Here is a 144,179-nt window from a genome sequence, read left to right on the forward strand (position 1 = left end):
TTGCGACCTACAAATGCCACTTCCAGCTTAGCTGTGCAGAAGAAGAACAACAAGAAGAAGAAATATCTCGAAATATGTCCGTCAGGCCCCTTCCCTTGAGATATATCTGCAAATATCTCGGAAACGAAGCGAGCTATGGCAAAATGTTAAGAGACCTTTTTTGTAGAGAATTATGTTTCCTACAATTTATGCTCTATGATATTTTTTGATCAGAAGCGTAGTTTTCGAGATATATCGAGATATTTAAAAGTTCCGAAGCCGCACCAACATAATAGAGATACAGAAACACCGTGGCCCCTTTCTTTGAGATAACTCTGCACTAGTGCGAGCCGCAAATGCCACTTCCAGCTTAGCTGTGCAGAAGAAGAACAACAAGAAGAAGAAATATCTCGAAATATGTCCGTCATGCCCCTTCCCTTGAGATAAATCTGCAAATATCTCGGAAACGAAGCGAGCTATGGCAAAATGTTAAGAGACCTTTTTTGTAGAGAATTAAGTTTCCTACTTTTTATGTTCTATGATATTTTTTGATCAGATGCGTAGTTCTCGAGATATATCAAGATATTTAAAAGTTCCGAAGCCGCACCAACATAATAGAGATACAGAAACACCGTGGCCCCTTTCTTTGAGATAACGCTGCACTAGTGCGAGCCGCAAATGCCACTTCCAGCTTAGCTGTGCAGAAGAAGAACAACAAGAAGAAGAAATATCTCGAAATATGTCCGTCAGGCCCCGTCCCTTGAGATAAATCTGCAAATATCTCGGAAACGAAGCGAGCTATGGCAAAACGTTAAGAGACCTTTTTTGTAGAGAATAATGTTTCCTACAATTTACGTTCTATGATATTTTTTGATCAGAAGCGTAGTTTTCGAGATATATCGAGATATTTAAAAGTTCCGAAGGCGCACCAACATAATAGAGATACAGAAACACCGTGGCCCCTTTCTTTGAGATAACTCTGCACTATTGCGACCTACAAATGCCACTTCCAGCTTAGCTGTGCAGAAGAAGAACAACAAGAAGAAGAAATATCTCGAAATATGTCCGTCAGGCCCCTTCCCTTGGGATATATCTGCAAATATCTCGGAAACGAAGCGAGCTATGGCAAAATGTTAAGAGACGTTTTTTGTAGAGAATTATGTTTCCTACAATTTATGTTCTATGATATTTTTTGATCAGAAGCGTAGTTTTCGAGATATATCGAGATATTTAAAAGTTCCGAAGCCGCACCAACATAATAGAGACACAGAAACACCGTGGCCCCCATCTTTGAGATAACTGTGTACAAGTGCGAGCCGCAAATGCCACTTCCAGGTTAGCTGTGCAGAAGAAGAACAACAAGAAGAAGAAATATCTCGAAATATGTCCGTCATGCCCCTTCCCTTGAGATAAATCTGCAAATATCTCGGAAACGAAGCGAGCTATGGCAAAATGTTAAGAGACCTTTTTTGTAGAGAATTAAGTTTCCTACTTTTTATGTTCTATGATATTTTTCGATCAGAGGCGTAGTTCTCGAGATATATCAAGATATTTAAAAGTTCCGAAGCCGCACCAACATAATATAGATACAGAAACACCGTGGCCCCTTTCTTTGAGATAACTCTGCACTATTGGGAGCTGCAAATGCCACTTCCAGCTTAGCTGTGCAGAAGAAGAACAACAAGAAGAAGAAATATCTCGAAATATGTCCGTCAGGCCCCTTCCCTTGAGATAAATCTGCAAATATCTCGGAAACGAAGAGAGCTATGGCAAAATGTTAAGAGACCTTTTTTGTAGAGAATTAAGTTTCCTACAATTTATGTTCTATGATATTTTTTGATCAGAAGCGTAGTTTTCGAGATATATCGAGATATTTAAAAGTTCCGAAGCCGCACCAACATAATAGAGATACAGAAACACCGTGGCCCCTTTCTTTGAGATAACTTTGCACTATTGCGAGCTGTAAATGCCACTTTCAGCTTAGCTGTGCAGAAGAAGAACAACAAGAAGAAGAAATATCTCGAAATATGTCCGTCAGGCCCCTTCCCTTGAGATATATCTGCAAATATCTCGGAAACGAAGCGAGCTATGGCAAAATGTTAAGAGACCTTTTTTGTAGAGAATTATGTTTCCTACAATTTATGTTCTATGATATTTTTTGATCAGAAGCGTAGTTTTCGAGATATATCGAGATATTTAAAAGTTCCGAAGCCGCACCAACATAATAGAGATACAGAAACACCGTGGCCCCTTTCTTTGAGATAACTCTGCACTAGTGCGAGCCGCAAATGCCACTTCCAGCTTAGCTGTGCAGAAGAAGAACAACAAGAAGAAGAAATATCTCGAAATATGTCCGTCATGCCCCTTCCCTTGAGATAAATCTGCAAATATCTCGGAAACGAAGCGAGCTATGGCAAAATGTTAAGAGACCTTTTTTGTAGAGAATTAAGTTTCCTACTTTTTATGTTCTATGATATTTTTTGATCAGAAGCGTAGTTCTCGAGATATATCAAGATATTTAAAAGTTCCGAAGCCGCACCAACATAATAGAGATACAGAAACACCGTGGCCCCTTTCTTTGAGATAACTGTGTACTAGTGCGAGCCGCAAATGCCACTTCCAGCTTAGCTGTGCAGAAGAAGAACAACAAGAAGAAGAAATATCTCGAAATATGTCCGTCAGGCCCCTTCCCTTGAGATAAATCTGCAAATATCTCGGAAACGAAGCGAGCTATGGCAAAATGTTAAGAGACCTTTCTTGTAGAGAATTAAGTTTCCTACTTTTTATGTAGTATGATATTTTTTGATCAGATGCGTAGTTCTCGAGATATATCAAGATATTTAAAAGTTCCGAAGCCGCACCAACATAACAGAGATACAGAAACACCGTGGCCCCTTTCTTTGAGATAACTCTGCACTATTGGGAGCTGCAAATGCCACTTCCAGCTTAGCTGTGCAGAAGAAGAACAACAAGAAGAAGAAATATCTCGAAATATGTCCGTCAGGCCCCTTCCCTTGAGATAAATCTGCAAATATCTCGGAAACGAAGCGAGCTATGGCAAAATGATAAGAGACCTTTTTTGTAGAGAATAATGTTTCCTACAATTTACGTTCTATGATATTTTTTGATCAGAAGCGTAGTTTTCGAGATATATCGAGATATTTAAAAGTTCCGAAGGCGCACCAACATAATAGAGATACAGAAACACCGTAGCCCCTTTCTTTGAGATAACTCTGCACTATTGCGACCTACAAATGCCACTTCCAGCTTAGCTGTGCAGAAGAAGAACAACAAGAAGAAGAAATATCTCGAAATATGTCCGTCAGGCCCCTTCCCTTGGGATATATCTGCAAATATCTCGGAAACGAAGCGAGCTATGGCAAAATGTTACGAGACGTTTTTTGTAGAGAATTATGTTTCCTACAATTTATGTTCTATGATATTTTTTGATCAGAAGCGTAGTTTTCGAGATATATCGAGATATTTAAAAGTTCCGAAGCCGCACCAACATAATAGAGATACAGAAACACCGTGGCCCCTTTCTTTGAGATAACTGTGTACTAGTGCGAGCCGCAAATGCCACTTCCAGCTTAGCTGTGCAGAAGAAGAACAACAAGAAGAAGAAATATCTCGAAATATGTCCGTTAGGCCCCTTCCCTTGAGATAAACCTGCAAATATCTCGGAAACGAAGCGAGCTATGGCAAAATGTTAAGAGACCTTTTTTGTAGAGAATTAAGTTTCCTACTTTTTATGTTCTATGATATTTTTTGATCAGATGCGTAGTTCTCGAGATATATCAAGATATTTAAAAGTTCCGAAGCCGCACCAACATAATAGAGATACAGAAACACCGTGGCCCCTTTCTTTGAGATAACTCTGCACTATTGGGAGCTGCAAATGCCACTTCCAGCTTAGCTGTGCAGAAGAAGAACAACAAGAAGAAGAAATATCTCGAAATATGTCCGTCAGGCCCCTTCCCTTGAGATATATCTGCAAATATCTCGGAAACGAAGCGAGCTATGGCAAAATCTTAAGAGACCTTTTTTGTAGAGAATTATGTTTCCTAGAATTTATGTTCTATGATATTTTTTGATCAGAAGCGTAGTTTTCGAGATATATCGAGATATTTAAAAGTTCCGAAGCCGCACCAACATAATAGAGATACAGAAACACCGTGGCCCCTTTCTTTGAGATAACTCTGCACTAGTACGAGCCGCAAATGCCACTTCCAGCTTAGCTGTGCAGAAGAAGAACAACAAGAAGAAGAAATATCTCGAAATATGTCCGTCATGCCCCTTCCCTTGAGATAAATCTGCAAATATCTCGGAAACGAAGCGAGCTATGGCAAAATGTGAAGACACCTTTTTTGTAGAGAATTAAGTTTCCTACTTTTTATGTTCTATGATATTTTTTGATCAGATGCGTAGTTCTCGAGATATATCAAGATATTTAAATGTTCCGAAGCCGCACCAACATAATAGAGATACAGAAACACCGTGGCCCCTTTCTTTGAGATAACGCTGCACTAGTGCGAGCCGCAAATGCCACTTCCAGCTTAGCTGTGCAGAAGAAGAACAACAAGAAGAAGAAATATCTCGAAATATGTCCGTCAGGCCCCTTCCCTTGGGATATATCTGCAAATATCTCGGAAACGAAGCGAGCTATGGCAAAATGTTAAGAGACGTTTTTTGTAGAGAATTATGTTTCCTACAATTTATGTTCTATGATATTTTTTGATCAGAAGGGTAGTTTTCGAGATATATCGAGATATTTAAAAGTTCCGAAGCCGCACCAACATAATAGAGATACAGAAACACCGTGGCCCCTTTCTTTGAGATAACTGTGTACTAGTGCGAGCCGCAAATGCCACTTCCAGCTTAGCTGTGCAGAAGAAGAACAACAAGAAGAAGAAATATCTCGAAATATGTCCGTCAGGCCCCTTCCCTTGAGATAAATCTGCGAATATCTCGGAAACGAAGCGAGCTATGGCAAAATGTTAAGAGACCGTTTTTGTAGAGAATTAAGTTTCCTACTTTTTATGTTCTATGATATTTTTTGATCAGATGCGTAGTTCTCGAGATATATCAAGATATTTAAAAGTTCCGAAGCCGCCCCAACATAATAGAGATACAGAAACACCGTGGCCCCCTTCTTTGAGATAACTCTGCACTATTGCGAGCTGCAAATGCCACTTCCAGCTTAGCTGTGCAGAAGAAGAACAACAAGAAGAAGAAATATCTCGAAACATGTCCGTCAGGCCCCTTCCCTTGAGATATATCTGCAAATATCTCGGAAACGAAGCGAGCTATGGCAAAATGTTAAGAGAACTTTTTTGTAGAGAATTATGTTTCCTACAATTTATGTTCTATGATATTTTTTGATCAGAAGCGTAGTTTTCGAGATATATCGAGATATTTAAGAGTTCCGAAGCCGCACCAACATAATAGAGATACAGAAACACCGTGGCCCCTTTCTTTGAGATAACTCTGCACTAGTGCGAGCCGCAAATGCCACTTCCAGCTTAGCTGTGCAGAAGAAGAACAACAAGAAGAAGAAATATCTCGAAATATGTCCGTTAGGCCCCTTCCCTTGAGATAAACCTGCAAATATCTCGGAAACGAAGCGAGCTATGGCAAAATGTTAAGAGACCTTTTTTGTAGAGAATTAAGTTTCCTACTTTTTATGTTCTATCATATTTTTTGATCAGATGCGTAGTTTTCGAGATATATCGAGATATTTAAAAGTTCCGAAGACGCACCAACATAATAGAGATACAGAAACACCGTGGCCCCTTTCTTTGAGATAACTGTGCACTAGTGCGAGCCGCAAATGCCACTTCCAGCTTAGCTGTGCAGAAGAAGAACAACAAGAAGAAGAAATATCTCGAAATATGTGCGTCAGGCCCCTTCCCTTGAGATAAATCTGCAAATATCTCGGAAACGAAGCGAGCTATGGCAAAATGTTAAGAGACCGTTTTTGTAGAGAATTAAGTTTCCTACTTTTTATGTTCTATGATATTTTTTGATCAGATGCGTAGTTCTCGAGATATATCAAGATATTTAAAAGTTCCGAAGCCGCACCAACATAATAGAGATACAGAAACACCGTGGCCCCTTTCTTTGAGATAACTCTGCACTATTGCGAGCTGCAAATGCCACTTCCAGCTTAGCTGTGCAGAAGAAGAACAACAAGAATAAGAAATATCTCGAAATATGTCCGTCAGGCCCCTTCCCTTGAGATGAATCTGCAAATATCTCGGAAACGAAGAGAGCTATGGCAAAATGTTAAGAGACCTTTTCTGTAGAGAATTAAGTTTCCTACTTTTTATGTTCTATGATATTTTTTGATCAGATGCGTAGTTCTCGAGATATATCAAGATATTTAAAAGTTCCGAAGCCGCACCAACATAATAGAGATACAGAAACACCGTGGCCCCCTTCTTTGAGATAACTCTGCACTATTGCGAGCTGCAAATGCCACTTCCAGCTTAGCTGTGCAGAAGAAGAACAACAAGAATAAGAAATATCTCGAAATATGTCCGTCAGGCCCCTTCCCTTGAGATAAATCTGCAAATATCTCGGAAACGAAGAGAGCTATGGCAAAATGTTAAGAGACCTTTTCTGTAGAGAATTAAGTTTCCTACTTTTTATGTTCTATGATATTTTTTGATCAGATGCGTAGTTCTCGAGATATATCAAGATATTTAAAAGTTCCGAAGCCGCACCAACATAATAGAGATACAGAAACACCGTGGCCCCCTTCTTTGAGATAACTCTGCACTATTGCGAGCTGCAAATGCCACTTCCAGCTTAGCTGTGCAGAAGAAGAACAACAAGAAGAAGAAATATCTCGAAATATGTCCGTCATGCCCCTTCCCTTGAGATAAATCTGCAAATATCTCGGAAACGAAGCGAGCTATGGCAAAATGTTTAGAGACCTTTTTTGTAGAGAATTAAGTTTCCTACTTTTTATGTTCTATCATATTTTTTGATCAGATGCGTAGTTCTCGAGATATATCAAGATATTTAAAAGTTCCGAAGCCGCACCAACATAATAGAGATACAGAAACACCGTGGCCCCTTTCTTTGAGATAACGCTGCACTAGTGCGAGCCGCAAATGCCACTTCCAGCTTAGCTGTGCAGAAGAAGAACAACAAGAAGAAGAAATATCCCGAAATAAGTCCGTCAGGCCCCTTCCCTTGAGATAAATCTGCAAATATCTCGGAAACGAAGCGAGCTATGGCAAAATGTTAAGAGACCTTTTTTGTAGAGAATTAAGTTTCCTACTTTTTATGTTCTATGATATTTTTTGATCAGATGCGTAGTTCTCGAGATATATCAAGATATTTAAAAGTTCCGAAGCCGCACCAACATAATAGAGATACAGAAACACCGTGGCCCCTTTCTTTGAGATAACTCTGCACTATTGCGAGCTGCAAATGCCACTTCCAGCTTAGCTGTGCAGAAGAAGAGCAACAAGAAGAAGAAATATCTCGAGATATGTCCGTCAGGCCCCTTGCCTTGAGATAAATCTGCAAATATCTCGGAAACGAAGCGAGCTATGGCAAAATGTTAAGAGACCTTTTTTGTAGAGAATTATGTTTCCTACTTTTTATGTTCTATGATATTTTTTGATCAGACGCGTAGTTCTCGAGATATATCAAGATATTTAAAAGTTCCGAAGCCGCACCAACATAATAGAGATACAGAAACACCGTGGCCCCTTTCTTTGAGATAATTCTGCACTATTGCGAGCTGCAAATGCCACTTCCAGCTTAGCTGTGCAGAAGAAGGACAACAAGAATAAGAAATATCTCGAAATATGTCCGTCAGGCCCCTTCCCTTGAGATAAATCTGCAAATATCTCGGAAACGAAGAGAGCTATGACAAAATGTTGAGAGACCTTTTTTGTAGAGAATTAAGTTTCCTACTATTTATGTTCTATGATATTTTTTGATCAGAAGCGTAGTTTTCGAGATATATCGAGATATTTAAAAGTTCCGAAGCCGCACCAACATAATAGAGATACAGAAACACCGTGGCCCCTTTCTTTGAGATAACTGTGTACTAGTGCGAGCCGCAAATGCCACTTCCAGCTTAGCTGTGCAGAAGAAGAACAACAAGAAGAAGAAATATCTCGAAATATGTCCGTCAGGCCCCTTCCCTTGAGATAAATCTGCGAATATCTCGGAAACGAAGCGAGCTATGGCAAAATGTTAAGAGACCGTTTTTGTAGAGAATTAAGTTTCCTACTTTTTATGTTCTATGATATTTTTTGATCAGATGCGTAGTTCTCGAGATATATCAAGATATTTAAAAGTTCCGAAGCCGCCCCAACATAATAGAGATACAGAAACACCGTGGCCCCTTTCTTTGAGATAACTGTGCACTAGTGCGAGCCGCAAATGCCACTTCCAGCTTAGCTGTGCAGAAGAAGAACAACAAGAAGAAGAAATATCTCGAAATATGTCCGTCAGGCCCCTTCCCTTGAGATAAATCTGCAAATATCTCGGAAACGAAGCGAGCTATGGCAAAATGTTAAGAGACCGTTTTTGTAGAGAATTAAGTTTCCTACTTTTTATGTTCTATGATATTTTTTGATCAGATGCGTAGTTCTCGAGATATATCAAGATATTTAAAAGTTCCGAAGCCGCACCAACATAATAGAGATACAGAAACACCGTGGCCCCTTTCTTTGAGATAACTCTGCACTAGTGCGAGCCGCAAATGCCACTTCCAGCTTAGCTGTGCAGAAGAAGAACAACAAGAAGAAGAAATATCTCGAAATATGTCCGTTAGGCCCCTTCCCTTGAGATAAACCTGCAAATATCTCGGAAACGAAGCGAGCTATGGCAAAATGTTAAGAGACCTTTTTTGTAGAGAATTAAGTTTCCTACTTTTTATGTTCTATCATATTTTTTGTTCAGATGCGTAGTTTTCGAGATATATCGAGATATTTAAAAGTTCCGAAGACGCACCAACATAATAGAGATACAGAAACACCGTGGCCCCTTTCTTTGAGATAACTGTGCACTAGTGCGAGCCGCAAATGCCACTTCCAGCTTAGCTGTGCAGAAGAAGAACAACAAGAAGAAGAAATATCTCGAAATATGTCCGTCAGGCCCCTTCCCTTGAGATAAATCTGCAAATATCTCGGAAACGAAGCGAGCTATGGCAAAATGTTAAGAGACCGTTTTTGTAGAGAATTAAGTTTCCTACTTTTTATGTTCTATGATATTTTTTGATCAGATGCGTAGTTCTCGAGATATATCAAGATATTTAAAAGTTCCGAAGCCGCACCAACATAATAGAGATACAGAAACACCGTGGCCCCTTTCTTTGAGATAACTCTGCACTATTGGGAGCTGCAAATGCCACTTCCAGCTTAGCTGTGCAGAAGAAGAACAACAAGAAGAAGAAATATCTCGAAATATGTCCGTCAGGCCCCTTCCCTTGAGATAAATCTGCAAATATCTCGGAAACGAAGCGAGCTATGGCAAAATGATAAGAGACCTTTTTTGTAGAGAATTAAGTTTCCTACAATTTACGTTCTATGATATTTTTTGATCAGAAGCGTAGTTTTCGAGATATATCGAGATATTTAAAAGTTCCGAAGGCGCACCAACATAATAGAGATACAGAAACACCGTAGCCCCTTTCTTTGAGATAACTCTGCACTATTGCGACCTACAAATGCCACTTCCAGCTTAGCTGTGCAGAAGAAGAACAACAAGAAGAAGAAATATCTCGAAATATGTCCGTCAGGCCCCTTCCCTTGGGATATATCTGCAAATATCTCGGAAACGAAGCGAGCTATGGCAAAATGTTACGAGACGTTTTTTGTAGAGAATTATGTTTCCTACAATTTATGTTCTATGATATTTTTTGATCAGAAGCGTAGTTTTCGAGATATATCGAGATATTTAAAAGTTCCGAAGCCGCACCAACATAATAGAGATACAGAAACACCGTGGCCCCTTTCTTTGAGATAACTGTGTACTAGTGCGAGCCGCAAATGCCACTTCCAGCTTAGCTGTGCAGAAGAAGAACAACAAGAAGAAGAAATATCTCGAAATATGTCCGTTAGGCCCCTTCCCTTGAGATAAACCTGCAAATATCTCGGAAACGAAGCGAGCTATGGCAAAATGTTAAGAGACCTTTTTTGTAGAGAATTAAGTTTCCTACTTTTTATGTTCTATGATATTTTTTGATCAGATGCGTAGTTCTCGAGATATATCAAGATATTTAAAAGTTCCGAAGCCGCACCAACATAATAGAGATACAGAAACACCGTGGCCCCTTTCTTTGAGATAACTCTGCACTATTGGGAGCTGCAAATGCCACTTCCAGCTTAGCTGTGCAGAAGAAGAACAACAAGAAGAAGAAATATCTCGAAATATGTCCGTCAGGCCCCTTCCCTTGAGATAAATCTGCAAATATCTCGGAAACGAAGAGAGCTATGGCAAAATGTTAAGAGACCCTTTTTGTAGAGAATTAAGTTTCCTACAATTTATTTTCTATGATATTTTTTGATCAGAAGCGTAGTTTTCGAGATATATCGAGATATTTAAAAGTTCCGAAGCCGCACCAACATAATAGAGATACAGAAACACCGTGGCCCCTTTCTTTGAGATAACTTTGCACTATTGCGAGCTGTAAATGCCACTTTCAGCTTAGCTGTGCAGAAGAAGAACAACAAGAAGAAGAAATATCTCGAAATATGTCCGTCAGGCCCCTTCCCTTGAGATATATCTGCAAATATCTCGGAAACGAAGCGAGCTATGGCAAAATGTTAAGAGACCTTTTTTGTAGAGAATTATGTTTCCTAGAATTTATGTTCTATGATATTTTTTGATCAGAAGCGTAGTTTTCGAGATATATCGAGATATTTAAAAGTTCCGAAGCCGCACCAACATAATAGAGATACAGAAACACCGTGGCCCCTTTCTTTGAGATAACTCTGCACTAGTACGAGCCGCAAATGCCACTTCCAGCTTAGCTGTGCAGAAGAAGAACAACAAGAAGAAGAAATATCTCGAAATATGTCCGTCATGCCCCTTCCCTTGAGATAAATCTGCAAATATCTCGGAAACGAAGCGAGCTATGGCAAAATGTGAAGAGACCTTTTTTGTAGAGAATTAAGTTTCCTACTTTTTATGTTCTATGATATTTTTTGATCAGATGCGTAGTTCTCGAGATATATCAAGATATTTAAATGTTCCGAAGCCGCACCAACATAATAGAGATACAGAAACACCGTGGCCCCTTTCTTTGAGATAACGCTGCACTAGTGCGAGCCGCAAATGCCACTTCCAGCTTAGCTGTGCAGAAGAAGAACAACAAGAAGAAGAAATATCTCGAAATATGTCCGTCAGGCCCCTTCCCTTGGGATATATCTGCAAATATCTCGGAAACGAAGCGAGCTATGGCAAAATGTTAAGAGACGTTTTTTGTAGAGAATTATGTTTCCTACAATTTATGTTCTATGATATTTTTTGATCAGAAGGGTAGTTTTCGAGATATATCGAGATATTTAAAAGTTCCGAAGCCGCACCAACATAATAGAGATACAGAAACACCGTGGCCCCTTTCTTTGAGATAACTGTGTACTAGTGCGAGCCGCAAATGCCACTTCCAGCTTAGCTGTGCAGAAGAAGAACAACAAGAAGAAGAAATATCTCGAAATATGTCCGTCAGGCCCCTTCCCTTGAGATAAATCTGCGAATATCTCGGAAACGAAGCGAGCTATGGCAAAATGTTAAGAGACCGTTTTTGTAGAGAATTAAGTTTCCTACTTTTTATGTTCTATGATATTTTTTGATCAGATGCGTAGTTCTCGAGATATATCAAGATATTTAAAAGTTCCGAAGCCGCACCAACATAATAGAGATACAGAAACACCGTGGCCCCTTTCTTTGAGATAACTCTGCACTAGTACGAGCCGCAAATGCCACTTCCAGCTTAGCTGTGCAGAAGAAGAACAACAAGAAGAAGAAATATCTCGAAATATGTCCGTCAGGCCCCTTCCCTTGAGATAAATCTGCAAATATCTCGGAAACGAAGAGAGCTATGGCAAAATGTTAAGAGACCCTTTTTGTAGAGAATTAAGTTTCCTACAATTTATTTTCTATGATATTTTTTGATCAGATGCGCAGTTCTCGAGATATATCAAGATATTTAAATGTTCCGAAGCCGCACCAACATAATAGAGATACAGAAACACCGTGGCCCCTTTCTTTGAGATAACGCTGCACTAGTGCGAGCCGCAAATGCCACTTCCAGCTTAGCTGTGCAGAAGAAGAACAACAAGAAGAAGAAATATCTCGAAATATGTCCGTCAGGCCCCTTCCCTTGGGATATATCTGCAAATATCTCGGAAACGAAGCGAGCTATGGCAAAATGTTAAGAGACGTTTTTTGTAGAGAATTATGTTTCCTACAATTTATGTTCTATGATATTTTTTGATCAGAAGGGTAGTTTTCGAGATATATCGAGATATTTAAAAGTTCCGAAGCCGCACCAACATAATAGAGATACAGAAACACCGTGGCCCCTTTCTTTGAGATAACTGTGTACTAGTGCGAGCCGCAAATGCCACTTCCAGCTTAGCTGTGCAGAAGAAGAACAACAAGAAGAAGAAATATCTCGAAATATGTCCGTCAGGCCCCTTCCCTTGAGATAAATCTGCGAATATCTCGGAAACGAAGCGAGCTATGGCAAAATGTTAAGAGACCGTTTTTGTAGAGAATTACGTTTCCTACTTTTTATGTTCTATGATATTTTTTGATCAGATGCGTAGTTCTCGAGATATATCAAGATATTTAAAAGTTCCGAAGCCGCCCCAACATAATAGAGATACAGAAACACCGTGGCCCCCTTCTTTGAGATAACTGTGTACTAGTGCGAGCCGCAAATGCCACTTCCAGCTTAGCTGTGCAGAAGAAGAACAACAAGAAGAAGAAATATCTCGAAATATGTCCGTCAGGCCCCTTCCCTTGAGATAAATCTGCGAATATCTCGGAAACGAAGCGAGCTATGGCAAAATGTTAAGAGACCGTTTTTGTAGAGAATTAAGTTTCCTACTTTTTATGTTCTATGATATTTTTTGATCAGATGCGTAGTTCTCGAGATATATCAAGATATTTAAAAGTTCCGAAGCCGCCCCAACATAATAGAGATACAGAAACACCGTGGCCCCTTTCTTTGAGATAACTGTGCACTAGTGCGAGCCGCAAATGCCACTTCCAGCTTAGCTGTGCAGAAGAAGAACAACAAGAAGAAGAAATATCTCGAAATATGTCCGTCAGGCCCCTTCCCTTGAGATAAATCTGCAAATATCTCGGAAACGAAGCGAGCTATGCCAAAATGTTAAGAGACCGTTTTTGTAGAGAATTAAGTTTCCTACTTTTTATGTTCTATGATATTTTTTGATCAGATGCGTAGTTCTCGAGATATATCAAGATATTTAAAAGTTCCGAAGCCGCACCAACATAATAGAGATACAGAAACACCGTGGCCCCTTTCTTTGAGATAACTCTGCACTAGTGCGAGCCGCAAATGCCACTTCCAGCTTAGCTGTGCAGAAGAAGAACAACAAGAAGAAGAAATATCTCGAAATATGTCCGTTAGGCCCCTTCCCTTGAGATAAACCTGCAAATATCTCGGAAACGAAGCGAGCTATGGCAAAATGTTAAGAGACCTTTTTTGTAGAGAATTAAGTTTCCTACTTTTTATGTTCTATCATATTTTTTGATCAGATGCGTAGTTTTCGAGATATATCGAGATATTTAAAAGTTCCGAAAACGCACCAACATAATAGAGATACAGAAACACCGTGGCCCCTTTCTTTGAGATAACTGTGCACTAGTGCGAGCCGCAAATGCCACTTCCAGCTTAGCTGTGCAGAAGAAGAACAACAAGAAGAAGAAATATCTCGAAATATGTCCGTCAGGCCCCTTCCCTTGAGATAAATCTGCAAATATCTCGGAAACGAAGCGAGCTATGGCAAAATGTTAAGAGACCGTTTTTGTAGAGAATTAAGTTTCCTACTTTTTATGTTCTATGATATTTTTTGATCAGATGCGTAGTTCTCGAGATATATCAAGATATTTAAAAGTTCCGAAGCCGCACCAACATAATAGAGATACAGAAACACCGTGGCCCCTTTCTTTGAGATAACTTTGCACTATTGCGAGCTGCAAATGCCACTTCCAGCTTAGCTGTGCAGAAGAAGAACAACAAGAATAAGAAATATCTCGAGATATGTCCGTCAGGCCCCTTCCCTTGAGATAAATCTGCAAATATCTCGGAAACGAAGCGAGCTATGGCAAAATGTTAAGAGACCGTTTTCGTAGAGAATTAAGTTTCCTACTTTTTATGTTCTATGATATTTTTTGATCAGATGCGTGGTTCTCGAGATATATCAAGATATTTAAAAGTGCCGAAGCCGCACCAACATAATAGAGATACAGAAACACCGTGGCCCCTTTCTTTGAGATAACTGTGCACTAGTGCGAGCCGCAAATGCCACTTCCAGTTTAGCTGTGCAGAAGAAGAACAACAAGAAGAAGAAATATCTCGAAATATGTCCGTCAGGCCCCTTCCCTTGAGATAAATCTGCAAATATCTCGGAAACGAAGAGAGCTATGGCAAAATGTTGAGAGACCTTTTTTGTAGAGAATTAAGTTTCCTACTATTTATGTTCTATGATATTTTTTGATCAGAAGCGTAGTTTTCGAGATATATCGAGATATTTAAAAGTTCCGAAGCCGCACCAACATAATAGAGATACAGATACACCGTGGCCCCTTTCTTTGAGATAACTGTGCACTAGTGCGAGCCGCAAATGCCACTTCCAGTTTAGCTGTGCAGAAGAAGAACAACAAGAAGAAGAAATATCTCGAAATATGTCCGTCAGGCCCCTTCCCTTGAGATAAATCTGCAAATATCTCGGAAACGAAGCGAGCTATGGCAAAATGTCAAGAGACCGTTTTTGTAGAGAATTAAGTTTCCTACTTTTTATGTTCTATGATATTTTTTGATCAGATGCGTAGTTCTCGAGATATATCAAGATATTTAAAAGTTACGAAGCCGCACCAACATAATAGAGATACAGAAACACCGTGGCCTCTTTCTTTGAGATAACTCTGCACTATTGCGAGCTGCAAATGCCACTTCCAGCTTAGCTGTGCAGAAGAAGAACAACAAGAATAAGAAATATCTCGAAATATGTCCGTCAGGCCCCTTCCCTTGAGATAAATCTGCAAATATCTCGGAAACGAAGAGAGCTATGGCAAAATGTTAAGAGACCTTTTCTGTAGAGAATTAAGTTTCCTACTTTTTATGTTCTATGATATTTTTTGATCAGATGCGTAGTTCTCGAGATATATCAAGATATTTAAAAGTTCCGAAGCCGCACCAACATAATAGAGATACAGAAACACCGTGGCCTCTTTCTTTGAGATAACTCTGCACTATTGCGAGCTGCAAATGCCACTTCCAGCTTAGCTGTGCAGAAGAAGAACAACAAGAATAAGAAATATCTCGAAATATGTCCGTCAGGCCCCTTCCCTTGAGATAAATCTGCAAATATCTCGGAAACGAAGAGAGCTATGGCAAAATGTTAAGAGACCTTTTCTGTAGAGAATTAAGTTTCCTACTTTTTATGTTCTATGATATTTTTTGATCAGATGCGTAGTTCTCGAGATATATCAAGATATTTAAAAGTTCCGAAGCCGCACCAACATAATAGAGATACAGAAACACCGTGGCCCCCTTCTTTGAGATAACTCTGCACTATTGCGAGCTGCAAATGCCACTTCCAGCTTAGCTGTGCACAAGAAGAACAACAAGAAGAAGAAATATCTCGAAATATGTCCGTCATGCCCCTTCCCTTGAGATAAATCTGCAAATATCTCGGAAACGAAGCGAGCTATGGCAAAATGTTAAGAGACCTTTTTTGTAGAGAATTAAGTTTCCTACTTTTTATGTTCTATCATATTTTTTGATCAGATGCGTAGTTCTCGAGATATATCAAGATATTTAAAAGTTCCGAAGCCGCACCAACATAATAGAGATACAGAAACACCGTGGCCCCTTTCTTTGAGATAACGCTGCACTAGTGCGAGCCGCAAATGCCACTTCCAGCTTAGCTGTGCAGAAGAAGAACAACAAGAAGAAGAAATATCCCGAAATAAGTCCGTCAGGCCCCTTCCCTTGAGATAAATCTGCAAATATCTCGGAAACGAAGCGAGCTATGGCAAAATGTTAAGAGACCTTTTTTGTAGAGAATTAAGTTTCCTACTTTTTATGTTCTATGATATTTTTTGATCAGATGCGTAGTTCTCGAGATATATCAAGATATTTAAAAGTTCCGAAGCCGCACCAACATAATAGAGATACAGAAACACCGTGGCCCCTTTCTTTGAGATAACGCTGCACTAGTGCGAGCCGCAAATGCCACTTCCAGCTTAGCTGTGCAGAAGAAGAACAACAAGAAGAAGAAATATCTCGAGATATGTCCGTCAGGCCCCTTGCCTTGAGATAAATCTGCAAATATCTCGGAAACGAAGCGAGCTATGGCAAAATGTTAAGAGACCTTTTTTGTAGAGAATTATGTTTCCTACTTTTTATGTTCTATGATATTTTTTGATCAGACGCGTAGTTCTCGAGATATATCAAGATATTTAAAAGTTCCGAAGCCGCACCAACATAATAGAGATACAGAAACACCGTGGCCCCTTTCTTTGAGATAATTCTGCACTATTGCGAGCTGCAAATGCCACTTCCAGCTTAGCTGTGCAGAAGAAGGACAACAAGAATAAGAAATATCTCGAAATATGTCCGTCAGGCCCCTTCCCTTGAGATAAATCTGCAAATATCTCGGAAACGAAGAGAGCTATGACAAAATGTTGAGAGACCTTTTTTGTAGAGAATTAAGTTTCCTACTATTTATGTTCTATGATATTTTTTGATCAGAAGCGTAGTTTTCGAGATATATCGAGATATTTAAAAGTTCCGAAGCCGCACCAACATAATAGAGATACAGAAACACCGTGGCCCCTTTCTTTGAGATAACTGTGCACTAGTGCGAGCCGCAAATGCCACTTCCAGTTTAGCTGTGCAGAAGAAGAACAACAAGAAGAAGAAATATCTCGAAATATGTCCGTCAGGCCCCTTCCCTTGAGATAAATCTGCAAATATCTCGGAAACGAAGCGAGCTATGGCAAAATGTCAAGAGACCGTTTTTGTAGAGAATTAAGTTTCCTACTTTTTATGTTCTATGATATTTTTTGATCAGATGCGTAGTTCTCGAGATATATCAAGATATTTAAAAGTTCCGAAGCCGCACCAACATAATAGAGATACAGAAACACCGTGGCCCCTTTCTTTGAGATAACTCTGCACTATTGCGAGCTGCAAATGCCACTTCCAGCTTAGCTGTGCAGAAGAAGAACAACAAGAATAAGAAATATCTCGAAATATGTCCGTCAGGCCCCTTCCCTTGAGATAAATCTGCAAATATCTCGGAAACGAAGAGAGCTATGGCAAAATGTTAAGAGACCTTTTCTGTAGAGAATTAAGTTTCCTACTTTTTATGTTCTATGATATTTTTTGATCAGATGCGTAGTTCTCGAGATATATCAAGATATTTAAAAGTTCCGAAGCCGCACCAAGATAATAGAGATACAGAAACACCGTGGCCCCTTTCTTTGAGATAACTCTGCACTAGTGCGAGCCGCAAATGCCACTTCCAGCTTAGCTGTGCAGAAGAAGAACAACAAGAAGAAGAAATATCTCGAAATATGTCCGTCAGGCCCCTTGCCTTGAGATAAATCTGCAAATATCTCGGAAACGAAGCGAGCTATGGCAAAATGTTAAGAGACCGTTTTTGTAGAGAATTAAGTTTCCTACTTTTTATGTTCTATGATATTTTTTGATCAGATGCGTAGTTCTCGAGATATATCAAGATATTTAAAAGTTCCGAAGCCGCACCAACATAATAGAGATACAGAAACACCGTGGCCCCTTTCTTTGAGATAACTCTGCACTATTGCGAGCTGCAAATGCCACTTCCAGCTTAGCTGTGCAGAAGAAGAACAACAAGAATAAGAAATATCTCGAAATATGTCCGTCAGGCCCCTTCCCTTGAGATAAATCTGCAAATATCTCGGAAACGAAGAGAGCTATGGCAAAATGTTCAGAGACCTTTTCTGTAGAGAATTAAGTTTCCTACTTTTTATGTTCTATGATATTTTTTGATCAGATGCGTAGTTCTCGAGATATATCAAGATATTTAAAAGTTCCGAAGCCGCACCAACATAATAGAGATACAGAAACACCGTGGCCCCCTTCTTTGAGATAACTCTGCACTATTGCGAGCTGCAAATGCCACTTCCAGCTTAGCTGTGCAGAAGAAGAACAACAAGAAGAAGAACTATCTCGAAATATGTCCGTCATGCCCCTTCCCTTGAGATAAATCTGCAAATATCTCGGAAACGAAGCGAGCTATGGAAAAATGTTAAGAGACCTTTTTTGTAGAGAATTAAGTTTCCTACTTTTTATGTTCTATCATATTTTTTGATCAGATGCGTAGTTCTCGACATATATCAAGATATTTAAAAGTTCCGAAGCCGCACCAACATAATAGAGATACAGAAACACCGTGGCCCCTTTCTTTGAGATAACGCTGCACTAGTGCGAGCCGCAAATGCCACTTCCAGCTTAGCTGTGCAGAAGAAGAACAACAAGAAGAAGAAATATCCCGAAATAAGTCCGTCCGGCCCCTTCCCTTGAGATAAATCTGCAAATATCTCGGAAACGAAGCGAGCTATGGCAAAATGTTAAGAGACCTTTTTTGTAGAGAATTATGTTTCCTACTTTTTATGTTCTATGATATTTTTTGATCAGATGCGTAGTTCTCGAGATATATCAAGATATTTAAAAGTTCCGAAGCCGCACCAACATAATAGAGATACAGAAACACCGTGGCCCCTTTCTTTGAGATAACTCTGCACTAGTGCGAGCCGCAAATGCCACTTCCAGCTTAGCTGTGCAGAAGAAGAACAACAAGAAGAAGAAATATCTCGAAATATGTCCGTTAGGCCCCTTCCCTTGAGATAAACCTGCAAATATCTCGGAAACGAAGCGAGCTATGGCAAAATGTTAAGAGACCTTTTTTGTAGAGAATTAAGTTTCCTACTTTTTATGTTCTATGATATTTTTTGATCAGATGCGTAGTTCTCGAGATATATCAAGGTATTTAAAAGTTCCGAAGCCGCACCAACATAATAGAGATACAGAAACACCGTGGCCCCTTTCTTTGAGATAACTCTGCACTATTGCGAGCTGCAAATGCCACTTCCAGCTTAGCTGTGCAGAAGAAGAGCAACAAGAAGAAGAAATATCTCGAGATATGTCCGTCAGGCCCCTTGCCTTGAGATAAATCTGCAAATATCTCGGAAACGAAGCGAGCTATGGCAAAATGTTAAGAGACCTTTTTTGTAGAGAATTATGTTTCCTACTTTTTATGTTCTATGATATTTTTTGATCAGACGCGTAGTTCTCGAGATATATCAAGATATTTAAAAGTTCCGAAGCCGCACCAACATAATAGAGATACAGAAACACCGTGGCCCCTTTCTTTGAGATAAATCTGCACTAGGGCGAGCCGCAAATGCCACTTCCAGCTTAGCTGTGCAGAAGAAGAACAACAAGAAGAAGAAATATCTCGAAATATGTCCGTTAGGCCCCTTCCCTTGAGATAAACCTGCAAATATCTCGGAAACGAAGCGAGCTATGGCAAAATGTTAAGAGACCTTTTTTGTAGAGAATTAAGTTTCCTACTTTTTATGTTCTATGATATTTTTTGATCAGATGCGTAGTTCTCGAGATATATCAAGATATTTAAAAGTTCCGAAGCCGCACCAACATAATAGAGATACAGAAACACCGTGGCCCCTTTCTTTGAGATAACTCTGCACTAGTGCGAGCCGCAAATGCCACTTCCAGCTTAGCGGTGCAGAAGAAGAACAACAAGAAGAAGAAATATCTCGAAATATGTCCGTCAGGCCCCTTGCCTTGAGATAAATCTGCAAATATCTCGGAAACGAAGCGAGCTATGGCAAAATGTTAAGAGACCTTTTTTGTAGAGAATTATGTTTCCTACTTTTTATGTTCTATGATATTTTTTGATCAGACGCGTAGTTCTCGAGATATATCAAGATATTTAAAAGTTCCGAAGCCGCACCAACATAATAGAGATACAGAAACACCGTCGCCCCTTTCTTTGAGATAACTTTGCACTATTGCGAGCTGTAAATGCCACTTCCAGCTTAGCTGTGCAGAAGAAGTACAACAAGAAGAAGAAATATCTCGAAATATGTCCGTCAGGCCCCTTCCCTTGAGATATATCTGCAAATATCTCGGAAACGAAGCGAGCTATGGCAAAATGTTAAGAGACCTTTTTTGTAGAGAATTAAGTTTGCTACTTTTTATGTTCTATGATATTTTTTGATCAGATGCGTAGTTCTCGAGATATATCAAGATATTTAAAAGTTCCGAAGCCGCACCAACATAATAGAGATACAGAAACACCGTGGCCCCTTTCTTTGAGATAACTCTGCACTAGTGCGAGCCGCAAATGCCACTTCCAGCTTAGCGGTGCAGAAGAAGAACAACAAGAAGAAGGAATATCTCGAAATATGTCCGTCAGGCCCCTTGCCTTGAGATAAATCTGCAAATATCTCGGAAACGAAGCGAGCTATGGCAAAATGTTAAGAGACCTTTTTTGTAGAGAATTATGTTTCCTACTTTTTATGTTCTATGATATTTTTTGATCAGACGCGTAGTTCTCGAGATATATCAAGATATTTAAAAGTTCCGAAGCCGCACCAACATAATAGAGATACAGAAACACCGTCGCCCCTTTCTTTGAGATAACTTTGCACTATTGCGAGCTGTAAATGCCACTTCCAGCTTAGCTGTGCAGAAGAAGTACAACAAGAAGAAGAAATATCTCGAAATATGTCCGTCAGGCCCCTTCCCTTGAGATATATCTGCAAATATCTCGGAAACGAAGCGAGCTATGGCAAAATGTTAAGAGACCTTTTTTGTAGAGAATTAAGTTTCCTACTTTTTATGTTCTATGATATTTTTTGATCAGATGCGTAGTTCTCGAGATATATCAAGATATTTAAAAGTTCCGAAGCCGCACCAACATAATAGAGATACAGAAACACCGTGGCCCCTTTCTTTGAGATAACTCTGCACTATTGCGAGCTGCAAATGCCACTTCCAGCTTAGCTGTGCAGAAGAAGAACAACAAGAAGAAGAAATATCTCGAAATATGTCCGTCAGGCCCCTTCCCTTGAGATAAATCTGCAAATATCTCGGAAACAAAGAGAGCTATCGCAAAATGTTGAGAGACCTTTTTTGTAGAGAATTAAGTTTTCTACAATTTATGTTCTATGATATTTTTTGATCAGAAGCGTAGTTTTCGAGATATATCGAGATATTTAAAAGTTCCGAAGCCGCACCAACATAATAGAGATACAGAAACACCGTGGCCCCTTTCTTTGAGATAACTTTGCACTATTGCGAGCTGCAAATGCCACTTCCAGCTTAGCTGTGCAGAAGAAGAACAACAAGAAGAAGAAATATCTCGAAATATGTCCGTCAGGCCCCTTCCCTTGAGATATATCTGCAAATATCTCGGAAACGAAGAGAGCTATGGCAAAATGTTGAGAGACCTTTTTTGTAGAGAATTAAGTTTTCTACAATTTATGTTCTATGATATTTTTTGATCAGAAGCGTAGTTTTCGAGATATATCGAGATATTTAAAAGTTCCGAAGCCGCACCAACATAATAGAGATACAGAAACACCGTGGCCCCTTTCTTTGAGATAACTCTGCACTATTGCGAGCTGCAAATGCCACTTCCAGCTTAGCTGTGCAGAAGAAGAGCAACAAGAAGAAGAAATATCTCGAGATATGTCCGTCAGGCCCCTTGCCTTGAGATAAATCTGCAAATATCTCGGAAACGAAGCGAGCTATGGCAAAATGTTAAGAGACCTTTTTTGTAGAGAATTATGTTTCCTACTTTTTATGTTCTATGATATTTTTTGATCAGACGCGTAGTTCTCGAGATATATCAAGATATTTAAAAGTTCCGAAGCCGCACCAACATAATAGAGATACAGAAACACCGTGGCCCCTTTCTTTGAGATAAATCTGCACTAGTGCGAGCCGCAAATGCCACTTCCAGCTTAGCTGTGCAGAAGAAGAACAACAAGAAGAAGAAATATCTCGAAATATGTCCGTTAGGCCCCTTCCCTTGAGATAAACCTGCAAATATCTCGGAAACGAAGCGAGCTATGGCAAAATGTTAAGAGACCTTTTTTGTAGAGAATTAAGTTTCCTACTTTTTATGTTCTATGATATTTTTTGATCAGATGCGTAGTTCTCGAGATATATCAAGATATTTAAAAGTTCCGAAGCCGCACCAACATAATAGAGATACAGAAACACCGTGGCCCCTTTCTTTGAGATAACTGTGCACTAGTGCGAGCCGCAAATGCCACTTCCAGCTTAGCTGTGCAGAAGAAGAACAACAAGAAGAAGAAATATCTCGAAATATGTCCGTCAGGCCCCTTCCTTTGAGATAAATCTGCAAATATCTCGGAAACGAAGCGAGCTATGGCAAAATGTTAAGAGACCGTTTTTGTAGAGAATTAAGTTTCCTACTTTTTATGTTCTATGATATTTTTTGATCAGATGCGTAGTTCTCGAGATATATCAAGATATTTAAAAGTTCCGAAGCCGCACCAACATAATAGAGATACCGAAACACCGTGGCCCCTTTCTTTGAGATAACGCTGCACTAGTGCGAGCCGCAAATGCCACTTCCAGCTTAGCTGTGCAGAAGAAGAACAACAAGAAGAAGAAATATCCCGAAATAAGTCCGTCAGGCCCCTTCCCTTGAGATAAATCTGCAAATATCTCGGAAACGAAGCGAGCTATGGCAAAATGTTAGGAGACCTTTTTTGTAGAGAATTAAGTTTCCTACTTTTTATGTTCTATGATATTTTTTGATCAGATGCGTAGTTCTCGAGATATATCAAGATATTTAAAAGTTCCGAAGCCGCACCAACATAATAGAGATACAGAAACACCGTGGCCCCTTTCTTTGAGATAACTCTGCACTAGTGCGAGCCGCAAATGCCACTTCCAGCTTAGCTGTGCAGAAGAAGAACAACAAGAAGAAGAAATATCTCGAAATATGTCCGTTAGGCCCCTTCCCTTGAGATAAACCTGCAAATATCTCGGAAACGAAGCGAGCTATGGCAAAATGTTAAGAGACCTTTTTTGTAGAGAATTAAGTTTCCTACTTTTTATGTTCTATGATATTTTTTGATCAGATGCGTAGTTCTCGAGATATATCAAGATATTTAAAAGTTCCGAAGCCGCACCAACATAATAGAGATACAGAAACACCGTGGCCCCTTTCTTTGAGATAACTCTGCACTATTGCGAGCTGCAAATGCCACTTCCAGCTTAGCTGTGCAGAAGAAGAGCAACAAGAAGAAGAAATATCTCGAGATATGTCCGTCAGGCCCCTTGCCTTGAGATAAATCTGCAAATATCTCGGAAACGAAGCGAGCTATGGCAAAATGTTAAGAGACCTTTTTTGTAGAGAATTATGTTTCCTACTTTTTATGTTCTATGATATTTTTTGATCAGACGCGTAGTTCTCGAGATATATCAAGATATTTAAAAGTTCCGAAGCCGCACCAACATAATAGAGATACAGAAACACCGTGGCCCCTTTCTTTGAGATAAATCTGCACTAGTGCGAGCCGCAAATGCCACTTCCAGCTTAGCTGTGCAGAAGAAGAACAACAAGAAGAAGAAATATCCCGAAATAAGTCCGTCAGGCCCCTTCCCTTGAGATAAATCTGCAAATATCTCGGAAACGAAGCGAGCTATGGCAAAATGTTAAGAGACCTTTTTTGTAGAGAATTAAGTTTCCTACTTTTTATGTTCTATGATATTTTTTGATCAGATGCGTAGTTCTCGAGATATATCAAGATATTTAAAAGTTCCGAAGCCGCACCAACATAATAGAGATACAGAAACACCGTGGCCCCTTTCTTTGAGATAACTCTGCACTAGTGCGAGCCGCAAATGCCACTTCCAGCTTAGCTGTGCAGAAGAAGAACAACAAGAAGAAGAAATATCTCGAAATATGTCCGTTAGGCCCCTTCCCTTGAGATAAACCTGCAAATATCTCGGAAACGAAGCGAGCTATGGCAAAATGTTAAGAGACCTTTTTTGTAGAGAATTAAGTTTCCTACTTTTTATGTTCTATGATATTTTTTGATCAGATGCGTAGTTCTCGAGATATATCAAGATATTTAAAAGTTCCGAAGCCGCACCAACATAATAGAGATACAGAAACACCGTGGCCCCTTTCTTTGAGATAACTCTGCACTATTGCGAGCTGCAAATGCCACTTCCAGCTTAGCTGTGCAGAAGAAGAGCAACAAGAAGAAGAAATATCTCGAGATATGTCCGTCAGGCCCCTTGCCTTGAGATAAATCTGCAAATATCTCGGAAACGAAGCGAGCTATGGCAAAATGTTAAGAGACCTTTTTTGTAGAGAATTATGTTTCCTACTTTTTATGTTCTATGATATTTTTTGATCAGACGCGTAGTTCTCGAGATATATCAAGATATTTAAAAGTTCCGAAGCCGCACCAACATAATAGAGATACAGAAACACCGTGGCCCCTTTCTTTGAGATAAATCTGCACTAGTGCGAGCCGCAAATGCCACTTCCAGCTTAGCTGTGCAGAAGAAGAACAACAAGAAGAAGAAATATCTCGAAATATGTCCGTTAGGCCCCTTCCCTTGAGATAAACCTGCAAATATCTCGGAAACGAAGCGAGCTATGGCAAAATGTTAAGAGACCTTTTTTGTAGAGAATTATGTTTCCTACAATTTACGTTCTATGACATTTTTTGATCAGAAGCGTAGTTTTCGAGATATATCGAGATATTTAAAAGTTCCGAAGCCGCACCAACATAATAGAGATACAGAAACACCGTGGCCCCTTTCTTTGAGATAACTCTGCACTAGTGCGAGCCGCAAATGCCACTTCCAGCTTAGCTGTGCAGAAGAAGAACAACAAGAAGAAGAAATATCTCGAAATATGTCCGTCATGCCCCTTCCCTTGAGATAAATCTGCAAATATCTCGGAAACGAAGCGAGCTATGGCAAAATGTTAAGAGACCTTTTTTGTAGAGAATTAAGTTTCCTACTTTTTATGTTCTATGATATTTTTTGATCAGATGCGTAGTTCTCGAGATATATCAAGATATTTAAAAGTTCCGAAGCCGCACCAACAGAATAGAGATACAGAAACACCGTGGCCCCTTTCTTTGAGATAACTCTGCACTAGTGCGAGCCGCAAATGCCACTTCCAGCTTAGCTGTGCAGAAGAAGAACAACAAGAAGAAGAAATATCTCGAAATATGTCCGTTAGGCCCCTTCCCTTGAGATAAACCTGCAAATATCTCGGAAACGAAGCGAGCTATGGCAAAATGTTAAGAGACCTTTTTTGTAGAGAATTAAGTTTCCTACTTTTTATGTTCTATGATATTTTTTGATCAGATGCGTAGTTCTCGAGATATATCAAGATATTTAAAAGTTCCGAAGCCGCACCAACATAATAGAGATACAGAAACACCGTGGCCCCTTTCTTTGAGATAACTGTGCACTAGTGCGAGCCGCAAATGCCACTTCCAGCTTAGCTGTGCAGCAGAAGAACAACAAGAAGAAGAAATATCTCGAAATATGTCCGTCAGGCCCCTTCCTTTGAGATAAATCTGCAAATATCTCGGAAACGAAGCGAGCTATGGCAAAATGTTAAGAGACCGTTTTTGTAGAGAATTAAGTTTCCTACTTTTTATGTTCTATGATATTTTTTGATCAGATGCGTAGTTCTCGAGATATATCAAGATATTTAAAAGTTCCGAAGCCGCACCAACATAATAGAGATACAGAAACACCGTGGCCCCTTTCTTTGAGATAACGCTGCACTAGTGCGAGCCGCAAATGCCACTTCCAGCTTAGCTGTGCAGAAGAAGAACATCAAGAAGAAGAAATATCCCGAAATAAGTCCGTCAGGCCCCTTCCCTTGAGATAAATCTGCAAATATCTCGGAAACGAAGCGAGCTATGGCAAAATGTTAAGAGACCTTTTTTGTAGAGAATTAAGTTTCCTACTTTTTATGTTCTATGATATTTTTTGATCAGATGCGTAGTTCTCGAGATATATCAAGATATTTAAAAGTTCCGAAGCCGCACCAACATAATAGAGATACAGAAACACCGTGGCCCCTTTCTTTGAGATAACTCTGCACTAGTGCGAGCCGCAAATGCCACTTCCAGCTTAGCTGTGCAGAAGAAGAACAACAAGAAGAAGAAATATCTCGAAATATGTCCGTTAGGCCCCTTCCCTTGAGATAAACCTGCAAATATCTCGGAAACGAAGCGAGCTATGGCAAAATGTTAAGAGACCGTTTTTGTAGAGAATTAAGTTTCCTACTTTTTATGTTCTATGATATTTTTTGATCAGATGCGTAGTTCTCGAGATATATCAAGATATTTAAAAGTTCCGAAGCCGCACCAACATAATAGAGATACAGAAACACCGTGGCCCCTTTCTTTGAGATAACTCTGCACTATTGCGAGCTGCAAATGCCACTTCCAGCTTAGCTGTGCAGAAGAAGAGCAACAAGAAGAAGAAATATCTCGAGATATGTCCGTCAGGCCCCTTTCCTTGAGATAAATCTGCAAATATCTCGGAAACGAAGCGAGCTATGGCAAAATGTTAAGAGACCTTTTTTGTAGAGAATTAAGTTTCCTACTTTTTATGTTCTATGATATTTTTTGATCAGATGCGTAGTTCTCGAGATATATCAAGATATTTAAAAGTTCCGAAGCCGCACCAACATAATAGAGATACAGAAACACCGTGGCCCCTTTCTTTGAGATAACTCTGCACTATTGCGAGCTGCAAATGCCACTTCCAGCTTAGCTGTGCAGAAGAAGAACAACAAGAAGAAGAAATATCTCGAAATACGTCCGTCAGGCCCCTTCCCTTGAGATAAATCTGCAAATATCTCGGAAACGAAGAGAGCGATGGCAAAATGTTAAGAGACCTTTTTTGTAGAGAATTAAGTTTCCTACTTTTTATGTTCTATGATATTTTTTTATCAGATGCGCAGTTCTCGAGATATATCAAGATATTTAAAAGTTCCGAAGCCGCACCAACATAATAGAGATACAGAAACACCGTGGCCCCTTTCTTTGAGATAACTCTGCACTAGTGCGAGCCGCAAATGCCACTTCCAGCTTAGCTGTGCAGAAGTAGAACAACAAGAAGAAGAAATATCTCGAAATATGTCCGTCAGGCCCCTTCCCTTGAGATAAATCTGCAAATATCTCGGAAACGAAGCGAGCTATGGCAAAATGTTAAGAGACCTTTTTTGTAGAGAATTAAGTTTCCTGCTTTTTATGTTCTATGATATTTTTTGATCAGATGCGTAGTTTTCGAGATATATCGAGATATTTAAAAGTTCCGAAGCCGCACCAACATAATAGAGATACAGAAACACCGTGGCCCCTTTCTTTGAGATAACTCTGCACTAGTGCGAGCCGCAAATGCCACTTCCAGCTTAGCTGTGCAGAAGAAGAACAACAAGAAGAAGAAATATCTCGAAATATGTCCGTCATGCCCCTTCCCTTGAGATAAATCTGCAAATATCTCGGAAACGAAGCGAGCTATGGCAAAATGTTAAGAGACCTTTTTTGTAGAGGATTATGTTTCCTACTTTTTATGTTCTATGATATTTTTTGATCAGACGCGTAGTTCTCGAGATATATCAAGATATTTAAAAGTTCCGAAGCCGCACCAACATAATAGAGATACAGAAACACCGTGGCCCCTTTCTTTGAGATATCTCTGCACTATTGCGAGCTGCAAATGCCACTTCCAGCTTAGCTGTGCAGAAGAAGAACAACAAGAAGAAGAAATATCTCGAAATATGTCCGTCAGGCCCCTTCCCTTGAGATAAATCTGCAAATATCTCGGAAACGAAGCGAGTTATGGCAAAATGTTAAGAGACCTTTTCTGTAGAGAATTAAGTTTCCTACTTTTTATGTTCTATGATATTTTCTGATCAGATGCGCAGTTCTCGAGATATATCAAGATATTTAAAAGTTCCGAAGCCGCACCAACATAATAGAGATACAGAAACACCGTGGCCCCTTTCTTTGAGATAACTCTGCACTATTGCGAGCTGCAAATGCCACTTCCAGGTTAGCTGTGCAGAAGAAGAACAACAAGAAGAAGAAATATCTCGAAATATGTCCGTCAGGCCCCTTCCCTTGAGATATATCTGCAAATATCTCGGAAACGAAGCGAGCTGTGGCAAAATGTTAAGAGACCTTTTTTGTAGAGAATTATGTTTCCTACAATTTATGTTCTATGATATTTTTTGATCAGAAGCGTAGTTTTCGAGATATATCGAGATATTTAAAAGTTCCGAAGCCGCACCAACATAATAGAGATACAGAAACACCGTGGCCCCTTTCTTTGAGATAACTCTGCACTAGTGCGAGCCGCAAATGCCACTTCCAGCTTAGCTGTGCAGAAGAAGAACAACAAGAAGAAGAAATATCTCGAAATATGTCCGTTAGGCCCCTTCCCTTGAGATAAACCTGCAAATATCTCGGAAACGAAGCGAGCTATGGCAAAATGTTAAGAGACCTTTTTTGTAGAGAATTAAGGTTCCTACTTTTTATGTTCTATGATATTTTTTGATCAGATGCGCAGTTCTCGAGATATATCAAGATATTTAAAAGTTCCGAAGCCGCACCAACATAATAGAGATACAGAAACACCGTGGCCCCTTTCTTTGAGATAACTCTGCACTATTGCGAGCTGCAAATGCCACTTCCAGGTTAGCTGTGCAGAAGAAGAACAACAAGAAGAAGAAATATCTCGAAATATGTCCGTCAGGCCCCTTCCCTTGAGATATATCTGCAAATATCTCGGAAACGAAGCGAGCTATGGCAAAATGTTAAGAGACCTTTTTTGTAGAGAATTACGTTTCCTACAATTTATGTTCTATGATATTTTTTGATCAGAAGCGTAGTTTTCGAGATATATCGAGATATTTAAAAGTTCCGAAGCCGCACCAACATAATAGAGATACAGAAACACCGTGGCCCCTTTCTTTGAGATAACTCTTTACTGGTGCGAGCCGCAAATGCCACTTCCAGCTTAGCTGTGCAGAAGAAGAACAACAAGAAGAAGAAATATCTCGAAATATGTCCGTTAGGCCCCTTCCCTTGAGATAAACCTGCAAATATCTCGGAAACGAAGCGAGCTATGGCAAAATGTTAAGAGACCTTTTTTGTAGAGAATTAAGGTTCCTACTTTTTATGTTCTATGATATTTTTTGATCAGATGCGTAGTTCTCGAGATATATCAAGATATTTAAAAGTTCCGAAGCCGCACCAACATAATAGAGATACAGAAACACCGTGGCCCCTTTCTTTGAGATACCTGCACTATTGCGAGCTGCAAATGCCACTTCCAGCTTAGCTGTGCAGAAGAAGAACAACAAGAAGAAGAAATATCTCGAAATATGTCCGTTAGGCCCCTTCCCTTGAGATAAACCTGCAAATATCTCGGAAACGAAGCGAGCTATGGCAAAATGTTAAGAGACCTTTTTTGTAGAGAATTAAGGTTCCTACTTTTTATGTTCTATGATATTTTTTGATCAGATGCGTAGTTCTCGAGATATATCAAGATATTTAAAAGTTCCGAAGCCGCACCAACATAATAGAGATACAGAAACACCGTGGCCCCTTTCTTTGAGATAACTCTGCACTATTGCGAGCTGCAAATGCCACTTCCAGCTTAGCTGTGCAGAAGAAGAACAACAAGAAGAAGAAATATCTCGAAATATGTCCGTCAGGCCCTTCCCTTGAGATAAATCTGCAAATATCTCGGAAACGAAGAGAGCTATGGCAAAATGTTAAGAGACCTTTTTTGTAGAGAATTAAGTTTCCTACTTTTTATGTTCTATGATATTTTTTGATCAGATGCGCAGTTCTCGAGATATATCAAGATATTTAAAAGTTCCGAAGCCGCACCAACATAATAGAGATACAGAAACACCGTGGCCCCTTTCTTTGAGATAACTTTGCACTATTGCGAGCTGTAAATGCCACTTCCAGCTTAGCTGTGCAGAAGAAGAACAACAAGAAGAAGAAATATCTCGAAATATGTCCGTCAGGCCCCTTTCCTTGAGATATATCTGCAAATATCTCGGAAACGAAGCGAGCTATGGCAAAATGTTAAGAGACCTTTTTTGTAGAGAATTAAGTTTCCTACTTTTTATGTTCTATGATATTTTTTGATCAGATGCGTAGTTCTCGAGATATATCAAGATATTTAAAAGTTCCGAAGCCGCACCAACATAATAGAGATACAGAAACACCGTGGCCCCTTTCTTTGAGATAACTCTGCACTAGTGCGAGCCGCAAATGCCACTTCCAGCTTAGCTGTGCAGAAGAAGAACAACAAGAAGAAGAAATATCTCGAAATATGTCCGTCAGGCCCCTTTCCTTGAGATATATCTGCAAATATCTCGGAAACGAAGCGAGCTATGGCAAAATGTTAAGAGACCTTTTTTGTAGAGAATTAAGTTTCCTACCTTTTATGTTCTATGATATTTTTTGATCAGATGCGTAGTTCTCGAGATATATCAAGATATTTAAAAGTTCCGAAGCCGCACCAACATAATAGAGATACAGAAACACCGTGGCCCCTTTCTTTGAGATAACTCTGCACTAGTGCGAGCTGGAAATGCCACTTCCAGTTTAGCTGTGCAGAAGAAGAACAACAAGAAGAAGAAATATCTCGAAATATGTCCGTTAGGCCCCTTCCCTTCAGATAAATCTGCAAATATCTCGGAAACGAAGCGAGCTATGGCAAAATGTTAAGAGACCTTTTTTGTAGAGAATTAAGTTTCCTACTTTTTATGTTCCATGATATTTTTTGATCAGATGCGCAGTTCTCGAGATATATCAAGATATTTAAAAGTTCCGAAGCCGCACCAACATAATAGAGATACAGAAACACCGTGGCCCCTTTCTTTGAGATAACTCTGCACTATTGCGAGCTGCAAATGCCACTTCCAGCTTAGCTGTGCAGAAGAAGAACAACAAGAAGAAGAAATATCTCGAAATATGTCCGTCAGGCCCCTTCCCTTGAGATAAATCTGCAAATATCTCGGAAACGAAGAGAGCTATGGCAAAATGTTAAGAGACCTTTTTTGTAGAGAATTAAGTTTCCTACTTTTTATGTTCTATCATATTTTTTGATCAGATGCGCAGTTCTCGAGATATATCAAGATATTTAAAAGTTCCGAAGCCGCACCAAAATAATAGAGATACAGAAACACCGTGGCCCCTTTCTTTGAGATAACTTTGCACTATTGCGAGCTGTAAATGCCACTTCCAGCTTAGCTGTGCAGAAGAAGAACAACAAGAAGAAGAAATATCTCGAAATATGTCCGTCAGGCCCCTTCCCTTGAGATATATCTGCAAATATCTCGGAAACGAAGGGAGCTATGGCAAAATGTTAAGAGACCTTTTTTGTAGAGAATTATGTTTCCTACAATTTATGTTCTATGATATTTTTTGAACAGAAGCGTAGTTTTCGAGATATATCGAGATATTTAAAAGTTCCGAAGCCGCACCAACATAATAGAGATACAGAAACACCGTGGCCCCTTTCTTTGAGATAACTCTGCACTATTGCGAGCTGCAAATGCCACTTCCAGCTTAGCTGTGCTGAAGAAGAACAACAAGAAGAAGAAATATCTCGAAATATGTCCGTCAGGCCCCATCCCTTGAGATAAATCTGCAAATATCTCGGAAACGAAGAGAGCTATGGCAAAATGTTAAGAGACCTTTTTTGTAGAGAATTATGTTTCCTACAATTTATGTTCTATGATATTTTTTGATCAGAAGCGTAGTTTTCGAGATATATCGAGATATTTAAAAGTTCCGAAGCCGCACCAACATAATAGAGATACAGAAACACCGTGGCCCCTTTCTTTGAGATAACTCTGCACTATTGCGAGCTGGAAATGCCACTTCCAGTTTAGCTGTGCAGAAGAAGAACAACAAGAAGAAGAAATATCTCGAAATATGTCCGTTAGGCCCCTTCCCTTGAGATAAATCTGCAAATATCTCGGAAACGAAGCGAGCTATGGCAAAATGTTAAGAGACCTTTTTTGTAGAGAATTAAGTTTCCTACTTTTTATGTTCTATGATATTTTTTGATCAGATGCGTAGTTCTCGAGATATATCAAGATATTTAAAAGTTCCGAAGCCGCACCAACATAATAGAGATACAGAAACACCGTGGCCCCTTTCTTTGAGATAACTCTGCACTATTGCGAGCTGCAAATGCCACTTCCAGCTTAGCTGTGCAGAAGAAGAACAACAAGAAGAAGAAATATCTCGAAATATGTCCGTCAGGCCCCTTCCCTTGAGATATATCTGCAAATATATCGGAAACGAAGCGAGCTATGGCAAAATGTTAAGAGACCTTTTTTGTAGAGAATTATGTTTCCTACAATTTAGGTTCTATGATATTTCTTGATCAGAAGCGTAGTTTTCGAGATATATCGAGATATTTAAAAGTTCCGAAGCCGCACCAACATAATAGAGATACAGAAACACCGTGGCCCCTTTCTTTGAGATAACTCTGCACTAGTGCGAGCCGCAAATGCCACTTCCAGCTTAGCTGTGCAGAAGAAGAACAACAAGAAGAAGAAATATCTCGAAATATGTCCGTCAGGCCCCTTCCCTTGAGATAAATATGCAAATATCTCGGAAACGAAGCGAGGTATGGCAAAATGTTAAGAGACCTTTTTTGTAGAGAATTAAGTTTCCTACTTTTTATGTTCTATGATATTTTTTGATCAGATGCGTAGTTCTCGAGATATATCAAGATATTTAAAAGATCCGAAGCCGCACCAACATAATAGGGATACAGAAACACCGTGGCCGCTTTCTTTGAGATAACTCTGCACTATTGCGAGCTGCAAATGCCACTTCCAGCTTAGCTGTGCAGAGGAAGAACAACAAGAAGAAGAAATATCTCGAAATATGTCCGTCAGGCCAGTTCCTTTGAGCTGAATCTGCAAATATCTCGGAAACGAAGCGAGCTATGGCAAAATGTTAAGAGACGTTTTTTGTAGAGAATAATGTTTCCTACAATTTACATTCTATGATATTTTTTGATCAGAAGCGTAGTTCTCGAGATATATCAAGATATTTAAAAGTTCCGAAGCCGCACCAACATAATAGAGATACAGAAACACCGTGGCCCCTTTCTTTGAGATAACTCTGCACTAGCGCGAGCCGCAAATGCCACTTCCAGCTTAGCTGTGCAGAAGAAGAACAACAAGAAGAAGAAATATCTCGAAATATGTCCGTCAGGCCCCTTCCCTTGAGATAAATATGCAAATATCCCGGAAACGAAGCGAGCTATGGCAAAATGTTAAGAGACCTTTTTTGTAGAGAATTAAGTTTCCTACTTTTTATGTTCTATGATATTTTTTGATCAGATGCGTAGTTCTCGAGATATATCAAGATATTTAAAAGTTCCGAAGCCGCGCCAACATAATAGAGATACAGAAACACCGTGGCCCCTTTCTTTGAGATAACTCTGCACTATTGCGAGCTGCAAATGCCACTTCCAGCTTAGCTGTGCTGAAGAAGAACAACAAGAAGAAGAAATATCTCGAAATATGTCCGTCAGGCCCCATCCCTTGAGATAAATCTGCAAATATCTCGGAAACGAAGCGAGCTATGGCAAAATCGTAAGAGACCTCTTTTGTAGAGAATTAAGTTTCCTACTTTTTATGTTCTATGATATTTTTTGATCAGATGCGTAGTTCTCGAGATATATCAAGATATTTAAAAGTTCCGAAGCCGCACCAACATAATAGAGATACAGAAACACCGTGGCCCCTTTCTTTGAGATAACTCTGCACTATTGCGAGCTGCAAATGCCACTTCCAGCTTAGCTGTGCAGAGGAAGAACAACAAGAAGAAGAAATATCTCGAAATATGTCCGTCAGGCCAGTTCCTTTGAGTTGAATCTGCAAATATCTCGGAAACGAAGCGAGCTATGGCAAAATGTTAAGAGACCTTTTTTGTAGAGAATTATGTTTCCTACAATTTATGTTCTATGATATTTTTTGATCAGAAGCGTAGTTTTCGAGATATATCGAGATATTTAAAAGTTCCGAAGCCGCACCAACATAATAGAGATACAGAAACACCGTGGCCCCTTTCTTTGAGATAACTCTGCACTATTGCGAGCTGGAAATGCCACTTCCAGTTTAGCTGTGCAGAAGAAGAACAACAAGAAGAAGAAATATCTCGAAATATGTCCGTTAGGCCCCTTCCCTTGAGATAAATCTGCAAATATCTCGGAAACGAAGCGAGCTATGGCAAAATGTTAAGAGACCTTTTTTGTAGAGAATTAAGTTTCCTACTTTTTATGTTCTATGATATTTTTTGATCAGATGCGTAGTTCTCGAGATATATCAAGATATTTAAAAGTTCCGAAGCCGCACCAACATAATAGAGATACAGAAACACCGTGGCCCCTTTCTTTGAGATAACTCTGCACTATTGCGAGCTGCAAATGCCACTTCCAGCTTAGCTGTGCAGAAGAAGAACAACAAGAAGAAGAAATATCTCGAAATATGTCCGTCAGGCCCCTTCCCTTGAGATATATCTGCAAATATATCGGAAACGAAGCGAGCTATGGCAAAATGTTAAGAGACCTTTTTTGTAGAGAATTATGTTTCCTACAATTTAGGTTCTATGATATTTCTTGATCAGAAGCGTAGTTTTCGAGATATATCGAGATATTTAAAAGTTCCGAAGCCGCACCAACATAATAGAGATACAGAAACACCGTGGCCCCTTTCTTTGAGATAACTCTGCACTAGTGCGAGCCGCAAATGCCACTTCCAGCTTAGCTGTGCAGAAGAAGAACAACAAGAAGAAGAAATATCTCGAAATATGTCCGTCAGGCCCCTTCCCTTGAGATAAATATGCAAATATCTCGGAAACGAAGCGAGGTATGGCAAAATGTTAAGAGACCTTTTTTGTAGAGAATTAAGTTTCCTACTTTTTATGTTCTATGATATTTTTTGATCAGATGCGTAGTTCTCGAGATATATCAAGATATTTAAAAGATCCGAAGCCGCACCAACATAATAGGGATACAGAAACACCGTGGCCGCTTTCTTTGAGATAACTCTGCACTATTGCGAGCTGCAAATGCCACTTCCAGCTTAGCTGTGCAGAGGAAGAACAACAAGAAGAAGAAATATCTCGAAATATGTCCGTCAGGCCAGTTCCTTTGAGCTGAATCTGCAAATATCTCGGAAACGAAGCGAGCTATGGCAAAATGTTAAGAGACGTTTTTTGTAGAGAATAATGTTTCCTACAATTTACATTCTATGATATTTTTTGATCAGAAGCGTAGTTCTCGAGATATATCAAGATATTTAAAAGTTCCGAAGCCGCACCAACATAATAGAGATACAGAAACACCGTGGCCCCTTTCTTTGAGATAACTCTGCACTAGCGCGAGCCGCAAATGCCACTTCCAGCTTAGCTGTGCAGAAGAAGAACAACAAGAAGAAGAAATATCTCGAAATATGTCCGTCAGGCCCCTTCCCTTGAGATAAATATGCAAATATCCCGGAAACGAAGCGAGCTATGGCAAAATGTTAAGAGACCTTTTTTGTAGAGAATTAAGTTTCCTACTTTTTATGTTCTATGATATTTTTTGATCAGATGCGTAGTTCTCGAGATATATCAAGATATTTAAAAGTTCCGAAGCCGCGCCAACATAATAGAGATACAGAAACACCGTGGCCCCTTTCTTTGAGATAACTCTGCACTATTGCGAGCTGCAAATGCCACTTCCAGCTTAGCTGTGCAGAGGAAGAACAACAAGAAGAAGAAATATCTCGAAATATGTCCGTCAGGCCAGTTCCTTTGAGTTGAATCTGCAAATATCTCGGAAACGAAGCGAGCTATGGCAAAATGTTAAGAGACCTTTTTTGTAGAGAATTATGTTTCCTACAATTTATGTTCTATGATATTTTTTGATCAGAAGCGTAGTTTTCGAGATATATCGAGATATTTAAAAGTTCCGAAGCCGCACCAACATAATAGAGATACAGAAACACCGTGGCCCCTTTCTTTGAGATAACTCTGCACTATTGCGAGCTGGAAATGCCACTTCCAGTTTAGCTGTGCAGAAGAAGAACAACAAGAAGAAGAAATATCTCGAAATATGTCCGTTAGGCCCCTTCCCTTGAGATAAATCTGCAAATATCTCGGAAACGAAGCGAGCTATGGCAAAATGTTAAGAGACCTTTTTTGTAGAGAATTAAGTTTCCTACTTTTTATGTTCTATGATATTTTTTGATCAGATGCGTAGTTCTCGAGATATATCAAGATATTTAAAAGTTCCGAAGCCGCACCAACATAATAGAGATACAGAAACACCGTGGCCCCTTTCTTTGAGATAACTCTGCACTATTGCGAGCTGCAAATGCCACTTCCAGCTTAGCTGTGCAGAAGAAGAACAACAAGAAGAAGAAATATCTCGAAATATGTCCGTCAGGCCCCTTCCCTTGAGATATATCTGCAAATATATCGGAAACGAAGCGAGCTATGGCAAAATGTTAAGAGACCTTTTTTGTAGAGAATTATGTTTCCTACAATTTAGGTTCTATGATATTTCTTGATCAGAAGCGTAGTTTTCGAGATATATCGAGATATTTAAAAGTTCCGAAGCCGCACCAACATAATAGAGATACAGAAACACCGTGGCCCCTTTCTTTGAGATAACTCTGCACTAGTGCGAGCCGCAAATGCCACTTCCAGCTTAGCTGTGCAGAAGAAGAACAACAAGAAGAAGAAATATCTCGAAATATGTCCGTCAGGCCCCTTCCCTTGAGATAAATATGCAAATATCTCGGAAACGAAGCGAGGTATGGCAAAATGTTAAGAGACCTTTTTTGTAGAGAATTAAGTTTCCTACTTTTTATGTTCTATGATATTTTTTGATCAGATGCGTAGTTCTCGAGATATATCAAGATATTTAAAAGATCCGAAGCCGCACCAACATAATAGGGATACAGAAACACCGTGGCCGCTTTCTTTGAGATAACTCTGCACTATTGCGAGCTGCAAATGCCACTTCCAGCTTAGCTGTGCAGAGGAAGAACAACAAGAAGAAGAAATATCTCGAAATATGTCCGTCAGGCCAGTTCCTTTGAGCTGAATCTGCAAATATCTCGGAAACGAAGCGAGCTATGGCAAAATGTTAAGAGACGTTTTTTGTAGAGAATAATGTTTCCTACAATTTACATTCTATGATATTTTTTGATCAGAAGCGTAGTTCTCGAGATATATCAAGATATTTAAAAGTTCCGAAGCCGCACCAACATAATAGAGATACAGAAACACCGTGGCCCCTTTCTTTGAGATAACTCTGCACTAGCGCGAGCCGCAAATGCCACTTCCAGCTTAGCTGTGCAGAAGAAGAACAACAAGAAGAAGAAATATCTCGAAATATGTCCGTCAGGCCCCTTCCCTTGAGATAAATATGCAAATATCCCGGAAACGAAGCGAGCTATGGCAAAATGTTAAGAGACCTTTTTTGTAGAGAATTAAGTTTCCTACTTTTTATGTTCTATGATATTTTTTGATCAGATGCGTAGTTCTCGAGATATATCAAGATATTTAAAAGTTCCGAAGCCGCGCCAACATAATAGAGATACAGAAACACCGTGGCCCCTTTCTTTGAGATAACTCTGCACTATTGCGAGCTGCAAATGCCACTTCCAGCTTAGCTGTGCAGAGGAAGAACAACAAGAAGAAGAAATATCTCGAAATATGTCCGTCAGGCCAGTTCCTTTGAGTTGAATCTGCAAATATCTCGGAAACGAAGCGAGCTATGGCAAAATGTTAAGAGACCTTTTTTGTAGAGAATTATGTTTCCTACAATTTATGTTCTATGATATTTTTTGATCAGAAGCGTAGTTTTCGAGATATATCGAGATATTTAAAAGTTCCGAAGCCGCACCAACATAATAGAGATACAGAAACACCGTGGCCCCTTTCTTTGAGATAACTCTGCACTAGTGCGAGCCGCAAATGCCACTTCCAGCTTAGCTGTGCAGAAGAAGAACAACAAGAAGAAGAAATATCTCGAAATATGTCCGTCAGGCCCCTTCCCTTGAGATAAATCTGCACATAACTCGGAAACGAAGCGAGCTATATCAAAATGTGAAGAGACCTTTTGTGTAGAGAATTAAGTTTCCTACTTTTTATCTTCTATGATATTTTTTGATCAGATGCGTAGTTCTCGAGATATATCAAGATATTTAAAAGTTCCGAAGCCGCACCAACATAATAGAGATACAGAAACACCGTGGCCCCTTTCTTTGAGATAACTCTGCACTATTGCGAGCTGCAAATGCCACTTCCAGCTTAGCTGTGCAGAAGAAGAACAACAAGAAGAAGAAATATCTCGAAATATGTCCGTCAGGCCCCTTCCCTTGAGATAAATCTGCAAATATCTCGGAAACGAAGCGAGCTATGGCAAAATGTTAAGCGACTTTATTTGTAGAGAATTAAGTTTCCTACTTTTTACGTTCTATGATATTTTTTAATCAGATGCGTAGTTCTCGAGATATATAAAGATATTTTAAAGTTCCGAAGCCGCACCAACATAATAGAGATACAGAAACACCGTGGCCCCTTTCTTCGAGATAACTCTGCACTATTGCGAGCTGCAAATGCCACTTCCAGCTTAGCTGTGCAGAAGAAGAACAACAAGAAGAAGAAATATCTCGAAAAATGTCCGTCAGGCCCCTTCCCTTGAGATATATCTGCAAATATCTCGGAAACGAAACGAGCTATGGCAAAATGTTAAGAGACCTTTTTTGTAGAGAATTATGTTTCCTACAATTTATGTTCTATGATATTTTTTGATCAGAAGCGTAGTTTTCGAGATATATCCAGATATTTAAAAGATCCGAAGCTGCACCAACATAATAGAGATACAGAAACACCGTGGCCCCTTTCTTTGAGATAACTCTGCACTAGTGCGAGCCGCAAATGCCGCTTCCAGCTTAGCTGTGCAGAAGAAGAACAACAAGAAGAAGAAATATCTCGAAATATGTCCGTCAGGCCCCTTCCCTCGAGATAAATCTGCAAATATCTCGGAAACGAAGCGAGCTATGGCAAAATGTTAAGAGACCTTTTTTGTAGAGAATTAAGTTTCCTACTTTTTATGTTTTATGATATTTTTTGATCGGATGCGTAGTTCTCGAGATATATCAAGATATTTAAAAGTTCCGAAGCCGCACCAACATAATAGAGATACAGAAACACCGTGGCCCCTTTCTTTGAGATAACTCTGCACTATTGCGAGCTGCAAATGCCACTTCCAGCTTAGCTGTGCAGAAGAAGAACAACAAGAAGAAGAAATATCTGGAAATATGTCCGTCAGGCCCCTTCCCTTGAGATAAATCTGCAAATATCTCGGAAACGAAGCGAGCTACGGCAAAATGTTAAGAGACCTTTTTTGTAGAGAATTATATTTCCCTCAATTTAGGTTCTATGATATTTTTTGATCAGAAGCGTAGTTTTCGAGATATATCGAGATATTTAAAAGATCCGAAGCCGCACCAACATAATAGAGATACAGAAACACCGTGGCCCCTTTCTTTGAGATAACTCTGCACTATTGCGAGCTGCAAATGCCACTTCCAGCTTAGCTGTGCAGAAGAAGAACAACAAGAAGAAGAAATATCTCGAAATATGTCCGTCAGGCCCCTTCCCTTGAGATAAATCTGCAAATATCTCGGAAACGAAGCGAGCTATGGCAAAATGTTAAGAGACCTTTTTTGTAGAGAATTATATTTCCCTCAATTTAGGTTCTATGATATTTTTTGATCAGAAGCGTAGTTTTCGAGATATATCGAGATATTTAAAAGATCCGAAGCCGCACCAACATAATAGAGATACAGAAACACCGTGGCCCCTTTCTTTGAGATAACTCTGCACTATTGCGAGCTGCAAATGCCACTTCCAGCTTAGCTGTGCAGAAGAAGAACAACAAGAAGAAGAAATATCTCGAAATATGTCCGTCAGGCCCCTTCCCTTGAGATAAATCTGCAAATATCTCGGAAACGAAGCGAGCTATGGCAAAATGTTAAGAGACCTTTTTTGTAGAGAATTAAGTTTCCTACTTTTTATGTTCTATGATATTTTTTGATCAGATGCGTAGTTCTCGAGATATATCAAGATATCTAAAAGTTCCGAAGCCGCACCAACAGAATAGAGATACAGAAACACCGTGGCCCCTTTCTTTGAGATAACTCTGCACGATTGCGAGCTGGAAATGCCACTTCCAGTTTAGCTGTGCAGAAGAAGAACAACAAGAAGAAGAAATATCTCGAAATATGTCCATCAGGACCTTCCCTTGAGATAAATCTGCAAATATCTCGGAAACGAAGCGAGCTATGGCAAAATGTTAAGAGACCTTTTTTGTAGAGAATTAAGTTTCCTACTTTTTATGTTCGATGATATTTTTTGATCAGATGCGTAGTTCTCGAGATATATCAAGATATTTAAAAGTTCCGAAGCTGCACCAACATAATAGAGGTACCGAAACACCGTGGCCTCTTTCTTTGAGATAACTCTGCACTATTGCGAGCTGCAAATGCCACTTCGAGCTTAGCTGTGCAGAAGAAGAACAACAAGAAGAAGAAATATCTCGAAATATGTCCGTCAGACCCCTTCCCTTGAGATGAATCTGCAAATATCTCGGAAACGAAGCGAGCTATGGCAAAATGTTAAGAGACCTTTTTTGTAGAGAATAATGTTTCCTACAATTTACGTTCTATGATATTTTTTGATCAGAAGCGTAGTTCTCGAGATATATCAAGATATTTAAAAGTTCCGAAGACGCACCAACATAATAGAGATACAGAAACACCGTGGCCCCTTTCTTTGAGATAACTGTGCACTAGTGCGAGCCGCAAATGCCACTTCCAGCTTAGCTGTGCAGAAGAAGAACAGCAAGAAGAAGAAATATCTCGAAATATGTCCGTCAGGCCCCTTCCCTTGAGATAAATCTGCAAATATCTCGGAAACGAAGCGAGCTATGGCAAAATGTTAAGAGACCTTATTTGTAGAGAATTAAGTTTCCTACTTTTTATGTTCTATGATATTTTTTGATCAGATGCGTAGTTCTCGAGATATATCGAGATATTTAAAAGTTCCGAAGCCGCACCAACATAATAGAGATACAGAAACACCGTGGCCCCTTTCTTTGAGATAACTCTGCGCTATTGCGAGCTGGAAATGCCACTTCCAGTTTAGCTGTGCAGAAGAAGAACAACAAGAAGAGGAAATATCTCGAAATATGTCCGTCAGGCCCCTTCCCTTGAGATATATCTGCAAATATCTCGGAAACGAAACGAGCTATGGCAAAATGTTAAGAGACCTTTTTTGTAGAGAATTATGTTTCCTACAATTTATGTTCTATGATATTTTTTGATCAGAAGCGTAGTTTTCGAGATATATCGAGATATTTAAAAGATCCGAAGCTGCACCAACATAATAGAGATACAGAAACACCGTGGCCCCTTTCTTTGAGATAACTCTGCACTATTGCGAGCTGCAAATGCCACTTCCAGCTTAGCTGTGCAGAAGAAGAACAACAAGAAGAAGAAATATCTGGAAATATGTCCGTCAGGCCCCTTCCCTTGAGATAAATCTGCAAATATCTCGGAAACGAAGCGAGCTACGGCAAAATGTTAAGAGACCTTTTTTGTAGAGAATTATATTTCCCTCAATTTAGGTTCTATGATATTTTTTGATCAGAAGCGTAGTTTTCGAGATATATCGAGATATTTAAAAGATCCGAAGCCGCACCAACATAATAGAGATACAGAAACACCGTGGCCCCTTTCTTTGAGATAACTCTGCACTATTGCGAGCTGCAAATGCCACTTCCAGCTTAGCTGTGCAGAAGAAGAACAACAAGAAGAAGAAATATCTCGAAATATGTCCGTCAGGCCCCTTCCCTTGAGATAAAGCTGCAAATATCTCGGAAACGAAGCGAGCTATGGCAAAATGTTAAGAGACCTTTTTTGTAGAGAATTAAGTTTCCTACTTTTTATGTTCTATGATATTTTTTGATCAGATGCGTAGTTCTCGAGATATATCAAGATATCTAAAAGTTCCGAAGCCGCACCAACATAATAGAGATACAGAAACACCGTGGCCCCTTTCTTTGAGATAACTCTGCACGATTGCGAGCTGGAAATGCCACTTCCAGTTTAGCTGTGCAGAAGAAGAACAACAAGAAGAAGAAATATCTCGAAATATGTCCATCAGGACCCTTCCCTTGAGATAAATATGCAAATATCTCGGAAACGAAGCGAGGTATGGCAAAATGTTAAGAGACCTTTTTTGTAGAGAATTAAGTTTCCTACTTTTTATGTTCTATGATATTTTTTGATCAGATGCGTAGTTCTCGAGATATATCAAGATATTTAAAAGATCCGAAGCCGCACCAACATAATAGGGATACAGAAACACCGTGGCCGCTTTCTTTGAGATAACTCTGCACTATTGCGAGCTGCAAATGCCACTTCCAGCTTAGCTGTGCAGAGGAAGAACAACAAGAAGAAGAAATATCTCGAAATATGTCCGTCAGGCCAGTTCCTTTGAGCTGAATCTGCAAATATCTCGGAAACGAAGCGAGCTATGGCAAAATGTTAAGAGACGTTTTTTGTAGAGAATAATGTTTCCTACAATTTACATTCTATGATATTTTTTGATCAGAAGCGTAGTTCTCGAGATATATCAAGATATTTAAAAGTTCCGAAGCCGCACCAACATAATAGAGATACAGAAACACCGTGGCCCCTTTCTTTGAGATAACTCTGCACTAGCGCGAGCCGCAAATGCCACTTCCAGCTTAGCTGTGCAGAAGAAGAACAACAAGAAGAAGAAATATCTCGAAATATGTCCGTCAGGCCCCTTCCCTTGAGATAAATATGCAAATATCCCGGAAACGAAGCGAGCTATGGCAAAATGTTAAGAGACCTTTTTTGTAGAGAATTAAGTTTCCTACTTTTTATGTTCTATGATATTTTTTGATCAGATGCGTAGTTCTCGAGATATATCAAGATATTTAAAAGTTCCGAAGCCGCGCCAACATAATAGAGATACAGAAACACCGTGGCCCCTTTCTTTGAGATAACTCTGCACTATTGCGAGCTGCAAATGCCACTTCCAGCTTAGCTGTGCAGAGGAAGAACAACAAGAAGAAGAAATATCTCGAAATATGTCCGTCAGGCCAGTTCCTTTGAGTTGAATCTGCAAATATCTCGGAAACGAAGCGAGCTATGGCAAAATGTTAAGAGACCTTTTTTGTAGAGAATTATGTTTCCTACAATTTATGTTCTATGATATTTTTTGATCAGAAGCGTAGTTTTCGAGATATATCGAGATATTTAAAAGTTCCGAAGCCGCACCAACATAATAGAGATACAGAAACACCGTGGCCCCTTTCTTTGAGATAACTCTGCACTAGTGCGAGCCGCAAATGCCACTTCCAGCTTAGCTGTGCAGAAGAAGAACAACAAGAAGAAGAAATATCTCGAAATATGTCCGTCAGGCCCCTTCCCTTGAGATAAATCTGCACATAACTCGGAAACGAAGCGAGCTATATCAAAATGTGAAGAGACCTTTTGTGTAGAGAATTAAGTTTCCTACTTTTTATCTTCTATGATATTTTTTGATCAGATGCGTAGTTCTCGAGATATATCAAGATATTTAAAAGTTCCGAAGCCGCACCAACATAATAGAGATACAGAAACACCGTGGCCCCTTTCTTTGAGATAACTCTGCACTATTGCGAGCTGCAAATGCCACTTCCAGCTTAGCTGTGCAGAAGAAGAACAACAAGAAGAAGAAATATCTCGAAATATGTCCGTCAGGCCCCTTCCCTTGAGATAAATCTGCAAATATCTCGGAAACGAAGCGAGCTATGGCAAAATGTTAAGCGACTTTATTTGTAGAGAATTAAGTTTCCTACTTTTTACGTTCTATGATATTTTTTAATCAGATGCGTAGTTCTCGAGATATATAAAGATATTTTAAAGTTCCGAAGCCGCACCAACATAATAGAGATACAGAAACACCGTGGCCCCTTTCTTCGAGATAACTCTGCACTATTGCGAGCTGCAAATGCCACTTCCAGCTTAGCTGTGCAGAAGAAGAACAACAAGAAGAAGAAATATCTCGAAAAATGTCCGTCAGGCCCCTTCCCTTGAGATATATCTGCAAATATCTCGGAAACGAAACGAGCTATGGCAAAATGTTAAGAGACCTTTTTTGTAGAGAATTATGTTTCCTACAATTTATGTTCTATGATATTTTTTGATCAGAAGCGTAGTTTTCGAGATATATCCAGATATTTAAAAGATCCGAAGCTGCACCAACATAATAGAGATACAGAAACACCGTGGCCCCTTTCTTTGAGATAACTCTGCACTAGTGCGAGCCGCAAATGCCGCTTCCAGCTTAGCTGTGCAGAAGAAGAACAACAAGAAGAAGAAATATCTCGAAATATGTCCGTCAGGCCCCTTCCCTCGAGATAAATCTGCAAATATCTCGGAAACGAAGCGAGCTATGGCAAAATGTTAAGAGACCTTTTTTGTAGAGAATTAAGTTTCCTACTTTTTATGTTTTATGATATTTTTTGATCGGATGCGTAGTTCTCGAGATATATCAAGATATTTAAAAGTTCCGAAGCCGCACCAACATAATAGAGATACAGAAACACCGTGGCCCCTTTCTTTGAGATAACTCTGCACTATTGCGAGCTGCAAATGCCACTTCCAGCTTAGCTGTGCAGAAGAAGAACAACAAGAAGAAGAAATATCTGGAAATATGTCCGTCAGGCCCCTTCCCTTGAGATAAATCTGCAAATATCTCGGAAACGAAGCGAGCTACGGCAAAATGTTAAGAGACCTTTTTTGTAGAGAATTATATTTCCCTCAATTTAGGTTCTATGATATTTTTTGATCAGAAGCGTAGTTTTCGAGATATATCGAGATATTTAAAAGATCCGAAGCCGCACCAACATAATAGAGATACAGAAACACCGTGGCCCCTTTCTTTGAGATAACTCTGCACTATTGCGAGCTGCAAATGCCACTTCCAGCTTAGCTGTGCAGAAGAAGAACAACAAGAAGAAGAAATATCTCGAAATATGTCCGTCAGGCCCCTTCCCTTGAGATAAATCTGCAAATATCTCGGAAACGAAGCGAGCTATGGCAAAATGTTAAGAGACCTTTTTTGTAGAGAATTAAGTTTCCTACTTTTTATGTTCTATGATATTTTTTGATCAGATGCGTAGTTCTCGAGATATATCAAGATATCTAAAAGTTCCGAAGCCGCACCAACAGAATAGAGATACAGAAACACCGTGGCCCCTTTCTTTGAGATAACTCTGCACGATTGCGAGCTGGAAATGCCACTTCCAGTTTAGCTGTGCAGAAGAAGAACAACAAGAAGAAGAAATATCTCGAAATATGTCCATCAGGACCTTCCCTTGAGATAAATCTGCAAATATCTCGGAAACGAAGCGAGCTATGGCAAAATGTTAAGAGACCTTTTTTGTAGAGAATTAAGTTTCCTACTTTTTATGTTCGATGATATTTTTTGATCAGATGCGTAGTTCTCGAGATATATCAAGATATTTAAAAGTTCCGAAGCTGCACCAACATAATAGAGGTACCGAAACACCGTGGCCTCTTTCTTTGAGATAACTCTGCACTATTGCGAGCTGCAAATGCCACTTCGAGCTTAGCTGTGCAGAAGAAGAACAACAAGAAGAAGAAATATCTCGAAATATGTCCGTCAGACCCCTTCCCTTGAGATGAATCTGCAAATATCTCGGAAACGAAGCGAGCTATGGCAAAATGTTAAGAGACCTTTTTTGTAGAGAATAATGTTTCCTACAATTTACGTTCTATGATATTTTTTGATCAGAAGCGTAGTTCTCGAGATATATCAAGATATTTAAAAGTTCCGAAGACGCACCAACATAATAGAGATACAGAAACACCGTGGCCCCTTTCTTTGAGATAACTGTGCACTAGTGCGAGCCGCAAATGCCACTTCCAGCTTAGCTGTGCAGAAGAAGAACAGCAAGAAGAAGAAATATCTCGAAATATGTCCGTCAGGCCCCTTCCCTTGAGATAAATCTGCAAATATCTCGGAAACGAAGCGAGCTATGGCAAAATGTTAAGAGACCTTATTTGTAGAGAATTAAGTTTCCTACTTTTTATGTTCTATGATATTTTTTGATCAGATGCGTAGTTCTCGAGATATATCGAGATATTTAAAAGTTCCGAAGCCGCACCAACATAATAGAGATACAGAAACACCGTGGCCCCTTTCTTTGAGATAACTCTGCGCTATTGCGAGCTGGAAATGCCACTTCCAGTTTAGCTGTGCAGAAGAAGAACAACAAGAAGAGGAAATATCTCGAAATATGTCCGTCAGGCCCCTTCCCTTGAGATATATCTGCAAATATCTCGGAAACGAAACGAGCTATGGCAAAATGTTAAGAGACCTTTTTTGTAGAGAATTATGTTTCCTACAATTTATGTTCTATGATATTTTTTGATCAGAAGCGTAGTTTTCGAGATATATCGAGATATTTAAAAGATCCGAAGCTGCACCAACATAATAGAGATACAGAAACACCGTGGCCCCTTTCTTTGAGATAACTCTGCACTATTGCGAGCTGCAAATGCCACTTCCAGCTTAGCTGTGCAGAAGAAGAACAACAAGAAGAAGAAATATCTGGAAATATGTCCGTCAGGCCCCTTCCCTTGAGATAAATCTGCAAATATCTCGGAAACGAAGCGAGCTACGGCAAAATGTTAAGAGACCTTTTTTGTAGAGAATTATATTTCCCTCAATTTAGGTTCTATGATATTTTTTGATCAGAAGCGTAGTTTTCGAGATATATCGAGATATTTAAAAGATCCGAAGCCGCACCAACATAATAGAGATACAGAAACACCGTGGCCCCTTTCTTTGAGATAACTCTGCACTATTGCGAGCTGCAAATGCCACTTCCAGCTTAGCTGTGCAGAAGAAGAACAACAAGAAGAAGAAATATCTCGAAATATGTCCGTCAGGCCCCTTCCCTTGAGATAAAGCTGCAAATATCTCGGAAACGAAGCGAGCTATGGCAAAATGTTAAGAGACCTTTTTTGTAGAGAATTAAGTTTCCTACTTTTTATGTTCTATGATATTTTTTGATCAGATGCGTAGTTCTCGAGATATATCAAGATATCTAAAAGTTCCGAAGCCGCACCAACATAATAGAGATACAGAAACACCGTGGCCCCTTTCTTTGAGATAACTCTGCACGATTGCGAGCTGGAAATGCCACTTCCAGTTTAGCTGTGCAGAAGAAGAACAACAAGAAGAAGAAATATCTCGAAATATGTCCATCAGGACCCTTCCCTTGAGATAAATCTGCAAATATCTCGGAAACGAAGCGAGCTATGGCAAAATGTTAAGAGACCTTTTTTGTAGAGAATTAAGTTTCCTACTTTTTATGTTCGATGATATTTTTTGATCAGATGCGTAGTTCTCGAGATATATCAAGATATTTAAAAGTTCCGAAGCCGCACCAACATAATAGAGATACAGAAACACCGTGGCCCCTTTCTTTGAGATAACTCTGCACTATTGCGAGCTGCAAATGCCACTTCCAGCTTAGCTGTGCAGAGGAAGAACAACAAGAAGAAGAAATATCTCGAAATATGTCCGTCAGGCCAGTTCCTTTGAGTTGAATCTGCAAATATCTCGGAAACGAAGCGAGCTATGGCAAAATGTTAAGAGACCTTTTTTGTAGAGAATTATGTTTCCTACAATTTATGTTCTATGATATTTTTTGATCAGAAGCGTAGTTTTCGAGATATATCGAGATATTTAAAAGTTCCGAAGCCGCACCAACATAATAGAGATACAGAAACACCGTGGCCCCTTTCTTTGAGATAACTCTGCACTAGTGCGAGCCGCAAATGCCACTTCCAGCTTAGCTGTGCAGAAGAAGAACAACAAGAAGAAGAAATATCTCGAAATATGTCCGTCAGGCCCCTTCCCTTGAGATAAATCTGCACATAACTCGGAAACGAAGCGAGCTATGGCAAAATGTGAAGAGACCTTTTGTGTAGAGAATTAAGTTTCCTACTTTTTATCTTCTATGATATTTTTTGATCAGATGCGTAGTTCTCGAGATATATCAAGATATTTAAAAGTTCCGAAGCCGCACCAACATAATAGAGATACAGAAACACCGTGGCCCCTCTCTTTGAGATAACTCTGCACTATTGCGAGCTGGAAATGCCACTTCCAGTTTAGCTGTGCAGAAGAAGAACAACAAGAAGAAGAAATATCTCGAAATATGTCCGTTAGGCCCCTTCCCTTGAGATAAATGTGCAAATATCTCGGAAACGAAGCGAGCTATGGCAAAATGTTAAGAGACCTTTTTTGTAGAGAATTAAGTTTCCTACTTTTTATGTTCTATGATATTTTTTGATCAGATGCGTAGTTCTCGAGATATATCAAGATATTTAAAAGTTCCGAAGCCGCACCAACATAATAGAGATACAGAAACACCGTGGCCCCTTTCTTTGAGATAACTCTGCACTATTGCGAGCTGCAAATGCCACTTCCAGCTTAGCTGTGCAGAAGAAGAACAACAAGAAGAAGAAATATCTCGAAATATGTCCGTCAGGCCCCTTCCCTTGAGATAAATCTGCAAATATCTCGGAAACGAAGCGAGCTATGGCAAAATGTTAAGCGACTTTATTTGTAGAGAATTAAGTTTCCTACTTTTTACGTTCTATGATATTTTTTAATCAGATGCGTAGTTCTCGAGATATATAAAGATATTTTAAAGTTCCGAAGCCGCACCAACATAATAGAGATACAGAAACACCGTGGCCCCTTTCTTCGAGATAACTCTGCACTATTGCGAGCTGCAAATGCCACTTCCAGCTTAGCTGTGCAGAAGAAGAACAACAAGAAGAAGAAATATCTCGAAAAATGTCCGTCAGGCCCCTTCCCTTGAGATATATCTGCAAATATCTCGGAAACGAAACGAGCTATGGCAAAATGTTAAGAGACCTTTTTTGTAGAGAATTATGTTTCCTACAATTTATGTTCTATGATATTTTTTGATCAGAAGCGTAGTTTTCGAGATATATCCAGATATTTAAAAGATCCGAAGCTGCACCAACATAATAGAGATACAGAAACACCGTGGCCCCTTTCTTTGAGATAACTCTGCACTAGTGCGAGCCGCAAATGCCGCTTCCAGCTTAGCTGTGCAGAAGAAGAACAACAAGAAGAAGAAATATCTCGAAATATGTCCGTCAGGCCCCTTCCCTCGAGATAAATCTGCAAATATCTCGGAAACGAAGCGAGCTATGGCAAAATGTTAAGAGACCTTTTTTGTAGAGAATTAAGTTTCCTACTTTTTATGTTTTATGATATTTTTTGATCGGATGCGTAGTTCTCGAGATATATCAAGATATTTAAAAGTTCCGAAGCCGCACCAACATAATAGAGATACAGAAACACCGTGGCCCCTTTCTTTGAGATAACTCTGCACTATTGCGAGCTGCAAATGCCACTTCCAGCTTAGCTGTGCAGAAGAAGAACAACAAGAAGAAGAAATATCTGGAAATATGTCCGTCAGGCCCCTTCCCTTGAGATAAATCTGCAAATATCTCGGAAACGAAGCGAGCTACGGCAAAATGTTAAGAGACCTTTTTTGTAGAGAATTATATTTCCCTCAATTTAGGTTCTATGATATTTTTTGATCAGAAGCGTAGTTTTCGAGATATATCGAGATATTTAAAAGATCCGAAGCCGCACCAACATAATAGAGATACAGAAACACCGTGGCCCCTTTCTTTGAGATAACTCTGCACTATTGCGAGCTGCAAATGCCACTTCCAGCTTAGCTGTGCAGAAGAAGAACAACAAGAAGAAGAAATATCTCGAAATATGTCCGTCAGGCCCCTTCCCTTGAGATAAATCTGCAAATATCTCGGAAACGAAGCGAGCTATGGCAAAATGTTAAGAGACCTTTTTTGTAGAGAATTAAGTTTCCTACTTTTTATGTTCTATGATATTTTTTGATCAGATGCGTAGTTCTCGAGATATATCAAGATATCTAAAAGTTCCGAAGCCGCACCAACAGAATAGAGATACAGAAACACCGTGGCCCCTTTCTTTGAGATAACTCTGCACGATTGCGAGCTGGAAATGCCACTTCCAGTTTAGCTGTGCAGAAGAAGAACAACAAGAAGAAGAAATATCTCGAAATATGTCCATCAGGACCTTCCCTTGAGATAAATCTGCAAATATCTCGGAAACGAAGCGAGCTATGGCAAAATGTTAAGAGACCTTTTTTGTAGAGAATTAAGTTTCCTACTTTTTATGTTCGATGATATTTTTTGATCAGATGCGTAGTTCTCGAGATATATCAAGATATTTAAAAGTTCCGAAGCTGCACCAACATAATAGAGGTACCGAAACACCGTGGCCTCTTTCTTTGAGATAACTCTGCACTATTGCGAGCTGCAAATGCCACTTCGAGCTTAGCTGTGCAGAAGAAGAACAACAAGAAGAAGAAATATCTCGAAATATGTCCGTCAGACCCCTTCCCTTGAGATGAATCTGCAAATATCTCGGAAACGAAGCGAGCTATGGCAAAATGTTAAGAGACCTTTTTTGTAGAGAATAATGTTTCCTACAATTTACGTTCTATGATATTTTTTGATCAGAAGCGTAGTTCTCGAGATATATCAAGATATTTAAAAGTTCCGAAGACGCACCAACATAATAGAGATACAGAAACACCGTGGCCCCTTTCTTTGAGATAACTGTGCACTAGTGCGAGCCGCAAATGCCACTTCCAGCTTAGCTGTGCAGAAGAAGAACAGCAAGAAGAAGAAATATCTCGAAATATGTCCGTCAGGCCCCTTCCCTTGAGATAAATCTGCAAATATCTCGGAAACGAAGCGAGCTATGGCAAAATGTTAAGAGACCTTATTTGTAGAGAATTAAGTTTCCTACTTTTTATGTTCTATGATATTTTTTGATCAGATGCGTAGTTCTCGAGATATATCGAGATATTTAAAAGTTCCGAAGCCGCACCAACATAATAGAGATACAGAAACACCGTGGCCCCTTTCTTTGAGATAACTCTGCGCTATTGCGAGCTGGAAATGCCACTTCCAGTTTAGCTGTGCAGAAGAAGAACAACAAGAAGAGGAAATATCTCGAAATATGTCCGTCAGGCCCCTTCCCTTGAGATATATCTGCAAATATCTCGGAAACGAAACGAGCTATGGCAAAATGTTAAGAGACCTTTTTTGTAGAGAATTATGTTTCCTACAATTTATGTTCTATGATATTTTTTGATCAGAAGCGTAGTTTTCGAGATATATCGAGATATTTAAAAGATCCGAAGCTGCACCAACATAATAGAGATACAGAAACACCGTGGCCCCTTTCTTTGAGATAACTCTGCACTATTGCGAGCTGCAAATGCCACTTCCAGCTTAGCTGTGCAGAAGAAGAACAACAAGAAGAAGAAATATCTGGAAATATGTCCGTCAGGCCCCTTCCCTTGAGATAAATCTGCAAATATCTCGGAAACGAAGCGAGCTACGGCAAAATGTTAAGAGACCTTTTTTGTAGAGAATTATATTTCCCTCAATTTAGGTTCTATGATATTTTTTGATCAGAAGCGTAGTTTTCGAGATATATCGAGATATTTAAAAGATCCGAAGCCGCACCAACATAATAGAGATACAGAAACACCGTGGCCCCTTTCTTTGAGATAACTCTGCACTATTGCGAGCTGCAAATGCCACTTCCAGCTTAGCTGTGCAGAAGAAGAACAACAAGAAGAAGAAATATCTCGAAATATGTCCGTCAGGCCCCTTCCCTTGAGATAAAGCTGCAAATATCTCGGAAACGAAGCGAGCTATGGCAAAATGTTAAGAGACCTTTTTTGTAGAGAATTAAGTTTCCTACTTTTTATGTTCTATGATATTTTTTGATCAGATGCGTAGTTCTCGAGATATATCAAGATATCTAAAAGTTCCGAAGCCGCACCAACATAATAGAGATACAGAAACACCGTGGCCCCTTTCTTTGAGATAACTCTGCACGATTGCGAGCTGGAAATGCCACTTCCAGTTTAGCTGTGCAGAAGAAGAACAACAAGAAGAAGAAATATCTCGAAATATGTCCATCAGGACCCTTCCCTTGAGATAAATCTGCAAATATCTCGGAAACGAAGCGAGCTATGGCAAAATGTTAAGAGACCTTTTTTGTAGAGAATTAAGTTTCCTACTTTTTATGTTCGATGATATTTTTTGATCAGATGCGTAGTTCTCGAGATATATCAAGATATTTAAAAGTTCCGAAGCCGCACCAACATAATAGAGATACAGAAACACCGTGGCCCCTTTCTTTGAGATAACTCTGCACTATTGCGAGCTGCAAATGCCACTTCCAGCTTAGCTGTGCAGAGGAAGAACAACAAGAAGAAGAAATATCTCGAAATATGTCCGTCAGGCCAGTTCCTTTGAGTTGAATCTGCAAATATCTCGGAAACGAAGCGAGCTATGGCAAAATGTTAAGAGACCTTTTTTGTAGAGAATTATGTTTCCTACAATTTATGTTCTATGATATTTTTTGATCAGAAGCGTAGTTTTCGAGATATATCGAGATATTTAAAAGTTCCGAAGCCGCACCAACATAATAGAGATACAGAAACACCGTGGCCCCTTTCTTTGAGATAACTCTGCACTAGTGCGAGCCGCAAATGCCACTTCCAGCTTAGCTGTGCAGAAGAAGAACAACAAGAAGAAGAAATATCTCGAAATATGTCCGTCAGGCCCCTTCCCTTGAGATAAATCTGCACATAACTCGGAAACGAAGCGAGCTATGGCAAAATGTGAAGAGACCTTTTGTGTAGAGAATTAAGTTTCCTACTTTTTATCTTCTATGATATTTTTTGATCAGATGCGTAGTTCTCGAGATATATCAAGATATTTAAAAGTTCCGAAGCCGCACCAACATAATAGAGATACAGAAACACCGTGGCCCCTCTCTTTGAGATAACTCTGCACTATTGCGAGCTGGAAATGCCACTTCCAGTTTAGCTGTGCAGAAGAAGAACAACAAGAAGAAGAAATATCTCGAAATATGTCCGTTAGGCCCCTTCCCTTGAGATAAATGTGCAAATATCTCGGAAACGAAGCGAGCTATGGCAAAATGTTAAGAGACCTTTTTTGTAGAGAATTAAGTTTCCTACTTTTTATGTTCTATGATATTTTTTGATCAGATGCGTAGTTCTCGAGATATATCAAGATATTTAAAAGTTCCGAAGACGCACCAACATAATAGAGATACAGAAACACCGTGGCCCCTTTCTTTGAGATAACTGTGCACTAGTGCGAGCCGCAAATGCCACTTCCAGCTTAGCTGTGCAGAAGAAGAACAGCAAGAAGAAGAAATATCTCGAAATATGTCCGTCAGGCCCCTTCCCTTGAGATAAATCTGCAAATATCTCGGAAACGAAGCGAGCTATGGCAAAATGTTAAGAGACCTTATTTGTAGAGAATTAAGTTTCCTACTTTTTATGTTCTATGATATTTTTTGATCAGATGCGTAGTTCTCGAGATATATCGAGATATTTAAAAGTTCCGAAGCCGCACCAACATAATAGAGATACAGAAACACCGTGGCCCCTTTCTTTGAGATAACTCTGCGCTATTGCGAGCTGGAAATGCCACTTCCAGTTTAGCTGTGCAGAAGAAGAACAACAAGAAGAGGAAATATCTCGAAATATGTCCGTCAGGCCCCTTCCCTTGAGATATATCTGCAAATATCTCGGAAACGAAACGAGCTATGGCAAAATGTTAAGAGACCTTTTTTGTAGAGAATTATGTTTCCTACAATTTATGTTCTATGATATTTTTTGATCAGAAGCGTAGTTTTCGAGATATATCGAGATATTTAAAAGATCCGAAGCTGCACCAACATAATAGAGATACAGAAACACCGTGGCCCCTTTCTTTGAGATAACTCTGCACTATTGCGAGCTGCAAATGCCACTTCCAGCTTAGCTGTGCAGAAGAAGAACAACAAGAAGAAGAAATATCTGGAAATATGTCCGTCAGGCCCCTTCCCTTGAGATAAATCTGCAAATATCTCGGAAACGAAGCGAGCTACGGCAAAATGTTAAGAGACCTTTTTTGTAGAGAATTATATTTCCCTCAATTTAGGTTCTATGATATTTTTTGATCAGAAGCGTAGTTTTCGAGATATATCGAGATATTTAAAAGATCCGAAGCCGCACCAACATAATAGAGATACAGAAACACCGTGGCCCCTTTCTTTGAGATAACTCTGCACTATTGCGAGCTGCAAATGCCACTTCCAGCTTAGCTGTGCAGAAGAAGAACAACAAGAAGAAGAAATATCTCGAAATATGTCCGTCAGGCCCCTTCCCTTGAGATAAAGCTGCAAATATCTCGGAAACGAAGCGAGCTATGGCAAAATGTTAAGAGACCTTTTTTGTAGAGAATTAAGTTTCCTACTTTTTATGTTCTATGATATTTTTTGATCAGATGCGTAGTTCTCGAGATATATCAAGATATCTAAAAGTTCCGAAGCCGCACCAACATAATAGAGATACAGAAACACCGTGGCCCCTTTCTTTGAGATAACTCTGCACGATTGCGAGCTGGAAATGCCACTTCCAGTTTAGCTGTGCAGAAGAAGAACAACAAGAAGAAGAAATATCTCGAAATATGTCCATCAGGACCCTTCCCTTGAGATAAATCTGCAAATATCTCGGAAACGAAGCGAGCTATGGCAAAATGTTAAGAGACCTTTTTTGTAGAGAATTAAGTTTCCTACTTTTTATGTTCGATGATATTTTTTGATCAGATGCGTAGTTCTCGAGATATATCAAGATATTTAAAAGTTCCGAAGCCGCACCAACATAATAGAGATACAGAAACACCGTGGCCCCTTTCTTTGAGATAACTCTGCACTATTGCGAGCTGCAAATGCCACTTCCAGCTTAGCTGTGCAGAGGAAGAACAACAAGAAGAAGAAATATCTCGAAATATGTCCGTCAGGCCAGTTCCTTTGAGTTGAATCTGCAAATATCTCGGAAACGAAGCGAGCTATGGCAAAATGTTAAGAGACCTTTTTTGTAGAGAATTATGTTTCCTACAATTTATGTTCTATGATATTTTTTGATCAGAAGCGTAGTTTTCGAGATATATCGAGATATTTAAAAGTTCCGAAGCCGCACCAACATAATAGAGATACAGAAACACCGTGGCCCCTTTCTTTGAGATAACTCTGCACTAGTGCGAGCCGCAAATGCCACTTCCAGCTTAGCTGTGCAGAAGAAGAACAACAAGAAGAAGAAATATCTCGAAATATGTCCGTCAGGCCCCTTCCCTTGAGATAAATCTGCACATAACTCGGAAACGAAGCGAGCTATGGCAAAATGTGAAGAGACCTTTTGTGTAGAGAATTAAGTTTCCTACTTTTTATCTTCTATGATATTTTTTGATCAGATGCGTAGTTCTCGAGATATATCAAGATATTTAAAAGTTCCGAAGCCGCACCAACATAATAGAGATACAGAAACACCGTGGCCCCTCTCTTTGAGATAACTCTGCACTATTGCGAGCTGGAAATGCCACTTCCAGTTTAGCTGTGCAGAAGAAGAACAACAAGAAGAAGAAATATCTCGAAATATGTCCGTTAGGCCCCTTCCCTTGAGATAAATGTGCAAATATCTCGGAAACGAAGCGAGCTATGGCAAAATGTTAAGAGACCTTTTTTGTAGAGAATTAAGTTTCCTACTTTTTATGTTCTATGATATTTTTTGATCAGATGCGTAGTTCTCGAGATATATCAAGATATTTAAAAGTTCCGAAGCCGCACCAACATAATAGAGATACAGAAACACCGTGGCCCCTTTCTTTGAGATAACTCTGCACTATTGCGAGCTGCAAATGCCACTTCCAGCTTAGCTGTGCAGAAGAAGAACAACAAGAAGAAGAAATATCTCGAAATATGTCCGTCAGGCCCCTTCCCTTGAGATAAATCTGCAAATATCTCGGAAACGAAGCGAGCTATGGCAAAATGTTAAGCGACTTTATTTGTAGAGAATTAAGTTTCCTACTTTTTACGTTCTATGATATTTTTTAATCAGATGCGTAGTTCTCGAGATATATAAAGATATTTTAAAGTTCCGAAGCCGCACCAACATAATAGAGATACAGAAACACCGTGGCCCCTTTCTTCGAGATAACTCTGCACTATTGCGAGCTGCAAATGCCACTTCCAGCTTAGCTGTGCAGAAGAAGAACAACAAGAAGAAGAAATATCTCGAAAAATGTCCGTCAGGCCCCTTCCCTTGAGATATATCTGCAAATATCTCGGAAACGAAACGAGCTATGGCAAAATGTTAAGAGACCTTTTTTGTAGAGAATTATGTTTCCTACAATTTATCTTCTATGATATTTTTTGATCAGAAGCGTAGTTTTCGAGATATATCCAGATATTTAAAAGATCCGAAGCTGCACCAACATAATAGAGATACAGAAACACCGTGGCCCCTTTCTTTGAGATAACTCTGCACTAGTGCGAGCCGCAAATGCCGCTTCCAGCTTAGCTGTGCAGAAGAAGAACAACAAGAAGAAGAAATATCTCGAAATATGTCCGTCAGGCCCCTTCCCTCGAGATAAATCTGCAAATATCTCGGAAACGAAGCGAGCTATGGCAAAATGTTAAGAGACCTTTTTTGTAGAGAATTAAGTTTCCTACTTTTTATGTTTTATGATATTTTTTGATCGGATGCGTAGTTCTCGAGATATATCAAGATATTTAAAAGTTCCGAAGCCGCACCAACATAATAGAGATACAGAAACACCGTGGCCCCTTTCTTTGAGATAACTCTGCACTATTGCGAGCTGCAAATGCCACTTCCAGCTTAGCTGTGCAGAAGAAGAACAACAAGAAGAAGAAATATCTGGAAATATGTCCGTCAGGCCCCTTCCCTTGAGATAAATCTGCAAATATCTCGGAAACGAAGCGAGCTATGGCAAAATGTTAAGAGACCTTTTTTGTAGAGAATTAAGTTTCCTACTTTTTATGTTCGATGATATTTTTTGATCAGATGCGTAGTTCTCGAGATATATCAAGATATTTAAAAGTTCCGAAGCTGCACCAACATAATAGAGGTACCGAAACACCGTGGCCTCTTTCTTTGAGATAACTCTGCACTATTGCGAGCTGCAAATGCCACTTCGAGCTTAGCTGTGCAGAAGAAGAACAACAAGAAGAAGAAATATCTCGAAATATGTCCGTCAGACCCCTTCCCTTGAGATGAATCTGCAAATATCTCGGAAACGAAGCGAGCTATGGCAAAATGTTAAGAGACCTTTTTTGTAGAGAATAATGTTTCCTACAATTTACGTTCTATGATATTTTTTGATCAGAAGCGTAGTTCTCGAGATATATCAAGATATTTAAAAGTTCCGAAGACGCACCAACATAATAGAGATACAGAAACACCGTGGCCCCTTTCTTTGAGATAACTCTGCACTATTGCGAGCTGTAAATGCCACTTCCAGTTTAGCTGTGCAGAAGAAGAACAACAAGAAGAAGAAATATCTCGAAATATGTCCGTCAGGCCCCTTCCCTTGAGATATATCTGCAAATATCTCGGAAACGAAGCGAGCTATGGCAAAATGTTAAGAGACCTTTTTTGTAGAGAATTATGTTTCCTACAATTTATGTTCTATGATATTTTTTGATCAGAAGCGTAGTTTTCGAGATATATCGAGATATTTAAAAGTTCCGAAGCCGCCCCAACATAATAGAGATACAGAAACACCGTGGCCCCTTTCTTTGAGATAACTCTGCACTAGTGCGAGCCGCAAATGCCGCTTCCAGCTTAGCTGTGCAGAAGAAGAACAACAAGAAGAAGAAATATCTGGAAATATGTCCGTCAGGCCCCTTCCCTCGAGATAAATCTGCAAATATCTCGGAAACGAAGCGAGCTATGGCAAAATGTTAAGAGACCTTTTTTGTAGAGAATTAAGTTTCCTACTTTTTATGTTTTATGATATTTTTTGATCGGATGCGTAGTTCTCGAGATATATCAAGATATTTAAAAGTTCCGCAGCCGCACCAACATAATAGAGATACAGAAACACCGTGGCCCCTTTCTTTGAGATAACTCTGCACTATTGCGAGCTGCAAATGCCACTTCCAACTTAGCTGTGCAGAAGAAGAACAACAAGAAGAAGAAATATCTGGAAATATGTCAGTCAGGCCCCTTCCCTTGAGATAAATCTGCAAATATCTCGGAAACGAAGCGAGCTACGGCAAAATGTTAAGAGACCTTTTTTGTAGAGAATTATATTTCCCTCAATTTAGGTTCTATGATATTTTTTGATCAGAAGCGTAGTTTTCGAGATATATCGAGATATTTAAAAGATCCGAAGCCGCACCAACATAATAGAGATACAGAAACACCGTGGCCCCTTTCTTTGAGATAACTCTGCACTATTGCGAGCTGCAAATGCCACTTCCAGCTTAGCTGTGCAGAAGAAGAACAACAAGAAGAAGAAATATCTCGAAATATGTCCGTCAGGCCCCTTCCCTTGAGATAAATCTGCAAATATCTCGGAAACGAAGCGAGCTATGGCAAAATGTTATGAGACCTTTTTTGTAGAGAATTAAGTTTCCTACTTTTTATGTTCTATGATATTTTTTGATCAGATGCGTAGTTCTCGAGATATATCAAGATACCTAAAAGTTCCGAAGCCGCACCAACATAATAGAGATACAGAAACACCGTGGCCCCTTTCTTCGAGATAACTCTGCACTATTGCGAGCTGCAAATGCCACTTCCAGCTTAGCTGTGCAGAAGAAGAACAACAAGAAGAAGAAATATCTCGAAAAATGTCCGTCAGGCCCCTTCCCTTGAGATAAATCTGCAAATATCTCGGAAACGAAGCGAGCTATGGCAAAATGTTAAGAGACCTTATTTGTAGAGAATTAAGTTTCCTACTTTTTATGTTCTATGATATTTTTTGATCAGATGCGTAGTTCTCGAGATATATCAAGATATTTAAAAGTTCCGAAGCCGCACCAACATAATAGAGATACAGAAACACCGTGGCCCCTTTCTTTGAGATAACTCTGCGCTATTGCGAGCTGGAAATGCCACTTCCAGTTTAGCTGTGCAGAAGAAGAACAACAAGAAGAGGAAATATCTCGAAATATGTCCGTCAGGACCCTTCCCTTGAGATAAATCTGCAAATATCTCGGAAACGAAGCGAGCTATGGCAAAACGTTAAGAGACCTTTTTTGTAGAGAATTAAGTTTCCTACTTTTTATGTTCGATGATATTTTTTGATCAGATGCGTAGTTCTCGAGATATATCAAGATATTTAAAAGTTCCGAAGCTGCACCAACATAATAGAGGTACCGAAACACCGTGGCCTCTTTCTTTGAGATAACTCTGCACTATTGCGAGCTGCAAATGCCACTTCGAGCTTAGCTGTGCAGAAGAAGAACAACAAGAAGAAGAAATATCTCGAAATATGTCCGTCAGACCCCTTCCCTTGAGATGAATCTGCAAATATCTCGGAAACGAAGCGAGCTATGGCAAAATGTTAAGAGACCTTTTTTGTAGAGAATAATGTTTCCTACAATTTACGCTCTATGATATTTTTTGATCAGAAGCGTAGTTCTCGAGATATATCAAGATATTTAAAAGTTCCGAAGACGCACCAACATAATAGAGATACAGAAACACCGTGGCCCCTTTCTTTGAGATAACTGTGCACTAGTGCGAGCCGCAAATGCCACTTCCAGCTTAGCTGTGCAGAAGAAGAACAACAAGAAGAAGAAATATCTCGAAATATGTCCGTCAGGCCCCTTCCCTTGAGATATATCTGCAAATATCTCGGAAACGAAGCGAGCCATGGCAAAATGTTAAGAGACCGTTTTTGTAGAGAATTAAGTTTCCTACTTTTTATGTTCTATGATATTTTTTGATCAGACGCGTAGTTCTCGAGATATATCAAGATATTTAAAAGTTCCGAAGCCGCACCAACATAATAGAGATACAGAAACACCGTGGCCCCTTTCTTTGAGATAACTCTGCACTATTGCGAGCTGCAAATGCCACTTCCAGCTAAGCTGTGCAGAAGAAGAACAGCAAGAAGAAGAAATATCTCGAAATATGTCCGTCAGGCCCCTTCCCTTGATATAAATCTGCAAATATCTCGGAAACGAAGCGAGCTATGGCAAAATGTTAAGAGACCTTTTTTGTAGAGAATTAAGTTTCCTACTTTTTATGTTCTATGATATTTGTGGATCAGATGCGTAGTTCTCGAGATATATCAAGATATTTAAAAGTTCCGAAGCCGCACCAACATAATAGAGATACAGAAACACCGTGGCCCCTTTCTTTGAGATAACTCTGTACTATTGCGAGCTGGAAATGCCACTTCCAGTTTAGCTGTGCAGAAGAAGAACAACAAGAAGAAGAAATATCTCGAAATATGTCCGTTAGGCCCCTTCCCTTGAGATAAATCTGCAAATATCTCGGAAACGAAGCGAGCTATGGCAAAATGTTGAGAGACGTTTTTTGTAGAGAATTATGTTTCCTACAATTTATGTTCTATGATATTTTTTGATCAGAAGCGTAGTTTTCGAGATATATCGAGATATTTAAAAGTTCCGAAGCAGCACCAACATAATAGAGATACAGAAACACCGTGGCCCCTCTCTTTGAGATAACTCTGCACTATTGCGAGCTGGAAATGCCACTTCCAGTTTAGCTGTGCAGAAGAAGAACAACAAGAAGAAGAAATATCTCGAAATATCTCCGTTAGGCCCCTTCCCTTGAGATAAATCTGCAAATATCTCGGAAACGAAGCGAGCTATGGCAAAATCTTACCAGACTTTTTTGTAGAGAATTAAGTTTCCTACTTTTTATGTTCTATGATATTTTTTGATCAGATGCGTAGTTCTCGAGATATATCAAGATATTTAAAAGTTACGAAGCCGCACCAACATAATAGAGATACAGAAACACCGTGGCCCCTTTCTTTGAGATAACTCTGTACTATTGCGAGCTGGAAATGCCACTTCCAGTTTAGCTGTGCAGAAGAAGAACAACAAGAAGAAGAAATATCTCGAAATATGTCCGTTAGGCCCCTTCCCTTGAGATGAATCTGCAAATATCTCGGAAACGAAGCGAGCTATGGCAAAATGTTAAGAGACGTTTCTTGTAGAGAATTATGTTTCCTACAATTTATGTTCTATGATATTTTTTGATCAGAAGCGTCGTTTTCGAGATATATCGAGATATTTAAAAGTTCCGAAGCAGCACCAACATAATAGAGATACAGAAACACCGTGGCCCCTTTCTTTGAGATAACTCTGCATTATTGCGAGCTGCAAATGCCACTTCCAGCTTAGCTGTGCAGAAGAAGAACAACAAGAAGAAGAAATATCTCGAAATGTGTCCGTCAGGCCCCTTCCCTTGAGATAAATCTGCAAATATCTCGGAAACGAAGAGAGCTATGGCAAAATGTTAAGAGACCTTTTTTGTAGAGAATTAAGTTTCCTACTTTTTATGTTCTATGATATTTTTTGATCAGATGCGTAGTTCTCGAGATATATCAAGATATTTAAAAGTTCCGAAGCCGCACCAACATAATAGAGATACAGAAACACCGTGGCCCCTTTCTTTGAGATAACTCTGTACTATTGCGAGCTGGAAATGCCACTTCCAGTTTAGCTGTGCAGAAGAAGAACAACAAGAAGAAGAAATATCTCGAAATATGTCCGTTAGGCCCCTTCCCTTGAGATGAATCTGCAAATATCTCGGAAACGAAGCGAGCTATGGCAAAATGTTAAGAGACGTTTTTTGTAGAGAATTAAGTTTCCTACTTTTTATGTTCTATGATATTTTTTGATCAGATGCGTATTTCTCGAGATATATCAAGATATTTAAAAGTTCCGAAGCCGCACCAACATAATAGAGATACAGAAACACCGTGGCCCCTTTCTTTGAGATAACTCTGTACTATTGCGAGCTGGACATGCCACTTCCAGTTTAGCTGTGCAGAAGAAGAACAACAAGAAGAAGAAATATCTCGAAATATGTCCGTCAGGCCCCTTCCCTTGAGATATATCTGCAAATATCTCGGAAACGAAGAGAGCTATTGCAAAATGTTAAGAGACCTTTTTTGTAGAGAATTGAGTTTCCTACTTTTTATGTTCTATGATATTTTTTGATCAGATGCGTAGTTCTCGAGATATATCAAGATATTTAAAAGTTCCGAAGCCGCACCAACATAATAGAGATACAGAAACACCGTGGCCCCTTTCTTTCAGATAACTATGCACTATTGCGAGCTGTAAATGCCACTTCCAGCTTAGCTGTGCAGAAGAAGAACAACAAGAAGAAGAAATATCTCGAAATATGTCCGTTAGGCCCCTTCCCTTGAGATGAATCTGCAAATATCTCGGAAACGAAGCGAGCTATGGCAAAATGTTGAGAGACGTTTTTTGTAGAGAATTATGTTTCCTACAATTTATGTTCTATGATATTTTTTTATCAGAAGCGTCGTTTTCGAGATATATCGAGATATTTAAAAGTTCCGAAGCAGCACCAACATAATAGAGATACAGAAACACCGTGGCCCCTTTCTTTGAGATAACTCTGCACTATTGCGAGCTGCAAATGCCACTTCCAGCTTAGCTGTGCAGAAGAAGAACAACAAGAAGAAGAAATATCTCGAAATGTGTCCGTCAGGCCCCTTCCCTTGAGATAAATCTGCAAATATCTCGGAAACGAAGAGAGCTATGGCAAAATGTTAAGAGACCTTTTTTGTAGAGAATTATGTTTCCTACTTTTTATGTTGAATGATATTTTTTGATCAGACGCGTAGCTCTCGAGATATATCAAGATATTTAAAAGTTCCGAAGCCGCACCAACATAATAGAGATACAGAAACACCGTGGCCCCTCTCTTTGAGATAACTCTGCACTATTGCGAGCTGGAAATGCCACTTCCAGTTTAGCTGTGCAGAAGAAGAACAACAAGAAGAAGAAATACCTCGAAATATGTCCGTTAGGACCCTTCCCTTGAGATAAATCTGCAAATATCTCGGAAACGAAGCGAGCTATGGCAAAATGTTAAGAGACCTTTTTTGTAGAGAATTATGTTTCCTACAATTTATGTTCTATGATATTTTTTGATCAGAAGCGTAGTTTTCGAGATATATCGAGATATTTAAAAGTTCCGAAGCCGCACCAACATAATAGAGATACAGAAACACCGTGGCCCCTTTCTTTGAGATAACTCTGCACTATTGCGAGCTGCAAATGCCACTTCCAGCTTAGCTGTGCAGAGGAAGAACAACAAGAAGAAGAAATATCTCGAAATATGTCCGTCAGGCCAGTTCCTTTGAGCTGAATCTGCAAATATCTCGGAAACGAAGCGAGCTATGGCAAAATGTTAAGAGACGTTTTTTGTAGAGAATTATGTTTCCTACAATTTATGTTCTATGATATTTTTTGATCAGAAGCGTAGTTTTCGAGATATATCGAGATTTTTAAAAGTTCCGAAGCCGCACCAACATAATAGGGATACAGAAACACCGTGGCCCCTTTCTTTGAGATAACTCCGCACTAGTGCGAGCCGCAAATGCCACTTCCAGCTTAGCTGTGCAGAAGAAGAACAACAAGAAGAAGAAATATCTCGAAATATGTCCGTCAGGCCCCTTCCCTTGAGATAAATCTGCAAATATCTCGGAAACGAAGCGAGCTATAGCAAAATGTTAAGAGACCTTTTTTGTAGAGAATTAAGTTTCCTACTTTTTATGTTCTATGATATTTTTTGATCAGATGCGTAGTTCTCGAGATATATCAAGATATTTAAAAGTTCCGAAGACGCACCAACATAATAGAGATACAGAAACACCGTGGCCCCTTTCTTTGAGATAACTGTGCACTAGTGCGAGCCGCAAATGCCACTTCCAGCTTAGCTGTGCAGAAGAAGAACAACAAGAAGAAGAAATATCTCGAAATATGTCCGTCAGGCCCCTTCCCTTGAGATATATCTGCAAATATCTCGGAAACGAAGCGAGCCATGGCAAAATGTTAAGAGACCGTTTTTGTAGAGAATTAAGTTTCCTACTTTTTATGTTCTATGATATTTTTTGATCAGACGCGTAGTTCTCGAGATATATCAAGATATTTAAAAGTTCCGAAGCCGCACCAACATAATAGAGATACAGAAACACCGTGGCCCCTTTCTTTGAGATAACTCTGCACTATTGCGAGCTGCAAATGCCACTTCCAGCTAAGCTGTGCAGAAGAAGAACAGCAAGAAGAAGAAATATCTCGAAATATGTCCGTCAGGCCCCTTCCCTTGATATAAATCTGCAAATATCTCGGAAACGAAGCGAGCTATGGCAAAATGTTAAGAGACCTTTTTTGTAGAAAATTAAGTTTCCTACTTTTTATGTTCTATGATATTTTTTGATCAGATGCGTAGTTCTCGAGATATATCAAGATATTTAAAAGTTCCGAAGCCGCACCAACATAATAGAGATACAGAAACACCGTGGCCCCTTTCTTTGAGATAACTCTGTACTATTGCGAGCTGGAAATGCCACTTCCAGTTTAGCTGTGCAGAAGAAGAACAACAAGAAGAAGAAATATCTCGAAATATGTCCGTTAGGCCCCTTCCCTTGAGATAAATCTGCAAATATCTCGGAAACGAAGCGAGCTATGGCAAAATGTTGAGAGACGTTTTTTGTAGAGAATTATGTTTCCTACAATTTATGTTCTATGATATTTTTTGATCAGAAGCGTAGTTTTCGAGATATATCGAGATATTTAAAAGTTCCGAAGCAGCACCAACATAATAGAGATACAGAAACACCGTGGCCCCTCTCTTTGAGATAACTCTGCACTATTGCGAGCTGGAAATGCCACTTCCAGTTTAGCTGTGCAGAAGAAGAACAACAAGAAGAAGAAATATCTCGAAATATCTCCGTTAGGCCCCTTCCCTTGAGATAAATCTGCAAATATCTCGGAAACGAAGCGAGCTATGGCAAAATCTTACCAGACTTTTTTGTAGAGAATTAAGTTTCCTACTTTTTATGTTCTATGATATTTTTTGATCAGATGCGTAGTTCTCGAGATATATCAAGATATTTAAAAGTTACGAAGCCGCACCAACATAATAGAGATACAGAAACACCGTGGCCCCTTTCTTTGAGATAACTCTGTACTATTGCGAGCTGGAAATGCCACTTCCAGTTTAGCTGTGCAGAAGAAGAACAACAAGAAGAAGAAATATCTCGAAATATGTCCGTTAGGCCCCTTCCCTTGAGATGAATCTGCAAATATCTCGGAAACGAAGCGAGCTATGGCAAAATGTTAAGAGACGTTTCTTGTAGAGAATTATGTTTCCTACAATTTATGTTCTATGATATTTTTTGATCAGAAGCGTCGTTTTCGAGATATATCGAGATATTTAAAAGTTCCGAAGCAGCACCAACATAATAGAGATACAGAAACACCGTGGCCCCTTTCTTTGAGATAACTCTGCATTATTGCGAGCTGCAAATGCCACTTCCAGCTTAGCTGTGCAGAAGAAGAACAACAAGAAGAAGAAATATCTCGAAATGTGTCCGTCAGGCCCCTTCCCTTGAGATAAATCTGCAAATATCTCGGAAACGAAGAGAGCTATGGCAAAATGTTAAGAGACCTTTTTTGTAGAGAATTAAGTTTCCTACTTTTTATGTTCTATGATATTTTTTGATCAGATGCGTAGTTCTCGAGATATATCAAGATATTTAAAAGTTCCGAAGCCGCACCAACATAATAGAGATACAGAAACACCGTGGCCCCTTTCTTTGAGATAACTCTGTACTATTGCGAGCTGGAAATGCCACTTCCAGTTTAGCTGTGCAGAAGAAGAACAACAAGAAGAAGAAATATCTCGAAATATGTCCGTTAGGCCCCTTCCCTTGAGATGAATCTGCAAATATCTCGGAAACGAAGCGAGCTATGGCAAAATGTTAAGAGACGTTTTTTGTAGAGAATTAAGTTTCCTACTTTTTATGTTCTATGATATTTTTTGATCAGATGCGTATTTCTCGAGATATATCAAGATATTTAAAAGTTCCGAAGCCGCACCAACATAATAGAGATACAGAAACACCGTGGCCCCTTTCTTTGAGATAACTCTGTACTATTGCGAGCTGGAAATGCCACTTCCAGTTTAGCTGTGCAGAAGAAGAACAACAAGAAGAAGAAATATCTCGAAATATGTCCGTCAGGCCCCTTCCCTTGAGATATATCTGCAAATATCTCGGAAACGAAGAGAGCTATTGCAAAATGTTAAGAGACCTTTTTTGTAGAGAATTGAGTTTCCTACTTTTTATGTTCTATGATATTTTTTGATCAGATGCGTAGTTCTCGAGATATATCAAGATATTTAAAAGTTCCGAAGCCGCACCAACATAATAGAGATACAGAAACACCGTGGCCCCTTTCTTTCAGATAACTATGCACTATTGCGAGCTGTAAATGCCACTTCCAGCTTAGCTGTGCAGAAGAAGAACAACAAGAAGAAGAAATATCTCGAAATATGTCCGTTAGGCCCCTTCCCTTGAGATGAATCTGCAAATATCTCGGAAACGAAGCGAGCTATGGCAAAATGTTGAGAGACGTTTTTTGTAGAGAATTATGTTTCCTACAATTTATGTTCTATGATATTTTTTTATCAGAAGCGTCGTTTTCGAGATATATCGAGATATTTAAAAGTTCCGAAGCAGCACCAACATAATAGAGATACAGAAACACCGTGGCCCCTTTCTTTGAGATAACTCTGCACTATTGCGAGCTGCAAATGCCACTTCCAGCTTAGCTGTGCAGAAGAAGAACAACAAGAAGAAGAAATATCTCGAAATGTGTCCGTCAGGCCCCTTCCCTTGAGATAAATCTGCAAATATCTCGGAAACGAAGAGAGCTATGGCAAAATGTTAAGAGACCTTTTTTGTAGAGAATTATGTTTCCTACTTTTTATGTTGAATGATATTTTTTGATCAGACGCGTAGCTCTCGAGATATATCAAGATATTTAAAAGTTCCGAAGCCGCACCAACATAATAGAGATACAGAAACACCGTGGCCCCTCTCTTTGAGATAACTCTGCACTATTGCGAGCTGGAAATGCCACTTCCAGTTTAGCTGTGCAGAAGAAGAACAACAAGAAGAAGAAATACCTCGAAATATGTCCGTTAGGACCCTTCCCTTGAGATAAATCTGCAAATATCTCGGAAACGAAGCGAGCTATGGCAAAATGTTAAGAGACCTTTTTTGTAGAGAATTATGTTTCCTACAATTTATGTTCTATGACATTTTTTGATCAGAAGCGTAGTTTTCGAGATATATCGAGATATTTAAAAGTTCCGAAGCCGCACCAACATAATAGAGATACAGAAACACCGTGGCCCCTTTCTTTGAGATAACTCTGCACTATTGCGAGCTGCAAATGCCACTTCCAGCTTAGCTGTGCAGAGGAAGAACAACAAGAAGAAGAAATATCTCGAAATATGTCCGTCACGCCAGTTCCTTTGAGCTGAATCTGCAAATATCTCGGAAACGAAGCGAGCTATGGCAAAATGTTAAGAGACGTTTTTTGTAGAGAATTATGTTTCCTACAATTTATGTTCTATGATATTTTTTGATCAGAAGCGTAGTTTTCGAGATATATCGAGATATTTAAAAGTTCCGAAGCCGCACCAACATAATAGGGATACAGAAACACCGTGGCCCCTTTCTTTGAGATAACTCTGCACTAGTGCGAGCCGCAAATGCCACTTCCAGCTTAGCTGTGCAGAAGAAGTACAACAAGAAGAAGAAATATCTCGAAATATGTCCGTCAGGCCCCTTCCCTTGAGATAAATCTGCAAATATCTCGGAAACGAAGCGAGCTATAGCAAAATGTTAAGAGACCTTTTTTGTAGAGAATTAAGTTTCCTACTTTTTATGTTCTATGATATTTTTTGATCAGATGCGTAGTTCTCGAGATATATCAAGATATTTAAAAGTTCCGAAGCCGCACCAACATAATAGAGATACAGAAACACCGTGGCCCCTCTCTTTGAGATAACTCTGCACTATTGCGAGCTGGAAATGCCACTTCCAGTTTAGCTGTGCAGAAGAAGAACAACAAGAAGAAGAAATATCTCGAAATATGTCCGTTAGGCCCCTTCCCTTGAGATAAATCTGCAAATATCTCGGAAACGAAGCGAGCTATGGCAAAATGTTAAGAGACCTTTTTTGTAGAGAATTAAGTTTCCTACTTTTTATGTTCTATGATATTTTTTGATCAGAAGCGTAGTTTTCGAGATATATCAAGATATTTAAAAGTTCCGAAGCCGCACCAACATAATAGAGATACAGAAACACCGTGGCCCCTTTCTTTGAGATAACTCTGCACTATTGCGAGCTGTAAATGCTACTTCCAGCTTAGCTGTGCAGAAGAAGAACAACAAGAAGAAGACATATCTCGAAATATGTCCGTCAGGCCCCTTCCCTTGAGATATATCTGCAAATATCTCGGAAACGAAGCGAGCTATGGCAAAATGTTAAGAGACCTTTTTTGTAGCGAATTATGTTTCCTACAATTTATGTTCTATGATATTTTTTGATCAGAAGCGTAGTTTTCGAGATATATCGAGATATTTAAAAGTTCCAAAGCCGCACCAACATAATAGAGATACAGAAACACCGTGGCCCCTTTCTTTGAGATAACTCTGCACTATTGCGAGCTGCAAATGCCACTTCCAGCTTAGCTGTGCAGAGGAAGAACAACAAGAAGAAGAAATATCTCGAAATATGTCCGTCAGGCCAGTTCCTTTGAGCTGAATCTGCAAATATCTCGGAAACGAAGCGAGCTATGGCAAAATGTTAAGAGACGTTTTTTGTAGAGAATTATGTTTCCTACAATTTATGTTCTATGATATTTTTTGATCAGAAGCGTAGTTTTCGAGATATATCGAGATTTTTAAAAGTTCCGAAGCCGCACCAACATAATAGGGATACAGAAACACCGTGGCCCCTTTCTTTGAGATAACTCCGCACTAGTGCGAGCCGCAAATGCCACTTCCAGCTTAGCTGTGCAGAAGAAGAACAACAAGAAGAAGAAATATCTCGAAATATGTCCGTCAGGCCCCTTCCCTTGAGATAAATCTGCAAATATCTCGGAAACGAAGCGAGCTATAGCAAAATGTTAAGAGACCTTTTTTGTAGAGAATTAAGTTTCCTACTTTTTATGTTCTATGATATTTTTTGATCAGATGCGTAGTTTTCGAGATATATCGAGATATTTAGAAGTTCCGAAGCCGCACCAACATAATAGAGATACAGAAACACCGTGGCCCCTCTCTTTGAGATAACTCTGCACTATTGCGAGCTGGAAATGCCACTTCCAGTTTAGCTGTGCAGAAGAAGAACAACAAGAAGAAGAAATATCTCGAAATATGTCCGTTAGGCCCCTTCCCTTGAGATAAATCTGCAAATATCTCGGAAACGAAGCGAGCTATGGCAAAATGTTAAGAGACCTTTTTTGTAGAGAATTAAGTTTCCTACTTTTTATGTTCTATGATATTTTTTGATCAGAAGCGTAGTTTTCGAGATATATCAAGATATTTAAAAGTTCCGAAGCCGCACCAACATAATAGAGATACAGAAACACCGTGGCCCCTTTCTTTGAGATAACTCTGCACTATTGCGAGCTGTAAATGCTACTTCCAGCTTAGCTGTGCAGAAGAAGAACAACAAGAAGAAGACATATCTCGAAATATGTCCGTCAGGCCCCTTCCCTTGAGATATATCTGCAAATATCTCGGAAACGAAGCGAGCTATGGCAAAATGTTAAGAGACCTTTTTTGTAGCGAATTATGTTTCCTACAATTTATGTTCTATGATATTTTTTGATCAGAAGCGTAGTTTTCGAGATATATCGAGATATTTAAAAGTTCCAAAGCCGCACCAACATAATAGAGATACAGAAACACCGTGGCCCCTTTCTTTGAGATAACTCTGCACTATTGCGAGCTGCAAATGCCACTTCCAGCTTAGCTGTGCAGAGGAAGAACAACAAGAAGAAGAAATATCTCGAAATATGTCCGTCAGGCCAGTTCCTTTGAGCTGAATCTGCAAATATCTCGGAAACGAAGCGAGCTATGGCAAAATGTTAAGAGACGTTTTTTGTAGAGAATTATGTTTCCTACAATTTATGTTCTATGATATTTTTTGATCAGAAGCGTAGTTTTCGAGATATATCGAGATTTTTAAAAGTTCCGAAGCCGCACCAACATAATAGGGATACAGAAACACCGTGGCCCCTTTCTTTGAGATAACTCCGCACTAGTGCGAGCCGCAAATGCCACTTCCAGCTTAGCTGTGCAGAAGAAGAACAACAAGAAGAAGAAATATCTCGAAATATGTCCGTCAGGCCCCTTCCCTTGAGATAAATCTGCAAATATCTCGGAAACGAAGCGAGCTATAGCAAAATGTTAAGAGACCTTTTTTGTAGAGAATTAAGTTTCCTACTTTTTATGTTCTATGATATTTTTTGATCAGATGCGTAGTTCTCGAGATATATCAAGATATTTAAAAGTTCCGAAGCCGCAACAACATAATAGAGATACAGAAACACCGTGGCCCCTTTCTTTGAGATAACTCTGCAGTATTGCGAGCTGTAAATGCCACTTCCAGCTTAGCGGTGCAGGAGAAGAACAACAAGAAGAAGAAATATCTCGAAATATGTCCGTCAGGCCCCTTCCCTTGAGATATATCTGCAAATATCTCGGAAACGAAGCGAGCTATGGCAAAATGTTAAGAGACCTTTTTTGTAGAGAATTATGTTTCCTACAATTCATGTTCTATGATATTTTTTGATCAGAAGCGTAGTTTTCGAGATATATCGAGATATTTAAAAGTTCCAAAGCCGCACCAACATAATAGAGATACAGAAACACCGTGGCCCCTTTCTTTGAGATAACTCTGCACTAGTGCGAGCCGCAAATGCCACTTCCAGCTTAGCTGTGCAGAAGAAGAACAACAAGAAGAAGAAATATCTCGAAATATGTCCGTCAGGCCCGTTCCTTTGAGCTGAATCTGCAAATATCTCGGAAACGAAGCGAGCTATGGCAAAATGTTAAGAGACGTTTTTTGTAGAGAATTATGTTTCCTACAATTTATGTTCTATGATATTTTTTGATCAGAAGCGTAGTTTTCGAGATATATCGAGATATTTAAAAGTTCCGAAGCCGCACCAACATAATAGAGATACAGAAACACCGTGGCCCCTTTCTTTGAGATAACTCTGCACTAGTGCGAGCCGCAAATGCCACTTCCAGCTTAGCTGTGCAGAAGAAGAACAACAAGAAGAAGAAATATCTCGAAATATGTCCGTCAGGCCCCTTCCCTTGAGATAAATCTGCAAATATCTCGGAAACGAAGCGAGCTATAGCAAAATGTTAAGAGACCTTTCTTGTAGAGAATTAAGTTTCCTACTTTTTATGTTCTATGATATTTTTTGATCAGATGCGTAGTTCTCGAGATATATCGAGATATTTAAAAGTTCCGAAGCCGCACCAACATAATAGAGATACAGAAACACCGTGGCCCCTTTCTTTGAGATAACTCTGCACTAGTGCGAGCCGCAAATGCCACTTCCAGCTTAGCTGTGCAGAGGAAGAACAACAAGAAGAAGAAATATCTCGAAATATGTCCGTCAGGCCAGTTCCTTTGAGCTGAATCTGCAAATATCTCGGAAACGAAGCGAGCTATGGCAAAATGTTAAGAGACGTTTTTTGTAGAGAATTATGTTTCCTACAATTTATGTTCTATGATATTTTTTGATCTGATGCGTAGTTTTCGAGATATATCGAGATATTTAAAAGTTCCGAAGCCGCACCAACATAATAGAGATACAGAAACACCGTGGCCCCTTTCTTTGAGATAACACTGCACTATTGCGAGCTGCAAATGCCACTTCCAGCTTAGCTGTGCAGAGGAAGAACAACAAGAAGAAGAAATATCTCGAAATATGTCCGTCAGGCCAGTTCCTTTGAGCTGAATCTGCAAATATCTCGGAAACGAACAGAGCTATCGCAAAATGTTAAGAGACCTTTTTTGTAGAGAATTAAGTTTCCTACTTTTTATGTTCTATGATATTTTTCGATCTGATGCGTAGTTCTCGAGATATATCAAGATATTTAAAAGTTCCGAAGCCGCACCAACATAATAGAGATACAGAAACACCGTGGCCCCTTTCTTTGAGATAACTCTGCACTATTGCGAGCTGTAAATGCCACTTCCAGCTTAGCTGTGCAGAAGAAGAACAACAAGAAGAAGACATATCTCGAAATATGTCCGTCAGGCCCCTTCCCTTGAGATATATCTGCAAATATCTCGGAAACGAAGCGAGCTATGGCAAAATGTTAAGAGACCTTTTTTGTAGAGAATTATGTTTCCTACAATTTATGTTCTATGATATTTTTTGATCAGAAGCGTAGTTTTCGAGATATATCGAGATATTTAAAAGTTCCGAAGCCGCACCAACATAATAGAGATACAGAAACACCGTGGCCCCTTTCTTTGAGATAACTCTGCACTATTGCGAGCTGTAAATGCCACTTCCAGCTTAGCGGTGCAGGAGAAGAACAACAAGAAGAAGAAATATCTCGAAATATGTCCGTCAGGCCCCTTCCCTTGAGATATATCTGCAAATATCTCGGAAACGAAGCGAGCTATGGCAAAATGTTAAGAGACCTTTTTTGTAGAGAATTATGTTTCCTACAATTCATGTTCTATGATATTTTTTGATCAGAAGCGTAGTTTTCGAGATATATCGAGATATTTAAAAGTTCCAAAGCCGCACCAACATAATAGAGATACAGAAACACCGTGGCCCCTTTCTTTGAGATAACTCTGCACTAGTGCGAGCCGCAAATGCCACTTCCAGCTTAGCTGTGCAGAAGAAGAACAACAAGAAGAAGAAATATCTCGAAATATGTCCGTCAGGCCCGTTCCTTTGAGCTGAATCTGCAAATATCTCGGAAACGAAGCGAGCTATGGCAAAATGTTAAGAGACGTTTTTTGTAGAGAATTATGTTTCCTACAATTTATGTTCTATGATATTTTTTGATCAGAAGCGTAGTTTTCGAGATATATCGAGATATTTAAAAGTTCCGAAGCCGCACCAACATAATAGAGATACAGAAACACCGTGGCCCCTTTCTTTGAGATAACTCTGCACTAGTGCGAGCCGCAAATGCCACTTCCAGCTTAGCTGTGCAGAAGAAGAACAACAAGAAGAAGAAATATCTCGAAATATGTCCGTCAGGCCCCTTCCCTTGAGATAAATCTGCAAATATCTCGGAAACGAAGCGAGCTATAGCAAAATGTTAAGAGACCTTTCTTGTAGAGAATTAAGTTTCCTACTTTTTATGTTCTATGATATTTTTTGATCAGATGCGTAGTTCTCGAGATATATCGAGATATTTAAAAGTTCCGAAGCCGCACCAACATAATAGAGATACAGAAACACCGTGGCCCCTTTCTTTGAGATAACTCTGCACTAGTGCGAGCCGCAAATGCCACTTCCAGCTTAGCTGTGCAGAGGAAGAACAACAAGAAGAAGAAATATCTCGAAATATGTCCGTCAGGCCAGTTCCTTTGAGCTGAATCTGCAAATATCTCGGAAACGAAGCGAGCTATGGCAAAATGTTAAGAGACGTTTTTTGTAGAGAATTATGTTTCCTACAATTTATGTTCTATGATATTTTTTGATCTGATGCGTAGTTTTCGAGATATATCGAGATATTTAAAAGTTCCGAAGCCGCACCAACATAATAGAGATACAGAAACACCGTGGCCCCTTTCTTTGAGATAACACTGCACTATTGCGAGCTGCAAATGCCACTTCCAGCTTAGCTGTGCAGAGGAAGAACAACAAGAAGAAGAAATATCTCGAAATATGTCCGTCAGGCCAGTTCCTTTGAGCTGAATCTGCAAATATCTCGGAAACGAACAGAGCTATCGCAAAATGTTAAGAGACCTTTTTTGTAGAGAATTAAGTTTCCTACTTTTTATGTTCTATGATATTTTTCGATCTGATGCGTAGTTCTCGAGATATATCAAGATATTTAAAAGTTCCGAAGCCGCACCAACATAATAGAGATACAGAAACACCGTGGCCCCTTTCTTTGAGATAACTCTGCACTATTGCGAGCTGTAAATGCCACTTCCAGCTTAGCTGTGCAGAAGAAGAACAACAAGAAGAAGACATATCTCGAAATATGTCCGTCAGGCCCCTTCCCTTGAGATATATCTGCAAATATCTCGGAAACGAAGCGAGCTATGGCAAAATGTTAAGAGACCTTTTTTGTAGAGAATTATGTTTCCTACAATTTATGTTCTATGATATTTTTTGATCAGAAGCGTAGTTTTCGAGATATATCGAGATATTTAAAAGTTCCGAAGCCGCACCAACATAATAGAGATACAGAAACACCGTGGCCCCTTTCTTTGAGATAACTCTGCACTATTGCGAGCTGCAAATGCCACTTCCAGCTTAGCTGTGCAGAAGAAGAACAACAAGAAGAAGAAATATCTCGAAATATGTCCGTCAGGCCCCTTCCCTTGAGATAAATCTGCAAATATCTCGGAAACGAATCGAGCTATGGCAAAATGTTGAGAGACCTTTTTTGTAGAGAATTAAGTTTCCTACGTTTTATGTTCTATGATATTTTTTGATCAGATGCGTAGTTCTCGAGATATATCAAGATATTTAAAAGTTCCGAAGCCGCACCAACATAATAGAGATACAGAAACACCGTGGCCCCTCTCTTTGAGATAACTCTACACTATTGCGAGCTGGAAATGCCACTTCCAGTTTAGCTGTGCAGAAGAAGAACAACAAGAAGAAGAAATATCTCGAAATATGTCCGTCAGGCCCCTTCCCTTGAGATAAATCTGCAAATATCTCGGAAACGAAGCGAGCTATGGCAAAATGTTAAGAGACCTTTTTTGTAGAGAATTATGTTTCCTACAATTTATGTTCTATGATATTTTTTGATCAGAAGCGTAGTTTTCGAGATATATCGAGATATTTAAAAGTTCCGAAGCCGCACCAACATAATAGAGATACAGAAACACCGTGGCCCCTTTCTTTGAGATAACTCTGCACTATTGCGAGCTGCAAATGCCACTTCCAGCTTAGCTGTGCAGAGGAAGAACAACAAGAAGAAGAAATATCTCGAAATATGTCCGTCAGGCCAGTTCCATTGAGCTGAATCTGCAAATATCTCGGAAACGAAGCGAGCTATGGCAAAATGTTACGAGACCTTTTTTGTAGAGAATTAAGTTTCCTACTTTTTATGTTCTATGATATTTTTTGATCTGATGCGTAGTTCTCGAGATATATCAAGATATTTAAAAGTTCCGAAGCCGCACCAACATAATAGAGATACAGAAACACCGTGGCCCCTTTCTTTGAGATAACTCTGCACTATTGCGAGCCGCAAATGCCACTTCCAGCTTAGCTGTGCAGAAGAAGAACAACAAGAAGAAGAAATATCTCGAAATATGTCCGTCAGGCCCCTTCCCTTGAGATAAATCTGCAAATATCTCGGAAACGAAGCGAGCTATGGCAAAATGTTGAGAGACCTTTTTTGTAGAGAATTAAGTTTCCTACGTTTTATGTTGTATGATATTTTTTGATCAGATGCGTAGTTCTCGAGATATATCAAGATATTTAAAAGTTCCGAAGCCGCACCAACATAATAGAGATACAGAAACACCGTGGCCCCTTTCTTTGAGATAACTCTGCACTATTGCGAGCTGCAAATGCCACTTCCAGCTTAGCTGTGCAGAGGAAGAACAACAAGAAGAAGAAATATCTCGAAATATGTCCGTCAGGCCAGTTCCATTGAGCTGAATCTGCAAATATCTCGGAAACGAAGCGAGCTATGGCAAAATGTTAGGAGACGTTTTTTGTAGAGAATTATGTTTCCTACAATTTATGTTCTATGATATTTTTTGATCAGAAGCGTAGTTTTCGAGATATATCGAGATATTTAAAAGCTCCGAAGCCGCACCAACATAATAGGGATACAGAAACACCGTGGCCCCTTTCTTTGAGATAACTCTGCACTAGTGCGAGCCGCAAATGCCACTTCCAGCTTTGCTGTGCAGAAGAAGAACAACAAGAAGAAGAAATATCTCGAAATATGTCCGTCAGGCCCCTTCCCTTGAGATAAATCTGCAAATATCTCGGAAACGAAGCGAGCTATGGCAAAATGTTACGAGACCTTTTTTGTAGAGAATTAAGTTTCCTACTTTTTATGTTCTATGATATTTTTTGATCAGATGCGTAGTTCTCGAGATATATCAAGATATTTAAAAGTTCCGAAGCCGCACCAACATAATAGAGATACAGAAACACCGTGGCCCCTCTCTTTGAGATAACTCTGCACTATTGCGAGCTGGAAATGCCACTTCCAGTTTAGCTGTGCAGAAGAAGAACAACAAGAAGAAGAAATATCTCGAAATATGTCCGTTAGGCCCCTTCCCTTGAGATAAATCTGCAAATATCTCGGAAACGAAGCGAGCTATGGCAAAATGTTAAGAGACCTTTTTTGTAGAGAATTAAGTTTCCTACTTTTCATGTTCTATGATATTTTTTGATCAGATGCGTAGTTCGCGAGATATATCATGATATTTAAAAGTTCCGAAGCCGCACCAACATAATAGAGATACAGAAACACCGTGGCCCCTTTCTTTGAGATAACTCTGCACTATTGCGAGCTGTAAATGCCACTTCCAGCTTAGCTGTGCAGAAGAAGAACAACAAGAAGAAGACATATCTCGAAATATGTCCGTCAGGCCCCTTCCCTTGAGATATATCTGCAAATATCTCGGAAACGAAGCGAGCTATGGCAAAATGTTAAGAGACCTTTTTTGTAGAGAATTATGTTTCCTACAATTTATGTTCTATGATATTTTTTGATCTGATGCGTAGGTCTCGAGATATATCAAGATATTTAAAAGTTCCGAAGCCGCACCAACATAATAGAGATACAGAAACACCGTGGCCCCTTTCTTTGAGATAACTCTGCACTATTGCGAGCTGTAAATGCCACTTCCAGCTTAGCTGTGCAGAAGAAGAACAACAAGAAGAAGAAATATCTCGAAATATGTCCGTCAGGCCCCTTCCCTTGAGATATATCTGCAAATATCTCGGAAACGAAGCGAGCTATGGCAAAATGTTAAGAGACCTTTTTTGTAGAGAATTATGTTTCCTACAATTTATGTTCTATGATATTTTTTGATCAGAAGCGTAGTTTTCGAGATATATCGAGATATTTAAAAGTTCCGAAGCCGCACCAACATAATAGAGATACAGAAACACCGTGGCCCCTTTCGTTGAGATAACTCTGCACTAGTGCGAGCCGCAAATGCCACTTCCAGCTTAGCTGTGCAGAAGAAGAACAACAAGAAGAAGAAGTATCTCGAAATATGTCCGTCAGGCCCCTTCCCTTGAGATAAATCTGCAAATATCTCGGAAACGAAGCGGGCTATGGCAAAATGTTGAGAGACCTTTTTTGTAGAGAATTAAGTTCCCTACTTTTTATGTTCTATGATATTTTTTGATCAGATGCGTAGTTCTCGAGATATATCAAGATATTTAAAAGTTCCGAAGCCGCACCAACATAATAGAGATACAGAAACACCGTGGCCCCTCTCTTTGAGATAACTCTGCACTATTGCGAGCTGGAAATGCCACTCCCAGTTTAGCTGTGCAGAAGAAGAACAACAAGAAGAAGAAATATCTCGAAATATGTCCGTCAGGCCCCTTCCCTTGAGATAAATCTGCAAATATCTCGGAAACGAAGCGAGCTATGGCAAAATGTTAAGAGACGTTTTTTGTAGAGAATTATGTTTCCTACAATTTATGTTCCATGATATTTTTTGATCAGAAGCGTAGTTTTCGAGATATATCGAGATATTTAAAAGTTCCGAAGCCGCACCAACATAATAGGGATACAGAAACACCGTGGCCCCTTTCTTTGAGATAACTCTGCACTAGTGCGAGCCGCAAATGCCACTTCCGCCTTAGCTGTGCAGAAGAAGAACAACAAGAAGAAGGAATATCTCGAAATATGTCCGTCAGGCCCCTTCCCTTGAGATAAATCTGCAAATATCTCGGAAACGAAGCGAGCTATGGCAAAATGTTGAGAGACCTTTTTTGTAGAGAATTAAGTTTCCTACTTTTTATGTTCTATGATATTTTTTGATCAGATGCGTAGTTCTAGAGATATATCAAGATATTTAAAAGTTCCGAAGCCGCACCAACATAATAGAGATACAGAAACACCGTGGCCCCTCTCTTTGAGATAACTCTGCACTATTGCGAGCTGTAAATGCCATTTCCAGCTTAGCTGTGCAGAAGAAGAACAACAAGAAGAAGACATATCTCGAAATATGTCCGTCAGGCCCCTTCCCTTGAGATATATCTGCAAATATCTCGGAAACGAAGCGAGCTATGGCAAAATGTTCAGAGACCTTTTTTGTAGAGAATTATGTTTCCTACAATTTATGTTCTATGATATTTTTTGATCAGAAGCGTAGTTTTCGAGATATATCCAGATATTTAGAAGTTCCAAAGCCGCACCAACATAATAGAGATACAGAAACACCGTGGCCCCTTTCTTTGAGATAACTCTGCACTATTGCGAGCTGTAAATGCCACTTCCAGCTTAGCTGTGCAGAAGAAGAACAACAAGAAGAAGAAATATCTCGAAATATGTCCGTCAGGCCCCTTCCCTTGAGATATATCTGCAAATATCTCGGAAACGAAGCGAGCTATGGCAAAATCTTAAGAGACCTTTTTTATAGAGAATTATGTTTCCTACAATTTATGTTCTATGATATTTTTTGATCAGAAGCGTAGTTTTCGAGATATATCGAGATATTTAAAAGTTCCGAAGCCGCACCAACATAATAGAGATACAGAAACACCGTGGCCCCTTTCGTTGAGATAACTCTGCACTAGTGCGAGCCGCAAATGCCACTTCCAGCTTAGCTGTGCAGAAAAAGAACAACAAGAAGAAGAAATATCTCGAAATATGTCCTTCAGGCCCCTTCCCTTGAGATAAATCTGCAAATATCTCGGAAACGAAGCGAGCTATGGCAAAATGTTAAGAGACGTTTTTTGTAGAGAATTATGTTTCCTACAATTTATGTTCTATGATATTTTTTGATCAGAAGCGTAGTTTTCGAGATATATCGAGATATTTAAAAGTTCGGAAGCCGCACCAACATAATAGGGATACAGAAACACCGTGGCCCCTTTCTTTGAGATAACTCTGCACTATTGCGAGCTGCAAATGCCACTTCCAGCTTAGCTGTGCAGAAGAAGAACAACAAGAAGAAGAAATATCTCGAAATATGTCCGTCAGGCCCCTTCCCTTGAGATAAATCTGCAAATATCTCGGAAACGAAGAGAGCTATGGCAAAATGTTAAGAGACCTTTTTTGTAGAGAATTAAGTTTCCTACTTTTTATGTTCTATAATATTTTTTGATCTGATGCGTAGTTCTCGAGATATATCAAGATATTTAAAAGTTCCGAAGCCGCACCAACATAATAGAGATACAGAAACACCGTGGCCCCTTTCTTTGAGATAACTCTGCACTATTGCGAGCTGTAAATGCCACTTCCAGCTTAGCTGTGCAGAAGAAGAACAACAAGAAGAAGAAATATCTCGAAATATGTCCGTCAGGCCCCTTCCCTTGAGATATATCTGCAAATATCTCGGAAACGAAGCGAGCTATGGCAAAATGTTAAGAGACCTTTTTTGTAGAGAATTATGTTTCCTACAATTTATGTTCTATGATATTTTTTGATCAGAAGCGTAGTTTTCGAGATATATCGAGATATTTAAAAGTTCCGAAGCCGCACCAACATAATAGAGATACAGAAACACCGTGGCCCCTTTCGTTGAGATAACTCTGCACTAGTGCGAGCCGCAAATGCCACTTCCAGCTTAGCAGTGCAGAAGAAGAACAACAAGAAGAAGAAATATCTCGAAATATGTCCGTCAGGCCCCTTCCCTTGAGATAAATCTGCAAATATCTCGGAAACGAAGCGAGCTATGGCAAAATGTTAAGAGACGTTTTTTGTAGAGAATTATGTTTCCTACAATTTATGTTCTATGATATTTTTTGATCAGAAGCGTAGTTTTCGAGATATATCGAGATATTTAAAAGTTCCGAAGCCGCACCAACATAATAGGGATACAGAAACACCGTGGCCCCTTTCTTTGAGATAACTCTGCACTAGTGCGAGCCGCAAATGCCACTTCCAGCTTAGCTGTGCAGAAGAAGAACAACAAGAAGAAGAAATATCTCGAAATATGTCCGTCAGGCCCCTTCCCTTGAGATAAATCTGCAAATATCTCGGAAACGAAGCGAGCTATGGCAAAATGTTAAGAGACCTTTTTTGTAGAGAATTAAGTTTCCTACTTTTTATGTTGTATGATATTTTTTGATCAGATGCGTAGTTCTCGAGATATATCGAGATATTTAAAAGTTCCGAAGCCGCACCAACATAATAGGGATACAGAAACACCGTGGCCCCTTTCTTTGAGATAACTCTGCACTAGTGCGAGCCGCAACTGCCACTTCCAGCTTAGCTGTGCAGAAGAAGAACAACAAGAAGAAGAAATATCTCGAAATATGTCCGTCAGGCCCCTTCCCTTGAGATATATCTGCAAATATCTCGGAAACCAAGCGAGCTATGGCAAAATGTTGAGAGACCTTTTTTGTAGAGAATTCTGTTTCCTACAATTTATGTTCTATGATATTTTTTGATCAGAAGCGTAGTTTTCGAGATATATCGAGATATTTAAAAATTCCGAAGCCGCACCAACATAATAGAGATACAGAAACACCGTGGCCCCTTTCTTTGAGATAACTCTGCACTAGTGCGAGCCGCAAATGCCACTTCCAGCTTAGCTGTGCAGAAGAAGAACAACAAGAAGAAGAAATATCTCGAAATATGTCCGTCAGGCCCCTTCCCTTGAGATAAATCTGCAAATATCTCGGAAACGAAGCGAGCTATGGCAAAATGTTTAGAGACCTTTTTTGTAGAGAATTAAGTTTCCTACTTTTTACGTTCTATGATATTTTTTGATCAGATGCGTAGTTCTCGAGATATATCAAGATATTTAAAAGTTCCGAAGCCGCACCAACATAATAGAGATACAGAAACACCGTGGCCCCTCTCTTTGAGATAACTCTGCACTATTGCGAGCTGTAAATGCCACTTCCAGCTTAGCTGTGCAGAAGAAGAACAACAAGAAGAAGACATATCTCGAAATATGTCCGTCAGGCCCCTTCCCTTGAGATATATCTGCAAATATCTCGGAAACGAAGCGAGCTATGGCAAAATGTTCAGAGACCTTTTTTGTAGAGAATTATGTTTCCTACAATTTATGTTCTATGATATTTTTTGATCAGAAGCGTAGTTTTCGAGATATATCCAGATATTTAGAAGTTCCAAAGCCGCACCAACATAATAGAGATACAGAAACACCGTGGCCCCTTTCTTTGAGATAACTCTGCACTATTGCGAGCTGTAAATGCCACTTCCAGCTTAGCTGTGCAGAAGAAGAACAACAAGAAGAAGAAATATCTCGAAATATGTCCGTCAGGCCCCTTCCCTTGAGATATATCTGCAAATATCTCGGAAACGAAGCGAGCTATGGCAAAATCTTAAGAGACCTTTTTTGTAGAGAATTATGTTTCCTACAATTTATGTTCTATGATATTTTTTGATCAGAAGCGTAGTTTTCGAGATATATCGAGATATTTAAAAGTTCCGAAGCCGCACCAACATAATAGAGATACAGAAACACCGTGGCCCCTTTCGTTGAGATAACTCTGCACTAGTGCGAGCCGCAAATGCCACTTCCAACTTAGCTGTGCAGAAAAAGAACAACAAGAAGAAGAAATATCTCGAAATATGTCCTTCAGGCCCCTTCCCTTGAGATAAATCTGCAAATATCTCGGAAACGAAGCGAGCTATGGCAAAATGTTAAGAGACGTTTTTTGTAGAGAATTATGTTTCCTACAATTTATGTTCTATGATATTTTTTGATCAGAAGCGTAGTTTTCGAGATATATCGAGATATTTAAAAGTTCGGAAGCCGCACCAACATAATAGGGATACAGAAACACCGTGGCCCCTTTCTTTGAGATAACTCTGCACTATTGCGAGCTGCAAATGCCACTTCCAGCTTAGCTGTGCAGAAGAAGAACAACAAGAAGAAGAAATATCTCGAAATATGTCCGTCAGGCCCCTTCCCTTGAGATAAATCTGCAAATATCTCGGAAACGAAGAGAGCTATGGCAAAATGTTAAGAGACCTTTTTTGTAGAGAATTAAGTTTCCTACTTTTTATGTTCTATAATATTTTTTGATCTGATGCGTAGTTCTCGAGATATATCAAGATATTTAAAAGTTCCGAAGCCGCACCAACATAATAGAGATACAGAAACACCGTGGCCCCTTTCTTTGAGATAACTCTGCACTATTGCGAGCTGTAAATGCCACTTCCAGCTTAGCTGTGCAGAAGAAGAACAACAAGAAGAAGAAATATCTCGAAATATGTCCGTCAGGCCCCTTCCCTTGAGATATATCTGCAAATATCTCGGAAACGAAGCGAGCTATGGCAAAATGTTAAGAGACCTTTTTTGTAGAGAATTATGTTTCCTACAATTTATGTTCTATGATATTTTTTGATCAGAAGCGTAGTTTTCGAGATATATCGAGATATTTAAAAGTTCCGAAGCCGCACCAACATAATAGAGATACAGAAACACCGTGGCCCCTTTCGTTGAGATAACTCTGCACTAGTGCGAGCCGCAAATGCCACTTCCAGCTTAGCAGTGCAGAAGAAGAACAACAAGAAGAAGAAATATCTCGAAATATGTCCGTCAGGCCCCTTCCCTTGAGATAAATCTGCAAATATCTCGGAAACGAAGCGAGCTATGGCAAAATGTTAAGAGACGTTTTTTGTAGAGAATTATGTTTCCTACAATTTATGTTCTATGATATTTTTTGATCAGAAGCGTAGTTTTCGAGATATATCGAGATATTTAAAAGTTCCGAAGCCGCACCAACATAATAGGGATACAGAAACACCGTGGCCCCTTTCTTTGAGATAACTCTGCACTAGTGCGAGCCGCAAATGCCACTTCCAGCTTAGCTGTGCAGAAGAAGAACAACAAGAAGAAGAAATATCTCGAAATATGTCCGTCAGGCCCCTTCCCTTGAGATAAATCTGCAAATATCTCGGAAACGAAGCGAGCTATGGCAAAATGTTAAGAGACCTTTTTTGTAGAGAATTAAGTTTCCTACTTTTTATGTTGTATGATATTTTTTGATCAGATGCGTAGTTCTCGAGATATATCAAGATATTTAAAAGTTCCGAAGCCGCACCAACATAATAGAGATACAGAAACACCGTGGCCCCTTTCTTTGAGATAACTCTGCACTATTGCGAGCTGCAAATGCCACTTCCAGCTTAGCTGTGCAGAGGAAGAACAACAAGAAGAAGAAATATCTCGAAATATGTCCGTCAGGCCAGTTCCTTTGAGCTGAATCTGCAAATATCTCGGAAACGAAGCGAGCTATGGCAAAATGTTAAGAGACGTTTTTTGTAGAGAATTATGTTTCCTACAATTTATGTTCTATGATATTTTTTGATCAGAAGCGTAGTTTTCGAGATATATCGAGATTTTTAAAAGTTCCGAAGCCGCACCAACATAATAGGGATACAGAAACACCGTGGCCCCTTTCTTTGAGATAACTCTGCACTAGTGCGAGCCGCAACTGCCACTTCCAGCTTAGCTGTGCAGAAGAAGAACAACAAGAAGAAGAAATATCTCGAAATATGTCCGTCAGGCCCCTTCCCTTGAGATATATCTGCAAATATCTCGGAAACCAAGCGAGCTATGGCAAAATGTTGAGAGACCTTTTTTGTAGAGAATTCTGTTTCCTACAATTTATGTTCTATGATATTTTTTGATCAGAAGCGTAGTTTTCGAGATATATCGAGATATTTAAAAGTTCCGAAGCCGCACCAACATAATAGAGATACAGAAACACCGTGGCCCCTTTCTTTGAGATAACTCTGCACTAGTGCGAGCCGCAAATGCCACTTCCAGCTTAGCTGTGCAGAAGAAGAACAACAAGAAGAAGAAATATCTCGAAATATGTCCGTCAGGCCCCTTCCCTTGAGATAAATCTGCAAATATCTCGGAAACGAAGCGAGCTATGGCAAAATGTTCAGAGACCTTTTTTGTAGAGAATTAAGTTTCCTACTTTTTATGTTCTATGATATTTTTTGATCAGATGCGTAGTTCTCGAGATATATCAAGATATTTAAAAGTTCCGAAGCCGCACCAACATAATAGAGATACAGAAACACCGTGGCCCCTTTCTTTGAGATAACTCTGCACTATTGCGAGCTGCAAATGCCACTTCCAGCTTAGCTGTGCAGAGGAAGAACAACAAGAAGAAGAAATATCTCGAAATATGTCCGTCAGGCCAGTTCCTTTGAGCTGAATCTGCAAATATCTCGGAAACGAAGCGAGCTATGGCAAAATGTTAAGAGACGTTCTTTATAGAGAATTATGTTTCCTACAATTTATGTTCTATGATATTTTTTGATCAGAAGCGTAGTTCTCGAGATATATCGAGATATTTAAAAGTTCCGAAGCCGCACCAACATAATAGAGATACAGAAACACCGTGGCCCCTTTCTTTGAGATAACTCTGCACTATTGCGAGCTGCAAATGCCACTTCCAGCTTAGCTGTGCAGAGGAAGAACAACAAGAAGAAGAAATATCTCGAAATATGACCGTCAGGCCAGTTCCTTTGAGCTGAATCTGCAAATATCTCGGAAACGAAGCGAGCTATGGCAAAATGTTAAGAGACCTTTTTTGTAGAGAATTAAGTTTCCTACTTTTTATCTTCTACGATATTTTTTGATCAGATGCGTAGTTCTCGAGATATATCAAGATATTTAAAAGTTCCGAAGCCGCACCAACATAATAGAGATACAGAAACACCGTGGCCCCTTTCTTTGAGATAACTCTGCACTATTGCGACCTGCAAATGCCACTTCCAGCTCAGCTGTGCAGAAGAAGAACAACAAGAAGAAGAAATATCTCGAAATATGTCCGTCAGGCCCCTTCCCTTGAGATAAATCTGCAAATATCTCGGAAACGAAGCGAGCTATGGCAAAATGTTAAGAGACCTTTTTTGTAGAGAATTAAGTTTCCTACTTTTTATGTTCTATGATATTTTTTGATCAGATGCGTAGTTCTCGAGATATATCAAGATATTTAAAAGTTCCGAAGCCGCACCAACATAATAGAGATACAGAAACACCGTGGCCCCTTTCTTTGAGATAACTCTGCACTATTGCGAGCTGCAAATGCCACTTCCAGCTTAGCTGTGTAGAGGAAGAACAACAAGAAGAAGAAATATCTCAAAATATGTCCGTCAGGCCAGTTCCTTTGAGCTGAATCTGCAAATATCTCGGAAACGAAGCGAGCTATGGCAAAATGTTAAGAGACGTTTTTTATAGAGAATTATGTTTCCTACAATTTATGTTCTATGATATTTTTTGATCAGAAGCGTAGTTCTCGAGATATATCGAGATATTTAAAAGTTCCGAAGCCGCACCAACATAATAGAGATACAGAAACACCGTGGCCCCTTTCTTTGAGATAACTCTGCACTATTGCGAGCTGCAAATGCCACTTCCAGCTTAGCTGTGCAGAGGAAGAACAACAAGAAGAAGAAATATCTCGAAATATGACCGTCAGGCCAGTTCCTTTGAGCTGAATCTGCAAATATCTCGGAAACGAAGCGAGCTATGGCAAAATGTTAAGAGACCTTTTTTGTAGAGAATTAAGTTTCCTACTTTTTATCTTCTACGATATTTTTTGATCAGATGCGTAGTTCTCGAGATATATCAAGATATTTAAAAGTTCCGAAGCCGCACCAACATAATAGAGATACAGAAACACCGTGGCCCCTTTCTTTGAGATAACTCTGCACTATTGCGACCTGCAAATGCCACTTCCAGCTCAGCTGTGCAGAAGAAGAACAACAAGAAGAAGAAATATCTCGAAATATGTCCGTCAGGCCCCTTCCCTTCAGATAAATCTGCAAATATCTCGGAAACGAAGCGAGCTATGGCAAAATGTTAAGAGACCTTTTTTGTAGAGAATTAAGTTTCCTACTTTTTATGTTCTATGATATTTTTTGATCAGATGCGTAGTTCTCGAGATATATCAAGATATTTAAAAGTTCCGAAGCCGCACCAACATAATAGAGATACAGAAACACCGTGGCCCCTCTCTTTGAGATAACTCTGCACTATTGCGAGCTGCAAATGCCACTTCCAGCTTAGCTGTGCAGAGGAAGAACAACAAGAAGAAGAAATATCTCGAAATATTTCCGTCAGGCCAGTTCCTTTGAGCTGAATCTGCAAATATCTCGGAAACGAAGCGAGCTATGGCAAAATGTTAAGAGACGTTTTTTATAGAGAATTATGTTTCCTACAATTTATGTTCTATGATATTTTTTGATCAGAAGCGTAGTTCTCGAGATATATCGAGATATTTAAAAGTTCCGAAGCCGCACCAACATAATAGAGATACAGAAACACCGTGGCCCCTTTCTTTGAGATAACTCTGCACTATTGCGACCTGCAAATGCCACTTCCAGCTCAGCTGTGCAGAAGAAGAACAACAAGAAGAAGAAATATCTCGAAATATGTCCGTCAGGCCCCTTCCCTTGAGATAAATCTGCAAATATCTCGGAAACGAAGCGAGCTATGGCAAAATGTTAAGAGACCTTTTTTGTAGAGAATTAAGTTTCCTACTTTTTATGTTCTATGATATTTTTTGATCAGATGCGTAGTTCTCGAGATATATCAAGATATTTAAAAGTTCCGAAGCCGCACCAACATAATAGAGATACAGAAACACCGTGGCCCCTTTCTTTGAGATAACTCTGCACTATTGCGAGCTGCAAATGCCACTTCCAGCTTAGCTGTGCAGAGGAAGAACAACAAGAAGAAGAAATATCTCGAAATATGTCCGTCAGGCCAGTTCCTTTGAGCTGAATCTGCAAATATCTCGGAAACGAAGCGAGCTATGGCAAAATGTTAAGAGACGTTTTTTATAGAGAATTATGTTTCCTACAATTTATGTTCTATGATATTTTTTGATCAGAAGCGTAGTTCTCGAGATATATCGAGATATTTAAAAGTTCCGAAGCCGCACCAACATAATAGAGATACAGAAACACCGTGGCCCCTTTCTTTGAGATAACTCTGCACTATTGCGAGCTGCAAATGCCACTTCCAGCTTAGCTGTGCAGAGGAAGAACAACAAGAAGAAGAAATATCTCGAAATATGACCGTCAGGCCAGTTCCTTTGAGCTGAATCTGCAAATATCTCGGAAACGAAGCGAGCTATGGCAAAATGTTAAGAGACCTTTTTTGTAGAGAATTAAGTTTCCTACTTTTTATCTTCTACGATATTTTTTGATCAGATGCGTAGTTCTCGAGATATATCAAGATATTTAAAAGTTCCGAAGCCGCACCAACATAATAGAGACACAGAAACACCGTGGCCCCTTTCTTTGAGATAACTCTGCACTATTGCGACCTGCAAATGCCACTTCCAGCTCAGCTGTGCAGAAGAAGAACAACAAGAAGAAGAAATATCTCGAAATATGTCCGTCAGGCCCCTTCCCTTGAGATAAATCTGCAAATATCTCGGAAACGAAGCGAGCTATGGCAAAATGTTGAGAGACCTTTTTTGTAGAGAATTAAGTTTCCTACGTTTTATGTTCTATGATATTTTTTGATCAGATGCGTAGTTCTCGAGATATATCAAGATATTTAAAAGTTCCGAAGCCGCACCAACATAATAGAGATACAGAAACACCGTGGCCCCTCTCTTTGAGATAACTCTACACTATTGCGAGCTGGAAATGCCACTTCCAGTTTAGCTGTGCAGAAGAAGAACAACAAGAAGAAGAAATATCTCGAAATATGTCCGTCAGGCCTATTCCCTTGAGATAAATCTGCAAATATCTCGGAAACGAAGCGAGCTATGGCAAAATGTTAAGAGACGTTTTTTGTAGAGAATTATGTTTCCTACAATTTATGTTCTATGATATTTTTTGATCAGAAGCGTAGTTTTCGAGATATATCGAGATATTTGAAAGTTCGGAAGCCGCACCAACATAATAGGGATACAGAAACACCGTGGCCCCTTTCTTTGAGATAACTCTGCACTATTGCGAGCTGCAAATGCCACTTCCAGCTTAGCTGTGCAGAAGAAGAACAACAAGAAGAAGAAATATCTCGAAATATGTCCGTCAGGCCCCTTCCCTTGAGATAAATCTGCAAATATCTCGGAAACGAAGAGAGCTATGGCAAAATGTTAAGAGACCTTTTTTGTAGAGAATTAAGTTTCCTACTTTTTATGTTCTATAATATTTTTTGATCTGATGCGTAGTTCTCGAGATATATCAAGATATTTAAAAGTTCCGAAGCCGCACCAACATAATAGAGATACAGAAACACCGTGGCCCCTTTCTTTGAGATAACTCTGCACTATTGCGAGCTGTAAATGCCACTTCCAGCTTAGCTGTGCAGAAGAAGAACAACAAGAAGAAGAAATATCTCGAAATATGTCCGTCAGGCCCCTTCCCTTGAGATATATCTGCAAATATCTCGGAAACGAAGCGAGCTATGGCAAAATGTTAAGAGACCTTTTTTGTAGAGAATTATGTTTCCTACAATTTATGTTCTATGATATTTTTTGATCAGAAGCGTAGTTTTCGAGATATATCGAGATATTTAAAAGTTCCGAAGCCGCACCAACATAATAGAGATACAGAAACACCGTGGCCCCTTTCGTTGAGATAACTCTGCACTAGTGCGAGCCGCAAATGCCACTTCCAGCTTAGCAGTGCAGAAGAAGAACAACAAGAAGAAGAAATATCTCGAAATATGTCCGTCAGGCCCCTTCCCTTGAGATATATCTGCAAATATCTCGGAAACCAAGCGAGCTATGGCAAAATGTTGAGAGACCTTTTTTGTAGAGAATTCTGTTTCCTACAATTTATGTTCTATGATCTTTTTGGTCAGAAGCGTAGTTTCCGAGATATATCGAGATATTTAAAAGTTCCGAAGCCGCACCAACATAATACAGATACAGAAACACCGTGGCCCCTTTCTTTGAGATAACTCTGCACTAGTGCGAGCCGCAAATGCCACTTCCAGCTTAGCTGTGCAGAAGAAGAACAACAAGAAGAAGAAATATCTCGAAATATGTCCGTCAGGCCCCTTCCCTTGAGATAAATCTGCAAATATCTCGGAAACGAAGCGAGCTATGGCAAAATGTTCAGAGACCTTTTTTGTAGAGAATTAAGTTTCCTACTTTTTATGTTCTATGATATTTTTTGATCAGATGCGTAGTTCTCGAGATATATCAAGATATTTAAAAGTTCCGAAGCCGCACCAACATAATAGAGATACAGAAACACCGTGGCCCCTTTCTTTGAGATAACTCTGCACTATTGCGAGCTGCAAATGCCACTTCCAGCTTAGCTGTGCAGAGGAAGAACAACAAGAAGAAGAAATATCTCGAAATATGTCCGTCAGGCCCCTTCCCTTGAGATAAATCTGCAAATATCTCGGAAACGAAGCGAGCTATGGCAAAATGTTGAGAGACCTTTTTTGTAGAGAATTAAGTTTCCTACGTTTTATGTTCTATGATATTTTTTGATCAGATGCGTAGTTCTCGAGATATATCGAGATATTTAAAAGTTCCGAAGCCGCACCAACATAATAGAGATACAGAAACACCGTGGCCCCTTTCTTTGAGATAACTCTGCACTATTGCGACCTGCAAATGCCACTTCCAGCTCAGCTGTGCAGAAGAAGAACAACAAGAAGAAGAAATATCTCGAAATATGTCCGTCAGGCCCCTTCCCTTGAGATAAATCTGCAAATATCTCGGAAACGAAGCGAGCTATGGCAAAATGTTAAGAGACCTTTTTTGTAGAGAATTAAGTTTCCTACTTTTTATGTTCTATGATATTTTTTGATCAGATGCGTAGTTCTCGAGATATGTCAAGATATTTAAAAGTTCCGAAGCCGCACCAACATAATAGGGATACAGAAACACCGTGGCCCCTTTCTTTGAGATAACTCTGCACTAGTGCGAGCCGCAAATGCCACTTCCAGCTTTGCTGTGCAGAAGAAGAACAACAAGAAGAAGAAATATCTCGAAATATGTCCGTCAGGCCCCTTCCCTTGAGATATATCTGCAAATATCTCGGAAACGAAGCGAGCTATGGCAAAATGTTAAGAGACCTTTTTTGTAGAGAATTATGTTTCCTACAATTTATGTTCTATGATATTTTTTGATCAGAAGCGTAGTTTTCGAGATATATCGAGATATTTAAAAGTTCCGAAGCCGCACCAACATAATAGAGATACAGAAACACCGTGGCCCCTCTCTTTGAGATAACTCTACACTATTGCGATCTGGAAATGCCACTTCCAGTTTAGCTGTGCAGAAGAAGAACAACAAGAAGAAGAAATATCTCGAAATATGTCCGTCAGGCCCCTTCCCTTGAGATAAATCTGCAAATATCTCGGAAACGAAGCGAGCTATGGCAAAATGTTAAGAGACCTTTTTTGTAGAGAATTATGTTTCCTACAATTTATGTTCTATGATATTTTTTGATCAGAAGCGTAGTTTTCGAGATATATCGAGATATGTAAAAGTTCCGAAGCCGCACCAACATAATAGAGATACAGAAACACCGTGGCCCCTTTCTTTGAGATAACTCTGCACTATTGCGACCTGCAAATGCCACTTCCAGCTCAGCTGTGCAGAAGAAGAACAACAAGAAGAAGAAATATCTCGAAATATGTCCGTCAGGCCCCTTCCCTTGAGATAAATCTGCAAATATCTCGGAAACGAAGCGAGCTATGGCAAAATGTTAAGAGACCTTTTTTGTAGAGAATTAAGTTTCCTACTTTTTATGTTCTATGATATTTTTTGATCAGATGCGTAGTTCTCGAGATATATCAAGATATTTAAAAGTTCCGAAGCCGCACCAACATAATAGAGATACAGAAACACCGTGGCCCCTTTCTTTGAGATAACTCTGCACTATTGCGAGCTGTAAATGCCACTTCCAGCTTAGCTGTGCAGAAGAAGAACAACAAGAAGAAGACATATCTCGAAATATGTCCGTCAGGCCCCTTCCCTTGAGATAAATCTGCAAATATCTCGGAAACGAAGCGAGCTATGGCAAAATGTTACGAGACCTTTTTTGTAGAGAATTAAGTTTCCTACTTTTTATGTTCTATGATATTTTTTGATCTGATGCGTAGTTCTCGAGATATATCAAGATATTTAAAAGTTCCGAAGCCGCACCAACATAATAGAGATACAGAAACACCGTGGCCCCTTTCTTTGAGATAACTCTGCACTATTGCGAGCCGCAAATGCCACTTCCAGCTTAGCTGTGCAGAAGAAGAACAACAAGAAGAAGAAATATCTCGAAATATGTCCGTCAGGCCCCTTCCCTTGAGATAAATCTGCAAATATCTCGGAAACGAAGCGAGCTATGGCAAAATGTTGAGAGACCTTTTTTGTAGAGAATTAAGTTTCCTACGTTTTATGTTCTATGATATTTTTTGATCAGATGCGTAGTTCTCGAGATATATCAAGATATTTAAAAGTTCCGAAGCCGCACCAACATAATAGAGATACAGAAACACCGTGGCCCCTTTCTTTGAGATAACTCTGCACTATTGCGAGCTGCAAATGCCACTTCCAGCTTAGCTGTGCAGAGGAAGAACAACAAGAAGAAGAAATATCTCGAAATATGTCCGTCAGGCCAGTTCCATTGAGCTGAATCTGCAAATATCTCGGAAACGAAGCGAGCTATGGCAAAATGTTAGGAGACGTTTTTTGTAGAGAATTATGTTTCCTACAATTTATGTTCTATGATATTTTTTGATCAGAAGCGTAGTTTTCGAGATATATCGAGATATTTAAAAGCTCCGAAGCCGCACCAACATAATAGGGATACAGAAACACCGTGGCCCCTTTCTTTGAGATAACTCTGCACTAGTGCGAGCCGCAAATGCCACTTCCAGCTTTGCTGTGCAGAAGAAGAACAACAAGAAGAAGAAATATCTCGAAATATGTCCGTCAGGCCCCTTCCCTTGAGATAAATCTGCAAATATCTCGGAAACGAAGCGAGCTATGGCAAAATGTTACGAGACCTTTTTTGTAGAGAATTAAGTTTCCTACTTTTTATGTTCTATGATATTTTTTGATCAGATGCGTAGTTCTCGAGATATATCAAGATATTTAAAAGTTCCGAAGCCGCACCAACATAATAGAGATACAGAAACACCGTGGCCCCTCTCTTTGAGATAACTCTGCACTATTGCGAGCTGGAAATGCCACTTCCAGTTTAGCTGTGCAGAAGAAGAACAACAAGAAGAAGAAATATCTCGAAATATGTCCGTTAGGCCCCTTCCCTTGAGATAAATCTGCAAATATCTCGGAAACGAAGCGAGCTATGGCAAAATGTTAAGAGACCTTTTTTGTAGAGAATTAAGTTTCCTACTTTTCATGTTCTATGATATTTTTTGATCAGATGCGTAGTTCGCGAGATATATCATGATATTTAAAAGTTCCGAAGCCGCACCAACATAATAGAGATACAGAAACACCGTGGCCCCTTTCTTTGAGATAACTCTGCACTATTGCGAGCTGTAAATGCCACTTCCAGCTTAGCTGTGCAGAAGAAGAACAACAAGAAGAAGAAATATCTCGAAATATGTGCGTCAGGCCCCTTCCCTTGAGATATATCTGCAAATATCTCGGAAACGAAGCGAGCTATGGCAAAATCTTAAGAGACCTTTTTTGTAGAGAATTATGTTTCCTACAATTTATGTTCTATGATATTTTTTGATCAGAAGCGTAGTTTTCGAGATATATCGAGATATTTAAAAGTTCCGAAGCCGCACCAACATAATAGAGATACAGAAACACCGTGGCCCCTTTCGTTGAGATAACTCTGCACTAGTGCGAGCCGCAAATGCCACTTCCAGCTTAGCTGTGCAGAAAAAGAACAACAAGAAGAAGAAATATCTCGAAATATGTCCTTCAGGCCCCTTCCCTTGAGATAAATCTGCAAATATCTCGGAAACGAAGCGAGCTATGGCAAAATGTTAAGAGACGTTTTTTGTAGAGAATTATGTTTCCTACAATTTATGTTCTATGATATTTTTTGATCAGAAGCGTAGTTTTCGAGATATATCGAGATATTTAAAAGTTCGGAAGCCGCACCAACATAATAGGGATACAGAAACACCGTGGCCCCTTTCTTTGAGATAACTCTGCACTATTGCGAGCTGCAAATGCCACTTCCAGCTTAGCTGTGCAGAAGAAGAACAACAAGAAGAAGAAATATCTCGAAATATGTCCGTCAGGCCCCTTCCCTTGAGATAAATCTGCAAATATCTCGGAACCGAAGAGAGCTATGGCAAAATGTTAAGAGACCTTTTTTGTAGAGAATTAAGTTTCCTACTTTTTATGTTCTATAATATTTTTTGATCTGATGCGTAGTTCTCGAGATATATCAAGATATTTAAAAGTTCCGAAGCCGCACCAACATAATAGAGATACAGAAACACCGTGGCCCCTTTCTTTGAGATAACTCTGCACTATTGCGAGCTGTAAATGCCACTTCCAGCTTAGCTGTGCAGAAGAAGAACAACAAGAAGAAGAAATATCTCGAAATATGTCCGTCAGGCCCCTTCCCTTGAGATATATCTGCAAATATCTCGGAAACGAAGCAAGCTATGGCAAAATGTTAAGAGACCTTTTTTGTAGAGAATTATGTTTCCTACAATTTATGTTCTATGATATTTTTTGATCAGAAGCGTAGTTTTCGAGATATATCGAGATATTTAAAAGTTCCGAAGCCGCACCAACATAATAGAGATACAGAAACACCGTGGCCCCTTTCGTTGAGATAACTCTGCACTAGTGCGAGCCGCAAATGCCACTTCCAGCTTAGCTGTGCAGAAGAAGAACAACAAGAAGAAGAAATATCTCGAAATATGTCCGTCAGGCCCCTTCCCTTGAGATAAATCTGCAAATATCTCGGAAACGAAGCGAGCTATGGCAAAATGTTAAGAGACGTTTTTTGTAGAGAATTATGTTTCCTACAATTTATGTTCTATGATATTTTTTGATCAGAAGCGTAGTTTTCGAGATATATCGAGATATTTAAAAGTTCCGAAGCCGCACCAACATAATAGGGATACAGAAACACCGTGGCCCCTTTCTTTGAGATAACTCTGCACTAGTGCGAGCCGCAAATGCCACTTCCAGCTTAGCTGTGCAGAAGAAGAACAACAAGAAGAAGAAATATCTCGAAATATGTCCGTCAGGCCCCTTCCCTTGAGATAAATCTGCAAATATCTCGGAAACGAAGCGAGCTATGGCAAAATGTTAAGAGACCTTTTTTGTAGAGAATTAAGTTTCCTACTTTTTATGTTGTATGATATTTTTTGATCAGATGCGTAGTTCTCGAGATATATCAAGATATTTAAAAGTTCCGAAGCCGCACCAACATAATAGAGATACAGAAACACCGTGGCCCCTTTCTTTGAGATAACTCTGCACTATTGCGAGCTGCAAATGCCACTTCCAGCTTAGCTGTGCAGAGGAAGAACAACAAGAAGAAGAAATATCTCGAAATATGTCCGTCAGGCCAGTTCCTTTGAGCTGAATCTGCAAATATCTCGGAAACGAAGCGAGCTATGGCAAAATGTTAAGAGACGTTTTTTGTAGAGAATTATGTTTCCTACAATTTATGTTCTATGATATTTTTTGATCAGAAGCGTAGTTTTCGAGATATATCGAGATATTTAAAAGTTCCGAAGCCGCACCAACATAATAGGGATACAGAAACACCGTGGCCCCTTTCTTTGAGATAACTCTGCACTAGTGCGAGCCGCAACTGCCACTTCCAGCTTAGCTGTGCAGAAGAAGAACAACAAGAAGAAGAAATATCTCGAAATATGTCCGTCAGGCCCCTTCCCTTGAGATATATCTGCAAATATCTCGGAAACCAAGCGAGCTATGGCAAAATGTTGAGAGACCTTTTTTGTAGAGAACTCTGTTTCCTACAATTTATGTTCTATGATATTTTTTGATCAGAAGCGTAGTTTTCGAGATATATCGAGATATTTAAAAGTTCCGAAGCCGCACCAACATAATAGAGATACAGAAACACCGTGGCCCCTTTCTTTGAGATAACTCTGCACTAGTGCGAGCCGCAAATGCCACTTCCAGCTTAGCTGTGCAGAAGAAGAACAACAAGAAGAAGAAATATCTCGAAATATGTCCGTCAGGCCCCTTCCCTTGAGATAAATCTGCAAATATCTCGGAAACGAAGCGAGCTATGGCAAAATGTTCAGAGACCTTTTTTGTAGAGAATTAAGTTTCCTACTTTTTATGTTCTATGATATTTTTTGATCAGATGCGTAGTTCTCGAGATATATCAAGATATTTAAAAGTTCCGAAGCCGCACCAACATAATAGAGATACAGAAACACCGTGGCCCCTTTCTTTGAGATAACTCTGCACTATTGCGAGCTGCAAATGCCACTTCCAGCTTAGCTGTGCAGAGGAAGAACAACAAGAAGAAGAAATATCTCGAAATATGTCCGTCAGGCCAGTTCCTTTGAGCTGAATCTGCAAATATCTCGGAAACGAAGCGAGCTATGGCAAAATGTTAAGAGACGTTCTTTATAGAGAATTATGTTTCCTACAATTTATGTTCTATGATATTTTTTGATCAGAAGCGTAGTTCTCGAGATATATCGAGATATTTCAAAGTTCCGAAGCCGCACCAACATAATAGAGATACAGAAACACCGTGGCCCCTTTCTTTGAGATAACTCTGCACTATTGCGAGCTGCAAATGCCACTTCCAGCTTAGCTGTGCAGAGGAAGAACAACAAGAAGAAGAAATATCTCGAAATATGACCGTCAGGCCAGTTCCTTTGAGCTGAATCTGCAAATATCTCGGAAACGAAGCGAGCTATGGCAAAATGTTAAGAGACCTTTTTTGTAGAGAATTAAGTTTCCTACTTTTTATCTTCTACGATATTTTTTGATCAGATGCGTAGTTCTCGAGATATATCAAGATATTTAAAAGTTCCGAAGCCGCACCAACATAATAGAGATACAGAAACACCGTGGCCCCTTTCTTTGAGATAACTCTGCACTATTGCGACCTGCAAATGCCACTTCCAGCTCAGCTGTGCAGAAGAAGAACAACAAGAAGAAGAAATATCTCGAAATATGTCCGTCAGGCCCCTTCCCTTGAGATAAATCTGCAAATATCTCGGAAACGAAGCGACCTATGGCAAAATGTTAAGAGACCTTTTTTGTAGAGAATTAAGTTTCCTACTTTTTATGTTCTATGATATTTTTTGATCAGATGCGTAGTTCTCGAGATATATCAAGATATTTAAAAGTTCCGAAGCCGCACCAACATAATAGAGATACAGAAACACCGTGGCCCCTTTCTTTGAGATAACTCTGCACTATTGCGAGCTGCAAATGCCACTTCCAGCTTAGCTGTGCAGAGGAAGAACAACAAGAAGAAGAAATATCTCGAAATATGTCCGTCAGGCCAGTTCCTTTGAGCTGAATCTGCAAATATCTCGGAAACGAAGCGAGCTATGGCAAAATGTTAAGCGACGTTCTTTATAGAGAATTATGTTTCCTACAATTTATGTTCTATGATATTTTTTGATCAGAAGCGTAGTTCTCGAGATATATCGAGATATTTAAAAGTTCCGAAGCCGCACCAACATAATAGAGATACAGAAACACCGTGGCCCCTTTCTTTGAGATAACTCTGCACTATTGCGAGCTGCAAATGCCACTTCCAGCTCAGCTGTGCAGAAGAAGAACAACAAGAAGAAGAAATATCTCGAAATATGTCCGTCAGGCCCCTTCCCTTGAGATAAATCTGCAAATATCTCGGAAACGAAGCGAGCTATGGCAAAATGTTAAGAGACCTTTTTTGTAGAGAATTAAGTTTCCTACTTTTTATGTTCTATGATATTTTTTGATCAGATGCGTAGTTCTCGAGATATATCAAGATATTTAAAAGTTCCGAAGCCGCACCAACATAATAGAGATACAGAAACACCGTGGCCCCTTTCTTTGAGATAACTCTGCACTATTGCGAGCTGCAAATGCCACTTCCAGCTTAGCTGTGCAGAGGAAGAACAACAAGAAGAAGAAATATCTCGAAATATGTCCGTCAGGCCAGTTCCTTTGAGCTGAATCTGCAAATATCTCGGAAACGAAGCGAGCTATGGCAAAATGTTAAGAGACGTTTTTTGTAGAGAATTATGTTTCCTACAATTTATGTTCTATGATATTTTTTGATCAGAAGCGTAGTTTTCGAGATATATCGAGATATTTAAAAGTTCCGAAGCCGCACCAACATAATAGGGATACAGAAACACCGTGGCCCCTTTCTTTGAGATAACTCTGCACTAGTGCGAGCCGCAACTGCCACTTCCAGCTTAGCTGTGCAGAAGAAGAACAACAAGAAGAAGAAATATCTCGAAATATGTCCGTCAGGCCCCTTCCCTTGAGATATATCTGCAAATATCTCGGAAACCAAGCGAGCTATGGCAAAATGTTGAGAGACCTTTTTTGTAGAGAACTCTGTTTCCTACAATTTATGTTCTATGATATTTTTTGATCAGAAGCGTAGTTTTCGAGATATATCGAGATATTTAAAAGTTCCGAAGCCGCACCAACATAATAGAGATACAGAAACACCGTGGCCCCTTTCTTTGAGATAACTCTGCACTAGTGCGAGCCGCAAATGCCACTTCCAGCTTAGCTGTGCAGAAGAAGAACAACAAGAAGAAGAAATATCTCGAAATATGTCCGTCAGGCCCCTTCCCTTGAGATAAATCTGCAAATATCTCGGAAACGAAGCGAGCTATGGCAAAATGTTCAGAGACCTTTTTTGTAGAGAATTAAGTTTCCTACTTTTTATGTTCTATGATATTTTTTGATCAGATGCGTAGTTCTCGAGATATATCAAGATATTTAAAAGTTCCGAAGCCGCACCAACATAATAGAGATACAGAAACACCGTGGCCCCTTTCTTTGAGATAACTCTGCACTATTGCGAGCTGCAAATGCCACTTCCAGCTTAGCTGTGCAGAGGAAGAACAACAAGAAGAAGAAATATCTCGAAATATGTCCGTCAGGCCAGTTCCTTTGAGCTGAATCTGCAAATATCTCGGAAACGAAGCGAGCTATGGCAAAATGTTAAGAGACGTTCTTTATAGAGAATTATGTTTCCTACAATTTATGTTCTATGATATTTTTTGATCAGAAGCGTAGTTCTCGAGATATATCGAGATATTTCAAAGTTCCGAAGCCGCACCAACATAATAGAGATACAGAAACACCGTGGCCCCTTTCTTTGAGATAACTCTGCACTATTGCGAGCTGCAAATGCCACTTCCAGCTTAGCTGTGCAGAGGAAGAACAACAAGAAGAAGAAATATCTCGAAATATGACCGTCAGGCCAGTTCCTTTGAGCTGAATCTGCAAATATCTCGGAAACGAAGCGAGCTATGGCAAAATGTTAAGAGACCTTTTTTGTAGAGAATTAAGTTTCCTACTTTTTATCTTCTACGATATTTTTTGATCAGATGCGTAGTTCTCGAGATATATCAAGATATTTAAAAGTTCCGAAGCCGCACCAACATAATAGAGATACAGAAACACCGTGGCCCCTTTCTTTGAGATAACTCTGCACTATTGCGACCTGCAAATGCCACTTCCAGCTCAGCTGTGCAGAAGAAGAACAACAAGAAGAAGAAATATCTCGAAATATGTCCGTCAGGCCCCTTCCCTTGAGATAAATCTGCAAATATCTCGGAAACGAAGCGACCTATGGCAAAATGTTAAGAGACCTTTTTTGTAGAGAATTAAGTTTCCTACTTTTTATGTTCTATGATATTTTTTGATCAGATGCGTAGTTCTCGAGATATATCAAGATATTTAAAAGTTCCGAAGCCGCACCAACATAATAGAGATACAGAAACACCGTGGCCCCTTTCTTTGAGATAACTCTGCACTATTGCGAGCTGCAAATGCCACTTCCAGCTTAGCTGTGCAGAGGAAGAACAACAAGAAGAAGAAATATCTCGAAATATGTCCGTCAGGCCAGTTCCTTTGAGCTGAATCTGCAAATATCTCGGAAACGAAGCGAGCTATGGCAAAATGTTAAGCGACGTTCTTTATAGAGAATTATGTTTCCTACAATTTATGTTCTATGATATTTTTTGATCAGAAGCGTAGTTCTCGAGATATATCGAGATATTTAAAAGTTCCGAAGCCGCACCAACATAATAGAGATACAGAAACACCGTGGCCCCTTTCTTTGAGATAACTCTGCACTATTGCGAGCTGCAAATGCCACTTCCAGCTTAGCTGTGCAGAGGAAGAACAACAAGAAGAAGAAATATCTCGAAATATGACCGTCAGGCCAGTTCCTTTGAGCTGAATCTGCGAATATCTCGGAAACGAAGCGAGCTATGGCAAAATGTTAAGAGACCTTTTTTGTAGAGAATTAAGTTTCCTACTTTTTATCTTCTACGATATTTTTTGATCAGATGCGTAGTTCTCGAGATATATCAAGATATTTAATAGTTCCGAAGCCGCACCAACATAATAGAGATACAGAAACACCGTGGCCCCTTTCTTTGAGATAACTCTGCACTATTGCGACCTGCAAATGCCACTTCCAGCTCAGCTGTGCAGAAGAAGAACAACAAGAAGAAGAAATATCTCGAAATATGTCCGTCAGGCCCCTTCCCTTGAGATAAATCTGCAAATATCTCGGAAACGAAGCGAGCTATGGCAAAATGTTAAGAGACCTTTTTTGTAGAGAATTAAGTTTCCTACTTTTTATGTTCTATGATATTTTTTGATCAGATGCGTAGTTCTCGAGATATATCAAGATATTTAAAAGTTCCGAAGCCGCACCAACATAATAGAGATACAGAAACACCGTGGCCCCTTTCTTTGAGATAACTCTGCACTATTGCGAGCTGCAAATGCCACTTCCAGCTTAGCTGTGCAGAGGAAGAACAACAAGAAGAAGAAATATCTCGAAATATGACCGTCAGGCCAGTTCCTTTGAGCTGAATCTGCAAATATCTCGGAAACGAAGCGAGCTATGGCAAAATGTTAAGAGACCTTTTTTGTAGAGAATTAAGTTTCCTACTTTTTATCTTCTACGATATTTTTTGATCAGATGCGTAGTTCTCGAGATATATCAAGATATTTAAAAGTTCCGAAGCCGCACCAACATAATAGAGATACAGAAACACCGTGGCCCCTTTCTTTGAGATAACTCTGCACTATTGCGACCTGCAAATGCCACTTCCAGCTCAGCTGTGCAGAAGAAGAACAACAAGAAGAAGAAATATCTCGAAATATGTCCGTCAGGCCCCTTCCCTTGAGATAAATCTGCAAATATCTCGGAAACGAAGCGAGCTATGGCAAAATGTTGAGAGACCTTTTTTGTAGAGAATTAAGTTTCCTACTTTTTATGTTCTATGATATTTTTTGATCAGATGCGTAGTTCTCGAGATATATCAAGATATTTAAAAGTTCCAAAGCCGCACCAACATAATAGAGATACAGAAACACCGTGGCCCCTTTCTTTGAGATAACTCTGCACTATTGCGAGCTGTAAATGCCACTTCCAGCTTAGCGGTGCAGAAGAAGAACAACAAGAAGAAGAAATATCTCGAAATATGTCCGTCAGGCCCCTTCCCTTGAGATATATCTGCAAATATCTCGGAAACGAAGCGAGCTATGGCAAAATGTTAAGAGACCTTTTTTGTAGAGAATTATGTTTCCTACAATTTATGTTCTATGATATTTTTTGATCAGAAGCGTAGTTTTCGAGATATATCGAGATATTTAAAAGTTCCGAAGCCGCACCAACATAATAGAGATACAGAAACACCGTGGCCCCTTTCGTTGAGATAACTCTGCACTAGTGCGAGCCGCAAATGCCACTTCCAGCTTAGCTGTGCAGAAAAAGAACAACAAGAAGAAGAAATATCTCGAAATATGTCCTTCAGGCCCCTTCCCTTGAGATAAATCTGCAAATATCTCGGAAACGAAGCGAGCTATGGCAAAATGTTAAGAGACGTTTTTTGTAGAGAATTATGTTTCCTACAATTTATGTTCTATGATATTTTTTGATCAGAAGCGTAGTTTTCGAGATATATCGAGATATTTAAAAGTTCGGAAGCCGCACCAACATAATAGGGATACAGAAACACCGTGGCCCCTTTCTTTGAGATAACTCTGCACTATTGCGAGCTGCAAATGCCACTTCCAGCTTAGCTGTGCAGAAGAAGAACAACAAGAAGAAGAAATATCTCGAAATATGTCCGTCAGGCCCCTTCCCTTGAGATAAATCTGCAAATATCTCGGAAACGAAGAGAGCTATGGCAAAATGTTAAGAGACCTTTTTTGTAGAGAATTAAGTTTCCTACTTTTTATGTTCTATGATATTTTTTGATCTGATGCGTAGTTCTCGAGATATATCAAGATATTTAAAAGTTCCGAAGCCGCACCAACATAATAGAGATACAGAAACACCGTGGCCCCTTTCTTTGAGATAACTCTGCACTATTGCGAGCTGTAAATGCCACTTCCAGCTTAGCTGTGCAGAAGAAGAACAACAAGAAGAAGAAATATCTCGAAATATGTCCGTCAGGCCCCTTCCCTTGAGATATATCTGCAAATATCTCGGAAACGAAGCGAGCTATGGCAAAATGTTAAGAGACCTTTTTTGTAGAGAATTATGTTTCCTACAATTTATGTTCTATGATATTTTTTGATCAGAAGCGTAGTTTTCGAGATATATCGAGATATTTAAAAGTTCCGAAGCCGCACCAACATAATAGAGATACAGAAACACCGTGGCCCCTTTCGTTGAGATAACTCTGCACTAGTGCGAGCCGCAAATGCCACTTCCAGCTTAGCTGTGCAGAAGAAGAACAACAAGAAGAAGAAATATCTCGAAATATGTCCGTCAGGCCCCTTCCCTTGAGATAAATCTGCAAATATCTCGGAAACGAAGCGAGCTATGGCAAAATGTTAAGAGACGTTTTTTGTAGAGAATTATGTTTCCTACAATTTATGTTCTATGATATTTTTTGATCAGAAGCGTAGTTTTCGAGATATATCGAGATATTTAAAAGTTCCGAAGCCGCACCAACATAATAGGGATACAGAAACACCGTGGCCCCTTTCTTTGAGATAACTCTGCACTAGTGCGAGCCGCAAATGCCACTTCCAGCTTAGCTGTGCAGAAGAAGAACAACAAGAAGAAGAAATATCTCGAAATATGTCCGTCAGGCCCCTTCCCTTGAGATAAATCTGCAAATATCTCGGAAACGAAGCGAGCTATGGCAAAATGTTAAGAGACCTTTTTTGTAGAGAATTAAGTTTCCTACTTTTTATGTTGTATGATATTTTTTGATCAGATGCGTAGTTCTCGAGATATATCAAGATATTTAAAAGTTCCGAAGCCGCACCAACATAATAGAGATACAGAAACACCGTGGCCCCTTTCTTTGAGATAACTCTGCACTATTGCGAGCTGCAAATGCCACTTCCAGCTTAGCTGTGCAGAGGAAGAACAACAAGAACATGAAATATCTCGAAATATGTCCGTCAGGCCAGTTCCTTTGAGCTGAATCTGCAAATATCTCGGAAACGAAGCGAGCTATGGCAAAATGTTAAGAGACGTTTTTTGTAGAGAATTATGTTTCCTACAATTTATGTTCTATGATATTTTTTGATCAGAAGCGTAGTTTTCGAGATATATCGAGATATTTAAAAGTTCCGAAGCCGCACCAACATAATAGAGATACAGAAACACCGTGGCCCCTTTCTTTGAGATAACTCTGCACTAGTGCGAGCCGCAAATGCCACTTCCAGCTTAGCTGTGCAGAAGAAGAACAACAAGAAGAAGAAATATCTCGAAATATGTCCGTCAGGCCCCTTCCCTTGAGATAAATCTGCAAATATCTCGGAAACGAAGCGAGCTATGGCAAAATGTTCAGAGACCTTTTTTGTAGAGAATTAAGTTTCCTACTTTTTATGTTCTATGATATTTTTTGATCAGATGCGTAGTTCTCGAGATATATCAAGATATTTAAAAGTTCCGAAGCCGCACCAACATAATAGAGATACAGAAACACCGTGGCCCCTTTCTTTGAGATAACTCTGCACTATTGCGAGCTGCAAATGCCACTTCCAGCTTAGCTGTGCAGAGGAAGAACAACAAGAAGAAGAAATATCTCGAAATATGTCCGTCAGGCCAGTTCCTTTGAGCTGAATCTGCAAATATCTCGGAAACGAAGCGAGCTATGGCAAAATGTTAAGAGACGTTCTTTATAGAGAATTATGTTTCCTACAATTTATGTTCTATGATATTTTTTGATCAGAAGCGTAGTTCTCGAGATATATCGAGATATTTAAAAGTTCCGAAGCCGCACCAACATAATAGAGATACAGAAACACCGTGGCCCCTTTCTTTGAGATAACTCTGCACTATTGCGAGCTGCAAATGCCACTTCCAGCTTAGCTGTGCAGAGGAAGAACAACAAGAAGAAGAAATATCTCGAAATATGACCGTCAGGCCAGTTCCTTTGAGCTGAATCTGCAAATATCTCGGAAACGAAGCGAGCTATGGCAAAATGTTAAGAGACCTTTTTTGTAGAGAATTAAGTTTCCTACTTTTTATGTTCTATGATATTTTTTGATCAGATGCGTAGTTCTCGAGATATATCAAGATATTTAAAAGTTCCGAAGCCGCACCAACATAATAGAGATACAGAAACACCGTGGCCCCTTTCTTTGAGATAACTCTGCACTATTGCGAGCTGCAAATGCCACTTCCAGCTTAGCTGTGCAGAGGAAGAACAACAAGAAGAAGAAATATCTCGAAATATGTCCGTCAGGCCCCTTCCCTTGAGATATATCTGCAAATATCTCGGAAACGAAGCGAGCTATGGCAAAATGTTAAGAGACCTTTTTTGTAGAGAATTATGTTTCCTACAATTTATGTTCTATGATATTTTTTGATCAGAAGCGTAGTTTTCGAGATATATCGAGATATTTAAAAGTTCCGAAGCCGCACCAACATAATAGAGATACAGAAACACCGTGGCCCCTTTCTTTGAGATAACTCTGCACTAGTGCGAGCCGCAAATGCCACTTCCAGCTTAGCTGTGCAGAAGAAGAACAACAAGAAGAAGAAATATCACGAAATATGTCCGTCAGGCCCCTTCCCTTGAGATAAATCTGCAAATATCTCGGAACCGAAGCGAGCTATGGCAAAATGTTCAGAGACCTTTTCTGTAGAGAATTAAGTTTCCTACTTTTTATGTTCTATGATATTTTTTGATCAGATGCGTAGTTCTCGAGATATATCAAGATATTTAAAAGTTCCGAAGCCGCACCAACATAATAGAGATACAGAAACACCGTGGCCCCTTTCTTTGAGATAACTCTGCACTATTGCGAGCTGCAAATGCCACTTCCAGCTTAGCTGTGCAGAGGAAGAACAACAAGAAGAAGAAATATCTCGAAATATGTCCGTCAGGCCAGTTCCTTTGAGCTGAATCTGCAAATATCTCGGAAACGAAGCGAGCTATGGCAAAATGTTAAGAGACGTTTTTTATAGAGAATTATGTTTCCTACAATTTATGTTCTATGATATTTTTTGATCAGAAGCGTAGTTCTCGAGATATATCGAGATATTTAAAAGTTCCGAAGCCGCACCAACATAATAGAGATACAGAAACACCGTGGCCCCTTTCTTTGAGATAACTCTGCACTAGTGCGAGCCGCAAATGCCAGTTCCAGCTTAGCTGTGCAGAAGAAGAACAACAAGAAGAAGAAATATCTCGAAATATGTCCGTCAGGCCCCTTCCCTTGAGATAAATCTGCAAATATCTCGGAAACGAAGCGAGCTATGGCAAAATGTTAAGAGACCTTTTTTGTAGAGAATTAAGTTTCCTACTTTTTATGTTGTATGATATTTTTTGATCAGATGCGTAGTTCTCGAGATATATCAAGATATTTAAAAGTTCCGAAGCCGCACCAACATAATAGAGATACAGAAACACCGTGGCCCCTTTCTTTGAGATAACTCTGCACTATTGCGAGCTGCAAATGCCACTTCCAGCTTAGCTGTGCAGAGGAAGAACAACAAGAAGAAGAAATATCTCGAAATATGTCCGTCAGGCCAGTTCCTTTGAGCTGAATCTGCAAATATCTCGGAAACGAAGCGAGCTATGGCAAAATGTTAAGAGACGTTTTTTGTAGAGAATTATGTTTCCTACAATTTATGTTCTATGATATTTTTTGATCAGAAGCGTAGTTTTCGAGATATATCGAGATATTTAAAAGTTCCGAAGCCGCACCAACATAATAGGGATACAGAAACACCGTGGCCCCTTTCTTTGAGATAACTCTGCACTAGTGCGAGCCGCAAATGCCACTTCCAGCTTAGCTGTGCAGAAGAAGAACAACAAGAAGAAGAAATATCTCGAAATATGTCCGTCAGGCCCCTTCCCTTGAGATAAATCTGCAAATATCTCGGAAACGAAGCGAGCTATGGCAAAATGTTAAGAGACCTTTTTTGTAGAGAATTGTGTTTCCTACAATTTATGTTCTATGATATTTTTTGATCAGAAGCGTAGTTTTCGAGATATATCGAGATATTTAAAAGTTCCGAAGCCGCACCAACATAATAGAGATACAGAAACACCGTGGCCCCTTTCTTTGAGATAACTCTGCACTATTGCGAGCTGCAAATGCCACTTCCAGCTTAGCTGTGCAGAAGAAGAACAACAAGAAGAAGAAATATCTCGAAATATGTCCGTCAGGCCCCTTCCCTTGAGATAAATCTGCAAATATCTCGGAAACGAAGCGAGCTATGGCAAAATGTTAAGAGACCTTTTTTGTAGAGAATTCTGTTTCCTACAATTTATGTTCTATGATATTTTTTGATCAGAAGCGTAGTTTTCGAGATATATCGAGATATTTAAAAGTTCCGAAGCCGCACCAACATAATAGAGATACAGAAACACCGTGGCCCCTTTCTTTGAGATAACTCTGCACTAGTGCGAGCCGCAAATGCCACTTCCAGCTTAGCTGTGCAGAAGAAGAACATCAAGAAGAAGAAATATCTCGAAATATGTCCGTCAGGCCCCTTCCCTTGAGATAAATCTGCAAATATCTCGGAAACGAAGCGAGCTACGGCAAAATGTTCAGAGACCTTTTTTGTAGAAAATTAGGTTTCCTACTTTTTATGTTCTATGATATTTTTTGATCAGATGCGTAGTTCTCGAGATATATCAAGATGTTTAAAAGTTCCGTAGCCGCACCAACATAATAGAGATACAGAAACACCGTGGCCCCTTTCTTTGAGATAACTCTGCACTATTGCGAGCTGGAAATGCCACTTCCAGTTTAGCTGTGCAGAAGAAGAACAACAAGAAGAAGAAATATCTCGAAATATGTCCGTCAGGCCCCTTCCCTTGAGATATATCTGCAAATATCTCGGAAACGAAGCGAGCTATGGCAAAATGTTAAGAGACCTTTTTTGTAGAGAATTATGTTTCCTACAATTTAGGTTGTATGATATTTTTTGATCAGAAGCGTAGTTTTCGAGATATATCGAGATATTTAAAAGTTCCGAAGCCGCACCAACATAATAGAGATACAGAAACACCGTGGCCCCTTTCTTTGAGATAACTCTGCACTAGTGCGAGCCGCAAATGCCACTTCCAGCTTAGCTGTGCAGAAGAAGAACAACAAGAAGAAGAAATATCTCGAAATATGTCCGTCAGACCCCTTCCCTTGAGATGAATCTGCAAATATCTCGGAAACGATGCGAGCTATGGCAAAATGTTAAGAGACCTTTTTTGTAGAGAATTATGTTTCCTACAATTTATGTTCTATGATATTTTTTGATCAGAAGCGTAGTTTTCCAGATATATCCAGATATTTAAAAGTTCCGAAGCCGCACCAACATAATAGAGATACAGAAACACCGTGGCCCCTTTCTTTGAGATAACTCTGCACTAGTGCGAGCTGCAAATGCCACTTCCAGCTTAGCTGTGCAGAGGAAGAACAACAAGAAGAAGAAATATCTCGAAATATGTCCGTCAGGCCAGTTCCTTTGAGCTGAATCTGCAAATATCTCGGAAACGAAGCGAGCTATGGCAAAATGTTAACAGACGTTTTTTGTAGAGAATTATGTTTCCTACAATTTATGTTCTATGATATTTTTTGATCAGAAGCGTAGTTTTCGAGATATATCGAGATATTTAAAAGTTCCGAAGCCGCACCAACATAATAGAGATACAGAAACACCGTGGCCCCTTTCTTTGAGATAACTCTGCACTATTGCCAGCTGCAAATGCCACTTCCAGCTTAGCTGTGCAGAAGAAGAACAACAAGAAGAAGAAATATCTCGAAATATGCCCGTCAGGCCCCTTCCCTTGAAATATATCCGCAAATATCTCGGAAACGAAGCGAGCTATGGCAAAATGTTAAGAGACCGTTTTTGTAGAGAATTAAGTTTCCTACTTTTTATGTTCTATGATATTTTTTGATCAGACGCGTAGTTCTCGAGATATATCAAGATATTTAAAAGTTCCGAAGCCGCACCAACATAATAGAGATACAGAAACACCGTGGCCCCTTTCGTTGAGATAACTCTGCACTAGTGCGAGCCGCAAATGCCACTTCCAGCTTAGCTGTGCAGAAGAAGAACAAAAAGAAGAAGAAATATCTCGAAATATGTCCGTCAGGCCCCATCCCTTGAGATAAATCTGCAAATATCTCGGAAACGAAGCGAGCTATGGCAAAATGTTAAGAGACCTTTTTTGTAGATAATTATGTTTCTTACTTTTTATATTCTATGATATTTTTTGATCAGACGCGTAGTTCTCGAGATATATCAAGATATTTAAAAGTTCCGAAGCCGCACCAACATAATAGAGATACAGAAACACCGTGGCCCCTTTCTTTGAGATATCTCTGCACTATTGCGAGCTGCAAATGCCACTTCCAGCTTAGCTGTGCAGAAGAAGAACAACAAGAAGAAGAAATATCTCGAAATATGTCCGTCAGGCCACTTCCCTTGAGATAAATCTGCAAATATCTCGGAAACGAAGCGAGCTATGGCAAAATGTTAAGAGACCTTTTTTGTAGAGAATTAAGTTTCCTACTTTTTATGTTCGATGATATTTTTTGATCAGATGCGTAGTTCTCGAGATATATCAAGATATTTAAAAGTTCCGAAGCTGCACCAACATAATAGAGGTACAGAAACACCGTGGCCTCTTTCTTTGAGATAACTCTGCACTATTGCGAGCTGCAAATGCCACTTCGAGCTTAGCTGTGCAGAAGAAGAACAACAAGAAGAAGAAATATCTCGAAATATGTCCGTCAGACCCCTTCCCTTGAGATGAATCTGCAAATATCTCGGAAACGAAGCGAGCTATGGAAAAATGTTAAGAGACCTTTTTTGTAGAGAATAATGTTTCCTACAATTTACGTTCTATGATATTTTTTGATCAGAAGCGTAGTTTTCGAGATATATCGAGATATTTAAAAGTTCCGAAGACGCACCAACATAATAGAGATACAGAAACACCGTGGCCCCTTTCTCTGAGATAACTGTGCGCTAGTGCGAGCCGCAAATGCCACTTCCAGCTTAGCTGTGCAGAAGAAGAACAACAAGAAGAAGAAATATCTCGAAATATGTCCGTCAGGCCCCTTCCCTTGAGATATATTTGCAAATATCTCGGAAACGAAGTGAGCTATGGCAAAATGTTAAGAGACGTTTTTTGTAGAGAATTATGTTTCCTACAATTTACGTTCTATGATATTTTTTGATCAGAAGCGTAGTTTTCGAGATATATCGAGATATTTAAAAGTTCCGAAGACGCACCAACATAATAGAGATACAGAAACCCCGTGGCCCCTTTCTTTGAGATAACTGTGCACTAGTGCGAGCCGCAAATGCCACTTCCAGCTTAGCTGTGCAGAAGAAGAACAACAAGAAGAAGAAATATCTCGAAATATGCCCGTCAGGCCCCTTCCCTTGAAATATATCTGCAAATATCTCGGAAACGAAGCGAGCTATGGCAAAATGTTAAGAGACCGTTTTTGTAGAGAATTAAGTTTCCTACTTTTTATGTTCTATGATATTTTTTGATCAGACGCGTAGTTCTCGAGATATATCAAGATATTTAAAAGTTCCGAAGTCGCACCAACATAATAGAGATACAGAAACACCATGGCCCCTTTCTTTGAGATATCTCTGCACTATTGCGAGCTGCAAATGCCACTTCCAGCTTAGCTGTGCAGAAGAAGAACAACAAGAAGAAGAAATATCTCGAAATATGTCCGTCAGGCCACTTCCCTTGAGATAAATCTGCAAATATCTCGGAAACGAAGCGAGCTATGGCAAAATGTTAAGAGACCTTTTTTGTAGAGAATTAAGTTTCCTACTTTTTATGTTCGATGATATTTTTTGATCAGATGCGTAGTTCTCGAGATATATCAAGATATTTAAAAGTTCCGAAGCTGCACCAACATAATAGAGGTACAGAAACACCGTGGCCTCTTTCTTTGAGATAGCTCTGCACTAGTGCGAGCCGCAAATGCCACTTCCAGCTTAGCTGTGCAGAAGAAGAACAACAAGAAGAAGAAATATCTCGAAATATGTCCGTCAGGCCCCATCCCTTGAGATAAATCTGCAAATATCTCGGAAACGAAGCGAGCTATGGCAAAATGTTAAGAGACCTTTTTTGTAGAGAATTATGTTTCTTACTTTTTATATTCTATGATATTTTTTGATCAGACGCGTAGTTCTCGAGATATATCAAGATATTTAAAAGTTCCGAAGCCGCACCAACATAATAGAGATACAGAAACACCGTGGCCCCTTTCTTTGAGATATCTCTGCACTATTGCGAGCTGCAAATGCCACTTCCAGCTTAGCTGTGCAGAAGAAGAACAACAAGAAGAAGAAATATCTCGAAATATGTCCGTCAGGCCACTTCCCTTGAGATAAATCTGCAAATATCTCGGAAACGAAGCGAGCTATGGCAAAATGTTAAGAGACCTTTTTTGTAGAGAATTAAGTTTCCTACTTTTTATGTTCGATGATATTTTTTGATCAGATGCGTAGTTCTCGAGATATATCAAGATATTTAAAAGTTCCGAAGCTGCACCAACATAATAGAGGTACAGAAACACCGTGGCCTCTTTCTTTGAGATAACTCTGCACTATTGCGAGCTGCAAATGCCACTTCGAGCTTAGCTGTGCAGAAGAAGAACAACAAGAAGAAGAAATATCTCGAAATATGTCCGTCAGACCCCTTCCCTTGAGATGAATCTGCAAATATCTCGGAAACGAAGCGAGCTATGGAAAAATGTTAAGAGACCTTTTTTGTAGAGAATAATGTTTCCTACAATTTACGTTGTATGATATTTTTTGATCAGAAGCGTAGTTTTCGAGATATATCGAGATATTTAAAAGTTCCGAAGACGCACCAACATAATAGAGATACAGAAACACCGTGGCCCCTTTCTCTGAGATAACTGTGCGCTAGTGCGAGCCGCAAATGCCACTTCCAGCTTAGCTGTGCAGAAGAAGAACAACAAGAAGAAGAAATATCTCGAAATATGTCCGTCAGGCCCCTTCCCTTGAGATATATTTGCAAATATCTCGGAAACGAAGTGAGCTATGGCAAAATGTTAAGAGACGTTTTTTGTAGAGAATTATGTTTCCTACAATTTACGTTCTATGATATTTTTTGATCAGAAGCGTAGTTTTCGAGATATATCGAGATATTTAAAAGTTCCGAAGACGCACCAACATAATAGAGATACAGAAACCCCGTGGCCCCTTTCTTTGAGATAACTGTGCACTAGTGCGAGCCGCAAATGCCACTTCCAGCTTAGCTGTGCAGAAGAAGAACAACAAGAAGAAGAAATATCTCGAAATATGCCCGTCAGGCCCCTTCCCTTGAAATATATCTGCAAATATCTCGGAAACGAAGCGAGCTATGGCAAAATGTTAAGAGACCGTTTTTGTAGAGAATTAAGATTCCTACTTTTTATGTTCTATGATATTTTTTGATCAGACGCGTAGTTCTCGAGATATATCAAGATATTTAAAAGTTCCGAAGTCGCACCAACATAATAGAGATACAGAAACACCATGGCCCCTTTCTTTGAGATATCTCTGCACTATTGCGAGCTGCAAATGCCACTTCCAGCTTAGCTGTGCAGAAGAAGAACAACAAGAAGAAGAAATATCTCGAAATATGTCCGTCAGGCCACTTCCCTTGAGATAAATCTGCAAATATCTCGGAAACGAAGCGAGCTATGGCAAAATGTTAAGAGACCTTTTTTGTAGAGAATTAAGTTTCCTACTTTTTATGTTCGATGATATTTTTTGATCAGATGCGTAGTTCTCGAGATATATCAAGATATTTAAAAGTTCCGAAGCTGCACCAACATAATAGAGGTACAGAAACACCGCGGCCTCTTTCTTTGAGATAGCTCTGCACTAGTGCGAGCCGCAAATGCCACTTCCAGCTTAGCTGTGCAGAAGAAGAACAACAAGAAGAAGAAATATCTCGAAATATGTCCGTCAGGCCCCTTCCCTTGAGATAAATATGCAAATATCTCGGAAACGAAGCGAGCTATGGCAAAATGTTAAGAGACCTTTTTTGTAGAGAATTATGTTTCTTACTTTTAATGTTCTATGATATTTTTTGATCAGACGCGTAGTTCTCGAGATATATCAAGATATTTAAAAGTTCCGAAGTCGCACCAACATAATAGAGACACAGAAACACCGTGGCCCCTTTCTTTGAGATAACTCTGCACTAGTGCGAGCTGCAAATGCCACTTCCAGCTTAGCTGTGCAGAGGAAGAACAACAAGAAGAAGAAATATCTCGAAATATGTCCGTCAGACCCCTTCCCTTGAGATGAATCTGCAAATATCTCGGAAACGAAGCGAGCTATGACAAAATGTTAAGAGACCTTTTTTGTAGAGAATAATGTTTCCTACAATTTACGTTCTATGATATTTTTTGATCAGAAGCGTAGTTTTCGAGATATACCGAGATATTTAAAAGTTCCGAAGACGCACCAACATAATAGAGATACAGAAACACCGTGGCCCCTTTCTCTGAGATAACTGTGCGCTAGTGCGAGCCGCAAATGCCACTTCCAGCTTAGCTGTGCAGAAGAAGAACAACAAGAAGAAGAAATATCTCGAAATATGTCCGTCAGGCCAGTTCCTATGAGCTGAATCTGCAAATATCTCGGAAACGAAGCGAGCTATGGCAAAATGTTAAGAGACGTTTTTTGTAGAGAATTATGTTTCCTACAATTTATGTTCTATGATATTTTTTGATCAGAAGCGTAGTTTTCGAGATATATCGAGATATTTAAAAGTTCCGAAGACGCACCAACCTAATAGAGATACAGAAACCCCGTGGCCCCTTTCTTTGAGATAACTGTGCACTAATGCGAGCCGTAAATGCCACTTCCAGCTTAGCTGTGCAGAAGAAGAATAACAAGAAGAAGAAATATCTCGAAATATGCCCGTCAGGCCCCTTCCCTTGAAATATATCTCCAAATATCTCGGAAACGAAGCGAGCTATGGCAAAATGTTAAGAGACCGTTTTTGTAGAGAATTAAGTTTCCTACTTTTCATGTTCTATGATATTTTTTGATCAGATGCGTAGTTCTCGAGATATATCAAGATATTTAAAAGTTCCGAAGCCGCACCAACATAATAGAGATACAGAAACACCGTGGCCCCTTTCTTTGAGATAACTCTGAACTATTGCGAGCTGCAAATGCCACTTCCAGCTTAGCTGTGCAGAAGAAGAACAACAAGAAGAAGAAATATCTCGAAATATGTCCGCCAGGCCCCTTCCCTTGAGATAAATCTGCAAATATCTCGGAAACGAAGAGAGCTATGGCAAAATGTTAAGAGACCTGTTTTGTAGAGAATTAAGTTTCCTACTTTTCATGTTCTATGATATTTTTTGATCAGATGCGTAGTTCTCGAGATATATCAAGATATTTAAAAGTTCCGAAGCCGCACCAACATAATAGAGATACAGAAACACCGTGGCCCCTTTCTTTGAGATAACTCTGCACTGTTGCGAGCTGTAAATGCCACTTCCAGCTTAGATGTGCAGAAGAAGAACAACAAGAAGAAGAAATATCTCGAAATATGTCCGTCAGGCCCCTTCCCTTGAGATATATCTGCAAATATCTCGGAAACGAAGCGAGCTATGGCAAAATGTTAAGAGACCTTTTTTGTAGAGAATTATGCTTCCTACAATTTATGTTTTATGATATTTTTTGATCAGATGCTTAGTTCTCGAGATATATCAAGATATTTAAAAGTTCCGAAGCCGCACCAACATAATAGAGATACAGAAACACCGTGGCCCCTTTCGTTGAGATAACTCTGCACTAGTGCGAGGGGCAAATGCCACTTCCAGCTTAGCTGTGCAGAAGAAGAACAACAAGAAGAAGAAATATCTCGAAATATGTCCGTCAGGCCCCTTCCCTTGAGATAAATCTGCAAATATCTCGGAAACGAAGCGAGCTATGGCAAAATGTTAAGAGACCTTTTTTGTAGAGAATTAAGTTTCCTACTTTTTATGTTCTATGATATTTTTTGATCAGATGCGTAGTTCTCGAGATATATCAAGATATTTAAAAGTTCCGAAGCCGCACCAACATAATAGAGATACAGAAACACCGTGGCCCCTTTCTTTGAGATAACTCTGCACTATTGCGAGCTGCAAATGCCACTTCCAGCTTAGCTGTGCAGAGGAAGAACAACAAGAAGAAGAAATATCTCGAAATATGTCCGTCAGGCCAGTTCCTTTGAGCTGAATCTGCAAATATCTCGGAAACGAAGCGAGCTATGGCAAAATGTTAAGAGACGTTTTTTGTAGAGAATTATGTTTCCTACAATTTACGTTCTATGATATTTTTTGATCAGAAGCGTAGTTCTCGAGATATATCAAGATATTTAAAAGTTCCGAAGCCGCACCAACATAATAGAGATACAGAAACACCGTGACCCCTTTCTTTGAGATAACTCTGCACTAGTGCGAGCCGCAAATGCCACTTCCAGCTTAGCTGTGCAGAAGAAGAACAACAAGAAGAAGAAATATCTCGAAATATGTCCGTCAGGCCCCTTCCCTTGAGATAAATATGCAAATATCTCGGAAACGAAGCGAGCTATGGCAAAATGTTAAGAGACCGTTGTTGTAGAGACTTAAGTTTCCTACTTTTTATGTTCTATGATATTTTTTGATCAGACGCGTAGTTCTCGAGATATATCAAGATATTTAAACGTTCCGAAGCCGCACCAACATAATAGAGATACAGAAACACCGTGGCCCCTTTCTTTGAGATAACTCTGCACTATTGCGAGCTGCAAATGCCACTTCCAGCTTAGCTGTGCAGAAGAAGAACAACAAGAAGAAGAAATATCTCGAAATATGTCCGTCAGGCCCCTTCCCTTGAGATAAATATGCAAATATCTCGGAAACGAAGCGAGCTATGGCAAAATGTTAAGAGACCCTTTTTGTAGAGAATTAAGTTTCCCACTTTTTATGTTCTATGATATTTTTTGATCAGATGCGTAGTTCTCGAGATATATCAAGATATTTAAAAGTTCCGAAGCCGCACCAACATAATAGAGATACAGAAACACCGTGGCCCCTTTCTTTGAGATAACTCTGCACTATTGCGAGCTGCAAATGCCACTTCCAGCTTAGCTGTGCAGAGGAAGAACAACAAGAAGAAGAAATATCTCGAAATATGTCCGTCAGGCCAGTTCCTTTGAGCTGAATCTGCAAATATCTCGGAAACGAAGCGAGCTATGGCAAAATGTTAAGAGACGTTTTTTGTAGAGAATTATGTTTCCTACAATTTACGTTCTATGATATTTTTTGATCAGAAGCGTAGTTCTCGAGATATATCAAGATATTTAAAAGTTCCGAAGCCGCACCAACATAATAGAGATACAGAAACAGCGTGGCCCCTTTCTTTGGGATAACTCTGCACTATTGCGAGCTGGAAATGCCACTTCCAGTTTAGCTGTGCAGAAGAAGAACAACAAGAAGAAGAAATATCTCGAAATATGTCCGTCAGGCCCCTTCCCTTGAGATAAATCTGCAAATATCTCGGAAACGAAGAGAGCTGTGGCAAAATGTTGAGAGACCTTTTTTGTAGAGAATTATGTTTCCTACAATTTATGTTCTATGATATTTTTTGATCAGAAGCGTAGTTTTCGAGATATAAAGCGATATTTAAAAGTTCCGAAGCCGCACCAACATAATAGAGATACAGAAACACCGTGGCCCCTTTCTTTGAGATAACTCTGCACTAGTGCGAGCCGCAAATGCCACTTCCAGCTTAGCTGTGCAGAAGAAGAACAACAAGAAGAAGAAATATCTCGAAATATGTCCGTCAGGCCCCTTCCCTTGAGATAAATATGCAAATATCTCGGAAACGAAGCGAGCTATGGCAAAATGTTAAGAGACCGTTGTTGTAGAGAATTAAGTTTCCTACTTTTTATGTTCTATGATATTTTTTGATCAGACGCGTAGTTCTCGAGATATATCAAGATATTTAAAAGTTCCGAAGCCGCACCAACATAATAGAGATACAGAAACACCGTGGCCCCTTTCTTTGAGATAACTCTGCACTATTGCGAGCTGCAAATGCCACTTCCAGCTTAGCTGTGCAGAAGAAGAACAACAAGAAGAAGAAATATCTCGAAATATGTCCGTCAGGCCCCTTCCCGTGAGATAAATCTGCAAATATCTCGGAAACGAAGAGAGCTATGGCAAAATGTTAAGAGACCTTTTTTGTAGAGAATTATGTTTCCTACAATTTATGTTCTATGATATTTTTTGATCAGAAGCGTAGTTTTCGAGATATATCGAGATATTTAAAAGTTCCGAAGCCGCACCAACATAATAGAGATACAGAAACACCGTGGCCCCTTTCTTTGAGATAACTCTGCACTAGTGCGAGCCGCAAACGCCACTTCCAGCTTAGCTGTGCAGAAGAAGAACAACAAGAAGAAGAAATATCTCGAAATATGTCCGTCAGGCCCCTTCCCTTGAGATAAAAATGCAAATATCTCGGAAACGAAGCGAGCTATGGCAAAATGTTAAGAGACCCTTTTTGTAGAGAATTAAGTTTCCCACTTTTTATGTTCTATGATATTTTTTGATCAGATGCTTAGTTCTCGAGATATATCAAGATATTTAAAAGTTCCGAAGCCGCACCAACATAATAGAGATACAGAAACACCGTGGCCCCTTTCTGTGAGATAACTCTGCAATATCGCGAGCTGCAAATGCCACTTCCAGCTTAGCTGTGCAGAGGAAGAACAACAAGAAGAAGAAATATCTCGAAATATGTCCGTCAGGCCAGTTCCTTTGAGCTGAATCTGCAAATATCTCGGAAACGAAGCGAGCTATGGCAAAATGTTAAGAGACCTTTTTTGTAGAGAATTAAGTTTCCTACTTTTTATGTTCGATGATATTTTTTGATCAGATGCGTAGTTCTCGAGATATATCAAGATATTTAAAAGTTCCGAAGCTGCACCAACATAATAGAGGTACAGAAACACCGTGGCCTCTTTCTTTGAGATAACTCTGCACTATTGCGAGCTGCAAATGCCACTTCGAGCTTAGCTGTGCAGAAGAAGAACAACAAGAAGAAGAAATATCTCGAAATATGTCCGTCAGACCCCTTCCCTTGAGATGAATCTGCAAATATCTCGGAAACGAAGCGAGCTATGGCAAAATGTTAAGAGACCTTTTTTGTAGAGAATTAAGTTTCCTACTTTTTATGTTCTATGATATTTTTTGATCAGAAGCGTAGTTTTCGAGATATATCGAGATATTTAAAAGTTCCGAAGCCGCACCAACATAATAGAGATACAGAAACACCGTGGCCCCTTTCTTTGAGATAACTCTGCACTAGTGCGAGCCGCAAATGCCACTTCCAGCTTAGCTGTGCAGAAGAAGAACAACAAGAAGAAGAAATATCTCGAAATATGTCCGTCAGGCCCCTTCCCTTGAGATAAATATGCAAATATCTCGGAAACGAAGCGAGCTATGGCAAAATGTTAAGATACCTTTTTTGTAGAGAATTAAGTTTCCTACCTTTTATGTTCTATGATATTTTTTGTTCAGATGCGTAGTTCTCGAGATATATCAAGATATTTAAAAGTTCCGAAGCCGCACCAACATAATAGAGATACAGAAACACCGTGGCCCCTCTCTTTGAGATAACTCTGCACTATTGCGAGCTGCAAATGCCACTTCCAGCTTAGCTGTGCAGAAGAAGAACAACAAGAAGAAGAAATATCTCGAAATATGTCCGTCACGCCCCTTCCCTTGAGATAAATCTGCAAATATCTCGGAAACGAAGCGAGCTATGGCAAAATGTTTAGAGATCTTTCTTGTAGAGAATTAAGTTTCCTACTTTTTATGTAGTACGATATTTTTTGATCAGATGCGTAGTTCTCGAGATATATCAAGGTATTTAAAAGTTCCGAAGCCGCACCAACATAATAGAGATACAGAAACACCGTGGCCCCTTTCTTTGAGATAACTCTGCACTATTGCGAGCTGCAAATGCCACTTCCAGCTTAGCTGTGCAGAAGAAGAACAACAAGAAGAAGAAATATCTCGAAATATGTCCGTCAGGCCAGTTCCTTTGAGCTGAATCTGCAAATATCTCGGAAACGAAGCGAGCTATGGCAAAATGTTAAGAGACCTTTTTTGTAGAGAATTAAGTTTCCTACTTTTTATGTTCGATGATATTTTTTGATCAGATGCGTAGTTCTCGAGATATATCAAGATATTTAAAAGTTCCGAAGCTGCACCAACATAATAGAGGTACAGAAACACCGTGGCCTCTTTCTTTGAGATAACTCTGCACTATTGCGAGCTGCAAATGCCACTTCGAGCTTAGCTGTGCAGAAGAAGAACAACAAGAAGAAGAAATATCTCGAAATATGTCCGTCAGACCCCTTCCCTTGAGATGAATCTGCAAATATCTCGGAAACGAAGCGAGCTATGGCAAAATGTTAAGAGACCTTTTTTGTAGAGAATTAAGTTTCCTACTTTTTATGTTCTATGATATTTTTTGATCAGAAGCGTAGTTTTCGAGATATATCGAGATATTTAAAAGTTCCGAAGCCGCACCAACATAATAGAGATACAGAAACACCGTGGCCCCTTTCTTTGAGATAACTCTGCACTAGTTCGAGCCGCAAATGCCACTTCCAGCTTAGCTGTGCAGAAGAAGAACAACAAGAAGAAGAAATATCTCGAAATATGTCCGTCAGGCCCCTTCCCTTGAGATAAATATGCAAATATCTCGGAAACGAAGCGAGCTATGGCAAAATGTTGAGATACCTTTTTTGTAGAGAATTAAGTTTCCTACCTTTTATGTTCTATGATATTTTTTGATCAGATGCGTAGTTCTCGAGATATATCAAGATATTTAAAAGTTCCGAAGCCGCACCAACATAATAGAGATACAGAAACACCGTGGCCCCTCTCTTTGAGATAACTCTGCACTATTGCGAGCTGCAAATGCCACTTCCAGCTTAGCTGTGCAGAAGAAGAACAACAAGAAGAAGAAATATCTCGAAATATGTCCGTCACGCCCCTTCCCTTGAGATAAATCTGCAAATATCTCGGAAACGAAGCGAGCTATGGCAAAATGTTTAGAGATCTTTCTTGTAGAGAATTAAGTTTCCTACTTTTTATGTAGTATGATATTTTTTGATCAGATGCGTAGTTCTCGAGATATATCAAGATATTTAAAAGTTCCGAAGCCGCACCAACATAATAGAGATACAGAAACACCGTGGCCCCTTTCTTTGAGATAACTCTGCACTATTGCGAGCTGCAAATGCCACTTCCAGCTTAGCTGTGCAGAAGAAGAACAACAAGAAGAAGAAATATCTCGAAATATGTCCGAAAGGCCCCTTCCCTTGAGATAAATATGCAAATATCTCGGAAACGAAGCGAGCTATGGCAAAATGTTAAGAGACCGTTGTTGTAGAGAATTAAGTTTCCTACTTTTTATGTTCTATGATATTTTTTGATCAGACGCGTAGTTCTCGAGATATATCAAGATATTTAAAAGTTCCGAAGCCGCACCAACATAATAGAGATACAGAAACACCGTGGCCCCTTTCTTTGAGATAACTCTGCACTATTGCGAGCTGCAAATGCCACTTCCAGCTTAGCTGTGCAGAAGAAGAACAACAAGAAGAAAAAATATCTCGAAATATGTCCGTCAGGCCCCTTCCCGTGAGATAAATCTGCAAATATCTCGGAAACGAAGAGAGCTATGGCAAAATGTTAAGAGACCTTTTTTGTAGAGAATTATGTTTCCTACAATTTATGTTCTACGATATTTTTTGATCAGAAGCGTAGTTTTCGAGATATATCGAGATATTTAAAAGTTCCGAAGCCGCACCAACATAATAGAGATACAGAAACACCGTGGCCCCTTTCTTTGAGATAACCCTGCACTAGTGCGAGCCGCAAATGCCACTTCCAGCTTAGCTGTGCAGAAGAAGAACAACAAGAAGAAGAAATATCTCGAAATATGTCCGTCAGGCCCCTTCCCTTGAGATAAATATGCAAATATCTCGGAAACGAAGCGAGCTATGGCAAAATGTTAAGAGACCTTTTTTGTAGAGAATTAAGTTTCCCACTTTTTATGTTCTATGATATTTTTTGATCAGATGCTTAGTTCTCGAGATATATCAAGATATTTAAAAGTTCCGAAGCCGCACCAACATAATAGAGATACAGAAACACCGTGGCCCCTTTCTGTGAGATAACTCTGCAATATTGCGAGCTGCAAATGCCACTTCCAGCTTAGCTGTGCAGAGGAAGAACAACAAGAAGAAGAAATATCTCGAAATATGTCCGTCAGGCCAGTTCCTTTGAGCTGAATCTGCAAATATCTCGGAAACGAAGCGAGCTATGGCAAAATGTTAAGAGACCTTTTTTGTAGAGAATTAAGTTTCCTACTTTTTATGTTCGATGATATTTTTTGATCAGATGCGTAGTTCTCGAGATATATCAAGATATTTAAAAGTTCCGAAGCTGCACCAACATAATAGAGGTACAGAAACACCGTGGCCTCTTTCTTTGAGATAACTCTGCACTATTGCGAGCTGCAAATGCCACTTCGAGCTTAGCTGTGCAGAAGAAGAACAACAAGAAGAAGAAATATCTCGAAATATGTCCGTCAGACCCCTTCCCTTGAGGTGAATCTGCAAATATCTCGGAAACGAAGCGAGCTATGGCAAAATGTTAAGAGACCTTTTTTGTAGAGAATTAAGTTTCCTACTTTTTATCTTCTATGATATTTTTTGATCAGAAGCGTAGTTTTCGAGATATATCGAGATATTTAAAAGTTCCGAAGCCGCACCAACATAATAGAGATACAGAAACACCGTGGCCCCTTTCTTTGAGATAACTCTGCACTAGTGCGAGCCGCAAATGCCACTTCCAGCTTAGCTGTGCAGAAGAAGAACAACAAGAAGAAGAAATATCTCGAAATATGTCCGTCACGCCCCTTCCCTTGAGATAAATCTGCAAATATCTCGGAAACGAAGCGAGCTATGGCAAAATGTTTAGAGATCTTTCTTGTAGAGAATTAAGTTTCCTACTTTTTATGTAGTATGATATTTTTTGATCAGATGCGTAGTTCTCGAGATATATCAAGATATTTAAAAGTTCCGAAGCCGCACCAACATAATAGAGATACAGAAACACCGTGGCCCCTTTCTTTGAGATAACTCTGCACTATTGCGAGCTGCAAATGCCACTTCCAGCTTAGCTGTGCAGAAGAAGAACAACAAGAAGAAGAAATATCTCGAAATATGTCCGAAAGGCCACTTCCCTTGAGATAAATCTGCAAATATCTCGGAAACGAAGCGAGCTATGGCAAAATGTTAAGAGACCTTTTTTGTAGAGAATTAAGTTTCCTACTTTTTATGTTCGATGATATTTTTTGATCAGATGCGTAGTTCTCGAGATATATCAAGATATTTAAAAGTTCCGAAGCTGCACCAACATAATAGAGGTACAGAAACACCGTGGCCTCTTTCTTTGAGATAACTCTGCACTATTGCGAGCTGCAAATGCCACTTCGAGCTTAGCTGTGCAGAAGAAGAACAACAAGAAGAAGAAATATCTCGAAATATGTCCGTCAGACCCGTTCCCTTGAGATGAATCTGCAAATATCTCGGAAACGAAGCGAGCTATGGCAAAATGTTAAGAGACCTTTTTTGTACAGAATAATGTTTCCTACAATTTACGTTCTATGATATTTTTTGATCAGAAGCGTAGTTCTCGAGATATATCAAGATATTTAAAAGTTCCGAAGCCGCACCAACATAATAGAGATACAGAAACACCGTGACCCCTTTCTTTGAGATAACTCTGCACTAGTGCGAGCCGCAAATGCCACTTCCAGCTTAGCTGTGCAGAAGAAGAACAACAAGAAGAAGAAATATCTCGAAATATGTCCGTCAGGCCCCTTCCCTTGAGATAAATATGCAAATATCTCGGAAACGAAGCGAGCTATGGCAAAATGTTGAGAGACCGTTATTGTAGAGAATTAAGTTTCCTACTTTTTATGTTCTATGATATTTTTTGATCAGACGTGTAGTTCTCGAGATATATCAAGATATTTAAAAGTTCCGATGCCGCACCAACATAATAGAGATACAGAAACACCGTGGCCCCTTTCTTTGAGATAATTCTGCACTATTGCGAGCTGCAAATGCCACTTCCAGCTTAGCTGTGCAGAAGAAGAACAACAAGAAGAAGAAATATCTCGAAATATGTCCGTCAGGCCCCTTCCCTTGAGATAAATCTGCAAATATCTCGGAAACGAAGAGAGCTATGGCAAAATGATAAGAGACCTTTTTTGTAGAGAATTATGTTTCCTACAATTTATGTTCTATGATATTTTTTGATCAGAAGCGTAGTTTTCGAGATATATCGCGATATTTAAAAGTTCCGAAGCCGCACCAACATAATAGAGATACAGAAACACCGTGGCCCCTTTCTTTGAGATAACTCTGCACTAGTGCGAGCCGCAAATGCCACTTCCAGCTTAGCTGTGCAGAAGAAGAACAACAAGAAGAAGAAATATCTCGAAATATGTCCGTCAGGCCCCTTCCCTTGAGATAAATATGCAAATATCTCGGAAACGAAGCGAGCTATGGCAAAATGTTAAGAGACCGTTGTTGTAGAGAATTAAGTTTCCTACTTTTTATGTTCTATGATATTTTTTGATCAGACGCGTAGTTCTCGAGATATATCAAGATATTTAAAAGTTCCGAAGCCGCACCAACATAATAGAGATACAGAAACACCGTGGCCCCTTTCTTTGAGATAACTCTGCACTATCGCGAGCTGCAAATGCCACTTCCAGCTTAGCTGTGCAGAAGAAGAACAACAAGAAGAAGAAATGTCTCGAAATATGTCCGTCAGGCCCCTTCCCGTGAGATAAATCTGCAAATATCTCGGAAACGAAGAGAGCTATGGCAAAATGTTAAGAGACCTTTTTTGTAGAGAATTATGTTTCCTACAATTTATGTTCTATGATATTTTTTGATCAGAAGCGTAGTTTTCGAGATATATCGAGATATTTAAAAGTTCCGAAGCCGCACCAACATAATAGAGATACAGAAACACCGTGGCCCCTTTCTTTGAGATAACTCTGCACTAGTGCGAGCCGCAAATGCCACTTCCAGCTTAGCTGTGCAGAAGAAGAACAACAAGAAGAAGAAATATCTCGAAATATGTCCGTCAGGCCCCGTCCCTTGAGATAAATATGCAAATATCTCGGAAACGAAGCGAGCTATGGCAAAATGTTAAGAGACCTTTTTTGTAGAGAATTAAGTTTCCTACTTTTTATGTTGTATGATATTTTTTGATCAGATGCTTAGTTCTCGAGATATATCAAGATATTTAAAAGTTCCGAAGCCGCACCAACATAATAGAGATACAGAAACACCGTGGCCCCTTTCTGTGAGATAACTCTGCAATATTGCGAGCTGCAAATGCCACTTCCAGCTTAGCTGTGCAGAGGAAGAACAACAAGAAGAATAAATATCTCGAAATATGTCCGTCAGGCCAGTTCCTTTGAGCTGAATCTGCAAATATCTCGGAAACGAAGCGAGCTATGGCAAAATGTTAAGAGACCTTTTTTGTAGAGAATTAAGTTTCCTACTTTTTATGTTCGATGATATTTTTTGATCAGATGCGTAGTTCTCGAGATATATCAAGATATTTAAAAGTTCCGAAGCTGCACCAACATAATAGAGGTACAGAAACACCGTGGCCTCTTTCTTTGAGATAACTCTGCACTATTGCGAGCTGCAAATGCCACTTCGAGCTTAGCTGTGCAGAAGAAGAACAACAAGAAGAAGAAATATCTCGAAATATGTCCGTCAGACCCCTTCCCTTGAGATGAATCTGCAAATATCTCGGAAACGAAGCGAGCTATGGCAAAATGTTAAGAGACCTTTTTTGTAGAGAATTAAGTTTCCTACTTTTTATGTTCTATGATATTTTTTGATCAGAAGCGTAGTTTTCGAGATATATCGAGATATTTAGAAGTTCCGAAGCCGCACCAACATAATAGAGATACAGAAACACCGTGGCCCCTTTCTTTGAGATAACTCTGCACTAGTGCGAGCCGCAAATGCCACTTCCAGCTTAGCTGTGCAGAAGAAGAACAACAAGAAGAAGAAATATCTCGAAATATGTCCGTCAGGCCCCTTCCCTTGAGATAAATATGCAGATATCTCGGAAACGAAGCGAGCTATGGCAAAATGTTAAGAGACCTTTTTTGTAGAGAATTAAGTTTGCTACTTTTTATGTTCTATGATATTTTTTGATCAGATGCGTAGTTCTCGAGATATATCAAGATATTTAAAAGTTCCGAAGCCGCACCAACATAATAGAGATACAGAAACACCGTGGCCCCTTTCTTTGAGATAACTCTGCACTAGTGCGAGCCGCAAATGCCACTTCCAGCTTAGCTGTGCAGAAGAAGAACAACAAGAAGAAGAAATATCTCGAAATATGTCCGTCAGGCCCTTCCCTTGAGATAAATATGCAAATATCTCGGAAACGAAGCGAGCTATGGCAAAATGTTAAGAGACCTTTTTTGTAGAGAATTAAGTTTCCCACTTTTTATGTTCTATGATATTTTTTGATCAGATGCGTAGTTCTCGAGATACATCAAGATATTTAAAAGTTCCGAAGCCGCACCAACATAATAGAGATACAGAAACACCGTGGCCCCTTTCTTTGAGATAACTCTGCACTATTGCGAGCTGCAAATGCCACTTCCAGCTTAGCTGTGCAGAGGAAGAACAACAAGAAGAAGAAATATCTCGAAATATGTCCGTCAGGCCCCTTCCCTTGAGATATATCTGCAAATATCTCGGAAACGAAGCGAGCTATGGCAAAATGTTAAGAGACCTTTTTTGTAGAGAATTAAGTTTCCCACTTTTTATGTTCTATGATATTTTTTGATCAGATGCGTAGTTCTCGAGATACATCAAGATATTTAAAAGTTCCGAAGCCGCACCAACATAATAGAGATACAGAAACACCGTGGCCCCTTTCTTTGAGATAACTCTGCACTATTGCGAGCTGCAAATGCCACTTCCAGCTTAGCTGTGCAGAGGAAGAACAACAAGAAGAAGAAATATCTCGAAATATGTCCGTCAGGCCCCTTCCCTTGAGATATATCTGCAAATATCTCGGAAACGAAGCGAGCTATGGCAAAAGGTTAAGAGACCTTTTTTGTAGGGAATTATGTTTCCTACAATTTATGTTCTATGATATTTTTTGATCAGAAGCGTAGTTTTCGAGATATATCGAGATATTTAAAAGTTCCGAAGCCGCACCAACATAATAGAGATACAGAAACACCGTGGCCCCTTTCTTTGAGATAACTCTGCACTAGTGCGAGCCGCAAATGCCACTTCCAGCTTAGCTGTGCAGAAGAAGAACAACAAGAAGAAGAAATATCTCGAAATATGTCCGTCAGGCCCCTTCCCTTGAGATAAATATGCAAATATCTCGGAAACGAAGCGAGCTATGGCAAAATGTTAAGAGACCTTTTTTGTAGAGAATTAAGTTTCCTACTTTTTATGTTCTATGATATTTTTTGATCAGATGCGTAGTTCTCGAGATATATCAAGATATTTAAAAGTTCCGAAGCCGCACCAACATAATAGAGATGCAGAAACACCGTGGCCCCTTTCTTTGAGATAACTCTGCACTGGTGCGAGCCGCAAATGCCACTTCCAGCTTAGCTGTGCAGAAGAAGAACAACAAGAAGAAGAAATATCTCGAAATATGTCCGTCAGGCCCCTTCCCTTGAGATAAATATGCAAATATCTCGGAAACGAAGCGAGCTATGGCAAAATGTTGAGAGACCTTTTTTGTAGAGAATTAAGTTTCCTACTTTTCATGTTCTATGATATTTTTTGACCAGATGCGTAGTTCTCGAGATATATCAAGATATTTAAAAGTTCCGAAGCCGCACCAACATAATAGAGATACAGAAACACCGTGGCCCCTTTCTTTGAGATAACTCTGCACTATTGCGAGCTGCAAATGCCACTTCCAGCTTAGCTGTGCAGACGAAGAACAACAAGAAGAAGAAATATCTCGAAATATGTCCGTCAGGCCCCTTCCCTTGAGATATATCTGCAAATATCTCGGAAACGAAGCGAGCTATGGCAAAATGTTAAGAGACCTTTTTTGTAGAGAATTATGTTTCCTACAATTTATGTTCTATGATATTTTTTGATCAGAAGCGTAGTTTTCGAGATATATCGAGATATTTAAAAGTTCCGAAGCCGCACCAACATAATAGAGATACAGAAACACCGTGGCCCCTTTCTTTGAGATAACTCTGCACTAGTGCGAGCCGCAAATGCCACTTCCAGCTTAGCTGTGCAGAAGAAGAACAACAAGAAGAAGAAATATCTCGACATATGTCCGTCAGGCCCCTTCCCTTGAGATAAATATGCAAATATCTCGGAAACGAAGCGAGCTATGGCAAAATGTTAAGAGACCTTTTTTGTAGAGAATTAAGTTTCCTACTTTTTATGTTCTATGATATTTTTTGATCAGATGCGTAGTTCTCGAGATATATCAAGATATTTAAAAGTTCCGAAGCCGCACCAACATAATAGAGATACAGAGACACCGTGGCCCCTTTCTTTGAGATAACTCTGCACTAGTGCGAGCCGCAAATGCCACTTCCAGCTTAGCTGTGCAGAAGAAGAACAACAAGAAGAAGAAATATCTCGAAATATGTCCGTCAGGCCCCTTCCCTTGAGATAAATATGCAAATATCTCGGAAACGAAGCGAGCTATGGCAAAATGTTAAGAGACCTTTTTTGTAGAGAATTAAGTTTCCTACTTTTTATGTTCTATGATATTTTTTGATCAGATGCGTAGTTCTCGAGATATATCAAGATATTTAAAAGTTCCGAAGCCGCACCAACATAATAGAGATACAGAAACACCGTGGCCCCTTTCTTTGAGATAACTCTGCACTAGTGCGAGCCGCAAATGCCACTTCCAGTTTAGCTGTGCAGAAGAAGAACGACAAGAAGAAGAAATATCTCGAAATATGTCCGTCAGGCCCCTTCCCTTGAGATAAATATGCAAATATCTCGGATACGAAGCGAGCTATGGCAAAATGTTAAGAGACCTTTTTTGTAGAGAATTAAGTTTCCTACTTTTTATGTTCTATGATATTTTTTGATCAGATGCGTAGTTCTCGAGATATATCAAGATATTTAAAAGTTCCGAAGCCGCACCAACATAATAGAGATACAGAAACACCGTGGCCCCTTTCTTTGAGATAACTCTGCACTATTGCGAGCTGCAAATGCCACTTCCAGCTTAGCTGTGCAGAGGAAGAACAACAAGAAGAAGAAATATCTCGAAATATGTCCGTCAGGCCCCTTCCCTTGAGATATATCTGCAAATATCTCGGAAACGAAGCGAGCTATGGCAAAATGTTAAGAGACCTTTTTTGTAGAGAATTAAGTTTCCTACTTTTTATGTTCTATGATATTTTTGGATCAGAAGCGTAGTTTTCGAGATATATCGAGATATTTAAAAGTTCCGAAGCCGCACCAACATAATAGAGATACAGAAACACCGTGGCCCCTTTCTTTGAGATAACTCTGCACTAGTGCGAGCCGCAAATGCCACTTCCAGCTTAGCTGTGCAGAAGAAGAACAACAAGAAGAAGAAATATCTCGAAATATGTCCGTCAGGCCCCTTCCCTTGAGATAAATATGCAAATATCTCGGAAACGAAGCGAGCTATGGCAAAATGTTAAGAGACCTTTTTTGTAGAGAATTAAGTTTCCTACTTTTTATGTTCTATGATATTTTTTGATCAGATGCGTAGTTCTCGAGATATATCAAGATATTTAAAAGTTCCGAAGCCGCACCAACATAATAGAGATACAGAGACACCGTGGCCCCTTTCTTTGAGATAACTCTGCACTAGTGCGAGCCGCAAATGCCACTTCCAGCTTAGCTGTGCAGAAGAAGAACAACAAGAAGAAGAAATATCTCGAAATATGTCCGTCAGGCCCCTTCCCTTGAGATAAATATGCAAATATCTCGGAAACGAAGCGAGCTATGGCAAAATGTTAAGAGACCTTTTTTGTAGAGAATTAAGTTTCCTACTTTTTATGTTCTATGATATTTTTTGATCAGATGCGTAGTTCTCGAGATATATCAAGATATTTAAAAGTTCCGAAGCCGCACCAACATAATAGAGATACAGAAACACCGTGGCCCCTTTCTTTGAGATAACTCTGCACTATCGCGAGCTGCAAATGCCACTTCCAGCTTAGCTGTGCAGAAGAAGAACAACAAGAAGAAGAAATGTCTCGAAATATGTCCGTCAGGCCCCTTCCCGTGAGATAAATCTGCAAATATCTCGGAAACGAAGAGAGCTATGGCAAAATGTTAAGAGACCTTTTTTGTAGAGAATTATGTTTCCTACAATTTATGTTCTATGATATTTTTTGATCAGAAGCGTAGTTTTCGAGATATATCGAGATATTTAAAAGTTCCGAAGCCGCACCAACATAATAGAGATACAGAAACACCGTGGCCCCTTTCTTTGAGATAACTCTGCACTAGTGCGAGCCGCAAATGCCACTTCCAGCTTAGCTGTGCAGAAGAAGAACAACAAGAAGAAGAAATATCTCGAAATATGTCCGTCAGGCCCCGTCCCTTGAGATAAATATGCAAATATCTCGGAAACGAAGCGAGCTATGGCAAAATGTTAAGAGACCTTTTTTGTAGAGAATTAAGTTTCCTACTTTTTATGTTGTATGATATTTTTTGATCAGATGCTTAGTTCTCGAGATATATCAAGATATTTAAAAGTTCCGAAGCCGCACCAACATAATAGAGATACAGAAACACCGTGGCCCCTTTCTGTGAGATAACTCTGCAATATTGCGAGCTGCAAATGCCACTTCCAGCTTAGCTGTGCAGAGGAAGAACAACAAGAAGAATAAATATCTCGAAATATGTCCGTCAGGCCAGTTCCTTTGAGCTGAATCTGCAAATATCTCGGAAACGAAGCGAGCTATGGCAAAATGTTAAGAGACCTTTTTTGTAGAGAATTAAGTTTCCTACTTTTTATGTTCGATGATATTTTTTGATCAGATGCGTAGTTCTCGAGATATATCAAGATATTTAAAAGTTCCGAAGCTGCACCAACATAATAGAGGTACAGAAACACCGTGGCCTCTTTCTTTGAGATAACTCTGCACTATTGCGAGCTGCAAATGCCACTTCGAGCTTAGCTGTGCAGAAGAAGAACAACAAGAAGAAGAAATATCTCGAAATATGTCCGTCAGACCCCTTCCCTTGAGATGAATCTGCAAATATCTCGGAAACGAAGCGAGCTATGGCAAAATGTTAAGAGACCTTTTTTGTAGAGAATTAAGTTTCCTACTTTTTATGTTCTATGATATTTTTTGATCAGAAGCGTAGTTTTCGAGATATATCGAGATATTTAGAAGTTCCGAAGCCGCACCAACATAATAGAGATACAGAAACACCGTGGCCCCTTTCTTTGAGATAACTCTGCACTAGTGCGAGCCGCAAATGCCACTTCCAGCTTAGCTGTGCAGAAGAAGAACAACAAGAAGAAGAAATATCTCGAAATATGTCCGTCAGGCCCCTTCCCTTGAGATAAATATGCAGATATCTCGGAAACGAAGCGAGCTATGGCAAAATGTTAAGAGACCTTTTTTGTAGAGAATTAAGTTTGCTACTTTTTATGTTCTATGATATTTTTTGATCAGATGCGTAGTTCTCGAGATATATCAAGATATTTAAAAGTTCCGAAGCCGCACCAACATAATAGAGATACAGAAACACCGTGGCCCCTTTCTTTGAGATAACTCTGCACTAGTGCGAGCCGCAAATGCCACTTCCAGCTTAGCTGTGCAGAAGAAGAACAACAAGAAGAAGAAATATCTCGAAATATGTCCGTCAGGCCCTTCCCTTGAGATAAATATGCAAATATCTCGGAAACGAAGCGAGCTATGGCAAAATGTTAAGAGACCTTTTTTGTAGAGAATTAAGTTTCCCACTTTTTATGTTCTATGATATTTTTTGATCAGATGCGTAGTTCTCGAGATACATCAAGATATTTAAAAGTTCCGAAGCCGCACCAACATAATAGAGATACAGAAACACCGTGGCCCCTTTCTTTGAGATAACTCTGCACTATTGCGAGCTGCAAATGCCACTTCCAGCTTAGCTGTGCAGAGGAAGAACAACAAGAAGAAGAAATATCTCGAAATATGTCCGTCAGGCCCCTTCCCTTGAGATATATCTGCAAATATCTCGGAAACGAAGCGAGCTATGGCAAAATGTTAAGAGACCTTTTTTGTAGAGAATTAAGTTTCCCACTTTTTATGTTCTATGATATTTTTTGATCAGATGCGTAGTTCTCGAGATACATCAAGATATTTAAAAGTTCCGAAGCCGCACCAACATAATAGAGATACAGAAACACCGTGGCCCCTTTCTTTGAGATAACTCTGCACTATTGCGAGCTGCAAATGCCACTTCCAGCTTAGCTGTGCAGAGGAAGAACAACAAGAAGAAGAAATATCTCGAAATATGTCCGTCAGGCCCCTTCCCTTGAGATATATCTGCAAATATCTCGGAAACGAAGCGAGCTATGGCAAAAGGTTAAGAGACCTTTTTTGTAGGGAATTATGTTTCCTACAATTTATGTTCTATGATATTTTTTGATCAGAAGCGTAGTTTTCGAGATATATCGAGATATTTAAAAGTTCCGAAGCCGCACCAACATAATAGAGATACAGAAACACCGTGGCCCCTTTCTTTGAGATAACTCTGCACTAGTGCGAGCCGCAAATGCCACTTCCAGCTTAGCTGTGCAGAAGAAGAACAACAAGAAGAAGAAATATCTCGAAATATGTCCGTCAGGCCCCTTCCCTTGAGATAAATATGCAAATATCTCGGAAACGAAGCGAGCTATGGCAAAATGTTAAGAGACCTTTTTTGTAGAGAATTAAGTTTCCTACTTTTTATGTTCTATGATATTTTTTGATCAGATGCGTAGTTCTCGAGATATATCAAGATATTTAAAAGTTCCGAAGCCGCACCAACATAATAGAGATGCAGAAACACCGTGGCCCCTTTCTTTGAGATAACTCTGCACTGGTGCGAGCCGCAAATGCCACTTCCAGCTTAGCTGTGCAGAAGAAGAACAACAAGAAGAAGAAATATCTCGAAATATGTCCGTCAGGCCCCTTCCCTTGAGATAAATATGCAAATATCTCGGAAACGAAGCGAGCTATGGCAAAATGTTGAGAGACCTTTTTTGTAGAGAATTAAGTTTCCTACTTTTCATGTTCTATGATATTTTTTGACCAGATGCGTAGTTCTCGAGATATATCAAGATATTTAAAAGTTCCGAAGCCGCACCAACATAATAGAGATACAGAAACACCGTGGCCCCTTTCTTTGAGATAACTCTGCACTATTGCGAGCTGCAAATGCCACTTCCAGCTTAGCTGTGCAGACGAAGAACAACAAGAAGAAGAAATATCTCGAAATATGTCCGTCAGGCCCCTTCCCTTGAGATATATCTGCAAATATCTCGGAAACGAAGCGAGCTATGGCAAAATGTTAAGAGACCTTTTTTGTAGAGAATTATGTTTCCTACAATTTATGTTCTATGATATTTTTTGATCAGAAGCGTAGTTTTCGAGATATATCGAGATATTTAAAAGTTCCGAAGCCGCACCAACATAATAGAGATACAGAAACACCGTGGCCCCTTTCTTTGAGATAACTCTGCACTAGTGCGAGCCGCAAATGCCACTTCCAGCTTAGCTGTGCAGAAGAAGAACAACAAGAAGAAGAAATATCTCGACATATGTCCGTCAGGCCCCTTCCCTTGAGATAAATATGCAAATATCTCGGAAACGAAGCGAGCTATGGCAAAATGTTAAGAGACCTTTTTTGTAGAGAATTAAGTTTCCTACTTTTTATGTTCTATGATATTTTTTGATCAGATGCGTAGTTCTCGAGATATATCAAGATATTTAAAAGTTCCGAAGCCGCACCAACATAATAGAGATACAGAGACACCGTGGCCCCTTTCTTTGAGATAACTCTGCACTAGTGCGAGCCGCAAATGCCACTTCCAGCTTAGCTGTGCAGAAGAAGAACAACAAGAAGAAGAAATATCTCGAAATATGTCCGTCAGGCCCCTTCCCTTGAGATAAATATGCAAATATCTCGGAAACGAAGCGAGCTATGGCAAAATGTTAAGAGACCTTTTTTGTAGAGAATTAAGTTTCCTACTTTTTATGTTCTATGATATTTTTTGATCAGATGCGTAGTTCTCGAGATATATCAAGATATTTAAAAGTTCCGAAGCCGCACCAACATAATAGAGATACAGAAACACCGTGGCCCCTTTCTTTGAGATAACTCTGCACTAGTGCGAGCCGCAAATGCCACTTCCAGTTTAGCTGTGCAGAAGAAGAACGACAAGAAGAAGAAATATCTCGAAATATGTCCGTCAGGCCCCTTCCCTTGAGATAAATATGCAAATATCTCGGATACGAAGCGAGCTATGGCAAAATGTTAAGAGACCTTTTTTGTAGAGAATTAAGTTTCCTACTTTTTATGTTCTATGATATTTTTTGATCAGATGCGTAGTTCTCGAGATATATCAAGATATTTAAAAGTTCCGAAGCCGCACCAACATAATAGAGATACAGAAACACCGTGGCCCCTTTCTTTGAGATAACTCTGCACTATTGCGAGCTGCAAATGCCACTTCCAGCTTAGCTGTGCAGAGGAAGAACAACAAGAAGAAGAAATATCTCGAAATATGTCCGTCAGGCCCCTTCCCTTGAGATATATCTGCAAATATCTCGGAAACGAAGCGAGCTATGGCAAAATGTTAAGAGACCTTTTTTGTAGAGAATTAAGTTTCCTACTTTTTATGTTCTATGATATTTTTGGATCAGAAGCGTAGTTTTCGAGATATATCGAGATATTTAAAAGTTCCGAAGCCGCACCAACATAATAGAGATACAGAAACACCGTGGCCCCTTTCTTTGAGATAACTCTGCACTAGTGCGAGCCGCAAATGCCACTTCCAGCTTAGCTGTGCAGAAGAAGAACAACAAGAAGAAGAAATATCTCGAAATATGTCCGTCAGGCCCCTTCCCTTGAGATAAATATGCAAATATCTCGGAAACGAAGCGAGCTATGGCAAAATGTTAAGAGACCTTTTTTGTAGAGAATTAAGTTTCCTACTTTTTATGTTCTATGATATTTTTTGATCAGATGCGTAGTTCTCGAGATATATCAAGATATTTAAAAGTTCCGAAGCCGCACCAACATAATAGAGATACAGAGACACCGTGGCCCCTTTCTTTGAGATAACTCTGCACTAGTGCGAGCCGCAAATGCCACTTCCAGCTTAGCTGTGCAGAAGAAGAACAACAAGAAGAAGAAATATCTCGAAATATGTCCGTCAGGCCCCTTCCCTTGAGATAAATATGCAAATATCTCGGAAACGAAGCGAGCTATGGCAAAATGTTAAGAGACCTTTTTTGTAGAGAATTAAGTTTCCTACTTTTTATGTTCTATGATATTTTTTGATCAGATGCGTAGTTCTCGAGATATATCAAGATATTTAAAAGTTCCGAAGCCGCACCAACATAATAGAGATACAGAAACACCGTGGCCCCTTTCTTTGAGATAACTCTGCACTAGTGCGAGCCGCAAATGCCACTTCCAGCTTAGCTGTGCAGAAGAAGAACAACAAGAAGAAGAAATATCTCGAAATATGTCCGTCAGGCCCCTTCCCTTGAGATAAATATGCAAATATCTCGGAAACGAAGCGAGCTATGGCAAAATGTTGAGAGACCTTTTTTGTAGAGAATTAAGTTTCCTACTTTTTATGTTCTATGATATTTTTTGATCAGATGCGTAGTTCTCGAGATATATCAAGATATTTAAAAGTTCCGAAGCCGCACCAACATAATAGAGATACAGAAACACCGTGGCCCCTTTCTTTGAGATAACTCTGCACTATTGCGAGCTGCAAATGCCACTTCCAGCTTAGCTGTGCAGACGAAGAACAACAAGAAGAAGAAATATCTCGAAATATGTCCGTCAGGCCCCTTCCCTTGAGATATATCTGCAAATATCTCGGAAACGAAGCGAGCTATGGCAAAATGTTAAGAGACCTTTTTTGTAGAGAATTATGTTTCCTACAATTTATGTTCTATGATATTTTTTGATCAGAAGCGTAGTTTTCGAGATATATCGAGATATTTAAAAGTTCCGAAGCCGCACCAACATAATAGAGATACAGAAACACCGTGGCCCCTTTCTTTGAGATAACTCTGCACTAGTGCGAGCCGCAAATGCCACTTCCAGCTTAGCTGTGCAGAAGAAGAACAACAAGAAGAAGAAATATCTCGAAATATGTCCGTCAGGCCCCTTCCCTTGAGATAAATATGCAAATATCTCGGAAACGAAGCGAGCTATGGCAAAATGTTAAGAGACCTTTTTTGTAGAGAATTAAGTTTCCTACTTTTTATGTTCTATGATATTTTTTGATCAGATGCGTAGTTCTCGAGATATATCAAGATATTTAAAAGTTCCGAAGCCGCACCAACATAATAGAGATACAGAAACACCGTGGCCCCTTTCTTTGAGATAACTCTGCACTATTGCGAGCTGCAAATGCCACTTCCAGCTTAGCTGTGCAGACGAAGAACAACAAGAAGAAGAAATATCTCGAAATATGTCCGTCAGGCCCCTTCCCTTGAGATATATCTGCAAATATCTCGGAAACGAAGCGAGCTATGGCAAAATGTTAAGAGACCTTTTTTGTAGAGAATTATGTTTCCTACAATTTATGTTCTATGATATTTTTTGATCAGAAGCGTAGTTTTCGAGATATATCGAGATATTTAAAAGTTCCGAAGCCGCACCAACATAATAGAGATACAGAAACACCGTGGCCCCTTTCTTTGAGATAACTCTGCACTAGTGCGACCCGCAAATGCCACTTCCAGCTTAGCTGTGCAGAAGAAGAACAACAAGAAGAAGAAATATCTCGAAATATGTCCGTCAGGCCCCTTCCCTTGAGATAAATATGCAAATATCTCGGAAAGGAAGCGAGCTATGGCAAAATGTTAAGAGACCTTTTTTGTAGAGAATTAAGTTTCCTACTTTTTATGTTCTATGATATTTTTTGATCAGATGCGTAGTTCTCGAGATATATCAAGATATTTAAAAGTTCCGAAGCCGCACCAACATAATAGAGATACAGAAACACTGTGGCCCCTTTCTTTGAGATAACTCTGCACTATTGCGAGCTGGAAATGCCACTTCCAGTTTAGCTGTGCAGAAGAAGAACGACAAGAAGAAGAAATATCTCGAAATATGTCCGTCAGGCCCCTTCCCTTGAGATAAATATGCAAATATCTCGGATACGAAGCGAGCTATGGCAAAATGTTAAGAGACCTTTTTTGTAGAGAATTAAGTTTCCTACTTTTTATGTTCTATGATATTTTTTGATCAGATGCGTAGTTCTCGAGATATATCAAGATATTTAAAAGTTCCGAAGCCGCACCAACATAATAGAGATACAGAAACACCGTGGCCCCTTTCTTTGAGATAACTCTGCACTATTGCGAGCTGCAAATGCCACTTCCAGCTTAGCTGTGCAGAGGAAGAACAACAAGAAGAAGAAATATCTCGAAATATGTCCGTCAGGCCCCTTCCCTTGAGATATATCTGCAAATATCTCGGAAACGAAGCTGGCTATGGCAAAATGTTAAGAGACCTTTTTTGTAGAGAATTAAGTTTCCTACTTTTTATGTTCTATGATATTTTTGGATCAGAAGCGTAGTTTTCGAGATATATCGAGATATTTAAAAGTTCCGAAGCCGCACCAACATAATAGAGATACAGAAACACCGTGGCCCCTTTCTTTGAGATAACTCTGCACTAGTGCGAGCCGCAAATGCCACTTCCAGCTTAGCTGTGCAGAAGAAGAACAACAAGAAGAAGAAATATCTCGAAATATGTCCGTCAGGCCCCTTCCCTTGAGATAAATATGCAAATATCTCGGAAACGAAGCGAGCTATGGCAAAATGTTAAGAGACCTTTTTTGTAGAGAATTAAGTTTCCTACTTTTTATGTTCTATGATATTTTTTGATCAGATGCGTAGTTCTCGAGATATATCAAGATATTTAAAAGTTCCGAAGCCGCACCAACATAATAGAGATACAGAAACACCGTGGCCCCTTTCTTTGAGATAACTCTGCACTATTGCGAGCTGGAAATGCCACTTCCAGCTTAGCTGTGCAGAAGAAGAACAACAAGAAGAAGAAATATCTCGAAATATGTCCGTCAGGCCCCTTCCCTTGAGATATATCAGCAAATATCTCGGAAACGAAGCGAGCTATGGCAAAATGTTAAGAGACCTTCTTTGTAGAGAATTATGTTTCCTACAATTTATGTTCTATCATATTTTTTGATCAGAAGCGTAGTTTTCGAGATACATCGAGATATTTAAAAGTTCCGAAGCCGCACCAACATAATAGAGATACAGAAACACCGTGGCCCCTTTCTTTGAGATAACTCTGCACTAGTGCGAGCCGCAAATGCCACTTCCAGCTTAGCTGTGCAGAAGAAGAACAACAAGACGAAGAAATATCTCGAAATATGTCCGTCAGGCCCCTTCCCTTGAGATAAATCTGCAAATATCTCGGAAACGAAGCGAGCTATGGCAAAATGTTAAGAGACATTTTTTGTAGAGAATTAAGTTTCCTACTTTTTATGTTCTATGATATTTTTTGATCAGATGCGTAGTTCTCGAGATATATCAAGATATTTAAAAGTTCCGAAGCCGCACCAACATAATAGAGATACAGAAACACCGTGGCCCCTTTCTTTGAGATAACTCTGCACTATTGCGAGCTGTAAATGCCACTTCCAGCTTAGCTGTGCAGAAGAAGAACAACAAGAAGAAGAAATATCTCGAAATATGTCCGTCAGGCCCCTTCCCTTGAGATATATCTGCAAATATAGCGGAAACGAAGCGAGCTATGGCAAAATGTTAAGAGACCTTTTTTGTAGAGAATTATGTTTCCTACAATTTATGTTCTATGATATTTTTTGATCAGAAGCGTAGTTTTCGAGATACATCGAGATATTTAAAAGTTCCGAAGCCGCACCAACATAATACAGATACAGAAACACTGTGGCCCCTTTCTCTGAGATAACTCTGCACTAGTGCGAGCCGCAAATGCCACTTCCAGCTTAGCTGTGCAGAAGAAGAACAACAAGAAGAAGAAATATCTCGAAATATGTCCGTCAGGCCCCTTCCCTTGAGATAAATATGCAAATATCTCGGAAACGAAGCGAGCTATGGCAAAATGTTAAGAGACCTTTTTTGTAGAGAATTAAGTTTCCTACTTTTTATGTTCTATGATATTTTTTGATCAGATGCGTAGTTCTCGAGATATATCAAGATATTTAAAAGTTCCGAAGCCGCACCAACATAATAGAGATACAGAAACACCGTGGCCCCTTTCTTTGAGATAACTCTGCACTAGTGCGAGCCGCAAATGCCACTTCCAGCTTAGCTGTGCAGAAGAAGAACAACAAGAAGAAGAAATATCTCGAAATATGTCCGTCAGGCCCCTTCCCTTGAGATAAATATGCAAATATCTCGGAAACGAAGCGAGCTATGGCAAAATGTTAAGAGACCTTTTTTGTAGAGAATTAAGTTTCCTACTTTTTATGTTCTATGATATTTTTTGATGAGATGCGTAGTTCTCGAGATATATCAAGATATTTAAAAGTTCCGAAGCCGCACCAACATAATAGAGATACAGAAACACCGTGGCCCCTGTCTTTGAGATAACTCTGCACTATTGCGAGCTGGAAATGCCACTTCCAGTTTAGCTGTGCAGAAGAAGAACAACAAGAAGAAGAAATATCTCGAAATATGTCCGTTAGGCCCCTTCCCTTGAGATAAATCTGCAAATATCTCGGAAACGAAGCGAGGTATGGCAAAATGTTAAGAGACCTTTTTTGTAGAGAATTAAGTTTCCTACTTTTTATGTTCTATGATATTTTTTGATCAGATGCGTAGTTCTCGAGATATATCAAGATATTTAAAAGTTCCGAAGCCGCACCAACATAATAGAGATACAGAAACACCGTGGCCCCTTTCTTTGAGATAACTCTGCACTATTGCGAGCTGGAAATGCCACTTCCAGCTTAGCTGTGCAGAAGAAGAACAACAAGAAGAAGAAATATCTCGAAATATGTCCGTCAGGCCCCTTCCCTTGAGATATATCAGCAAATATCTCGGAAACGAAGCGAGCTATGGCAAAATGTTAAGAGACCTTCTTTGTAGAGAATTATGTTTCCTACAATTTATGTTCTATGATATTTTTTGATCAGAAGCGTAGTTTTCGAGATACATCGAGATATTTAAAAGTTCCGAAGCCGCACCAACATAATAGAGATACAGAAACACCGTGGCCCCTTTCTTTGAGATAACTCTGCACTAGTGCGAGCCGCAAATGCCACTTCCAGCTTAGCTGTGCAGAAGAAGAACAACAAGACGAAGAAATATCTCGAAATATGTCCGTCAGGCCCCTTCCCTTGAGATAAATCTGCAAATATCTCGGAAACGAAGCGAGCTATGGCAAAATGTTAAGAGACATTTTTTGTAGAGAATTAAGTTTCCTACTTTTTATGTTCTATGATATTTTTTGATCAGATGCGTAGTTCTCGAGATATATCAAGATATTTAAAAGTTCCGAAGCCGCACCAACATAATAGAGATACAGAAACACCGTGGCCCCTTTCTTTGAGATAACTCTGCACTAATGCGAGCTGTAAATGCCACTTCCAGCTTAGCTGTGCAGAAGAAGAACAACAAGAAGAAGAAATATCTCGAAATATGTCCGTCAGGCCCCTTCCCTTGAGATATATCTGCAAATATAGCGGAAACGAAGCGAGCTATGGCAAAATGTTAAGAGACCTTTTTTGTAGAGAATTATGTTTCCTACAATTTATGTTCTATGATATTTTTTGATCAGAAGCGTAGTTTTCGAGATACATCGAGATATTTAAAAGTTCCGAAGCCGCACCAACATAATACAGATACAGAAACACTGTGGCCCCTTTCTCTGAGATAACTCTGCACTAGTGCGAGCCGCAAATGCCACTTCCAGCTTAGCTGTGCAGAAGAAGAACAACAAGAAGAAGAAATATCTCGAAATATGTCCGTCAGGCCCCTTCCCTTGAGATAAATCTGCAAATATCTCGGAAACGAAGCGAGCTATGGCAAAATGTTAAGAGACCTTTTTTGTAGAGAATTAAGTTTCCTACTTTTTATGTTCTATGATATTTTTTGATCAGATGCGTAGTTCTCGAGATATATCAAGATATTTAAAAGTTCCGAAGCCGCACCAACATAATAGAGATACAGAAACACCGTGGCCCCTCTCTTTGAGATAACTCTGCACTATTGCGAGCTGCAAATGCCACTTCCAGCTTAGCTGTGCAGAGGAAGAACAACAAGAAGAAGAAATATCTCGAAATACGTCCGTCAGGCCCCTTCCCTTGAGATAAATCTGCAAATATCTCGGAAACGAAGCGAGCTATGGCAAAATGTTTAGAGACCTTTCTTGTAGAGAATTAAGTTTCCTACTTTTTATGTAGTATGATATTTTTAGATCAGATGCGTAGCTCTCGAGATATATCAAGATATTTAAAAGTTCCGAAGTCGCACCAACATAATAGAGATACAGAAACACCGTGGCCCCTTTCTTTGAGATAACTCTGCACTATAGCGCGCGGCAAATGCCACTTCGAGCTTAGCTGTGCAGAAGAAGAACAACAAGAAGAAGAAATATCTCGAAATATGTCCGTCAGGCCCCTTCCCTTGAGATAAATCTGCAAATCTCTCGGAAACGAAGCGAGCTATGGCAAAATGTTAAGAGACCTTTTTTGTAGAGAATTAAGTTTCCTACTTTTTATGTTCTATGATATTTTTCGATCAGAGGCGTAGTTCTCGAGATATATCAAGATATTTAAAAGTTCCGAAGCCGCACCAACATAATAGAGATACAGAAACACCGTGGCCTCTTTCTTTGAGATAACTCTGCACTATTGCGAGCTGCAAATGCCACTTCGAGCTTAGCTGTGCAGAAGAAGAACAACAAGAAGAAGAAATATCTCGAAATATGTCCGTCAGACCCCTTCCCTTGAGATGAATCTGCAAATATCTCGGGAACGAAGCGAGCTATGGCAAAATGTTAAGAGACCTTTTTTGTAGAGAATAATGTTTCCTACAATTTACGTTCTATGATATTTTTTGATCAGAAGCGTAGTTTTCGAGATATATCGAGATATTTAAAAGTTCCGAAGCCGCACCAACATAATAGAGATACAGAAACACCGTGGCCCCTTTCTTTGAGATAACTCTGCACTAGTGCGAGCCGCAAATGCCACTTCCAGCTTAGCTGTGCAGAAGAAGAACAACAAGAAGAAGAAATATCTCGAAATATGTCCGTCAGGCCCCTTCCCTTGAGATAAATCTGCACATAACTCGGAAACCAAGCGAGCTATGGCAAAATGTTAAGAGACCTTTTGTGTAGAGAATTAAGTTTCCTACTTTTTATCTTCTATGATATTTTTTGATCAGATGCGTAGTTCTCGAGATATATCAAGATATTTAAAAGTTCCGAAGCCGCACCAACATAATAGAGATACAGAAACACCGTCGCCCCTCTCTTTGAGATAACTCTGCACTATTGCGAGCTGGAAATGCCACTTCCAGTTTAGCTGTGCAGAAGAAGAACAACAAGAAGAAGAAATATCTCGAAATATGTCCGTTAGGCCCCTTCCCTTGAGATAAATGTGCAAATATCTCGGAAACGAAGCGAGCTATGGCAAAATGTTGAGAGACCTTTTTTGTAGAGAATTATGCTTCCTACAATTTATATTCTATGATATTTTTTGATCAGAAGCGTAGTTTTCGAGATATATCGAGATATTTAAAAGTTCCGAAGCCGCACCAACATAATAGAGATACAGAAACACCGTGGCCCCTTCCGTTGAGATAACTCTGCACTAGTGCGAGCCGCAAATGCCAGTTCCAGCTTAGCTGTGCAGAAGAAGAACAACAAGAAGAAGAAATATCTCGAAATATGTCCGTCAGGCCCCTTCCCTTGAGAGAAATCTGCAAATATCTCGGAAACGAAGCGAGCTATGGCAAAATGTTAAGAGACCTTTTTTGTAGAGAATTAAGTTTCCTACTTTTTATGTTCTATGATATTTTTTGATCAGATGCGTAGTTCTCGAGATATATCAAGATATTTAAAAGTTCCGAAGCCGCACCAACATGATAGAGATACAGAAACACCGTGGCCCCTTTCTTTGGGATAACTCTGCACTATTGCGAGCTGCAAATGCCACTTCCAGCTTAGCTGTGCAGAAGAAGAACAACAAGAAGAAGAAATATCTCGAAATATGTCCGTCAGGCCACTTCCCTTGAGATATATCTGCAAATATCTCGGAAACGAAGCGAGCTATGGCAAAATGTTAAGAGACCTTTTTTGTAGAGAATTATGTTTCCTACTTTTTATGTTCGATGATATTTTTTGATCAGATGCGTAGTCCTCGAGATATATCAAGATATTTAAAAGTTCCGAAGCTGCACCAACATAATAGAGGTACAGAAACACCGTGGCCTCTTTCTTTGAGATAACTCTGCACTATTGCGAGCTGCAAATGCCACTTCGAGCTTAGCTGTGCAGAAGAAGAACAACAAGAAGAAGAAATATCTCGAAATATGTCCGTCAGACCCCTTCCCTTGAGATGAATCTGCAAATATCTCGGAAACGAAGCGAGCTATGGCAAAATGTTAAGAGACCTTTTTTGTAGAGAATAATGTTTCCTACAATTTACGTTCTATGATATTTTTCGATCAGAGGCGTAGTTCTCGAGATATATCAAGATATTTAAAAGTTCCGAAGCCGCACCAACATAATAGAGATACAGAAACACCGTGGCCCCTTTCTTTGAGATAACTCTGCACGATTGCGAGCTGGAAATGCCACTTCCAGTTTAGCTGTGCAGAAGAAGAACAACAAGAAGAAGAAATATCTCGAAATATGTCCGTCAGGCCCCTTCCCTTGAGATACATATGCAAATATCTCGGAAACGAAGCGAGCTATGGCAAAATGTTAAGAGACCTTTTTTGTAGAGAATTAAGTTTCCTACTTTTTATGTTCTATGATATTTTTTGATCAGATGCGTAGTTCTCGAGATATATCAAGATATTTAAAAGTTCCGAAGCCGCACCAACATAATAGAGATACAGAAACACCGTGGCCCCTTTCTTTGAGTAAACTCTTCACTATTGCGAGCTGCAAATGCCACTTCCAGCTTAGCTGTGCAGAGGAAGAACAACAAGAAGAAGAAATATCTCGAAATATGTCCGTCAGGCCAGTTCCTTTGAGTTGAATCTGCAAATATCTCGGAAACGAAGCGAGCTATGGCAAAATGTTAAGAGACCTTTTTTGTAGAGAATTAAGTTTCCTACTTTTCACGTTCTATGATATTTTTTGATCAGATGCGTAGTTCTCGAGATATATCAAGATATTTAAAAGTTCCGAAGCCGCACAAACATAATAGATATACAGAAACACCGTGGCCCCTTTCTTTGAGATAACTCTGCACTATTGCGAGCTGTAAATGCCACTTCCAGCTTAGCTGTGCAGAAGAAGAACAACAAGAAGAAGAAATATCTCGAAATATGTCCGTCAGGCCCCTTCCCTTGAGATATATCTGCAAATATCTCGGAAACGAAGTGAGCTATGGCAAAATGTTAAGAGACCTTTTTTGTAGAGAATTATGTTTCCTACAATTTATGTTCTATGATATTTTTTGATCAGAAGCGTAGTTTTCGAGATATATCGAGATATTTAAAAGTTCCGAAGCCGCACCAACATAATAGAGATACAGAAACACCGTGGCCCCTTTCTTTGAGATAACTCTGCACTAGTGCGAGCCGCAAATGCCACTTCCAGCTTAGCTGTGCAGAAGAAGAACAACAAGAAGAAGAAGTATCTCGAAATATGTCAGTCAGGCCCCTTCCCTTGAGATAAATCTGCAAATATCTCGGAAACGAAGCGAGCTATGGCAAAATGTTAAGAGACCTTTTTTGTAGAGAATTAAGTTTCCTACTTTTTATGTTCTATGATATTTTTTGATCAGATGCGTAGTTCTCGAGATATATCAAGATATTTAAAACTTCCGGAGCCGCACCAACATAATAGAGATACAGAAACACCGTGGCCCCTTTCTTTGAGATAACTCTGCACTATTGCGAGCTGCAAATGCCACTTCCAGCTTAGCTGTGCAGAGGAAGAACAACAAGAAGAAGAAATATCTCGAAATATGTCCGTCAGGCCAGTTCCTTTGAGCTGAATCTGCAAATGTCTCGGAAACGAAGCGAGCTATCGCAAAATGTTAAGAGACGTTTTTTATAGAGAATTATGTTTCCTACAATTTATGTTCTATGATATTTTTTGATCAGAAGCGTAGTTTTCGAGATATATCGAGATATTTAAAAGTTCCGA

The sequence above is a fragment of the Osmia lignaria genome, unplaced genomic scaffold (genome assembly GCF_051020975.1).
Source record: "Osmia lignaria lignaria isolate PbOS001 unplaced genomic scaffold, iyOsmLign1 scaffold0006, whole genome shotgun sequence".
Taxonomy (NCBI): domain Eukaryota; kingdom Metazoa; phylum Arthropoda; class Insecta; order Hymenoptera; family Megachilidae; genus Osmia; species Osmia lignaria.